This window comes from Nilaparvata lugens, chromosome 13 (assembly GCF_014356525.2).
Source record: "Nilaparvata lugens isolate BPH chromosome 13, ASM1435652v1, whole genome shotgun sequence".
In the NCBI taxonomy this organism is placed as follows: Eukaryota; Metazoa; Arthropoda; class Insecta; order Hemiptera; family Delphacidae; genus Nilaparvata; species Nilaparvata lugens.
Window position 1 is genome coordinate 3,318,920 of NC_052516.1, and position 144,179 is coordinate 3,463,098.

General features: G+C 33.4%; 7 protein-coding genes and 1 long non-coding RNA gene across 9 annotated transcripts in view; 4 read left to right on the forward strand and 4 right to left on the reverse strand.

Moving 5' to 3' along the window:
• Window positions 1-23,782, forward strand: part of LOC111058755 (elongation of very long chain fatty acids protein AAEL008004-like) — an 82,950-nt gene extending 59,168 nt beyond the window's left edge. The window contains exons 3-11 of the mRNA XM_039439585.1: window positions 1,770-1,873; window positions 2,964-3,154; window positions 7,907-7,987; window positions 11,166-11,222; window positions 12,982-13,087; window positions 15,630-15,766; window positions 19,241-19,393; window positions 21,978-22,176; window positions 22,221-23,782. Coding sequence (XP_039295519.1) covers window positions 1,813-1,873; window positions 2,964-3,154; window positions 7,907-7,987; window positions 11,166-11,222; window positions 12,982-13,087; window positions 15,630-15,766; window positions 19,241-19,393; window positions 21,978-22,142 — 951 coding nt within the window. The 5' untranslated portion in view covers window positions 1,770-1,812 and the 3' untranslated portion in view covers window positions 22,143-22,176; window positions 22,221-23,782. The remainder of the gene's footprint in view (window positions 1-1,769; window positions 1,874-2,963; window positions 3,155-7,906; window positions 7,988-11,165; window positions 11,223-12,981; window positions 13,088-15,629; window positions 15,767-19,240; window positions 19,394-21,977; window positions 22,177-22,220) is intronic.
• A 3,915-nt stretch (window positions 23,783-27,697) lies between these two features.
• LOC111058751 (pseudouridine-5'-phosphatase) lies at window positions 27,698-35,326 on the reverse strand. Its single transcript, XM_039439586.1, has 4 exons — window positions 35,060-35,326; window positions 31,118-31,336; window positions 29,573-29,811; window positions 27,698-27,960 (listed from the first exon to the last, which is right to left on the reverse strand). Exons 1-4 carry the CDS (start codon window positions 35,118-35,120, stop codon window positions 27,781-27,783), a joined length of 699 nt encoding a protein of 232 aa, XP_039295520.1. The 5' UTR covers window positions 35,121-35,326; the 3' UTR covers window positions 27,698-27,780.
• An 8,174-nt stretch (window positions 35,327-43,500) lies between these two features.
• Window positions 43,501-48,434, forward strand: LOC120353971 (ubiquitin carboxyl-terminal hydrolase calypso-like). Its single transcript, XM_039439587.1, has 2 exons — window positions 43,501-44,608; window positions 46,687-48,434. The coding sequence occupies exons 1-2, from the start codon at window positions 44,103-44,105 to the stop codon at window positions 48,317-48,319; spliced, it is 2,139 nt and encodes a 712-aa protein (XP_039295521.1). The 5' UTR covers window positions 43,501-44,102; the 3' UTR covers window positions 48,320-48,434.
• A 2,995-nt stretch (window positions 48,435-51,429) lies between these two features.
• Window positions 51,430-70,672, reverse strand: LOC111058753 (pancreatic triacylglycerol lipase-like). The gene is made up of 10 exons (XM_039439588.1): window positions 70,489-70,672; window positions 69,438-69,590; window positions 67,789-68,069; window positions 65,072-65,312; window positions 61,814-62,044; window positions 59,580-59,756; window positions 58,870-58,962; window positions 57,376-57,490; window positions 53,595-53,798; window positions 51,430-51,618 (listed from the first exon to the last, which is right to left on the reverse strand). The coding sequence occupies exons 1-10, from the start codon at window positions 70,577-70,579 to the stop codon at window positions 51,522-51,524; spliced, it is 1,683 nt and encodes a 560-aa protein (XP_039295522.1). The 5' UTR covers window positions 70,580-70,672; the 3' UTR covers window positions 51,430-51,521.
• Window positions 70,673-71,153: 481 nt separating this feature from the next.
• Window positions 71,154-90,120, forward strand: LOC111058749 (sorting nexin-30). 2 transcript variants are annotated; one of them, XM_039439591.1, is made up of 7 exons: window positions 71,154-71,452; window positions 71,709-71,864; window positions 73,881-73,991; window positions 75,788-75,952; window positions 78,840-79,121; window positions 82,768-83,021; window positions 89,303-90,120. In XM_039439591.1, the coding sequence occupies exons 1-7, from the start codon at window positions 71,324-71,326 to the stop codon at window positions 89,754-89,756; spliced, it is 1,551 nt and encodes a 516-aa protein (XP_039295525.1). In that variant the 5' UTR covers window positions 71,154-71,323; the 3' UTR covers window positions 89,757-90,120. The 2 variants fall into 2 exon arrangements, with proteins under 2 accessions (XP_039295525.1, XP_039295524.1); XM_039439590.1 differs by lacking the exon at window positions 89,303-90,120 and adding an exon at window positions 87,447-88,069 and having other exon boundaries at window positions 71,178-71,452.
• Window positions 90,121-106,888: 16,768 nt separating this feature from the next.
• LOC111058750 (golgin subfamily A member 6-like protein 22) lies at window positions 106,889-121,647 on the reverse strand. Its single transcript, XM_039440332.1, has 7 exons — window positions 121,518-121,647; window positions 119,998-120,264; window positions 117,182-117,343; window positions 115,323-115,578; window positions 113,787-113,986; window positions 110,928-111,054; window positions 106,889-108,120 (listed from the first exon to the last, which is right to left on the reverse strand). The coding sequence occupies exons 2-7, from the start codon at window positions 120,247-120,249 to the stop codon at window positions 106,889-106,891; spliced, it is 2,229 nt and encodes a 742-aa protein (XP_039296266.1). The 5' UTR covers window positions 120,250-120,264; window positions 121,518-121,647.
• Window positions 121,648-122,100: 453 nt separating this feature from the next.
• On the forward strand, window positions 122,101-138,202 carry LOC111061637 (glucoside xylosyltransferase 2-like). Its single transcript, XM_039439592.1, has 7 exons — window positions 122,101-122,576; window positions 122,748-122,910; window positions 123,945-124,076; window positions 125,204-125,396; window positions 129,575-129,724; window positions 135,082-135,254; window positions 137,436-138,202. Exons 1-7 carry the CDS (start codon window positions 122,344-122,346, stop codon window positions 137,589-137,591), a joined length of 1,200 nt encoding a protein of 399 aa, XP_039295526.1. The 5' UTR covers window positions 122,101-122,343; the 3' UTR covers window positions 137,592-138,202.
• Window positions 138,203-142,740: 4,538 nt separating this feature from the next.
• On the reverse strand, window positions 142,741-143,198 carry LOC120353972. The gene is made up of 2 exons (XR_005572703.1): window positions 143,052-143,198; window positions 142,741-142,867 (listed from the first exon to the last, which is right to left on the reverse strand). It is a non-coding gene; the product is annotated as an uncharacterized LOC120353972 (long non-coding RNA).
• Window positions 143,199-144,179: the final 981 nt, after the last annotated feature.

Here is a 144,179-nt window from a genome sequence, read left to right on the forward strand (position 1 = left end):
ATGGGATTTAAAAAGGGCGCACAATGTTACGTCAGTGTGAATTGGGCCTGATCACAGAGAAAAGATGGCATAAGAAGATATCTCATGGTATAGGGCGTTTCTGAATAAATTTTCAATGCTAACACAAGCCAATAGTCCTAGTAGTTCTTTGGAGCTATGTGACGCTGGTAGTCTCTCATACTGTGCCGTTCTTACACTCTCACCCCAATAAAACAGTAATAATAGACAGACGTTGACAGTAATTGGCTTGAGTTGACAAAAATCGACCTGAAATTTGGAACATAAACGACCTATATAATGGGACAAAACAGTATTCAAAACAGTATTTTGAATTTTTATTGAGAACACTGGATCACTGCCATCTGAACTGTTACAGTTTCTTTTTCATGTGTTTTGTACGTGTTTTGATTTTTGACGCCATCGATCCCACAATTGTGGGTAATGGATGAAGCTGAAGGTATAAAAGTAATAATCAACAGACGTCGACATAATCGGCTTGAAATTTGGTAGAACATAAACGTCCTATACCATGGGATATCTTCTTATGCTATATTTTTTCTATGGCCTTATGTTCATCTTAATATTCAAGCATTTATAAATAATAAATTAACTCTGAGAAAACATTCCCCAACAACGGTCCTGAACTTTTCTTCCTTAATAGGTCTATTTCTTCTAAAGTAAATAATAAAATAAATAAATTCATGTTTATTCCCCAAAAAAACTAAAACTACAACAAAATTACAGAAAATTACAGAAAAAATTAGATAAATTACGATTACATACAATAGTTAGTTACAAGAAATTCTTATAATGTGTCCTCCACATGTTTAGTTTTTTCTGTGTGGAAATTGACCTACTCCACTATGGCGTACCACGTTTTAGAGTAGGTTAAAGTATATTGACAAACTCTCTTGAGATTCAAATGTATTCCAACACCTAAAAATGAAGAAATTGATATATCCTGAAAAATTATAGAATAATTTCCCAAGGTTAGTTATACTACTAAGTATTGACTCAAGTTTGTCGAAAGCCCTGCTTCTAAATGGATTACCACTCTGATGGACCAAAAAAGAGTAGCATTAGCTCTTATGGGAGTGTTCACACAGTGGCAGAATAAAACTGTGTGAACCCTCTCATAAGAACCAATGTTATTCTTCTTCTGCTCAGCAGAGTGGAAATTCACTGGGAAGTAAAGGTTTAGAATGTTCATAAAGAAGAAAAAATATGGAATATTAAGAGGTAAAAATGTGAACTCTTCCTCAATAGAAAAAAATAAATATTGAAATGTAAAAATGAGGACTCTGAAGGAAAACTTTTGGTGTTAATTTATCTAATTTGAATGAGTTAAATACAACTGTAATATTCTCATCTGACACAGTGGGTCAGATAATATTCAAACTCAAATATAACATCAAAGTACTGTACATAAATCCAAGTGTTGGATGATAATGATGGGAAATATATATCATTGGAATAAGAGATAGAAATTAATATATTTATGGTATAGGAAATACTCAAATAATGCTCATCCACATTAAATTAATATATTTATGATATTTAAATACTGAAATGCGAATTCATACACTATTTTAATTACTGTAACTATATTGGAATAATTGATAAAATTTGTTGAATAAGAATTTATACTGTGGAATTTCTCCACAGTATATTTTTAATTTTTATTCCAATAATTATATTTTTATTCCAATAATTATATTGGAATTGTTGTGACTTGGTTTCTAATCCAGATTTTCTCGATTTTTTTACAGACTGGCGCCCTTTCTAATTTAAGTGACCTCCAACACACCCAAAATGTCGTTCATAGTCAACTTTGTTGTAGACACCTACACGGATGTCATGGAGAACAGAAGTGGTGAGTTACCTATATAATTTTAATGTGATATATTTCTTCTATAGTCAATCAACCAATCAATTTTTTTTTACTCATTCTCGTACAAGTTTGTTGAATCAAAATAGTGTATTGTCAAATTAAAAATGAAATCAACATAAAATATGAAGGGCACAGGGGAAAAATGAACATTATTCTCAGCTTAGAAGGAGAAGAAGAAAAAGAAGAAGAAAAAAGATTTAGTGACTTTGATCGTTTTCCCCTTTGCCCTCCATATGTAATAATAGTTTATTTGCATCACTCATTCTATTGTGCAACTCACTCAGTCTATTGTCCTTTTTCATTTCTCCCAATTTTTCCCACATTTTCGCAGATTCCAAAATGAAAAACTGTCATGAGGTCTTGGTAATAAACGCATCGTTTTAAAAATATTTGAGGAAAAAATTCCTCCTCTTCCTCTTCCACAATCCATTAAAATTCTAATGATGACTAATGATTTTAGATTTAATAGTCATCTTAATTAGTCCAATAAAGTCAGTATTACCATAGAGAAACAATAGCGTAAGTAGATATCTCATGGTATAAGGCGTTTATGTCGCAATTTTCACAGTTATTTCAAGCCGATTACTGTTGATTATTGTCGAATTTTACTGTTTTGTTGGGGTGACTGCGTATGAGCGGCACAATATGAGAGACCACCAAAGTCACACAGCTTCACGGAAAAGAATTATTGCATGAACTATCGGCTTGAGATAACAGTAAAAGTTGCGACCTAAACGCCCTATACCATGGGATATCTACTACATGTCTACATGGTATTGCTATTGTCTACATGGTATTTCTGATATAAATTCTCTTTCTTAAATAAAAATACCAAGAAATTGTCAAAAACCACAGATTTATTGATACTTAGAAAGACCGGTTTCGGTTATTACACCATTGTCAATCTCTGATAAACTCCTCATTTGCTTTTTGTATTTTGTTTTTGGCGAATAAATTCATTCATTCATATCCTACATTCTCAGTGGATAGAAATCGATCATCACCTTTATTTCGTTTTCAATCCAATTTCATGTCTATAAGATCATTTATTATTTTCTCTCGATTTTTGCAGATCCCAGAGTGAAAGACTGGCCCCTTATGAGCAGTCCAGGACCCACCCTTGCCATAGTGCTTGTCTACGCGTTCTGTGTAAAAGTGGTCGGACCTAAACTCATGGAGAAGAGGAAACCCTTCCAGCTCAAGAACACACTCATCATCTACAACCTTATACAAGTCATATTCAGCTCGTGGCTGTTCTATGAGGTGAGTTTTCAACCACAGAAAATCCGTTTTTATTCTTGAAATTTCAAAAATGTGCTTAAAATCATCTACAACCTTATACAAGTCATATTCAACTCGTGGCTGTTCTACGAGGTGGGTTTTTTACTAGGGGAAATTTGTTTTTATTCTTGAAATTTCTAAAATGTGCTTAAAATCATCTACAACCTCATTCAAGTCATATTCAGCTCGTGGCTGTTCTATGAGGTTAGTCTCCACTAGAAGAAATTTGTTTTTATTACATTCATTCATTCATTTATTACATTCCTTAATCACAACATCAAATTAATGATTGGGAGAAAATCAACAGGATAACCCCAAAACTGTTCCTCTCCCTAATTTTGATAAAAATAGTCCAAATGAGGTTATGAAAACACATTTATAAAGATCACAAAAATTTACAGTCCAAATATACATTATACTAAAAATATAAAAATCAGAAAGATGAAAAAAATTATTATTACACTTGAAAATGCATTAATAAATTGAAAAATATTAAAAAACATGATAAATTTGAAGCCAGAAAAATCACAAAAACATTATTATTGATATTTAAACATTTTAATAAACATTTTTATTCTTGAAATTTCAAAAAACATTTTAATCATTTAATAAACATTTTTTTCTTGAAATTTCAAAAATGTGCTTAAAATCATCTACAACCTCATTCAAGTCATATTTAGCTCGTGGCTGTTCTATGAGGTTAGTCTCCAACTAGAGGAAATTTGTTTTTATTCTTGAAATTTCAAAAATGTGCTTAAAATCATCTACAACCTCATTCAAGAATAGAATAGAATAGAGTAGAATATTCATTTTATTCAACAATAATACAGAAAATTTCCATACAGTTGAATAACGTCAGGAAGATTTACAGTCAAAAACTTTATAAAAGATAATTCACACGGCAAGTTATTATGTAAATCATACATTAAAATTACATTGGCATAAGTAACATTGAAACACACTACATTCCATTTAAAAATTCGTCAATACTATAGTAACTCTTATCAACTAAGAACCTATATAAGTCTGTTTTAAAGGAATGCGTCCTAGGATTTAAATGAGTTGGCAGCCTATTCAATAATTTCACACCAATATAACTGGGCTTTTTCTTATAAAGAGAAAGTCTATGATACTGAACACTGATATTATTTCTATGCCTGGTATTATGATGGTGTACATCTGAATTTGTTGTAAAGCTGTTTATATTTTTTACCACTAACATAATCACTTTATAAATGAAAATACAAGGAACTGTGAGAACTGAAAGATTTCTGAATGCATCTCGGCAAGTGTGGTTAAAGCCTAAACCTGCTAAGTATCTTATTGCCCTTTTCTGCAAAATAAATATTTTATTTATGTTCTGCAAAGTTGTAGCTCCCCAAAGTTCAATGCCATAAGAAATATGTGAATAAATCAATGCAAAATATAGGACTCTTCCCGTGTCTAGGGGTACATAGCGTATGATGTTTCGCAGGGCAAATAAATTAGTACTTATATGGCTGGCAAGTTTTTCAATATGAGCATCCCAAGAAAGGCTTCTGTCAATTACCAGACCTAGAAGATTTGCTTCTTTGACATGTTCTACCTTTGAGTCTCCAATATTAATGACCGGTTCAAAGAAATAATTTTTAAAACCAAATTGCATATATTTACTCAAGTCATATTTAGCTCGTGGCTGTTCTATGAGGTTAGTCTCCAACTAGAGGAAATTTGTTTTTATTCTTGAAATTTCAAAAATGTGCTTAAAATCATCTACAACCTCATTCAAGTCATATTCAGCTCGTGGCTGTTCTATGAGGTGAGTTTCCAACCACAGAAAATCCATTCTTATTCTTAAAGTTTCAAAAATGTGACCTGTAGTTATTTCAATTCAATTGTGAGGAATGATATTCACGTCTAAAGTCGAATTGAAGTCGTTTAAATTCAATATTGTTATGAAAACGTTTAAAGTTTCTTAAGCTGCGTTTACACCAAAGTTATCAACAAAATGTTAATAAATTAATACTTATAGATTCTATTAGATTGAACATAGCTTATCATACACATGATGAACATATGTGTTTGTCAAGTTCCGTTCAATTTAATAGAATCTATGAGGATTAAGTTATTAACATTTTGTTAATCACTTCGGTGTAAACCCAGCTTTAGAAATTTTAAGTGTATACTCTACATTATTTAGAGGTATTCTCAACTAGAAGGTATATAATCCGAAATGAATAATAAGTAACAGACTGGAGGTTGCAGAAATATCAAAGAAAATAGACTACAGTGGTACGGACATAATTCGGTCTTAATTCAATATTGTGATGAAAACGTTGAATGTTTAAAGTGTATACTGTGGATAATTTAGATGTATCTATATAAAAGCGAAATGGCACTCACTCACTGACTGACTTACTCAATCGCAGAACTAAAAATCTACCGGACCAAAAACGTTAAAATTTGGTAGGTATGTTCAGTTGGCCCTTTAGAGGCGCACTAAGAACGGATTTGGAAAAATTTCCAAAGATACGCCCAAAATCTGCGTTTTCCAGCGTTTTTTTAGCGTTTTCTCAGCTTTATCGAGAACAAATGAACAGAAAATGTTCAAATTTAGTGCAGAAGCTCAACTAGGGTGTAATAATGTTGTAGTAGAAGGAATTTGCAATGATGTCAAAGTTAAGCCCATAATTAGCGTTTTTCCAGCGTTTTTTTTTTTTTTTTGCTTTTTTCCAGATTTATCGAGTACAAATGAACAGAAATTGTTCAAATTCACTACAGAAGCTCAGCCAGGGTGTAATAATGTTGTGTTAGAAGGAATTTGCAATAACGTCAAAGATACGGCCGAAATTAGCGTTTTTCCAGCGTTTTTTTTTTTTTTTTGCTTTTTTCCAGATTTATCGAGTACAAATGAACAGAAATTGTTCAAATTCACTACAGAAGCTCAGCCAGGGTGTAATAATGTTGTGTTAGAAGGAATTTGCAATAACGTCAAAGATACGCCCGAAATTAGCGTTTTTCCAGCGTTTTTTTTTTTTTTTTTTGCTTTTTTCCAGATTTATCGAGTACAAATGAACAGAAATTGTTCAAATTCACTACAGAAGCTCAGCCAGGGTGTAATAATGTTGTGGTAGAAGGAATTTGAAATAACGCCAAAGATACACCCAAAATCCGTGTTTTTCCAGCGTTTTTTTTTTTTTTTTGCTTTTTTCCAGATTTATCGAGTACAAATGAACAGAAATTGTTCAAATTCACTACAGAAGCTCAGCCAGGGTGTAATAATGTTGTGTTAGAAGGAATTTGCAATAACGTCAAAGATACGGCCGAAATTAGCGTTTTTCCAGCGTTTTTTTTTTTTTTTGCTTTTTTCCAGATTTATCGAGTACAAATGAACAGAAATTGTTCAAATTCACTACAGAAGCTCAGCCAGGGTGTAATAATGTTGTGTTAGAAGGAATTTGCAATAACGTCAAAGATACGCCCGAAATTAGCGTTTTTCCAGCGTTTTTTTTTTTTTTTTTTGCTTTTTTCCAGATTTATCGAGTACAAATGAACAGAAATTTTTCAAATTCACTACAGAAGCTCAGCCAGGGTGTAATAATGTTGTGGTAGAAGGAATTTGAAATAACGCCAAAGATACACCCAAAATCCGTGTTTTTCCAGCGTTTTTTTTTTTTTTTGCTTTTTTCCAGATTTATCGAGTACAAATGAACAGAAATTGTTCAAATTCACTACAGAAGCTCAGCCAGGGTGTAATAATGTTGTGTTAGAAGGAATTTGCAATAACGTCAAAGATACGCCCGAAATTAGCGTTTTTCCAGCGTTTTTTTTTTTTTTTTTTTTTTTGCTTTTTTCCAGATTTATCGAGTACAAATGAACAGAAATTGTTCAAATTCACTACAGAAGCTCAGCCAGGGTGTAATAATGTTGTGTTTGAAGGAATTTGCAATAACGTCAAAGATACGCCCGAAATTAGCGTTTTTCCAGCGTTTTTTTGCTTTTTTCCAGCTTTATCGAGAACAAATGAACAGAAAATGTTCAAATTTAGTACAGAAGCTCAGCTAGGGTGTAATAATGTTGTAGTAGAAGGAATTTGCAATAATGTCAAAGATACGCCCATAATTAGCGTTTTTCCAGCGATTTTTTTTTTTGCTTTTTTCCAGATTTATCGAGTACAAATGAACAGAAATTGTTCAAATTTAGTACAGAAGCTCAGCCAGGGTGTAATAATGTTGTAGTAAAAGGAATTTGCAATGATGTCAAAGATACGCCCATAATTAGCGTTTTTCCAGCGTTTTTTTTTTGCTTTTTTCCAGATTTATCGAGTACAAATGAACATAAATTGTTCAAATTCAGTACAGAAGCTCAGCTAGGGTGTAATAATGTTGTGGTAGAAGGAATTTGAAATAACGCCAAAGATACACCCAAAATCTGTGTTTTTCCAGCGTTTTTTGCGCTTTCTCAGCTTTATCGAGAACAAATGAACAGAAAATGTTCAAATCTACTACAGAAGCATGCTGAAATGAAAAATGCAGGCGAGCGATGCGAGGGGGCGGAACTCTGGCTAGACGGATTTGGCGAGCGAAGCGAGCCTGACGGCTAGTAAGAAGGATAAGACTTTAGATAATTTGGTTTTATTGTGAGTAAGCCTACTGTAATCAATATTCGAATTATTTAAATTTGTGTATTATTAAATGAATAAATGAATAAATGAATGAATCAAATATCCATTATTTTTTTAATGTTTTATTCCAGGCAATCGTAGCCGGTTGGTTCAATGGATACAGTTTCAGGTGCCAACCAGTTGATTACTCAACATCTCCCAAGGCTATGAGGGTAAGTGGAATTTCATTTTTTTACAACTTCATTCATATTTCAATAAATTTCATTCATATCTTAATTATCTCTTGTACAAATGAAAATAAATTAGAAGTTGCATTTGTTCATTGGAGTTTTCATCAAATTAGAATTTCGTTTAATAATAATTATCTCTTGTAGATGATACAAACATTCTGAAGAAATATATCTCTAGCATCTGTCAGTATACGTATATCTTTGTTCATTATATAGAATCTTTGTTCATTGGAGTATTCATCAAATTGGAATTTCGTTTAATAATAATTATATCTCTTGTAGATAATACAAACATTCCGAAGAAAGATGTCTTTAGCATCTGTCAGTATACATATATCTTTGTTCATTATATAGAATCTTTGTTCATTGGAGTTTTCATCAAATTAGAATTTCGTTTAATAATAATTATCTCTTGTAGATAATACAAACATTCTGAAGAAATTTATCTCTAGCATCTGTCTGTATACGTATATCAATATGGTACCTTGAAAGTAAGCCTATCTAGTATCTAGTATCATAGAGAATATATAGCATACGAAGATATTCCATGGTATAGGGCGTTTATGTTCAAATTCCACTGTTAACTCAAGTTGATTTATACAGCTATGCTTCTAGAATTAAGTTTGTTTTTTCGGTTCTTTTTCAAAATTATCTCTTAAATATATGAATCTTCTCTATTCAAGTGATAATAATGTGAAATATCTGTTCTATTTTTTGTTTTGAAGCATCTAAATTTGAAAATTTACTTTGTGAACATATTATAGTGGTCTGAAAATTTTGCGAAGTGAAGAGCTACAATACTTAACCTATTTCGGACTATGTGTAAACAAATCTAAATTGGGGAGAGGAATAGCACAAGGTTACCTTATTTTTCCTCTCTCTATCATTTATATGATGTATACTTATTATATCAATCAATCAATCAATCAATAAAGAAAGTGATAGTCCTTGTAGTAATTTTTTGTGAAGCTATGTGACGATGGTAGTCTCTCATACTGTGCCGTTCTTACACTCTCACCCCAACAACACAGTAATAATAGACAGTAATCGGCTTAAGTTAACAAAAGATCGGCTTGAAATTTGAAATATAAACGCTCTTTACCATGGGATATCTTCTTATGCTATCTTTTCTGTATGCTATAGTATCATGAATAATAAACTCACTTGGATATTCAAATTAATTATTAAAACTGTCTACAATCAGTAGCAAACCAAAACAGATTTCCATTATTTATACTGGAGGGTTGAGGCCAAATTTTGAAACTGAGATCTTCTAAAATAATTAATCATATTTTTGTGTAGTTGAGAAGTTGATATTGTGGTAATTATTTATATTGAATGAAAAAGACTAAGAAATTTTTAAAAACCACAGATTTATTGATACTTAGAAATTATATTTCTACATTATACAGAAAGTATATTTCTAAGTATCAATAAATCTGTGGTTTTTGACAATTTCTTAGTCTTTTTCATTCAATAATTAATAATACTTTGTGAAAATACTTGAGGACTGAAAATTTTGTAATTTTGTAATCTTGAAGAACTATAAGACTTAACCTATTTCGGACTATCTGTTATCTAAATTTGGGAGAGGAATAGCACAAGGTTACCTTATTTTTCCTCTCCCTAGCATTTTGATAATTTACTCATTGTATAAATGAATAAAGAATAATGAATGAATAAATAATCAGAAATCATTGATAATAAATATTCCAAAATAACTATTAGCTCCTCCATGATTAGTGATGAATAATCATGTACCTATTCCATCACAGGAGTTACATCGTTGTTTGCAAACGAAACTTTCACATCCAAAACAAACTAACTTTACTTAAGCAAGACTTTCACATCCGAACAAACGTCTAGAGCAAATAAATTGTACATTGAGATTCCTCCAAACTTTCATACTTCCTCTTAAAAATAGCATCATCATTTGATAACCCATTCAACCAAATAAAGCTGACAATGTGAAGTGAATCTAAGGCTAGGCACACACCAGTTAGCCAAGACAAGACAAGACATGTTTAGTCACAATACTTCACATAGTTGCTTATGAAGACATGTCTAATTGCAATGACTAATCGGTGTGTGTTGCGTCATAAGCAACTATGTGAAGTTTGTGACTAAACGTGTCTGACCATGTCTTGTCTTGACTAACTGGTATGTGCCTAGCCTTACTATAAAAGAGATTTCGTCATAATCTCTTCAGATAAGTAGCCTAATGCATAGAGAAACAATAGCGTAAGTAGATATCCCATGGTATAGGGTGTTTATGTCGCAACTTTTACTGTTATCTCAAGCTGATAGTCCACGTAGTTCTTTCCTGTGAAGATTTATGACGTTGGTAGTCTCTCATATTTTGGTAGAGAGTTAGTGGGGAGGATATTTTTAATATTCTTTCCGAAGAATGGACATTGATATGTCCAAAGCTCCGCCAATTTATGTAGATGCATAACAATATAATTATTATCTATAGTTATTATATTACAAATTGCTTTTTCATATCATATACAGTTCAATAATTATTTTCCTAGTCTATATCATGTAAATTCATCTATAATTTTGCTGTATTGTAAGCTATTGTATATAAGTATAAGCCAGTATATATTGTAATCTACATAAATAAAGTACTCAATCAATCAATCAATCAATCAATATTGTGCCGTTCATACACTCTTACCCGGTCAAAACAGTAATAATCGACAGTGATCGGCTTGAGATAACAGTAAAATTTGCGACATAAACGCCCTATACCATGGAATATCTACTTACGCTATAATTTCTCTATGCCTAATGTTTGCTTGTTTATTATGTGATGAAGTGTTTTATTGAAGATGCTCAATGATAATAACGTCGGTATATTCATGGAATCAGAATGCAGACTTCAATAGCTTCAACAGGTCGTTATTTCTAATGTTTTTCATTTTATAATTATTATTTAACGAAAATCCCAAATAAATGCTGCAGATTTTCTCCAGATTTCTGTTCTTGCTATTTAATTATATATTAATTAGCATTTGAATAAATGCATTCTCCATTCAATTCCATCTGTTTTTCATTTTATTTATCAATTTTTTTATCTGAGGGTGATACCCACGTAAACTTAAGGCTTGTGCGTAGCTAATGAGGCGGATGATCCTAATTGTTCCTTTTTTTTCAGACGGCAGCTGGATGCTGGTGGTACTTCTTCTCGAAATTCACGGAATTTTTTGATACTGTAAGTACCATACGGTACCTATTTCACTCCATATTCTCAGTTTACAAGAATTTATAATTGAATTGAAAATTAATACTTTTGTAGTGGGAAGGCTGGGTAGCCTACAGGTCGACGTTTCGACCTGTTGTTAGTATGGCCGGTTAAAATTTGGATGGTTAAAATTTAACCGGCTTTTGTGCAACAGGCACTTAATTTCTAATTCAAAGTTTGATTTAATAGTGAGAAAGAATTAATTTACAAAACAATAATATTTCTCATTATTTATTGATAAATATAATATGACATAGGCCTATATCACAGTAATATAATTCAGTTTTTCTTCCATCGCTGACTCTGAACTGAAATGAAAATATTTTATTAGTCATCTTCAGACTGATGAAAAATCCTTAGGCCCGTTGTACAAAAGCCGGTTAAATTTTAACCGTGATTAATTCTGCGAGAACAAATCATAGAAGCCGTCTTTTCAAAAACGCCTTCTCTGATTGGTTCTCGTGGAATAAATCACGGTTAAAATTTAACCGGCTTTTGTGCAACAGGCACTTAATTTCTAATTCAAAGTTTGATTTAATAGTGAAAAAGAATTAATTTACAAAACAATAATATTTCTCATTATTTATTAATCAATATAATATGACATCACAGTAATATAATTCAGTTTTTTTTTCTTCCATTGCTGACTCTGAACTAGACTGAAAATATTTTATTGAATTGACTAGTAGACCTATACTCTCTTCACATTTTGTATTGTGACTAATTGATATTTATAATTCATTTTATTTTGTTTTCAAATTAACCATCCGGGTTTACAATCCAAGTAAACTCATATATATCTCATTGTTAGTATCTATCTCATTAAATTGAGAAGTATTTACTTCATTTCTTGTATACTTTTTGTCAATGCTTTCAACTTATTTGAAGTTTTCTCCAGATTTGCTTTGCTTTTTTAAATTTTCTTTGTATTCTTCTGTTCTTGTATCATTGTTAGTAGCTATTTCATTACATTGAAAATTATTTACTTCATTTCTTGTATAATTTTTGTCAATGTTTTTAACCGATTCAAAGTTTTCTCCAGATTTCCTTTGCTTTTTTCAAATTTTCTTTGTATTCTTCTGTTCTTGTATCATTGTTAGTACCTATTTCATTACATTGAGAAGTACATAATATTTACGTACTCCATTTCTTGTATAATTTTTGTCAATTTTTAATTTATTTCAAGTTTTCTCCATATTTCCTTTACTTTTTTCAAATTTTCTTTGTATTCTTCTGTACTTGTATCATTTTAAGTAGCTATTTCATTATATTGAGAAGTATTTACTCCATTTCTTGTATATTTTTTGTAAATGTTTTCAACTCATCATTTGAAGTTTTTCCAGATTTCCTGTGATTTTTATCACATTTTCTTTGTATTCTTTTGTTCTTTTATCATTTTTAGTAGCTTTTTCATTACATTGAGAAGTATCCACTCCATTTCTTGTATCATTTTTGTAAATGTTTTCAACCCATTTGAAGTTTTTTCCAGATTTCCTTTGATTTTTTTTGTATTTTCTTTAGATTTTCTTTGCGATGAGGAAAAAGTAAATGTAAATGTTTTCAACCCATTTAAAGTTTTTCCAGATTTCCTTTGATTTTTTCACATTTTTTTGTATTTTCTTTAGATTTTCTTTGTGATGAGGAAAAAGTAAATGTAAATGTTTTCAACCCTTTTGAAGTTTTTCCAGATTTCCTTTAATTTTTTCACATTAGTTTGTATTTTCTTTAGATTTTCTTTGTGATGAGGAAAAAGAACGAGCAGGTGTCTAGGCTGCACGTCATCCATCACGGTATCATGCCCCTCAGCACATGGTTCGGAGTCAAGTTTACTCCAGGTTTGTAAAAAAAAACGAATTCTATTTATTATCGACCATTTAAAATGTTCATTACTGTACATCATAATGTTTATCTTCATCCTTGGTAAATCATAATCGTTATGCGAAATTTCAAGATAATCAGTTGAATACCTATAGTGAGGTTCACGTTATAATGACAGAATTTGATTAACTTTGGTGTTGCTGTCCTAATCTATCATTCGACAAAGTAGGTTGCACTATCCGTTTCTAGCACCGCAAGGCTGCCAAATCTGTTTTTGATGATGTAGAAATATAATTAATTGAGGCAGAGAATCGACAACGCTGTTCTCCTATCTTTATCCACTGCCATTATAACGTGGACCTCATTATATAGTTCAGACTTGAGGATGCGTCATTCGTGTATTTCCTATCCCGTAAATGTTTGAGAAGATTCTTTCCTTCATTATACTAGTAGTTCTGTGAACAGTAGACCTCACGCTGTATTCTCATCCACAAGTACCTGATTGAAACTATGGACCTTATGGAAATACAGCAATAGACTGGCTTCTCCACACATCTGTGTAATCACTTGTCAGCTGTTTTATGATGAATAATTCTATAGTCTGATTTTTCAACAGAAATGCCAAACCGTCGACTTGAATCTTAGACCTCACTTCGTTCGGTCAATTAATTGAGGCAGAGAATCGACAACGCTGTTCTCCTATCTTATCCACTGCCATTATAACGTGGACCTCATTATATAGTTCAGACTTGAGGATGCGTCATTCGTGTATTTCCTATCCCGTAAATGTTTGAGAAGATTCTTTCCTTCATTATACTAGTAGTTCTGTGAACAGTAGACCTCACGCTGTATTCTCATCCACAAGTACCTGATTGAAACTATGGACCTTATGGAAATACAGCAATAGACTGGCTTCTCCACACATCTGTGTAATCACTTGTCAGCTGTTTTATGATGAATAATTCTATAGTCTGATTTTTCAACAGAAATGCCAAACCGTCGACTTGAATCTTAGACCTCACTTCGTTCGGTCAATTAATTGAGGCAGAGAATCGACAACGCTGTTCTCCTATCTTTATCCACTGCCATTATAAGCTGGACCTCACTATAGTTCAGACTTGAGGATGCGTCATTCGTGTATTTCCTATCCCGTAAATGTTTGAGAAGATTCTTTCCTTCATTATACTAGTAGTTCTGTGAACAGTAGACCTCACCCAGTATTCTCATCCACAAGTACCTGATTGAAACTATAGACCTTATGGAAATACAGCAATGGACTGACTTCTCCACACATCTGTGTAATCACTCTTGTCAGCTGATTTATGATGAATAAATTCCATAGTCTGATTTTTACTCTAATATTGGCGTATGAAGGAGGCTCCTTTTTCCTTTTTTCCTTTTATATTATCCTTGAGATGCGAAATTTCCAAAAAAAATTTGTATATACGTCGATGCGCAATTAAAAAAGGAACATACCTGTCAAATTTCATGAAAATCTATTACCGCGTTTCGCCGTAAATGCGCAACATAAAAACATATAAACATTTAAACGTTAACAGAAATGCCAAACCGTCGACTTGAATCTTAGACCTCACTTCGCTCGGTCAATTAATTGAGGCAGAGAATCGACATCGCTGTTCTCCTATCTTTATCCACTGCCATTTTTTTAACATCTTTATTGCCCATAAAAACAAAATACAAAATAAAAAGCTTACAAAAGAAATATTCTAGATTATAATAATATTATGCTATTTTACAAATAAATTAAAATTACATGGCACCACCCAGCAAGGGCAAAACCCTGACCGCTGAGTGAGAGTATCAGCTGTTTAGACAATATAAAAATTTATTTACTAATAATTAAAGCTACAAAAAATCGAAGTTAACAATAAATTACTAGTAATTATAATATTTGACTGATGTCGAAGAAAAATTTTTGTATCACCCACTTATTTATCTGTTCCATCCTCTGTCCACCCCTATTAGAAAGATATTCTGACAATGCATTTGGCATGATATTTATTATTTTTGAGCTAAGATACCCCAATTGTCTTCGCACTATTGTCAAATCTGAATAGTTAATATTATAAATTAATGTTATGAGATGTAACTCTCAGGTTATACATAGAAACGTTATTATCCACTGTAAATTCCTCCTTCCTCATCCATGCATAATAGAGAAGTTTCTTTATATAAATTTGACGTACTGTCATCACTTTAAATTCGGCAAATGTTTCACTACTAGAAAAAGCCCTTGCCTAATTAAGAATGCTTTTATTATCATTTTTGAAATGTAAAAATTTTATTCATGAAAACATCATACGCTCCTCCCCATACCACTAACCCATATTGCAGCACCGATTGAACATAGGCAAAGTAAAGGACCCTAAGTAATTTAATGTCTTATATTTTACGGATTTTTACCTGGACCTCACTATAGTTCAGATTGAGGATGCGTCATTCGTGTATTTCCTATCCCCTACATGTTTGAGAAGATTCTTTCCTTCATTATATTGTAGATTGAATTATTGTTATTTTTTATTTTGTGTATGTTTTTAGGTGGCCACAGTACATTCTTCGGTATGTTGAACACTTTTGTGCACATTGTGATGTACTCCTACTACCTTCTGGCAGCACTTGGTCCCCACATGCAGCCGTACCTGTGGTGGAAGAAATACCTTACCACCATGCAAATGGTATGTCAGCTTCCATTTCCACATTTTATTCTGTCACTCATCCATTCACAATAAAATTACAAAATTCTATACAAATTTCGTTATGTAGATTTTTTTTGTTATATAATTTATTTTGTTCTTATTTTATTTTACTCTTGTTTTATTCTCAGCTTCACGTTTATTTTAAATCTAATTTTTTGAATGAAGAATGTTGTAATGTTTCAAGGAGACATATAAGGGTTTAACCTGTTGTCTCCATGTATGTATTTATGTAAATAAATAAAGTAAGGCTCAACTCACAGTTACGCGGGTCGAGAAGAGACTCGACTCTAGTCGAAATCATGTGTTTCCAAATGGTGACACTCAGACCAGTCGATTCTAGTCTCCGCGACGTCACCATTTGAAAACACATGCTCTCCACTAGAGTCGAGTCTCTTCTCGACCTGAGTCGCATAAGTGTGAGTTGAGCCTTAGGCGAAGTCCCATCTATCAGTTTCACAATAAAAGTTATCAAGTACTATTTTTATTTTATTAAAACACAACTAGCTTCAACTCTTAAGAGCCATTTTCAAGCGTACTTTACAATGGCTTTTGAAGAGGTGGAACCAGTTGTGTTTTGATGAAATAAATACTTGATTATTCTAAGGCTCAACCAACACTCACGCGACTCAGGTCGAGAAGAGACTCGACTCTAGTGGAGAGCATGTGTTTCCAAATGGTGACAGTCGCGGAGACAAGAATCGACTGGACTGAGTGTCACCATTTGGAAACACATGCTCTCCACTAGAGTCGAGTCTCTTGTCAGCTGATTTATGATGAATAAATTCCATAGTCTGATTTTTACTCTAATATTGGCGTATGAAGGAGGCTCCTTTTTCCTTTTTTCCTTTTATATTATCCTTGAGATGCGAAATTTCCAAAAAAAATTTGTATATACGTCGATGCGCAATTAAAAAAGGAACATACCTGTCAAATTTCATGAAAATCTATTACCGCGTTTCGCCGTAAATGCGCAACATAAAAACATATAAACATTTAAACGTTAACAGAAATGCCAAACCGTCGACTTGAATCTTAGACCTCACTTCGCTCGGTCAATTAATTGAGGCAGAGAATCGACATCGCTGTTCTCCTATCTTTATCCACTGCCATTTTTTTAACATCTTTATTGCCCATAAAAACAAAATACAAAATAAAAAGCTTACAAAAGAAATATTCTAGATTATAATAATATTATGCTATTTTACAAATAAATTAAAATTACATGGCACCACCCAGCAAGGGCAAAACCCTGACCGCTGAGTGAGAGTATCAGCTGTTTAGACAATATAAAAATTTATTTACTAATAATTAAAGCTACAAAAAATCGAAGTTAACAATAAATTACTAGTAATTATAATATTTGACTGATGTCGAAGAAAAATTTTTGTATCACCCACTTATTTATCTGTTCCATCCTCTGTCCACCCCTATTAGAAAGATATTCTGACAATGCATTTGGCATGATATTTATTATTTTTGAGCTAAGATACCCCAATTGTCTTCGCACTATTGTCAAATCTGAATAGTTAATATTATAAATTAATGTTATGAGATGTAACTCTCAGGTTATACATAGAAACGTTATTATCCACTGTAAATTCCTCCTTCCTCATCCATGCATAATAGAGAAGTTTCTTTATATAAATTTGACGTACTGTCATCACTTTAAATTCGGCAAATGTTTCACTACTAGAAAAAGCCCTTGCCTAATTAAGAATTGCTTTTATTATCATTTTTTGAAATGTAAAAATTTTATTCATGAAAACATCATACGCTCCTCCCCATACCACTAACCCATATTGCAGCACCGATTGAACATAGGCAAAGTAAAGGACCCTAAGTAATTTAATGTCTTATATTTTACGGATTTTTACCTGGACCTCACTATAGTTCAGATTGAGGATGCGTCATTCGTGTATTTCCTATCCCCTACATGTTTGAGAAGATTCTTTCCTTCATTATATTGTAGATTGAATTATTGTTATTTTTTATTTTGTGTATGTTTTTAGGTGGCCACAGTACATTCTTCGGTATGTTGAACACTTTTGTGCACATTGTGATGTACTCCTACTACCTTCTGGCAGCACTTGGTCCCCACATGCAGCCGTACCTGTGGTGGAAGAAATACCTTACCACCATGCAAATGGTATGTCAGCTTCCATTTTCCACATTTTATTCTGTCACTCATCCATTCACAATAAAATTACAAAATTCTATACAAATTTCGTTATGTAGATTTTTTTTGTTATATAATTTATTTTGTTCTTATTTTATTTTACTCTTGTTTTATTCTCAGCTTCACGTTTATTTTAAATCTAATTTTTGAATGAAGAATGTTGTAATGTTTCAAGGAGACATATAAGGGTTTAACCTGTTGTCTCCATGTATGTATTTATGTAAATAAATAAAGTAAGGCTCAACTCACAGTTACGCGGGTCGAGAAGAGACTCGACTCTAGTCGAAATCATGTGTTTCCAAATGGTGACACTCAGACCAGTCGATTCTAGTCTCCGCGACGTCACCATTTGGAAACACATGCTCTCCACTAGAGTCGAGTCTCTTCTCCACCTGAGTCGCGTGAGTGTGAGTTGAGCCATAGAATAATCAAGTATTTATTTCATCAAAACACAACTGGTTTCACCTCTTCAAAGGTACACTTCTTCCAAATTTCGTGGAAATCGTTAGAGCCGTTTCGAGATCCGTTGAACATAAATAACCAGATATAAACAGATATACAGAAATTGCTCGCTTAATATAATAGGATATGCTACAATCAATTTCAGTCCTGAAGTTATGGAATTAATTTAGAAATACAAAATAAATTTAGTGTTCAAGAGGTGAATGCCCGAACAACTCCAAAATCGGTTCCCTTTTACAAATTGTGTTTTCTTCTATCTCTTTATTATCACGAGTAGTAAGCTGCAATCAATTTCAGTCTCAAATTTTGTAGGCTTTATTAATTTAGAGAAACAAAATCTATTACATCATCAAACTCTGTTGTCTTTTGCAAATTTTGTTTTCTTCTATCTCTTTATTATCACAAGTAGTAAGCTACAATCATAAATAACCAGATAACCAGGTATGAAAATAACCAGATATACAGAAATTGCTCGCTTAATATAATAGGATTAGTTAATTATGATATGTTCTGTGTTGTTTAGATCCAGCTTATTTTAGTAATGTTATACGCATTCCAGATCCAGTAGGCCTATTCACAATCTTCCTCTCCATTTATACATTTTTTTAATTATTTGTTGCCTATTATTAGTCAATAATTATGTGTCATTTTTAGATAGGCCAACAGTTTGTGTTAGTAATGATACACGCATTCCATTTTCACAATGTGAATTTCACAATTATTCACAAATATTTTTTCTCGCAATTTATATAATTTTTTGTATGATTTGTCATGTATTATTAGTCAATAATTATGTGTTTTGTGTTTGTTTGTAGATCCAGTTTGTGTTGGTGATGGTGCACGCCTTCCAGTTGCTCTTCATCGACTGTGATTACCCCAAGGCGTTCGTCTGGTGGATCGGACTCCACGCAATCATGTTCTACTTCCTCTTCGCCGACTTCTACAATCAGACCTACAAGAAGACCAAGGTCAGCTGAAAATCAAAAACTTCAATAAAATTTACCAGGCTAAACCATAGAGAAAAGATAACATAAGAAGATAACATAAGAGGATATCCCATGGTATAGGTCGTTTATGTTCCGAATCTCAAGCCGATTTTGTGAAGAAGATTAGATAAAGATAACATATAAGAAGATATCCCATGGTGTAGGTCGTTTATGTTCCAAATCTCAAGCCGATTTTGGTCAACTCAAGCCGATCACTGTCTATTATTACTGTTTTGTTGGGGTGAACGGCACAGTATTGATTGATTGATTGATTGAGTACTTTATTTATGTAGATTACAATATATACTGTCTTATACACTTATATACAATAGCTTACAATACAGCAAAATTATAGATGAATTTACATGATATATACTAAGAAAATAATTTTTGAACTGTATATAATATGAAAAAGCAATTTGTAATATAATAACTATAGATAATAATTATATTGTTATGCATCTACATAGATTGGCGGAGCTTTGGACATATCAATGTCCATTCTCCGGAAAGAATATTAAAAATATCCTCCCCACTAACTCTCTACCTAAAAAAAAAGTATAAGAGACGACCAGCGTCACATAGCTTCACGAAAAATAACTACTAGAATATTAAGGCTGTGCAAAGGCTAAAAATAAACTTTTTACTCGTGATATTTTTCAAAGTTTTTTGAATTGTATTCATCAAGCTATCAAAATGAAAAAGTTTTCTCAGGAATTTTTTTCCGATCATCACTTTTTGAGATATGAGCGACTGAAGTTTGAATTTTTGGGACAGAGCATTTCAAATTCGGTAAGAGATAAATCCATGAGATTCATAGAATGAATTCTTCATGGTATTGTTGATCTAGTAAAACAAAAATTTTCTGAAAATATCAATTTTTATGATAGTTATTCAATTTACTAAAAATAACCAAAAATAACTTTTAGTTGAGTTATTTTTGGTAAAGTGAATAACTTTCCAAAAATTGATATTTTCAGAAAATTTTTGTTCTACTAGATCAACAATACCATGAAGAATCCATTCTTTTAATCTCATGGATTTAAAACGTACCGAATTTGAAATGTTCTGTCCCGAAAATTCAAACTTCAGTCGCTCATATCTCAAAAAGTATTGATCGGAAAAAAAATCCTGAGAAAACTTTTTCATTTTGATAGCTTGATGATATACAAATCGAAAAACTTCGAAAAATATCACGAATAGAAAGTTTATTTTTAGCCTCTGTACAGCCTTAAGATGAACATAAGGCCATAGAGAAAAAATAGCAAAAGAAGATATCCCATGGTATAGGTCGTTTATGTTCCAAATTTCAAGCCGATTACTGTCTATTATTACTGTTTTGTTGGGAGTGTAAGAGTGTAAGAACGGCACAGTATGAGAGACTACCATCGTCACATAGCTTCACCATAAAACAACTACTAGGACTATCGGCTTGAGTTAACAGTGAAATTTGCACATAAAATCCCTATAACATAATATATATCTTCTTATGCTATCTTTTCTTGGTATCATCATAAATAATACAGTATCAACACAATATTATGATAAGTATCATTGAAATATGGTACAGTATCAACACAATATGATACAGTATCAACATTATAGGATACCGTATCAACACAATATGATACAGTATCAACATAATATGATACCGTATCAACACAATACGATACAGTATCTTGTCAACTTGATACACAACACCATAATTTGATACAAATCTTATGCTGTCTTTACTCTATGGTGAAACTGTCTTAATTGAGGTTGATTTAAGACGATAATATAGTATTTATCTTCATTTATTATTCAAAGAAACTCGGTTCATGTTTAACCGATCAGATGGAAATTACTGAGATATTAAATTTAATGTTAATGAATTAATAATAAATTATTATTAAACACAGTTCCAAATTAGATGCTGTAAATCACCCCAAAGACTTCTGTCTTCTAATAAATGAAGTATTTATTAGAAATATAGGCCTACAGAGAGGCTCTAAAGTAGGAATAGACTGAAACAGATTTCTTAAAAATCATGGTAAAATATGAATTTACCTTTTACAATGACAATTTCAACAATTTCATTGGGGATCATATTCTTATTGGAAAATAACTTTCAGTTAGAAAGCTGAAGAAACATTAAGCTGTTCCCAGCATAATTCTCACCAACTCTGTACATACATTATTGATTGTCTGATTGAGCCATTTCTTTTGCTTTCACTGTGATATCTTGCAACTTGTTAATTCTCACGTTGAAATTTATGCAATAACTCACAGAGAAAAATATATTCTTTATTACTCCGTACCCATACGTTCAAGGCAATTTTCCTACATTTTGATACTGTAGAAGGAATTATACTACTGCTGTTTAAAAAAAGTATTAAATCAGTATGAGATTCTAAGGATTCGTGTAGATAGACCCGCATTTTTATTATTCATCTGATCCTTGGGGGGGGGGCCTAGACCCCCCCTGCCCCCCAAAATGGCGCCTCTGCAGCTTAACCAATAAATCATCCATTTCTATATGACTATAAACTATTTTATAATCTAACAAACGACTTTTTTGGTTCAGGTGGTAGCCGGACCTTCGAAAAAGGACGATGACGCTCTGACAAACGGCTCAGCCAATGGCAAGGCGTCTCACGCCTACCAACAGCCCGAGAAATCCATGGAGGCCAGCTACACCGCTCACGATAGTCTTAAAAACAGGGCGGCCTACGTCAACAACCAGAAATAATACAGCAACCTACAAACACCCCAAGTAGCTTCAAATTTAGAGTGAACAAACGATAAAGTATGCTCTATCTTTGTTTAAATTTAGAGTGAACAAACGATAAAGTATGCTCTATCTTTGTTCAAATTTTAAGTATAAACAAACTATAAAGTATGCTCTATCTTTGTTCAAATTTTAAGTATAAACAAACTATAAAGTATGCTCTATCTTTGTTTAAATTAAAGCTGGTTTTACACCAAAGTTATAAACAAAAATGTTAATTAATGTTGATAACATAATTCTTATAGATTCTATTAGATTGAACGGAACTTGACAAACATATATGTTCATCATGTGTATGATAAGTTATGTTCAATCTAATAGAATCTATAAGGATTAAGTTATTAACATTTTGTTATTAACTTTGGTGTAAACGCAGCTTTAGAGTAATAAACGATAAAGCATGCTCTATCTTTGTTGAAATTTAGAGTGAACAAACGATAAAGCATGATCTATCTTTGTTCAAATTTAGAGCAAATAAACGATAAAGTATGCTCTATCTTTGTTTAAATTTAGAGTAAGCAAACGATAAAGTATGCTCTATCTTTGTTTAGATTTAGAGTAAACAAACGATAAAGTATGCTCTATCTTTGTTTAAATTATGTGGATTGTGTGAGGTAGTTGTTCGGATTATACCTTATATTTTCTTTTTCATCAATTACCCTCACTTGTGGGATCGATGACGTCATATCACAATAAAGTAGGGTTTACATTAGTCAAGTGTATTTTTAGGTTGTACAAGTTTTTTTTTCAACGTTTGAGTCAAATGGGCGATTTTGAAAGCTTGAAGTCAAGTTTACTTGAAATCAAGTGTTCATAATATCCTGAGTAAATAATTATAAAAGTAAAAAATCTATAAACTATCTCATCTAACTTTTCTTGCATCATACTTTTATTCTTTGTTGTTTTTATACATATCTTACTTTGAAAATGTCCAAGTCTTACAATCTACAGGTTTTTGCAAATTCCCATCAAATTTCCATCTAGCTGTTTACCCTGTTGTCAATATTTGCAGTAGCAGAAGTCTTCGGGGTGAATTACAGCCTTTAATTTGGATTTTCGTTTAATAATAGTGACAATCTAATTATCAAATTCAATTCAATTATTAATTGCATACTAGTTTCAATTTTTGATTGGAAATCTTAGAACTGACACACGACTGTCTTACTCTGTAAGATATTATTATTAATAATAATTTGATTAAAACCCATGTATTAAAGAAAGGTACTAATATTTGTACCATATATTTTTATAGAGATAAATAAACTGATAAAGAATTGCAGTCCATTTGTACTTTTCAGTACAAATGTACTGAATATGGCCTCTACATTTTAATATGTATTTGTCCTAATATTTGTTTGAAACAAAATATTTCAATTTAAAACGATGTATTCTCGTATATGATGAATTTATTTAGATGTGGCTACAAAATCATTCTCACCAGAAAACGCATGAATTTGTAAACTATACTATAGTTTAATCTAAATTCAAAATTTATAGTTTTTCATGTTTATTTTGTACTAAAATTTTATAAAAATTGTACAAGTGAAATTCTAACCTTATCTTGGACTTTGTCACCTATAAATTTGGAAGAAAAATAGCACAAGGACTATCTTATTATTTTATCTTCCAATGTTATTACATGAGTGTCATTTGCATTGTAAATAAATAAATAAATAAATAAATAAATAAATAGTATAAATACCGTACTACACAGTAATCTAAAATATAAATCTGAACGACTATCTCAGGGTTTGTAGTAAAACTGTGAGATTTCAAAATAGGCTGCAGAAACGCACTTATTTATACATATCTACTTTGAAAATGTCCAAGTCTTACAATCTACAGGTTTTTGCAAATTCCCATCAAATTTCCATCTAGCTGTTTACCCTGTTGTCAATATTTGCAGTAGCAGAAGTCTTCGGGGTGAATTACAGCCTTTAATTTGGATTTTCGTTTAATAATAGTGACAATCTAATTATCAAATTCAATTCAATTATTAATTGCATACTAGTTTCAATTTTTGATTGGAAATCTTAGAACTGACACACGACTGTCTTACTCTGTAAGATATTATTATTAATAATAATTTGATTAAAACCCATGTATTAAAGAAAGGTACTAATATTAGTACCATATATTTTTTATACAGATAAATAAACTGATAAAAAATGGCAGTCCATTTGTACTTTTCAGTAGGCTACAAATGTACCTACTGAATGTGGCCTCTACATTTTAATATGTATCTGTCCTAGTATTTGTTTAAAACAAAATATTTCAATTTAAAACGATGTATTCTCGTATATGATGACTTTATTTAGATGTGGCTACAAAATCATTCTCACCAGAAAACGCATGAATTTGTAAACTATACTATAGTTTAATCTAAATTCAAAATTTATAGTTTTTCATGTTTATTTTGTACTAAAATTTTATAAAAATTGTACAAGTGAAATTCTAACCTTATCTTGGACTTTGTCACCTATAAATTTGGAAGAAAAATAGCACAAGGACTATCTTATTATTTTATCTTCCAATGTTATTACATGAGTGTCATTTGCATTGTAAATAAATAAATAAATAAATAAATAAATAAATAGTATAAATACCGTACTACACAGTAATCTAAAATATAAATCTGAACGACTATCTCAGGGTTTGTAGTAAAACTGTGAGATTTCAAAATAGGCTGCAGAAACGCACTTATTTATACCTATATATTTAAATATGTACTATGTACGTAAAATGGATTGCTCAGTAATGGTACGCTCATAATTATGTCTTCCATCTTAAAATGACAATAAAATTAATCAAATTTTAATTATTATTTTGATTTAAATAATTAATTTTATTGCTATTTATCAATTGTCTTGCCTCTGCTTGTTCCTATATGTATTCGGAAAAGAAAACGTTGATAAAATGAAAGAAAAATTAGTAAAAGGGATGAAAAAGTGTTTGCAAACAAAGGGTTTGTAACAATAATTGTTTGAAACAAAATGAGATTGAATCAAAAAGTGTTTATCCAGCTCTCTAGTTATCCAATGTGGTGATTTCTTATGTACATAACCATTCAATGTCGAATTGAAGTGAATATTAATAGTTCTGATCAAAATAAATAAAAATATAGCGAAGGAGTGTATAAATTTAGTTATTGTAAATAATATATATTTAGGATACAATTTGTTAGGTTTGTTTAGGTGCATTGATTGTTTATAAAATTATCGAAATCTCATTTTTCATTCTTTACTGGAAGGAAATTTGGGTTTTATCAAAAAATTTAAAGTTTCACAGTTGTATAAAACATTAAATATTTATGAAGTTGGATTGTACAATACTGTAAACAAATTATACATTTATTGTGTCTTGTACTTCCTCAATCGAATTATATCAACTTTATTAAATTAAAACACATGAAACTTTTTTAAAAAATTACTCAAAAGGTATCCATTTATATAAATGATTGCTCAACTTTCAGAGCTTTACCTGTTACATGGATAATTAAATTCAACCTGCAATTTTATTTTTCAATTCTACTAAAATTGTATTGACAAAATCAAAATATTTTTAATAAATTTTAATCTCATTTATCACAATAACTGAGCTAGTCATTGTTATTGTAGGATTTTCAATCCAGGGTTTTCGTCTTGAAAATTATGTCTTATATAATAGAAAATTTGGGGATTTTTTATCATTTGAAGAATATGATTTCAACCAACCTCCACCCTTTGTAATAATTCAATACTTGAAACCTGTAACTGAGTTTTGAAATTAGTTATATTGTGAAATAATTTATTACTGGAAGAAACGTTTATCAAAATTCATATTCCAAAAGTGTATGGAAATAGTTATTTTTTCCAAAATTTTAAATGTTTATTGTTTCGATTATTGGTTTCATTGAAAAATATAACCAAAACTATAGCTTTCAAAATTTGTTATTGTATTGTTTGTTTTATGAAAATTCACAGAAATATTTTTGTCTGTCAATATCATGTGTACTCCAAACCAACTTTTGTACAATAGTTCTTATTTATTACATTAAATAATTATTAGTAATGAACTTGTATCGTTATTATTTCTCCTGTCATTATCAAATAAGATCCTTTCAATTCAATATATTGTACCTGAACACAAGTACTGTACAATCTATTTCAGACATGCCTAAAAATTTTAACCGTGATTAATTTCATGAACACCAATCAGAGAAGCCGTCTTTTCTAAAAGGTCTTCTCTGATTGGTTCTCGTGAAATTAATAACGGTTAAAATTTAACCGGCTTTTGTGCAGCCGGGCCAAAGTTGTGAGGAATTGATGTAAGAAAAAAAATCAAATTTTCAAATTTTGTTATCTTATCTCTTTTTATTATATAAATATCCTACAATCAATGTGATGTTCAAAGTTGTGAATTTATAGAAAAGCACAACAAATTCAGCTTTTTTCATTTCATCTCTCAATATCGGGGCACCGAGCTTCACTCGTTATTTTTATTTATTGATAAACAGAACACAATTCTCTAAAATGATCGTGTTTATATTTCACAGCTGGCTATACATCAGCTCATGAATCTCGGGGATGCGATATTTTGATTTTCCACAGAATCACTCGCTCACTGTTTACTATCCACAGACGACGAAAGTCTCAGCTTTTTCATCCAAGGATGAATCATCCTTTTAATGTCGTTCAGCCAGTTTTCCCAAGGATGAAACCTAGTGCAATCGATTTTTTATATCATAAACCTACCATGTTCCAAATTTTGTGAAAATCGTTAGAGCCGTTTTCGAGATCCGTTGAACATAAATAGCCAGATATAAACAGATATACAGAAATTGCTCGCTTAATATAATAGGATATGCTACAATCAATTTCAGTCCGGAAGTTATGGAATTAATTTAGAAATACAAAATAAATTTAGTGTTCAAGAGGTGAATGCCCGAACATCATCAAAATCTGTTCTCTTTTACAAATTTTGTTTTCTTCTATCTCTTATTTATTATCACAATTAGAAAGCTGCAATCAATTTCAGTCCCAAAGTTTTGTAGACTTTATTAATTTAGAGAAACAAAATCGATTATACATCATCAAAGTCTGTTGTCTTTTGCAAATTTTGTTTTCTTCTATCTCTTATTTATTATCACAATTAGAAAGCTGCAATCAATTTCAGTCCCAAAGTTTTGTAGACTTTATTAATTTAGAGAAACAAAATCGATTATACATCATCAAAGTCTGTTGTCTTTTGCAAATTTTGTTTTCTTCTATCTCTCTATTATCACAAGTAGTAAGCTGCAATCAATTTCAGTCCCAAAGTTTTGTAGGCTTCATTAATTTAAAGAAACAAAATCTATTACATCATCAAAGTCTGTTGTCTTTTGCAAATCTTGTTTTCTTCTATCTCTTTATTACCACAAGTAGAAAGCTGCAATCAATTTCAGTCCCAAAGTTTTGTAGGCTTTATTAATTTAAAGAAACAAAATCTTTTACATCATCAAAGTCTGTTGTCTTTTGCAAATTTTGTTTTCTTCTATCTCTTTATTACCACAAGTAGAAAGCTGCAATCAATTTCAGTCCCAAAGTTTATTTGTAATTAACTTAGATAAACAAAATCAATTTCAATCTTTGAGTGGTGGAAGCCCGAACTTCTCAGGTTTGAAATAATCGAGTGTATCTATGACTAATGTTGCATCTTCTGTCAGTTTCTTGTCGAAATGTGGATTTGGAGTCATGACACATTTCATACCAGCCGCTAAAGCTGCCGTCTTACCCGCTACTGAATCTTCAAACACTAGAACCTGGAGAGAGAATAGAAAATTAACTGATAATTTTAACATTATTGGCACATTTTATAATGAAACATGAAAGCTATATCCTACAAATATAGCTCTAGAAATATCAGAGATTCTGTCAAATCATTCGATAAGAGAAAAAATCTGATGTGGTACAATCACACAACTTTCCTTGCTCATTGAACTGTAAGCCCCGTTCTTAAACGAGAATAATTTAGGGGAATAACATAATGACGATTGGCGGCAACATTTTATTTGAAACTACGATCAGACTTCTGTATATATGTGTGTATATAATTGTTTTCAGAGTACTTTTTCCTTTGTGTAAATTTTGAAATTCGAAGATTTTTTTAAAAGTCATCAAAACAGCTGTTCTACAGATGAAATATCTCGACTATGTGTTCTTTTTATGAACTGCTCTTTTTATTCACATGCACGAGAAGGAGGTTACAGAATCCATTTCTCAAGGATGGGGTGGACCCCCCATTATTTTCCCAGAAAGGAGACTAATGCCAGTTAATAGAGCTTATAAATAACTAACTATACAGGGTATGAATTTGAAAAGAATCGGTCAAGTCATTTTTGAGAATATCGTGAAAAACATGGTTTTTTAGTAATTATCAGCCATTTTTCTCAAGAATATTACGGAGCTCCTGCAATTTTCCCAGAAATGAGACTCATGTCGGTTGATAGGGCTTATAAATAGCTATCCATGGTATAAATTTGAAGAAAATCGTTAGAGCCGTTTTCGAGAAAACCTTGAAAAACATGGTTTTTAGTGATTATCCGCCATTTTTCTCAAGAATATTACGGAGCTCCTGCAATTTTCCCAGAAATGAGGCTCATGTCAGTTGATAGGGCTTATAAATAGCTATCCATGGTATAAATTTGAAGAAAATCGTTAGAGCCGTTTTCGAGAAAACCGTGAAAAACATGGTTTTTTAGTAATTATCCGCCATTTTTTCCGCCATTTTGAATTCAATTTTATTGAATTTCCTATTGTCAGATCCTCATGGTATAACGACCTTAAGTTTGAAATTCCAAGTCAATCGGTTAATTAGGAATGGAGTTATCGTGTTCACAGACATACACACATACACACACACACACACACACACACACACACACAGACCAACACCCAAAAATCATGTTTTTGGACTCGGGGGACCTTGAAACGTATAGAAAACTTGAAATCTGGGTACCTTAATTTTTTTGGAAAGCAATACTTTCCCTACTTATGGTAATAGGGCAAGGAAAGTAAAAAAATGATAAATAGGAAGCTATATTGGACCTCACTGTACCCCGAAGATTTCTGCTACTTTAAGTAGGCTATTACAAACAGATGGATAGCTATAAGGAGGTCTGTTCGATAATATATAAAAATTAGTAAATATAGGCCTTGTTTTCGAGAATGTTGTTATAGCCTACATGACAGGGTGAAGATTTCATCAATAATATCAAAATGATAAGGATTGTTTTCAAAAATTTCATTAGGCCTACAGATGATTACATGTGAACCTCTACCCTATTTTTGTATTTCATTGCAAATTTTACCATCAACTCTTAGTGCATTGGAATTCAATTTGTAATTTTGAATGAAAATAAAGGTTTCACCAACATTTTTAGGATCCGGTTTACCCGGGAACCGGGAAGCGCACACCAGGAAGATATCCGGTTCGGGTTTACCTCGTTTGACATCAGGGTCGCCAACCCCACAAACCATGTGTGTGAAATACTGGAACAGACATTTCTTGTCGTGGCGTTTAGTTTTCAGTTCCATTTCGTCTGGGGTACTACTAGTCGCTATTGCCATAGGGATACCATGTGCTGCGAAGTGTTTTACTAGTTTTTCTGCTCCTGGAAATTCCAAAAATAACCTATTTATTAATTTCTTCGTTACTCATCATACTCATTATTGAATTCATCCATTATTTATATGGATATTATTACAGTATATTGTTTATATCATATTGATATTATGATATTAATATATCAATGATATTATGATATACTGCCTTGGGGATATCATGAGCTGCAGATTGTTTTACTAGTATTTTTGCTCCAAATTCGAGAAGATTACCTTTCTATTAATCTATTTATGATTAAATCAATGAATTTATCACTCATTCATTATTTTCTATTCATACTGCCATGTGGATTTCATGGGGTGCAAATATTATTTTACTAGAGTATTCCACTCCTGAAAATACAAAAAGTTTTCTCATTTTTTAATTTATTCATTATTATTTTATGAATATACTTCCATGGAGATACTATCAACAACAAATTAAATGTTTCACTAGTTTTTCCGCTCCTGAAAATCCCCCAAAAACCTCATTATTATTCGTACTGTCAAGGGGATAGTATGAGTTTTTCGGCTCATAAAATCCTAAAAATTTTACGGTGAGTTAACTAAGTTTTTCCGTTCCTGAAAAATCAATGAAAATCACTACTACCTGCTCAATTTGTTTATTATTACCTAATTCATACTGCCATGGAGATACTATATTATTCGCTGCAAAGAGTTTTCGCTCAAAAGTGATTGATGAATTTTTATTCTTATATATTATCGAACTTGAATTTTTAAGTTTAAATTTCGTCCCTTTTCCTCTTTGATTTCATCCCTTTCCAATAAATTTTTGTTATTTCCCCTTTTTTATCAATTCTCCAGCAAAATCTTATGTATTTTACATATTTTCTTTCATCTTATATCTTATACTTCTTGAAATCTTTGAAGTTTCATATTTATTTTGTTCAACTTTATTCAACTTTTTTAACTTGTTTTTTTTGTGAGTGGCCACTTTCCGAAAAACCTTTGGGTTTGGCAGGACCCTCAATTGGTTTGAGTTTTGAATAAAAATTTTGATTTGATTTGAAATTCGAGTCAAGAAGAATAATATGGGAGATAAAGTAAGAGTGTAAATTTAAAGTATTCTGCTCAACCTTATTAGTATCCGGTTCCCAAATGTTTCCCATTAGGGAACTTTGGACTATGTACGGCGAGGTGGAACTACCCTTGGGTTTCCCCCCCATTGAAATCCATACGCTAATAATAATATGGGAGATATTGCATCAAATAATTATTAATAGAGCAATTTTATTCAATAATGAACTACCGGTACACTAATCCAATAATTATTATTATTGGGAATTTTTTGATTACCTGGCATGAAATTAGAGTCATACAATTTCTCCTCCATCATAGACCTTAGTACGCATTTAATCTCTTCTAGAGAGAGAGGAAGTTCAAAAAGATCAATCAGGTTTTGTCTGACGACATCACCCAGTTGTCCTGCTAACATAGGCAGGTACTCGTCTTTGAATTCTTTTCCAAATTTCTCTGCTATTTTTCTGTAGGCCACCTCGTATAGGCTCTCTGTGTCTGCAATCAAAGTAAAATTTTCAGAAATATTCAATTTATGGTAGTTTTAATATTATTATTATATTGAATTAGTTTGAATTCTGCTGAAACTGCATCAAAGGAAGTGAGCTTAATACTGATGATGTACCTTTATTGTTCCACAGTAAGGTCCACGTCGTTATAATGGCAGTGTTTGATTAGCAATGGTATTTCTATCCTTTTCTTTTATTCAACAACTAGCCGTCAGGCTCGCTTCGCTCGCCATATCCGTCTAGCCAGGGGGCTCCGCCCCCTGGACCCCCGACTAGATCGTCCAAGAATGAGATCAGCAGGCTCGCTTTGATCGCCTGCATTTTTCATTTGAGCATTTTTATCATATGTTAGGACAATCCAGTCGGGGGTCCAGACTAAACGGATATGGCGAGCAAAACGAGCCTGACGGCTAGTAATATAATATTCCCAGGATTGAAGTAGCAGTGCCCAATAAATTTTTCCGCGATAAATGCATTTAAATCTTCAACTTGATGCCAACCTAACAAAGTCAACTCAACTTAATGCCAACCTGACAAAATTATTAATTTAGTTGCCAGTTAACAACTGTTTCGAAGAGGTACTCTATCTAGATTATAGTTCTATAGTAACATATGATATGGAAATTTCAATTATAATTAAGAGATTGTGAGAAGAAGAATATACGTGCTAAAAGACGAACTTCAAACCCTTAAAAATAACCCTTAGAGTTAAAATATTGCCAAAAGATTTCTTAGTGCGCCTCTAAAGGGCCAACTGAACATACCTACAAAATTTGAACGTTTTTGGTCCGGTAGATTTTAAGTTCTGCGAGTGAGTGAGTGAGTGAGTGAGTCAGTCAGTGAGTGAGTGAGTGAGTGCCATTTCACTTTCATATAGATAGAAACACATAGCGCTAACTTTTTCTCACTTTGCTCTGTTATTGCCAGATAGTATTTTAACAATGTAAACTTAATAATTAATTAACAAAATATTTTATCTTAATTATGTAAATTCATAATGACATTATTAAGAAATATAATCAATTGCTTGATAAAATATAATTGATTATATTCAACGAGAATGAACTGTAAATATTACATCAATAAATCTGTACGGTATCTACTACCGTCTATAGAAGGCATTGACAAGACAGAGGCACGGCAACGTTTTTCTCCTATATTTCTCCACTGCCATTATAACGTGGACCTTACTATAGCTGGATGGATTCATTCCTTTAGTTAATTTATCAGTTTTATTTTACACTATGAACAGAAATATTTTGGAATCTCTTCATTACGGTGAAATAAAAACGATATTGTCAGTTCCACAAAATTTATTTGAGTCAAACTTTAGTTTCAATGCTTATGTTTCAAATAAATTATGTGGAAATAATTATGTGTCTTGAAACTTAAGTTTGACTCAAATAAATTTTGTGGAACTGACAATATTGTTTTATTTTATTTTACTTAATTATTGTCCATCTATTTATGCAAGTACCCCATAAAAATTATTTCAGAAGAGAAATTTTAACTTCGGACACTTTATTAACCAAGATATTATCATAGAGAAACGATAGCATAGATATCCCATGGTATAGGGCGTTTATGTTGCAACTTTCACTGTTACCCCAAGCTAATAGTTCACATAGTTCTTTCCTATGCAGCTGTGTGATGCTGGTAGTCTCTCAAATTGTGCTGTTCATACACTAGCACCCCAACAAAACAGTAAAAATTGACAATAATCGGCTTGAGATAACAGTAAAAGTTGCGACATAAATTCCCTATACCATGGGATATCTACTTACGCTATTGTTTCTCTATGATATTATGTAGACCCAGTGATTTTTATTCATAATAATTGATTTCTGCTGAAACTGCATCAAAGTGAGTAAGCTTATACTGATGATGTACCTATTGTCCTAGCTGGATTGATTCATCACTATATTTATCAATTTTATTTCTGTTGTTGGTTATCCATCTTGTTTTCACTATTATAACCATCGTATATTCATAAAACTTTAAAGTGAAAAAACACTCACATTCTTTGATGTGGCCTAAAATTTTATTTCACACAATGAACAGAAATATTGTGGAATCTCTCCATTAAGGTGAAATCAATTTCAATTCAATTTTAGTAGAACACACAAAACAAAATGAGAAAGAATTACAAAACAAATAAAATACAATAAAATGTTACAAATATGAAAAAACCATGGGCTTTGTGGTTGGGTGTGTTGGAGAAGAGAAAAAAATGAGAGAGGAAGATACCTAGCCAACTATGGTTTCCCATGTAATAGGCAGGCAAAGAAGAGAATAAGAGAGAAGTGATGAGGAAAAAAGGGAAGGGAGAAAAACAGAGGAATAGGCACGCAAAATTAAGGTAAGCGAGTCCTTTGAAACTTATTGTTTCAGGTATTTTTCTATCTATACATTACACCCCAAATATAATTTAAATATTAATGAAAATCAAATCATTGAAACTTGATGAACTATTATACCCAAAATCATTCTTTTATTTGAAATATCAAATTCAAATTCAAATGATTTTTATTCACAAAAAAAGGTAATACAGCAGCAGAAACATTAGATAAATAGTGAATATTCCTCACGAAGACAACAAGTCTGGGTGTGGGGAATGAGCACCGTGAACTGCATTATAACAACCTGACAGTTAAAGATTTACAATAAAAAAAACAATAGAATAAGTAAAGTAAATAAAAACGATTTTGTCAGTTCCACAAAACTTATTTGAGTCGAGAACTTAAGTTTCAAATAAATTGTGTTGAACTGACAATATCGTTTTATTTCATTTCATTTTACTTAATCATTGTCCATCTATTTATGCAAGTACATCATAACAATTATTTCAGAAGAGAAATAATGTTTGACACTGTATTAGGCAAGATATGTAGGCCCAGTGATTTTTATCCATAAAGAGAACACTAGAGAATTATATTGTTCAACATCACAAATTTATTTTGAAAAATTACATACCAACTTGTTTTGTCAACTTTAGTGTCTGAAAATGAAACCATAGGTGTCGGAGCATGAATATATATATTTTTTAAAAATTCGTGATATTAGACAATATTCTGGTGTTTTCATAAAAATTTTGAAATATGCAAATTATGTTCTTTGTAGTATGGTATTACATTATAGCGTATTGTAAGTTACGGTGTATTTTAGACAACAATAACATATTTTTATAAAAAATTGTTGAAGAAAATACTACAGACTTAGCCTAGTTCTTCCGCCTTCAATGTCATATTATGATTTTAGTATTTTCTACAATAATGAATAATTAAAAAATAGTGCACTTAATCATTGTTCAATAGTGAACATTGTGATGCACTTTTTACTTTGTAGCGCATTAATTAATACCTTATTGAATAATTTGACTACCAACATAGTCTCTATGAAAACCAATAAAATGCACTATAAACTGAATTATATGAATGGATGACTATATTAGTAGGCCCTAACACACCATTTTTGCATGAATCCATTCAACTCCATGCCATATTATCAATGTATGATAATAAATTAATATTAGTAAACAAAAATTCAAATTAGATGCTGTAAATCACCCCAAAGACTTCTGCTACTGCTAAATATTGATAACAGGGTAAACAGCTAGATGGAAATTCATTGTTTAAGTTTAATAATAAGTTTATTTTTACGTACCGTATTTCATTTTCTCAAAATAAAATTTATTGATAAATCTTTTACTAACCTAGTAGAGTACCATCCACGTCGAAAATGATATGCGTTATACATGAGTCTTTCTCAGTCATTTTGTCACAGTATTTATTTTGAAACGGTATACTTATGTTGTCCCCCAAACAAAATTTTGATGTATCTTGAAAATTTAAAAACAAATTGTGTGTGGATTTCAAACTTGTAGACTTTCACATTTTTGGAATTAAATTAGCAAGTGAGAATACTGTGTTGAGACATGTAGCCCAGCTGACCTTACATTAAATAAGTTACACATTTATTAATTAAATTATTTTTACTTTCCTTGCCCTATTACCATAGGTAAGGAAAGTATTGCTTTCCGAAAAAATTTAAAGTACCCTAATTTCATGTTTTCTATACGTTTCATTACTTTCCTTGCCCTATTACCATAGGTAAGGAAAGTATTGATTTCCGAAAAAAATTAAGGTACCCCAATTTCTAAATTTCTATACGTTTCAAGGTCCCCTGAGTCCAAAAAAGTGGTTTTTGGGTATTGGTCTGTATGTGCTGTGTGTGTGTGTGTGTGTGTGTGTGTGTTGTGTGTGTGTGTGTGTATGAGTGTATGTGCGTCTGTGTACACGATATATCATCTACCAATTAACAGAATGACTTGAAATTTAGAACGTAAGGTCCTCCCCCTATAAGGATCCGATTCAATTTCGAACAAATCCAATTCAAGATGGCGGCTAAAATGGCGAAAATGTTGTCAAAAACAGGGTTTTTCGCGATTTTCTTGAAAACCGCTCTAACGATTATGATCAAATTTATACCTAAAATATTCATTGATAAGCTCCATCAACTGCCACAAGTCTCATATCTGTAAAAATTCCAGGAGCTCCGCCCCATCAATGCAAAGTGTGATTTTAGATTCCCAATTATCAAACTTCAGATACAATTTAAACAAAAAATTCAAGTGGAAAAGATTGAGCATAAAAATCTCTACAATTAATGTTCAGTGACATCTTCACCTAAAATTGAAAATGAGCTCGAAATTCGAGAAATGTTTATTCAATAATGCAAACTGTTGGCAACTGTTGATTCTATTAAATCATTCACTATGAAGAGATAGCAGACTTTGTGTGTCTCCAGCGTTATTGTCCTGTCACCAGCTGGCAGATCTTTGAATAATAGACTTGAGATGCGCGTGTACACTAGCGTCAGGTGATAAATTTTCATAACGGCAAGGAAAGTTGTGTGAGTGCGCCACACCAGATTTTCTATAACTTTATTATAAAATTTAAATTATTTATCAATAATTTATTCAATTATTAAAGTTTGAATCCTAGATTAACCTATGGTATTGTATTCAAAAATAATACAATTGTTTCTTATAAACGTTTTCACACATTCCAACTTTTTTAATGTGTGAACACTCTCATAAGAACCAAAGGTATTGTTTTTCCGCCCAGCAGAACAAAGCTTTAGAAGTTCAAAATTATTCTCTTACAACAGAAAAATTCTTGATGTTGCTTTCCATTACAAAACACTATAAATAACAACCTAAACATTGTATTAATGTCCGAAACATGTTGTGACAAAAAATTTGAAAGGGTACTGAAATTTATATTTTTATTTATACTACATTACTAATTTGTTGCAGTTCAGGCACTGTGTTACTTGTAAATATTTGAAAAACTCATCAAGAAAGAGAAGTGGAGTGCATTCCTCAATTCTCCAAGAAGAGTAAGTGTTTTTTTCAAATATTTAAGCTGCATTTACACCAAAGTTGATAACAAAATGTTACTAACTCAATCCTTATAGATTCTATTAGATTAAACCTATCTTATCAAACACATGATGAACAAAATAATGTGTTGGTCAAGTTCCGTTCATAGAATCTATAAGGATTAAGCTATTAACATTTTGTTAATAAGTTTGGTGTAAACCCAGCTCTACAAGTAATTTAGAGTCTGAGCTACAACATATATTATTTTCAATAATATAAACCCACCATATAAAATTATTGAAGAACTAGCCGTCAGGCTCGCTTCGCTCGCCATATATCCGTCTAGCAAGGGGGCTCCGCCCCCTGGACCCCCGACTGGATCGTCCAAGAATGAGATCAGCCGGCTCGCTTCGCTCGCCTGCATTTTTATCATATGTTAGAACAATCCAGTCGGGGGTCCAGACTAAACGTCTGGCTAAACGGATATGGCGAGCGAAGCGAGCCTGACGGCTAGTAATATATTCCCAGGATTGAAGTAGCAGTGCCCAATCATTTTTTCCGCGATAAATGCATTTCAATCTTCAACTTGGTGCCAACCTAACAAAGTCAACTCAACTTAATGCCAACCTGACAAAATTATTTATTTAGTTGCCAGTTAACAACTGTTTCGAAGAGGTACTCTATCTAGATTATAGTTCTATAGTAACATATGATATGGAAATTTCAATTATAGTTAAGAGATTGGGAGAAGAAGAATATACATGCTAAAAGACGAACTTTAAACCCTTAAAAACCACCCTTAAAGTTAAATCTTGCCAAAAGATTTCTTAGTGCGCCTCTAAAGGGCCAACTGAACATACCTACCAAATTTGATCGTTTTTGGTCCGGTAGATTTTTAGTTATATGCGACTGAGTGAGTGAGTGAGTCAGTCAGTCAGTCAGTCAGTCAGTGAGTGAGTGCCATTTCGCTTTTATATATATAGATGAACAGTGAACTACATGCCGGCCATCTCCAAAAAAATCTCTAGTAAAAATATCCCTTACAACGTCTTCCACCTCAAAAAACACTAGAACTTGATATCATTTTACATCTCAGGATTGAGTAAAAAAGGATACGATTATGAAGGTTACAACTAGATAACCACCCCTAGAAAACAATTACTCCACCCCAATAATTGATCTCCAATTATTCTCTACTTTTGTGCCAACGTCTCATAATTTCATTCTCAAGAATAACATTTCTCAGCACCTGATAATATTAGTTATTATCTCATCTATTGAGAATAGACCAAGGTTCAACCATAATAATAACCGTGATTACAGCTATTGTATTTTTGGGATTGAAGGGTGGTAATTTGTGATTATTTTCTACAACTAGACAATGATGATCTGAACAGTGAGTTACCGATACTAGAAACGGTATTTTAATAATAGTGATCAAACTTTTGTATTTTCTGCTGAGAATGTTACTGTAATTTGTAAGGATAGTAATAATTATTATACTCAGATAGTTTTCTTGTCATCAATACTGATGTATAATCAGTATTTTTATTGTAGCTCCAGTAGTTAATAAGAAGGGTACATCAATGAGAGAGTCATTGTGTCTATATCTACAGTAGAAGTGGAACGAATATGAGGGTTTTGAGATGAAAAGTTACAGAGCTATGTGATGTAAAATATCGTTGAATTAGATGAGTATAAGTTCTTACTAACACTATATCCTTTGATTAGAGCCTCTGCGCTTTGTGAATTGTGTTAATTCTTTGGGACTTATATTTCTTCATGCAAATAGTTTATCTCCTGCATCACAGATTAGTTCCTTATCTAGACTATATAACAACGTTATTAGTTCATTTTTCTTTCCAATTGGGGAGCTTTAAATTCAATTTTACTTCGTTTTTCACATTTTAGATGACCAAAAATGCCACCTCAAAAAACAATGAGAGAAAGTATCCAACTCATACTAAACACATTAACGTTTGTAGGTCACAACCCCTACATAGGAACATCAGCTAGGGGTAAACTCCTCTTCTTGACCGTGATTTTAATCGAGATCAACCTCATTTTAACCCTGATTAAGAACTGGTCAGACTTCGAGCTACGAATCCTTGCTCTTGAAGATTTCAACGTTAACACAATAGCTGTATTCATGACTGGGGCTTGGATATTTCGCAGTGAAAACGTTTTGAAATATTTGAAAATGATTGAAATAGAGCAAAACGTGGATGAGCTTTATCGAAAGTATGACGAGGAGAGAAATGAAAAAGAAACGTTTTTAGTGAAAAATTGTAGAAAAGCTATTTTTATTGTAGTTCTCAACAACGTCGTCTTCCAACTCCTTTTAACTTGCTATTTCTACTTTTTCGAGAAAACCGACGTTTTAGATTTACCTTTACCTATAGAAATTTGCTTTAGAGAAAGTGTTTCAACTTTTCTCATCTACGCTATAGTTTTTCTGCTAGAATGTGTTATCTATTCTTACTACGCGTTAGTTGCTTTTGCTGACTATTGCGTTTCGTTTGTGATTTTTGAGGACATTTTATTCGAGATGAAGATATTCTGTATATTTGTTGAGAGGTTTGAAGAGAGGAGAAAAGCGAGGGAAAATTGTGGAGAGCTGAAGAATTTTATTAAAAAACTGGCGTCTCATCATCATGTGATTATGAAGTAAGTAATTATTATTTCCATCAATAATATGATAGAACAATATAATTTTTATTCGTATTTGTTGAAACATACAAAGAGATTATTTACTGTATTTCTATCAATAACCACTTATGAATTTATTACGGTATCAAATATACTCTGTAATGACTTATGTTATTTAATATAAACACACTTTTTTATGTATTTGAACACGACATGCAGTCGATTATCAAGTAAATATTAAAAACTTTTACTTACTGACTGGAGTACTTTCAATTGTCTGGCGATCATTTTTAACAGTTGAAAATGATCGCCAGACGATTGAAAGTACTCCAGTCAGTAAGTAAAAGTTTTTAATATTTACTTAATAATCGACTGCATGTCGTGTTCAAATACATAAAAAAAGTGTGTTTATACAAAGCAGCTCGGAATGGATCAAGAAATCATCACATTTAATATATCTCATTCATTTTCTACATAAATCATACATATACTCTAGTGAGAAGGTGAAAATTGCAATTTCTCATGATTTTTATTTATATATATTTCTACACAAATTATTTCTAAATTTCAAAAACGTTACTGTACCTATATAAATGTAGAAATTCTCCATTTTATATCAAAGGAAACAATATATTTCTGACAGTGAATATCATCTTCACTTAATTGCTGTATCATATTTTAATATTAGTTCTAGAGCATATAAGAGTAGAGATGTTCCAATATGTAGGCCCTATAGAAGACAAATTTTGTTTTTCATTGAATAATTTTTTTAAAATTCAATTGTGATGTTGACTCTGCTATGATTTGTAGTCTAGAATATAGACTATTTTTTATTTATTACCATTTACCAGTAGGGATTCTAAGTTTGTTCATTAAATCCATTCATTTGATGATTAAATTCAGAGATGTGAAACACTTCTTCAATCGACAGATGGAAATAAATTGGAAGTTGCATTATTGGTTCTAATGCTAATTAATTAATAGTTATTATTAAACTAGAATCCCAATTAAATGCTGTAAATCACTCCGAAGACTTCTGCTACAACTGCAAATATTGACAACAGAGTAAACAGCTAGATGGAATTTTCTACAGCATTTAGTTGGGATTTTCGTTCAATAATAATTAGGTACTTCTTCAATCTATCATAGGCTAGATTACTTGTAACTGCAGGGCTATAATCAGTAGTTGTGCTTTAAATTCAAAAGGCAAAAAAAATACTGGATTGTCGAAGTATGTAGCCCCTTTTTCAGGAAAGCTACAAGAAGTAAAACATTATTAATAGACTCATTATTTTGTTCTCATCTTTATTTCTTATGAATTTATTATCTTCTATTGAGATTGGGTTTGAAATTTTCATTAAGATTTTATGGAAATCAGTTTTATAACTGACCGAAATAGTTTCCAATTCATTGAATCATGTTCTACTTCTTTCAGGAAAATTGCCATCGGTCAGAATATTTTCAGGAATCAAGTTATCTATTTCTGTCAAGGATTTTGTATCCAACTCTGCATCGGAGCATATATTATTGAGGTAATAGTCTAGTAGTTGTATTCGAATTTCTAGACTATATAATTTTGCTTACTTTAAGGCCTCAAATTTAATGTCTCTAGAATGGGTATATTTAATCTAAAATATAATATCGGAATGAATATTGTCTTATACATGTCGGGATAGGAAATTCACGAATGACGCATCAGCATGTCTAAACTACTGAATTGATTAACTTGAAATTTGCATAATAGATTGTTAATTCACTGAGTATGGTTATAGGATGATATTTTATAGGATTCCTATTTAAAATTATTCAATACTTCAGTACGTCAAGTTTCCAATTAAACTCTTCAGGATCACGGGAACTTCTGCTAGTCTTTAATGAAAATAGTAGGCTACTACAGAAAAACAAAAAACAAGTGATAATCAATTTGTTGTTGGTTATCCATCTTGTTTCCACAATTATTATCACTATTAAATTTTATAAAACTTTTAAGTGAAAAAGCACTCACATTATTTGATGTGGCGACGTCCGTTTCGTGCTGGTATCGCACATTTTCAAGCCAAACAGGAACTGAAGTGTTTAGGTTATGAGGGTGAAATTTGGTTGGGGTGGAGGGGGGTTATGGTAGTTAATGGAGGAGTATTTAAATGAGTTTGTCAAACAGGGTGTGGGAGGAAAAGTTGATTTGGTCATTTAGAATATTGTTTGGCTGTTGTTTGGTGTGTTGAACAATATTAAACAACAATGTTAAACAACAACATCCAAACAATATTCTAAATGACCAAATCAACTTTTCCTCCCACACCCTGTTTGACAAACTCATTTAAATACTCCTCCATTAACCACCAAAACCCCCCTCCACCCCAACCAAATTTCACCCTCATAACCTTAAACACTTCAATTCCTGTTTGGCTTGAAAATGTGCGATACCAGCACGAAACGGACGTCGCCACATCAAATAATGCGAGTGCTTTTTCACTTAAAAGTTTTATAAAATTTAATAGTGATGATAATCAATTTATCAGTTTTGATTGACGGTGGTTATTTCTATTTAATTTTTGTAAAATAATTGATCTAATTGTTTTTTGGAAAACTCAATCCTCACATGATATTTTTCAAAATATCCACTCAAGAAAGTACTAGTCATTCGGATTTTTTTATTTTCACATATAAATATTTTATTTATTTATATAATATTTATAAATATTTATTTTTTCAAATTTCAGAATGAAGAGATGATGCTTATCAAACTAAAGCATGGAATTGTGTTAGCTTGTGTTATAATGGTACTTGCTTTCTTCTGTAACTGTGCTCAAAATTTACTGGACAAGGTGAGTTATATCATTCTAATCATCCTACTTCAAAATTAAATACCATCACATATAATATTACTATTAAATTTTATAAAACTTTAAAGTGAAAAAGCACTCACATTCCTTGATGTGGCGACGTCCGTTTCGTGCTGGTATCGCACATTTTCAAGCCAAACAGGAACTGAAGTGTTCAAGGTTATGAGGGTGAAATAATAAAATAATGATTAACATATAATATGATTTTTCATGATCTGTTTGTGATCATTTCAATTCATATTTTTTGATAATAGTAGATTATTTTAGAATAGTACAACAGACAACTTGAAATCGTCTTCTTTTAGTAGGCCTATCACGTTTCGATTATTTCATTTTTCTTTATCAGATATCCTCAATATTGAAATTTTTCTTTGCAGCCCTTTTAGTTTTGATCATTTTTTCATTTTTCTTCATTGAATGTCCTCAATTGAAATTGTCCTTTACACTCCTTTTCGATTTAATTATTATTTCATCTTTCTTCACTCGATTTATCCTCAATTGAAATATATATTGTCCTTTGCACTCTTTCTTATTTTGATCATTATTTCATATTTCTTCACTCGATTTATCCTCAATTGAAATATATTGTTCTTTGCAGTCATTTTTGTTTTGATCATTCATTTCATTTTTCATCATTCGATATCCTCAATTGAAATTATTGTCCTTTGCACTCCTTCTCATTTTGATCATCATTTCATCTTTCTTCATTCGATATCCTTAATGATTATTGAAATATATTGTTCTTTACAGTCCTTTTCGTTTTGATCATTATTTCATATTTCTTCATTCGATATCTTCAATTGAAATATATTGTCCTTTTCGTTTTGATCATTATTCCATTTTTCTTCTTTTGATATCCTCAATTGGAATTGTCTTTTGCAGAACAATGAAATGGTTAGTGCTCTCTACAATTTTGAATGGCACAGTACAGAGGTTTTATTCCAAAAAGACTTTCAAATCTTGATGATGCAAGTTAATGTGGAACCAACTATCAAATTTTTTGGTATCTTCAAAATGGATCAGACAAGTCTCAGCTCGGTGAGTTTGTATATTTATGCATTTTTTCTATCTTTGGCCTTCAAATTTATAGTTCATCTTGCATCTTAATATCTTAATATTCACTTGCTTGATTGTTTTGCTTTTTTATCTTTCTAGGACTACCGTACCTATACTATAGAGTATGAAGATATAAACATTCAATCATAGTGATTCATCTATAATTTGTATAGACTTTACCTATATAAAATGAGTTCATGTTTTGCTTTTACAGATTTTCAAAGGAGCTTACTCATATTTGAACATCCTTCATTCACTTGCGGAGTTCAAATGAGATATTATTATGAAATCACACAATAAATTAAAGAATTAAAGATGCATACCGTACTCATTTACTTGAATGCTTGAAGTGGTTGCCAATGACTTGGGTTTACAGACAAGCAGTGTCAAAGAAATAGACTTATTCTTATATTGGTGCTTTTTCATGTGTTTATCTACTATCCTCAACTTGTGCTGCATTTCAAAACCCCCGCGTTAATAGGTCCGATAGTCGAACATGAATATATCGATAGCCGATGCTTAAATATCGATTGTTTCGACTTCAACAAACAGCTTTGTTTTGCTTTTGTTGTTCAATGTGCAGTCTGTCTACAAAACGTAGTTGAAAACTGTAAATTTCATAAAATATCTTGCGATAATTGAACTATTGTGAATTAAAAAATGTGTTTACAACATTTTTAGACAGTTTCAAAGTCATAAAATAACGATTTATCCTGGTAAACTTAGTGGAGATGTAGAAGTGTCGAACTGTGAATTTAGGTTAAGCTGTATCTTTTGTACAGTTTTGTGAGTTAAATTTGGTGTAAAATTTATTTTTAAACATGCCAGTAGACATTAATCAGTTAACCGACGGTTGGTTAACGCTAGAAAGTGATCCAGGACTGTTTACTTTGTTACTGGAAGACTTTGGAGTGAAAGGTGTCCAAGTGGAAGAGATCTACGATCTGCAAAAATCCTTGGACAGTCCTGTTTACGGATTTATCTTCCTGTTTCGGTGGATTGAAGAGCGACGATCACGCAGGAAAATAGTAGACCAAAGTGACATTTTTGTGAAAGATGAGGAAATTGTCAACAACATATTTTTCGCTCAACAAATGGTTCCAAATAGTTGTGCTACACATTCGCTATTGTCGGTGCTTTTGAATTGTCCCAACATACATTTGGGAGAGACTTTGAGTCGTTTGAAGGTGCATTCTTCTGGTATGAACCCTGAGAATAAAGGATGGGCTATTGGAAATACGCCGGAGTTAGCTAAAGCTCATAACTCTCATGCTATGCCTCAGGCTAAGAGAAAGCTTGATAAAACGTCTGGAATCAGTACTGGAAGGTAATTAGGCTATTATTCTACCATTCTATTTAATTCAATATTTAAAACAACAATCCAAACCGAGATCCTTTTTAGTAGGTTGATCAAGAACCCTTAATCCCTTACATTGAACTACAAACTTCATCAGTTAAAAGATCAAATGAGAGCTTATGATGTTGGGGATTCAAGAAAAAGGATTTCATGTTAGAATATTTTTCTTGTCAATTTATTAAAAAGTGTATCAATTTTTTCATGAGTCAATTTTGACATTTAGCGGCCATCACCGTGTTTAGCCATCTATGCTATTGTTTTATTTTTTTGACGTGATAGTGTTGTCAAAAACGTTTGTGTGAAATTGTATATCATTGACGTGATGACCCAGCTCATCTGGCTGGCTAATAGTCCCGAATGAAGATTGAATAATAGTTGTTCCTAATTTAGGCTACTGGTGCCTTTACCCTATGTAAGAAATATAATAGCTGAATCCTTCATATTTCATCAAATTTGACAGTCTACTAAGTGCACTATTCATTCAATCATGAACTGATTAGGTGATATCAAGTAAATAATGGATATTAGACTATATCGAGGGATAATATATAGAACTTGGCCTAATATTGATAATAATATCGAGTGACCTGGCTGGCTCAGATCAGGCGTCTTAGTTTTCAGGTCGCACCTGATCAATTCCAGGGCCCTGACATGACCTAACTTGATTGTTAAATCAAGACAGCCGGGGCCGACGACTTAACGTGTCGATCCAAAACAGGATGCACCAAAAAAAATATCTTGCTCATACCGGGATTCTTATCCGGGTCTCTGAATTTTAAAGCCAGCGTTTAATCTACTCGACTACAACATAATACTAAATAAACATTGACTGAATAAACTTGTCGTAACATTGACTACATAAACATCTTGTTATGTATTGAGTTTATGTCATAGATAACAATCTCAATATCACTATATTTACAACTACTAAGAAAATATATTATACTCGCTTAATTCATTGAGCCCACTCATAGACTCAACACGCAATATAAGAAATGATGAAAACTAAATTGAATTTATATCTATATAAATAAGAATCAAGCCTCAAATTTTGACGTTCAATAACTTTTTCATGTGTGCAACGATTTTGATGATTTTTTATTAGTTATGTTCGTTCTGTTCAGGATCAGGTTTATGGCCTATAAAATTTATAATCCGACTTCAGGACTCTTTCCTACGGTCCTTCAAAGTTTACATGTAATCCTTATGGGAGAAGATTTGTGAGCTGGCCACACACAGAAATATAAATCAGCTGTTATAATCATTGCGTCATACAGCAACCGTCGGTAGATAGTAGACAAGAGTGTGTGCTGCTCCATAACCGCCCTCATTCTAAATGCCCCGACTAAAATGACTGTTCTGTGTGTAACCATCCAGCAGTGCGGCCTCAGGTTAAAGAATTACATGCTCTAAAGACATTGCTTTGTTTCGAATAATTGTGCTGTCTTCGGTGTTTAGAATGTATATACTGATTGTTGGATAATTTTCATAAAAATATAGTGATGCATCAGATTACGCTAAGACTAAGCACACCTGAGGAGGCGCGGCTTGGTGATACAAAGTGTTGATCTTATGGAGATTGCCTTATCACACCGTTCTACGGCATGCCCGATTCAGTGTGTGTGAGTGCTTCCATTCAAAGCACCTGGATGCAAAATGCCGCATCGCGCCTCCTCAGGTGTGCAACCAGCTGTAGTTTGTCATGAGATGCATTAACTATTTGGCGGTACGAAGTTCGCCGGGACAACTAGTTCCTAATAATTATGTAATAATAGGCTACAGTCTATTACCAGTTTCTTTTCTACTCTCTTACAAAATTAATGCCAGTATATTAAATACTTACTTCAGATGTCTTCACCACGGTCCGATGAAGCCTATTATAGTTAGATAGTTCTATTTCCTTATAGTTAGATTAGATACACCAATGAAGCCTATTGATGTGATTTCTGTGTCTTCAATTATATTGTGATGTTCATCCACTTTGTATCATCAATTTCTCTTTCCTTCTGTTCGAAAATTAATCATGTGTCTTTGTTTGTTGTGTGCAGATACACCGGAGAAGCCTACCACTTCGTCAGTTACGTTCCCATCAACGGGCGCCTGTTCGAGCTGGATGGTCTGAAACCCTACCCCATGGACCATGGACCCTGGGGCGACGAGGAAGACTGGACCGAGAAGTTTCGCAAAGTCATCGCAGATCGTCTAGGTATCACAACCGGTGAGAAATACAACGACATACGTTTCAACCTGATGGCTGTTGTACCCGACAAACGTCTAGGCATCACCCATAAACTAAACATGCTGAAAACTAACCGACAGATCGTCATGGAGGCACTACAACAACTCGTAAAACTCAACCACCCGGATTTGGCGTCAGTTTCCCCGGGCGACAAAACTGAACTGAAAACTGAACTTTCTAGTGGGGAAAGTATGGAACCTACAAAAGTCTCCCCGGGATCTAAACGGAAAGAGGCTGTCCTTAATGGGTTGGGGAGTGCTGAGGTGGGGGATGGGGATGTTCCTAACAAGATCCCCAAAAAATCGGTCACAGATACTGTGGGAGGGGGGGATGGTATGGAAATGAAGGTTGAAGATGAGGGGTCAGGGTTGGTTACCTTGGAAGAGAATTCAGAGGTTGAGGGGAGAGTTGTAGAGGATGGGGGAGAAACCCTTGGGGGGAAAACAGCTGATGATGATGCAGATAGGAAGGAGGTGGTTTCTGAGGAGGGAGAAAGTAAGGTTGAAATAGAATCTAGAGGGATTACTGAGGGTGGATCTGATTTATCAAATTTGTCAAAAATCTCCCTGATTGTAACATCTGAAAACAACGAGGTGGTGAAGAGTGAAATCTTGGAGAAGACCAAACCTGATTACTCCACCCCTCTCACTATCCAAACCTCCCCCACCCCTAGCACATCAAGCACTGACACATCCTCAGAGGTTGGAAGTGCTTTCAACTCTCCCACTCAGGGTTGGGGTTGGAACTCGGGGGGACAGAACTCTCCCAACTCCTCCACCAAAGACTTGAAGAAGTTCGTGGTGATCAGGGTGGCTATGGCAGGATCTTCAGGTGATCTAGGAGTTGGGGATGACAAGATGGACCCCACCAGGAAGGGTTTCAGGAAGGTGTGTTTAGAAGCTGGTGCACTTCCCAAAAACTGGGAAAGGGCCCCGGGGTCCAAACTGGGGAACCTGAGGGTGATAAGCCCCCTAGCATTAAGTGATGGCAAGTTTAAACACTCCCCTTCAAAGTTATCCTCACCTGCTGGTGACCGGTTAAACCCCCCAGTGGAAACCCATCAACACACCTTCGCCCCCAAAGATCTCCTAGCACTTTTGAGAAACCTCGAAGTTGAGATTAGTGTCTGTGAGGGGAATCTACGTGACGAAAACGAGAAACGCAAGAAATATAAAGTGGATGATTGTAGACGTACTCATAATTATGACGAATTTATCTGCACGTTTTTATCGATGCTTGCCCAACAAGGGAAACTAGCCGACTTGGTTCAACAGCATCTAGTAGTCCAAAGAAAACAGGGTGTGCCTCAGGTTAAGAATGTTACTCAACCTAGGGCTAATTTGCAAAATAAGAAACCGGAAACTAAGTTTTTGGGGTCGACTGTTAGTGCAGGGTACAGTAAAAAGGGGAAGAAAAGTACTAAGCATAGGAAACGAAGGTAGATTCATTCACTTTTAACTGTCAGGTACCTTATACCATAGAGAAACAATAGCGTAAGTAGATATCCAATGGTATAGGGCGTTTATGTCGCAACTTTTACTGTTATTTCAAGCCGACTACTGTAGATTTTTACTGTTTTGACCGGGTAAGAGTGTATGAACTGCACAATATGAGAGACTACCAGCATCATAAAGCTTCACAGGAAAGAACTACGTGAACTATCGGTTTGGGATAACAGTAAAAGTTGCGACATAAACGCCCTATACCATGGGATATCTACTTATGCTATTGTTTCTCTATGGTCATAGGGATAACATTAATGCTCCCCCGTCAACCATGCTGACAGATAAGATTTGAAGCTTTAATCCGTTAATTTGAATTTTGCTGTATTATCTATAAGTGAGCTGGATACTGTATAGTACTTTTGCTTACAGTATCTTAGAACTTACATGATGTAAATCATACATTTTCCATAGTGAGGTCCACGTTATAATGGCAGTGTTAAATTATATTGCTATCCTTGTCTATCATTCAACAAAGCTGATAGCGCTATCTCTTTCTCGCTTTGCTCTTTTGCCAGATCATCTTTTAACAATGTAGAATTAATAATTAAGAAAATATTTCATCTTAATTATGAGTATTCATTATGAAATATCATTGAAAAATGTAATTTCTTGCTTAATAAAATATAATTGATTATTTTAAACTAGTATGAACAGTTAATATTACATCAATAAACCTGTATCAGCGCTACCTTCTATAGAAGGCATCGACAGGGGATCGGCTACGTTGCTCTGCTATCTTTTCACTGCCATTATAACGTGGACCTCACTACAGCAATAAGCTTTCGTTTCCATAACAATTATCATAAGAATCCTGTTGCAATGCATGAATCTTGAAAAAGGTAAAATTTTTGTCATCTGAATTTTTATGTTTTGAAGTTTGAAGTTAATTTTGACTCAACCAAGAAAGCATAAAAACAAGAGAAGTAATGACTTGAGGTGTTGAACCTAAAAGATATAAATGTAGTATCTAGAAACCTTGAAATAAGTTGAAAGTATAATTCAATGACCGTATTATAAATTATTTTTACAATTGAAGCGACTTGAAATGTCTAAAAATCAACTTAATTTAGTATAAAAAGAGTGATCCGTGGTCTAGTGGATAGAGTGCTTGCGTAGCAGCATAGAGATCCCGGGTTCGAACCCTCTCAATACCAAAAGTTTTTTAACCAGATCACTCCCGTGTTATCGGATGGGCACGTTAAACTGTCGGTCCCGGCTGAAGTATGACAGTCGTAAGGCCCATTGACGGCTCAAATTATATATTCAGGCGGTGGGACCTTCCCGCAAGGGACTCCCCACCAACAAAAGCCATACGAATTTACTTTACTTTTTTTAGACAAAATTTCAAGTCTCTTCAATTATAGAAACGTTTCACATCAATATTCACACTACAAACTTATTTCTACAATATATTTAGCGTTTTTCTAACATTGACAGCTTTAATCGATTATCCTATGTGAATACAGTATTATTATAAGGATATAATTGTTACAAAATTTAATTTTGTATCAAATATCTTTATTGTAAAGTTTGAGAAAATACTATTATGTTTACCTATAGCTTAGCTCTTGTATCTTATGGTATATGATCTTATAAAGTTGTAAAGAAACGGTGAAAATAAACGAATATTTTGAATTGTAAATTGACTTGAGTTGTGAACATGATTTCAAACTTTCTAGGGTTATTTTCTGGAACGGAAATCTTCTGAAATTCATATTCTCAAGCTGGATTTGCACACAATAGTGACAGTGAAAATATAATTCCTATAAGTCCTAATTGGAGTATTCATACTCGTTCGGCCGGGCTGAGTGTGAATAGTCCAATTGGAACACATGTAAATTATATGTTCACTGTCACTGTTATGTGCGAATCCAGCTTTAAGCTTTAAAACAATAGTTTGATACAAACGCTGAGAATCTGTGATACAGACCTATTTTCCGGTAGGTGGAAATAAAATTCAGGGTGGATTCTGAGCATAAATTTATTTATTCTCTTATTTACTTCCTTAAAATATCTATGGCAGTGATAATATAATATAGTATAATCCATATTCTGATTACAGTATGAAATATTATTTGAGCAATAGACTACTGTGCTTCATTTAACGATACTTCCGATTATTAATAAAACAATATAAAATGTTGAAGTACCCTTTATTTTTTAAAAATACTTCAAAATAAAGGGTACTTCAAGATTTTTATATTTTTTTTATTAATTTAAAAAGTAACCCATGTATGTGAAGTGTTTTCCAATTATTGTATGGAATTTTTGAGCATCATACAAATTAGAAGCAGTAACTTACTTCATTAATTGAAATATTTCATTAGAATAATTGAACGAAAACAAAGCAAAAATGGAATATTTTTTCGAAGTTTTCAAACTGAAACAAAATTGGTTTCCAAAATTATCTTAACTTTAGCACTAATATAGCACCATTGAGTGTTCAATAGACATATTTGAAGGACAGTTTGTTATTTTTTAGAACTAAAGTAAATCTTTTGGAACTAGAAATTTACTTTTTTAGAACTAAAAATGTACTCTTTTAGAACTAAAATTTTACTTTTTTAGAACTAAAAATTACTTTTTCCTACAGTTACCTTGAAAAGTGGCCATTCCTGCACTGATTACAGAACGCAAAGAATCACTTTTCCGCTCTAGTGCGGGAAAACATTTTTCTGCACTCCAGATTTGCAACATGGCAACGCAAAATAGTTAGTAGGTTATATGGAGCACCAGTGCAGCAAAATCAAAATTAAGTTGGTAACTGTGGTATAGTGTTGTGGTGCAGGTTATAATAATATCAAGGACGAGGATAGCGAAAGCCACCACATTCAGCACACAGCCCCCCCCCCCCCCGCCATTCAAACACTACTACATTATTCAATTTTATTTATTAATAATAAAATTACACAGAAAAACATTTTATGCAATTTTAAGCATAATTACCCACTTTTCACATTCAATAGTAACTGTAGGAAAAATTTAATGTGAAATACGTGCGCAAAGTTCCTCTGCTGCACTCAAGAAACCATTCCGCCCTCGCCTACGGCTCGGGCGTAAACGTTTCTTTCGGTGCAGCAAATTGTCACTTTACGCACTAGTTGCACAAATAACTATTTTAGAACAAATTTATAATTTTTCACGTGCACTCCTTGGTAGTGAGTGGTAAGGAAGCTGTCCTAAACATAGAGTTATCCTTCTGCTGAAGTATGACGTCACCTCCACAATAGCGCCAACTGAAAGAAATCAAAAATCAGTTGAAAAACAAAGAATTCCCACACTATATTGAGATCCACGTTTTGGCAGTGAAGAACGATTGTAGAATAGCGTTGCCGGTTCTCTGCCTTGCCACTGCCAGAGGATAGTTGATACTACTCACAGTTGCTATACTACAGTATAAACATATACACCGTGATTCAAAAAGAATACCACAACTTTGAAAATCTGTATCCAATCAAGGAAACATGATAGAAACTTAGGTTATAAATCAAAATGAAGAGTATTAAAATAAGTTTTTCCCCACTAGAAAACAAGTTCACAAATGTTCAATGTGACCCCCTCCAGACACTCGAGTGATATCAATACGATACTCGAACTCGTTGCACACCCTCAGTAGCATATCGGGCGTAACAGTTTGTATAGCTGCTGTTATTCCTTGTTTGAGCTCCTCAATGTTAGCTGGTAGAGGAGGTCGATACGCCTTATCTTTAACATACCCCCACAGAAAACAATCGCAGTGGGAGAGGTCAGGGCTTCTTGGAGGCCAGTGATGAAGTGCTCAGTCTCGAGCTGCTTGGCGGCCGATCCATTGCCTCGGATAGTTTTTATTTAAATAGGCACGGACAGATGAGTGCCAATGGGGTGATGCTCCAAATAATGAACTAAAAAAACTTTAGAGCTTCCTCGAATCGATGACAGATAGTGCTCCACTCTCCGTTTATTCTTTGCAGAGTTATCAATTTTCAAAGTTGTGGTATTCTTTTTGAATCACGGTGTATATACTGTAACTCATTTAGTAACTGTACCTGATACCGGTATATCTAATGTACCACTGTTCATTCTAGTCTAAAATGATCAATCACCTTTATTTTATCCGTCAATAAAGTTTATTTTTCAATGATTGAATAATAAATTTCAATAATTGAGATTGAATATTATGTTAATAATATATTCCTACATTGTTAAAAACGATCTGGTAACATTGCGGAGGTAGAAGAGGATAGCACTATTAGCTTTGTAGAGTGACAGGACAATGATAGCAGCAACAAAATTAATCAAATACTGTCATTATAACGTGGACCTCACTATATAGTCATTATATTGTTTGATATTCCATAAATATTTTCTTATTTGAATCAATAGATAACACATTCCTTCAATGACAGTCTACTGACAGATTTTACAATATTCTTTGCCAACAAATACATAGATCTTCGAGATTCATAATGTGGAATTTAAAATTTTTGTATAGTAGAATTTTTAATAAAAAATTGAAATCTTATACTATTAAACGAGCAACTTCTGTTTCTATGTTAGGGTGTTTAGAGGTCTATATGTTTGTATTTCACCGGATCTCGAAAACGGCTCCAACGAAGAAATTCAGAACATAGTAGGTTTATAATATAAAGATTCGATTGCACTAGGTGTCACCCCTGGAAAACTTGCTGAAGGACATTAAAAGGATAATTATTATTCATCCTTGGAAAAACAGCTGATAATAATTATTATTTCGTCGTCTGTTGGTGATGGAAGTGAGTGAGCGAGTTCATGTGTGTGAGACTGTGTCAAAATTATCACTCAGCTGTTGAACTTTTGTAATCAATCATTCAATCAGGTACTTGGTGCTGGTTGCAAAAAAGCCGGGTTATTTTTAATCCTGATTAATTCCAGTAGATCCATCTTTTTGAAATGATCTTCTCTGATTTGGTTCACGTGAAGTTAATCAGGATTAAAATGTTACCGGCTTTTGTGCAACTGGGCCTTTGTGAGGGAAATTTTTGCATTCCTCTGGAAATTGATCTCAATTTACTGTGATTAGATAGAACATTTCTGTATGAACTATGAATGTTATTATAATTTCTTTTTTCTTAATAAATTGTTTATACTTTTGTACTCCAGAGTGAAGCTCGGTCCCCGATATTTTTTAATAAACAGACAAATCTAAAGGAAATGTTGGGATATTTTAAGTAGGTACTTTTTAGGGTCTACTCACCTCACACCCTTCAGTGACTGGACCTCCACCTCGGCAATGTATATCGGTGTGTTAGACAAGGAATAATTGTCACTATTCTGAAATTCGAGTGATTGAAACGTAAAGTGCGCCGTTATTTCTGGTGTGAGATCTTCGCCAATTGAATTGTATTTAGCAGCAGCCAGAGCATTCATCTCAATGCCTCCCTTTACTGCATCTTTCAATCTACAAATACAAATAAATTTATTTCCATCAATATACAAATAAACAATCAATAAAATGTACATAATATTCAAAATACAATATATGAAATTTACAACAAATATAAATAAATTGAATTTTTTTCGGAAATTAACCCGTTTTCGGAAAAACCATGTTCTAGAGCAGGTGTACACGGAATACACGAAATCTGAAACGGAAAACAAAATCATTCACAGTATTGATCTAATACAAGAAATATTATTGTTTACAGATGGAACCAAATTTGAAGTTTGCGTTTGTTCAAATGCTAATTAATGGATAATTATTATTAAACGAAAATCCTAATTAAATGCTGTAAATCACCCCGAAGACTTCTGCTACTGCAAATATTGACAACAAGGTAAAAGATCTATGTACTACTGTAATAGTTGAATATACAGTTATACAGTGATTATCTCAGTAGCTTCTCTACAATAGGATAAGTAAAATAATACTAGAGCATGTACCGATTGAACAGGCTGGATTTCGACCCAAACGGAGTTGTACAGACCAGGTTCTCTCTTTGACGACATATATTGAGGCAGGCTTCCAAAAGGGATTGAAAACATCTGTTGCCTTTGTGGACCTGAGTGCTGCTTATGATACAGTGTGGAGAGAGGGACTCATTTTCAAACTCCTGCATGTTCTACCAAGCCTAAAAATCATCCAATTGATAAATAACATGCTAAAGAACAGATGCTTCAGAGTGCTCATGGATGATAAGCTAAGCAGAAGAAAGGTACTCAATAATGGATTGCCACAGGGTTCAATCTTGTCCCCGCTCCTTTTCAACTTGTACTCAGCAGATCTTCCCAACATACCATCAAGGATCTTCATGTATGCTGATGACATTGCTGTGGCCACTCAAGACAAGAGTATGAAGACAACATCAGAGAGCCTCACTGAAGACCTATCTTCCCTTTCAGTTTATTTCCACAAGTGGAGGCTACACCCTAACATGAAAAAAACAGAGGTGTGCTGTTTTCACTTGAATAATGGGGAGGCTAGGGTAAAACTGGATGTGAGGTTTGACAACACGCAATTACAGCATAATTTCTTTCCAAAGTACCTTGGGGTGACGCTTGACCGCACTCTGTCCTACAAAAATCACCTTCATAATGTTGCTGAGAAACTAAAAACTAGGAATAATATTCTACAAAAACTCTGTGGAACAACATGGGGAGCATCAGCAACAACTTTGCGCTGTTCTGCCCTAGGACTAGTATACCCCACAGCTGAATACTGTGCGGCTGTGTGGATAAATAGTGCCCATGTGAATAGAGTCAACACTCAGCTGAATAATTCCATGCGACTTATTTCTGGGACCATTAGAACCACCCCCACATATTGGCTGCCAGTTCTCAGCAACATTGCTCCACCAGGGCTGCGAAGATCTTTTGCTCTTGTTCGTGAGTATAATAAGATAAAAAATGACAGAGCACTCCCAATCCACAGATATCTTTTGGAGCTCGGTAACAGGCTGAGGTCAAGGCGCCCTCCCATATGCGCTTGGCTGAGCGGCTAGAACGTGAGAATTTCTCTGTTGCTGATAGCTGGGAGGAGGAGTGGATGGATAGAGCACCTCTCAGTGTTAGTCTGAGGTATTCTGTTGGGAGGAGTGTGGCTGGGTTTGATCTGCCAAGGCGAACATGGACAGCAATCAACAGGATTAGAACTGGGCACGGAAGATGTAGAGCATCTCTTAGTGACTGGGGTAGATTGCCCTCCCCTGATTGTGATTGTGGAGAGGCTAGACAAACAATGAATCATATCATCCGGCATTGTGCTATTCGAGCCTATCAGGGCGGTTCAGATGATTTTGTAGCAGCATCTCCACAAGCAATAGCCTACATAACCAACCTGGTTCAACATTCAAGTTTGACTTGGTAATTTCCTATTTCCTTGTGCAAATATACACTTTTCTTTGTCATATATTTTATTCTATAACCTAGATAGATGGTTTTATTTTGTTTTATATATACATATTTTTTTTCAAGCTGACAAAGGTCAAAAACCTGCATATATTTTTGTGAATTCATGTGTGTGTATGTATGTGTCTATGTGTTTGCCATACGCTAATAATAATAATAATAATCTCAATAGCATTCCAGGAAGTTATCAAATTGTTCGACCTTGACATGAAGCGTCTTCTATGAAGCTCCGTTTTATCAGGAAGAACTTATATGTTGAATCTAGAGTTCATCTACTATTATTTTCATTACAAGATAGAAGCTATTCCAAAGTGATTCAAATCATTCATTTGCATTGCTTAAATTATTTTGATTTTCTCCTCATAATGAAACTGTGAAGATGTAGTGATATTCATTAATAATGAAAAGTGGCATGTTGCCTAGAAATATCATGAATTTATTGAAAATTTACATAGAAGAAAATCCAAATTAATGCTGTAAGTCACCCCGAAGACTTCTGCTACTGCAAATATTGACAACAGGGTAAACAGCTAGATGGAAATTCGATGAGCGCTACTATACAAAAATTATTTGTCAGCCCGGGAATCGAACCCAGTACCTCCTAATTACCAGTCAGGAATGCTTACCCTCACACCAAACTGACAACCAATTTACAGCATTTAATTGAGATTTTCGTTTAATAATAATTAATATTTGGAGGATTATAAGTGTAAGAGAGGGTCGACTGCGCCCTAATTTCGCCCTCCTAGGTCGAAAATAAAGGCAGTCATTCAATTCAATTCAATATTATTGTTGTTATAACCAGATTCAATAATATTCAATAGGTGATTGGAAATTCAATTTAATAATTAATATTTGGAGGGTTAAGTGTAAGGAAAGGCCGACTGCGCCCTGACTTCGCCCTCCTAGGTCAAAAATGAAGGCAGTCATTCAATTCAATATTATTGTTGTTATAACCAGATTCAATAGGTGATTGGAAATTCAATTTTATTATTTCAGATACTGTTGCTGGTCAGATATTGTGATATCTATCCTTAATGAAAACCCTGGGTTCTTGTCAAAAATATAACTTATTTTAAGTGAAATTATTACTTAAATAAGTTATATTTTTGACAACAATCCAGTGTTTTCATCAACTTTATTAAGTGGAAAGATAATTTGATTTGTATGGTATGAGATGTTGTGATACTTCTCCATAATTGAAAGAATAATTGAATACCCTGCTCCTTCAACAATAACAAACTCATTAGTTCAGCTGAAGATGTGGTAGGTGTTACCATGAAACCTGGTTTTGTAATATTAATTAATTTTCAAATACTTTTTGTGTAGTTGAGAAGTTGATATTGTGGTAATTATTCATATTGAAAATTAGTGTAATAACCGAAACCGGTCTTTCTAAGTATCACTAAATCTGGTTTTTGACAATTTCTTAGTCTTTTTCATTCAATTTTCAAATAAATTGAAGTGGTATTGACAATATCAATATCTTATTCTTTCAATTGAGTGGAAAGACTTGAAATGATAGTCACTTTTATGATGAGTATAGAACCATGGAGCAAAGATAGCCTGGAATCTTTTCTTCTATGCTATTTTTCCTGTGGTAGAACTTTTTAGTTTATAAGATAACTTACTCGCAGTAGAGTTGAAAGTGTGTATATTCCAATCCATGCTCCAGGGATAGTTGTAAATATCCTCTAGTTTTCAGGGTCTTCTGCGATAGAACCACTGTAGCTCTGAGTTGTTCTCCTGTAATTATGTATAACAATATTATTTTATTAATAAATAGATTTTATTTTTCAGTAAAGAAAGTGATCAAAAGTACAATCAAAAAAGGAAACATAGCTGAAATTAGAACAACAATTATGATTGATTCATACAATAAGTAGCCTAATATCATCGAAATGATAGAGAGAGAAAAAATAAGGAAACCTTGTTCCTCTTCCAAATTTAGATAAGGTTACACATAGTCCGAAATAGGTTAAGTCTTGTAGTTGTTCACTTCACTAATTTACCACTATTATCACCACTATTATACCACTATATACCACTAATTATCCACTGATATCACTTTTCAACACAAATATCAAGAATTTATTATTTTCTGGTAATATTCAATATCACTTCAGTACCTATTAATGTATTTCTCTTGTATCATCACCATCTTTATCCACAATTGATATCGAGACAGTTTGATAATAGGCTATCCTACGTTATAATGACAGTGGATAAAGATAGGAGAACAGTGTTGCCGTTTGTTTGCCTTGAATTATATTTCTACATTGTTGAACACTGAATTGGCAACGTCGTGGAGCTAGAAAACGATAGTGCTATGTGTTTTGTGGAATAATAGACAAGGATAGCAACACCAAAGTTATAATCAAATACTGCCATTATAACGTGGGCCGTACTATAGTGTTATTAAACGTTGTCTTACAATAATTGGCAGTATAGCCTAATGGCAGTATTTGATTATAACTTTGGTGTTGCTATCCTTGTCTATTATTCCACAAAACACATAGCACTATCGTTTTCTAGCTCCACGACGTTGCCAATTCAGTGTTTAACAATGTAGAAATATAATTCAGGCAGACAAACGGCAACACTGTACTCCTATCTTTATCCACTGTTATTATAACGTAGGATAGTGTATTATCAAACTGTCTTAATATCAATTGTGGATAAAGATGGTGATGATACAAGAGAAATGCATTAATAGGATGCATAAATGATAAAAATGCATAAATGAATTCGATTCTTCAGTAAATAATTATTATTTACTGAAGAATCGAATTCATTCCTATAGGATGCTATAGCATCACTAATAGATTGTTCAAATGTGTTGACTGACCAATATTAATATAGTATGTTCATTCATTAAAACACATAATCAATTCATAGTTTATTAGATAATCAGCAGGATTATCCAAAATTGTTCCTTCTGAATTTTGATGATTTGAATTAATTAAATTTTGATTGGACAAGCATTATCACACACACACGACAACGTTGGCTTCAACTCTGTTCTGCTTCTTTAAGGTCAAAATTGTTTGTATTTTTTTTTGAATAAAATCAGATCAAATTAAAAATTCAAGAATATATTTATTTAGGTATTATATAATACTTACCACAAAATGGTGCCTTATCTCTTGTCACCAAATACATGGGACCTCTTGCTGGGTTCAGGTTCGAATAAAATCCCATAGGTGCGCAGGATCCATCTAAATAACGCAGAAAAAATCAAATCCATAAGTAAAATCATGTATTGAATCAATATTGATACATTGACTACTCATTCTCAATAATAATTTCATCATCTATGGGCCTAATCTACAAATTCGATCTATAAAAATTTATATAAATATAGCCATAGAATGAGAATAGAGTAAGAATAAGAATGATCTCTCCATCTTCTCTCTATGATATAACTGGAGGCCTATGAACTGAGTGTAGTGTCAATTGGATATTTATGTTATTATGTTCAACCATAGAGAAACAATAGCGTAAGTAGATATTCCATGGTATAGCGGGCGTTTATGTCGCAACTTTTACTGTTATCTCAAGCCGATTACTGTCGATTATTGTCTATTTTTACTGTTTTGATCAGGTGAGAGTGTATGAACGGCACAATATGAGGGACTACCAGCATCATAAAGCTTCACGTGGAAGAACTACGTGGACTATCGGCTTGAGATAACAGTAAAAGTTGCGACATAAACGCTTCACGGGGAAGAACTACGTGGACTATCGGCTTGAGATAACAGTAAAAGTTGCGACATAAACGCCCTATACCATGAGATATCTATTTATGCTATTCTTTCTCTATGGTTCAACTCACCATGACTACTACTGTTGCACTGTTTAGGAAAACAGAGACCAGCCTGGAATGCATCATAGCCTTGTTCGCAGGGAAAGGCCAGGAATTCACAGCCTGTCTCAGTAGATCTCATACTTTCCAGGAAATACTGGAACGCTCTGATGTGGTTGCAGATCACACTGGAGTTCACTGTTCCCTCTGAAATCATAGTTGTAATAAGAGATTATTTGCAGTATTTCACAATATTCCTTTACAAGATATTATAATACTCCACTGTATTTATTGTTTTGTCTCCTCTGAAATCAGGAGCTATTTTTAGTATTTGAGATAAGGCAGTGCAAGATACGATCAAGGTTTTTGAGAGATGTCAAGAGATTTGTAATGGAATGTGAAAATATAGATACTTTTTTTAGAATTCTCATGTAGACTTGTATATAATAATATTGTACAATATACTTCGAAGCTAAAATTGATTAATCATCGATAGTGTTATGTAATATGTGTCACTTCATATGCGACTGTCGGCCTCAATAACTACATTTTAGCGCTATAGTTTTGTAATCAATTTTATATCACCATCTCAAACAGGTTTAGTACCTCGAGATGCAAATACTCAATTGGCATTGCATTTTATTTTATAATAGTATTTACTCATGTTGTAAAATTTGTATTGCTTTTATTATGTATTTTCTGAGATGTTGTAATTTTATATTTCTGCCAATAAAACAAACATTTTCATTTTCATTTTACAATATTCCTCTACTGAATATAATTTATTCATGTATTTATTCGATACAAACATAGAAAGGCTCACAGACAAATTCGAGTACAAGCCTTAATGACATTTATCTGATAGCATAACAGAACAATAGAAAAGGAAAACATGAGAAAAATAATATCACACTTCATTAAATATTCACAACTGATTATGTATAACCGATTCAGTATAACTCGTAAGATTAGAAAGGAATTACTATAGTATCGTTTATTGTTTAGTCACTTCAAAAATCAGGAGCTATTATTGTATAGTTACGTAGGCCTACTTTACAATATTTTTCACTTTGAAACATATTGTTATTGAGTTGGGCTCTGAAGCTGATATTTTCTAGTAGGTACCTAAAATATAAACTCTATTGAAGCTAATTATCACAAAATTGACGCTCGAGTTCACTGTGCCTTCTGAAATTTATGATTGAAAAATCAGCAGTTATTTGAACTACAGTATTTTAGAATATTTTCATTTATAATTATTATTTAACGAAAATCCTAAATAAATGCTGTAAATCACCCCGAAGACTTCTGCTACTGCAGACATTGACAACAGGGTTAACAGCTAGATGGAAATTCGATGAGAACTACTATCCAAAAATTATAAATAAAAATGAATATTTTTATTCAAAAATGTTTATTATTCAAATGTTTATTTTCAAATATTTTTATTTAAAAATGAATATTTTTATTCACTAATACATTTATTCATTGCTGAGTCAGATTGTAAAGATCATACTTTATTAGTGAAAAAAACTTATATTACATTATGTGGTATCATACTATATTTTCCTCGCTGTTCTCTCTAAAATTATGATTGAAATTGGAAGTTGATATTAATTTGTTCTATGAATACACGTCAAATAATGGTCGAAATCAAGAGTAATAGATGTTTTCTTGCATTGCTTTTGAATAGACTATCCCTCTAAAATTATAGTATATTTAATAAAGCTTCATAACATTATAATATAACTTACCTCAATCACCTGAGGTAAAAATGTTCAATCACTGCTGAATCCATTGTGTTTTTTTAGACTCTATGATATATGAAACCTTGATAAAAAATCGGTTAGGTACTATAAATAATATAATAATCGGTTAAAAAAAACCTTGATAAATTGAATGAAAAAGACTGAGAAATTGTCAAAAAACCACTGATTTATTGATAATTAGAAAGACCGGTTTCGGTTATTACACCATTGTCAATCTCTGATAAACCGGTTTATCAGAAACCATGTTTGACTGATGACCGGTGATAAACCGGTTTATCAGAGATTGACAATGGTGTAATAACCAAAACCGGTCTTTCTAATTATCAATAAATCGGTGGTTTTTTGACAATTTCTTAGTCTTTTTCATTCAATATGAATAATTACCACAATATCAACTTCTCAACTACACAAAAAGTGAAACCTTGATAAATATCGGTTACTGTTTTTTTTTCAAGAAATGAATTTGATTTGATTAGATTTTGATGAATAACTCACCAAGATGGCTGACAATCAGGGAAGCCCTGTAGTGCGCACATCCGGGTTGATCCCTGCCTCCGTTTGGGAAGAAGTCGACGTGACCCAATGCGTCGAAAAGGCCAAACCCGTTGGACCAGACACGTGCCGCGTCCGTGTGGACGATATCCACAAAGTGAGCGTCGGATGTCGTCAGGGGGGGCAGAGAGGCCTTTAGGTGTTGGCGGAAGAGGGGGGATGCTGGGTCCAGGCCTTCAAATTAAAAGGTGAACATTAGAAGCTAGATGATTTTTCAACAACACAAACATCTTTTTGATTGCAGCCATGTTTTACTCAAATACAGAGTGATTCTTAATTATGGGGAAATAATTTAATACGTGATAGTAGTGGTAAAAATAAGAAAAAAGTTCTTATAAACATCATATCCATAAACGCTTCATTAGCGAGCTATACAGAGTGAAAGATTTCGCCCGGAATTCAGTTCCTCTTGTGAAATACACCGATGCTGAATTGTTTGGGGATTAGTTTTTGAAAAACTTATGCTGGATTCATATGGAAAAATATCTGAAAAATTGAATAAAACTAGTCTGGAAGCTGTAGTGTGAGTAGTTTTTGAGAAAAAAGTTGAAATATTCAAAAAAATCTTAGTTGAAAAACACATACTTCTACGTTTGATGCCCAATAACCTTCTTTAATGACCAGTGAACAAATAATTTTTCGCAATAAAATTGTAGAGAATTTAATTCTGAAAAGTATTATGTAAGCTGTGTGAACTGAATTTAAATAAAAGTTGAATAAAATGTATTCTTCTGTAGTACATTACACCACAAAAATTTGCTGTTTTATTGGGCATCAAACGTAGAAGTCTGTGTTTTTCTACTTAGATTTTTTGCATATTTCAACTTTTTTCTCAAAAACTACTCACACTACAGCTCCCAGACTAGTTTTATTCAATTTTTAAGATATTTTTCCATATGAATCCAGCATAACTTTTTCAAAAACTAGTCCCCAAACAATTCAGCATCGGTGTATTTGAAAAGAGGAACTTAATTCCGGGCGAAATCTTGCACTCTGTATAGTTCGCTAATGAAGAGAGCTACTATCACGTATTGAATTATTTTACCATAATTAAAAATCACCCTTTATAGATGAGTTATAACTTCAATTTCTCATTGTCAGTTCAAAGTATATTACTCTTTACTTTGTTACGTCCAATACTCCTGTATATATGCGAACGTGACATCTTTCATGAAGGTCATTTGCCTTACATGAAGTAATGACTTATTTCTGTCTGGTGTAGACCTACTGCTATTTTTTAGTTTTTGTTAATCTCTCTTGAGTTCTTGCACATTAATATTATTATCATTATAATAAATTAAGACGCCCTGGTCGACCAAGACTGAGATGGATGGACTCAGTAACTGAAGATGCAAGGAGGCTCGGTGTAAGAAATTGGAGACGTGCTGCCATGGACAGAGTAGAATGGAGGCGATTGATGGAGGAGGCCAAGATCCGTTTTGGATTGTAGAGCCGTAGATGATGATGATGATGATAATAATATGTTACAATTTTGGGTTTATCCTGTTGATTCCCTCCCAATCATTAATTTAATATTATGATTGTGAAATGAATTAAATAAATAAAATCAAATAATATTTATAATATTATTATATTAATATAATAATATTATATTATAATGTAACAAAGTCAGTGGGAATGATAAGACGGTATAAGCATGGGTATAGTGCAACATTATTGTTAACAGTGTTTAATAGTTTATTTTAAACTTTTGGCTTCATTGGACACCCAGTAATTTTTGAAACTTTCTGGAATCCCTCACTTGCCCATAAATAAATACATTTCAAAGTTGAATAAAAACTATATTGTCAGTTCCACATAATTCATTTGACCAAAAAAAAAACACTGAAGATGATGCCTTAAGCTGCGTTTACACCAATGTTATTAACAAAATGTTGAAAACCTTATCCTTATAGATTCTATTAGATTGATTATAACTTATCATACACATGATGAACATATGTGTTTGTCAAGTTCCGTTCAATCTAAAAAATCTATAAGGATCAAGTTTTAAAAATTTTGTTAATAACTTTGGTGTAAACCCAGCTTTAGTGCATTGAAACTTAAGTTTCAATAAATAAATACATTTTAAATAAATACATTTTTAAGGTTAAATAGAAACTATATTGTCAGTTCCACATAATTCTTTTGACCAAAAAGAACACTGAAGATGATGCCTTAAGCTGCGTTTACACCAAAGTTATTAACAAAATGTTGAAAACTTAATCCTTATAGATTCTATTAGATTGATTATAGCTAGCTTATCATACACATGATGAACATATGTGTTTGTCAACTTCCGTTCAATCTAATAGAATCTATAAGGATTAAGTTATCAACATTTTGTTAATAACTTTGGTGTAAACCCAGCTTTAGTGCATTGAAAATTAAGTTTGGCTCAAATAAATTATGTGGAACTGACAATATCGTTTTTATTTCACTTTAATATGAAGGAATCCCACAATATACCTGTGCATAATGTAGATACATTTTTAATAAGACAGTAACTGAGTTGGTGGTATCCTTTTTTGTTTTCTTCAGGGTAACTTCTAGGCCTATACTGATTCCTATTCAATTGAACTTTGAAGTAATATTATTGAGATAGATGATAGCTTTGTTTATATCAAACACACAGAACAGTCTCTAGGTGAGGAGTATTATTCTACATAATTACCATAGAGGAATATTAGTTTATTTACAATGCAAAGAAGTTTAAGAAGATACCGTATACTATATGGTATTTATAGGTCGTTTATGTTGAACATTTCAAGCCGATATTTTGTTAACTGAAGCCGATTACTGTGACTGACGACTACCTCTCATAAATCATTCTATTACTCAAAAAATTGAAGTAATTTTATTTATATTTTTTAATTTTCTCTTTGTCTCTGTGATTTGAGTTTGCAATGTATTTCTATAACTTGATGTTCTCTTCAGACCTGGCAAAGGAAATGATATAAATCAATCAATCAATCAATCTAATTATTACTGGTCAGGTGGGAGTGTAAGAATGACTCCAGTATGAGAGACTACCAGCGTCACATAGCTTCACCAAAAAATAACTACTAGGACTATCAGCTTACACCCTAGCTTATAATAGTCTATATAGTATAATATAATATAGTCCTATACTTATACCATGGGATATCTTCTTATGCTATCTTTTCTCTATGATATTACTTAATTTCATATACTACTCACCTGTTATTCTGCCCAACATCATCCCTCTCTGCTGTATGGCCCTCCCTGCAAACCCGCTAATATGCGCCCCCAGACTGAACCCGATGACGTGAATGTGTTGTGGAGGGGTCCCCAGTGACGTCATATCAGTGAGCAGTAATGCCAACTGTCTCCCCACCAGCTGAGTGTTGGCAGCAGCCACAGCATACGACGGACCTGCCGCTCCTTTCTCCCAGTCTACCAGGATCACATTGCAGTTTTCCTAACAGAAAATCCAGAATAAAGTTGGAAAAAGGGTGTTCATCAGATATCAGACATGTACAAATACATATGATCGAATAGCGTCAGTTAAAATTACATATAAAAGTGCGTACAGACTTTCGCTCTGCTCCGCAATCGAACGTCACTCGAGCAGAGCGATTGATGATCGACCGGGAAGCAGAGTGGAACGCGAGAACAGCTAACATCTCCCGTAACGTTCATGATCGGTGCGAGTGCGGAGCGATGGCGGACAAGGGCGGAGCGTGTGGGAGGCGCCTATATCTGTACGCACCTTAAGGTGCAACTATAGTTAGTACACGAAAAAAATTTGAAAAATAAATCAACGATCGCTGTTGTCAAACTCCTGCAAAGAATACAGAACTCACCAAATAATATTCCTTCAGATTTTTACCAAATATTTTGATGTCTTCAATTAACTTCAAAGTGCCTGGTGAATTATTAAAGAATTATTCCTTTGAAAATATTGTTTCTTCTCAAAAAGATCCAATCTATGTCTTTTAATAATATTAGGCCATAACGGGTATTACAGTTGTGAGTTTGATTCCTCAACTCTAATACATTGGACTAATCATTTAAACACTCTGAGTAGCCTGGAGAGAAATTTCAATTGGATAAGGGAATATATTGTGGAGAACACAGTTTTATTAATGTAACGTCCACATTTTTTAAAAAATAAAAAATTGTTTTTTTTTCAATAATTATGGAAAAATTCCATGTACTATATCGTATGATCTTTTAGTTAGGAGGGTCGAGTTTCAGCGGCCTTTTAGGGTTAACTGTATTTTTTTACGAGCATTTACATTGTAAAAAATGTCAGGCAGAATAAAGAATTTGAATTTGAAGCTATTATGCTTATTATATTAAGGATTTCTATATCTATATCCTCTCACACTGCTATCTTTGTGCAGACACAATTATTAATCTCCATTAACAAACACACTAGCATTTTAAATAGCTTTATTCATTTATTCATAGTTTTTATTGATTCAAGATGCACAATTAATTATAGTCATTAAAATAATTGGGGGAAGACCAACAGGCACAACCCAAGACATTTTCTCCCCGGAATTTCTATTCATATAATGTTATAGTTTCTAGAACTTTAATCTAGCATTATTGTTAGTAAATTCGTATGGCTTTTGTTGGTGGGGAGTCCCTTGCGGGAAGGTCCCACCGCCTGAATATATAATTTAAGCCATCAATGGGTCTTACGACTGTCATACTTCAGCTGGGACCGACAGTTCAACGTGCCCATCCGATAACACGGGAGTGATCTGGTTAAAAAACTTCTGGTATTGAGAGGGTTTGAACCCGGGAACTCTATGCTGCTACGCAAGCACTCTATCCATTATTGTTATAGATTCAATATTAAGAATAATATGATATTGTTGGTGAAATTTGAAGCATCATTATGAACGAATATATTTTATAACTATTTTCAATATATTATTGAACATTGCTCCTGTGTGTTATATTTCATACTGATATCTTATAAACAAGCATGACAACATCCTAAACCAAGATTTTATGATTGAATTTCTAAAATCAAGTTTTTATATTGAAATCTAGTTTCAATATACTGAAACCAGCAAGTTTTGATATCAAAAAAGGATTTGATATTAAAGCCATGTTCAAAATGTTTTAATCTATTCTGCATAGCCTACTCGATCTCATACAACATGCTGGCCCTTAAAGCATAAGCTTATATATACTCATTCTATGAAAATGTGGTCAATATATAATGTCAAATAAAGTTGGTTGTAGACTGAACCCTTGTCTTACTCCTTGAATTACAGTAATCTCTTCCAGTTTTCTTTCACCTGTACGGTATTAATAATTATTTTTGTATGGTGATATTTCGGTACCTAGGTTTAAACAATAATAATAGGCGATGTCTCTGAATATTAGAACCATGATAAAACCAAGTTTAAATATTGAAATCAAGTTTCAAATCAAATAAAATCATTTATTTGTCATACAATAAATACATATTCAAAACATAATAAAAGAAAATACATAACTTCATAATCAAAAGTATAAAATAATAAAATAAAAATTAAGCATAAATAATACCAGAATCATAATTAGATACTTCTTAATGGTAATTTGGCATCACCAGCAAAAGGAATCAAGCCTTGCTCGCTGGTGAGAGTTGCAATCAGCTAGTTATGCTTGAATAAATCTGATACATTGGTTGATTCCTAGTTTTATACAATAATAGAGAAAAAAAATTACCCACGCTTTGAAATATGTTTTTTTTTTTAAAAAAAAGATAATGCTTTCAATTGAAAAGAAATACTTTTCTCTTATCCAATTTTTCAGTATTTTGTAATTAATTTTTGCTTCCAGATCAAAAGGCAATTCATTTATGAATCTTGTACTTATATAAATGAGTTGTCTTCTAACTATTGTTAGTTTTGTTTTTGTTTAAATATTGAAAACAAGTTTGAACTGACCAGTTTGAGCCACAAGTTAGCAATAGCCCGAGCGGCGTAGTCCATGCCACTCCCCTTGTAGCCGTGAACTAACATCTTAGTTGGCAGTTTGGCAGAGTAGTTGGAGTTGATGAGCGACTCGCGTCTGTCGCCGTAGTGTAGCTGAGTCGCGTTCTCAGTCGCCGCGTCTCTGTCGCCGCGTGTGAACAGCCAGAACTTGGTGTCCACGTCTGAGGGCGACTGTGGGGTCTTCTTCAGAGGCTGGTGCTTCGAGAGAGCCATCGGGAAACAGCCTAGAAGTTCTGCAAAATATGAATTGAAACAGCTCATAAAAATTATGAATACCGTAACCATTTGTTATAAACTATAATAATTATTATAATTGAAGACAAAAATATATAACCTATTCAAAATAAAGAGGTGATTGGAGTGGAGCTTTCACCGTGAAAGTAAACGTGAAGTTTAAAGAGGAAAAAATCTGGTGTGGCGCACTCACACAAATTTCCTTGCCGTTATGAAAATTGATCACCTGACGCTAGTGTTCCCGCGCATCTCAAGTCCACTATCTTAGCCACCTCTAATACAAGGCCCCGGCCTACGATATTGCAACGTCGCAGTGTAGGCCTAGAATCTAATACATGATTGGTGAAAAAGATTTTAAAAAATACCAGCTGATCTTTTTCACCAATCATGTATTAGATTCTAGGCCTACACTGCGACGTTGCAATATCGTGAGCCGGGGCCTTGTATTAGAGGTGGCTATGATAGAATCAACAGTTGCCAACAGTTTGCAATTGGATAATCACATTTTCTCGAATTTCGAGCTTATTTTTGATTTTAGGTGAAAATGTTACTGAACATTAATAATTGTAGAAATTCTCATGCTCAATCTTTTCCACTCGAAATTTTTTGTTTAAATTGTATCTGAAGCCTGATAATTGAGAATCTTAAATCAAACTTTGCATAGATCCTGAATTTTTTACAGATATGGGCCCTGTAGCAGTTGATAGAGCTTATCGATGACTATTTCAGGTATAACTAATCAAAATCGTTGGAGCCGTTCTCGAGAAAATCGCGAAAAACCCTGTTTTTGACAACATTTCCGCCATTTTAGCCGCCATCTTGAATCGCATTTGATCGAAATTGTTCGTGTCGGATCCTTATATTGTAAAGACCTTACGTTCCAAATTTCAAGTAATTCCGTTTATTGGGAGATGAAATATCGTGTACACAGACGCACATACACACACACATTTATATATATATATATATATATATACACAGACCAATACCCAAAAACTACTTTTTTGGACTCAGGGGACCTTGAAACGTAATTTTTTTCGGAAAGCAATACTTTCCTTACTTATGGTAATAGGGTAATTAAAGTAAAAATACTAGTCTGAATTCAACAGTTCTTCTAATAATTAATGATGGGATGCAGATGAAATAGGTTTTCTGTAAGTATATACACAGTAGCATCTCAGAGAAGTCCTCATGGACATGCTAAGTTTAATAAATAAGCTACAATAATACTTAAATCACTATAGAACTAGATAAACATGAAATCTATGTATATATATATATATATATATATATATATATATATATATCACTATAACTGATTTCAAAATAATAATGAATTGAATAATTCTTGAATAAATTTAACAAACCATAACATATCTCCTTCCTTGTCCGGCTGCGTCTCTCTTGCATTCTCTCCTGTCTTCTGGCGAATCTCTCTCTCAGGGTATTCCCCATGGATGCAACTCTTTTTGGAATGGCCTGACCAGCTCTATGAAGTACCACCACCCCTTCATCTTGCTCTGTGAAGAAAACGTTGAAAAATGTATAAAATGATTTATAAAAAAACTAGCAATTGAACTTTAGGAGGTAGGTTTGTAATAAGAAGTAGTAGAAACCTTTATTCTCTTAAAATTGTCAGGGTTCCTCATATAAATAACATTATTATGCTTCCATCCAATCAAAATCAGTTTCTCAAGCAATTTGAAGGATGACATACTATGGAATAGATTACAATTTAACTGTTGAGAATCCAAATAAGTGCTATTAAATTATATTGTATATAAATTATAAATTCATCAATATTTTTGTGTAGGTTAACTATACTGATAAGATATGAATGTAAGACAGTTATACAGTATAAATAAAAAATGCTCAGCAGACTCCTATAATATGCTTCCTGTAAAATAATATCAAAAGGATGAGTAGATATCATAGGAAATAATTATATGAACGTTACTTCATTTTATACAAAAATGATGGAATATGATCGATAATATAATACTAAAAGATTTCTTCTCAAAAGATCAATATTAATTAAATGGAACTTATATAAAACAATACTCAATTACAATATACTGTAATGCTTACAAGTCAATCAAATATATTATAGGGAATTTTGTTCATATAGCACAATTTTTTGATGTTTTTATATAGGAGTCTTTGACCTGATCTTATATCAACGACCTTGAGGCGTTTCTTCATTTAGATAGCACGAATATAGCATGCACATTAGTTTTGTATATACTACCTACCTTCAAATAATAATTATTTTATAATGCAATGTTTAAACCAAGAATATACCCTTATGAGAACTCTTTCGCATTTAAAAGACCTGATTCTATATTATATTTTCTTATCATACTACAATAATTTTAGCGCTATAAAATAACTTCTGATTTCAACTACCTATATACTAACCATTTGAGACAATCTCAGTTGAACTGGAGCTTGCTGTAAATACTATCACCAAAAAACCTATACCCAAACTCGAAAAACGATTTAAAATCATTATGAACTCGCAAAAATTCAAAGAATACTAAAACTGATTCCAACAAGGACTTCATGTGACTGCTTACTGCTGTGGTTAGTCATTTTTTCAACTAAGCAGGATTATGCAATGCTGAGTATAGTACAAGAGAAACCACTTTCTCCTTGTCATAAACTATTCAGTGAGCGTAATTCAGTCGTCCTGCCGTTATAGTTCAATAATTATTGTAAAAATGCCTTTCAATTGATTGAAGTTATTCAATAGAAGTGCTAGATGATGTAGTTATGTCATGGAATCTTGTGAATAGTCATAGAAAATGTCAAATTCATGATTATTCTCTGTTCCATCTCTGACGCACGGTCTTTTTAGCGAAGTTTGAATTTGCCGGCTCAGAGTCAGGAGTGCAGCCATTTCATCAAAATAAAATCAACACATTTTCTTAAAATAGATAATCTATTTTTTAAATCACTAGATATTGATAAACATTGTTCATATATACTCGTAAAATTGACAATTGTTCAATTTATCCATTTAAAAGAAATAAAATAACAAATACATATTTGTAATCACGTCAGCTGTTTCAAAATTCAATTTTAGGTTAACCACTGACAACTGACTCAACTAACCTACTCTACTTCGCTGTGCTTTGAAACGTAAAGAGATTATCATAATTTGTTTCTAGCAATGAAATTAGTGTAATTTCTAATAGAATTCCTTCTTATTTACATTGTAAGCATTCAGTTTTTATGTAGATATTAGTTAGAAATGGCAGACGGTGATGATAGTGCAGTGTTGGAAGTCGCGTCAGAATGTAAATCAGAATCTAGCAGAAACGAAAGCAGAGGTTCAATAACTGAAATTTCAAATTACAGTACGTCTTTAGAAGGATCTGTGGTAAGTATTCTTGTAAAACTATCAAATATATTGTAGTTTTTACTGAAATTTCTAAATTAGCCTATTTTTCAACTGAACTAAAATTGATGTTTTCCCTTGTGATTTGTTATCAGTCAGTTTTATTGGCACTTTTTTGTTTTTATACCAATGATTCATACTTGCTGCATAATTTATTACCCTTTTAATGCTCATTATTTTCAATTTCCAATATCAATTTTAACCGATAATATTTTTGATTATCTTTATTTTATTACAGATTGCTTCTCCATCCGTCGAAAGCTTCTCACTTTTGCCGGAGAATAATGGATTTGATTTTAGTCTTGATTCTAAAGACCTGCAAGTTCGTGTTGACAATCCTCAGAAACATCTAGATCCTTTTGAAACCTATATTTCGTTCCGTATTACTACAAAGGTAAGTTCTTTTACATTATTAAGTTGGTATCCATTGGTTTATATCACTGATATTTATTTATTTATTCATAGATACCATAATAGATACAATCCAAGGTTAATACTTTCCTGTTTCTACTTGAATTCAACTGTTACATTTCGGATATTAAAAAATAGGTCATTTGGTGCCGGTTGCACAAAAGCCGGTTAAATTTTAATCGTGATTAATTCCACGAGAACCAATCAGAGAAGCCGTCTATCAAAAAGGCCTTCTCTGATTGGTTCTTGTGATAACGGTTAAAATTTAACCGGCTTTTATGCAATCGGGCCATTGAATGTATAATAAAATAATGTATTTCAGCACATATATCAAGCTAAGCCTACTTTGTGAGGGAATCAAATTCTTGAACTGAGAGTCAACCATGCAGAGGCATTGAACACTGTCGTGTGTGCCCAGTATGGATATAATTTGATATCCATATAGATATTACTCTATGATATCCATATAGGAGCCACTTGGCACTGTAATGAGTCACCGGCATAGCCATTCTCAACACTGGATGATTACTCACTAAACTGCCTAGTGTTTTTTAAGACTAAGACTGGAATTCTCTTAGAGAGAATCTTACTCCAGCTTAAATAGGCAATTTCAGAATAATTCTTGAGTGTTAAGCGTGAGATTTTGAGAGTGTTATCTTATGAGGTTAACACTATTTTAGCAGCTTAACCTTCCGGTAGTCGCGCTGTACTCAATCACACGAGCAGTCGCGTGTTTTATTTTATACAACATCTAATTTTCCAAGTGTTATGTACGCTGTTTACTGTCAAAACATATTAATTAATTGTATAATTACTTTTTCCATCTTCTTGGATTATTTTACGCCTATGAACATTTGGATGATTACCATTTTATAGCCCAATAAGGTACAACAAGTAAAGCAATCAATTCTGTGTTATTGGTTCGTTTACAGTCCCCGTATACAGTCTTTCCCTATCTTATGCACAGTGCGTCTTATGCACTGTCGCGACTAAATGGCACCTAAAGACTGAATCATTGCTCTTTTGATACTGCAACTCGGTGGAGTGATGGGGGGAAAGTTTTGGAATGCATAGGTTACTCATTGGCAATTACAGATCATAATTAAAATATGATTGTGAGAAGACAACAGGCATAGCCCAAAACTGTCTTCTCCCAATTTTTTACAAATAAAAGTTTCAAAAAAGAATAAGGTTAAGATTTCACTTTCACTTCAAAAAGTCCAATTTCCACTTCAAAACTAATGGCTAAACTAAAAATTTTGATATTTGAAAACTGATTAAAAACAAAAATATTTCACTCAAATCTCTATAAATTGGAAATTCTTGAGTTATTTTGTAAAATTTTGAGCCAGAAAAGAAACTCATTCACTGACACCACCCCATTCAATAGTTTTGTTGAAAGACTGACACTGTTGTACTTTTTACAAAAGCGCGACTGCCGGAAGGTTGAGAAATTTTGCAATTCGGTTAAAATAGTGTAACCCTCATAAGATAACACTCTCAAGATCTCACACTTAAAACTCTAGAACTCGAGCTTTTTCATAATTTATTATTCAATTCATCGTCTAGAAACTTCAATAGGGTAAGCACTAGCTCCAGATTATTCCATTCAAATCGTAGGGGAAAAGTAACTTTATGTAAATACCTTTTGCTTCATACTGTAGCCTAATCCCATTATCATCACCTAGGCTTAAAATACTTGCCTTTGTAAAATAATAAATAATAATGATAATAAATCACCCACACTTGTAGAATCGAAGACGTCATAAATAAGCTGAAACCATGCTTCATTCTTCTTTACAAAATGTAACAATAAAACATTCTTGATTCTTTTACAAATTTATATTTTAGAAATTAAGTTTGTTCAATAAATATCATTATCTATTACATAAGTCTACTACGACAATAAGAACCCAAATAAACGTAATTATGAGTGTTAGCTCAATTATATTGTAACCTTTATCCTTGATTGAATATTAATTTCTAATTTTAATTACAGACTACAAGAGAAGAATTCTCTGAGAAAGAGTATGTAGTTAGAAGACGTTACAGTGATTTTATATGGCTGAGACAGAAATTGGTGGAAGACCATCCTACTCACTTGGTGCCTGTAAGTTTGGAATTATTTTTAAATTATTATTATTAATTATTAATTAATAATAATTATAATTATAATATAATTATAATTATATATTATTAATTTATAATTAATTAATTATTAATTATTTTTTTGGAATTTTTTTTCATCCTTGAATTACTCTTCAACTTCAATCATATTTTAATTATTACATTATTCATTCTCTGCAAAAATGTTCCTTTTTTCAAGTATTTTTCTACTCATGAGTCATAGTCTAATATCATTATTTTACATCATAATCAAGAACTTGCTCATTTCAATTTTTTGTTAAATTTTTCAATTTTATTATTTCCTATCCTTAAACTACTCTTGAAATCCAATTATATTTTAATTGATACATCATTAATTCTCTGCAAAAATGTTCCTTTTTTCAATTTTTTGTTAAATTTTTCAATTTTATTATTTCCTATCCTTAAACTACTCTTGAAATCCAATTATATTTTAATTAATACATCACTAATTCTCTGCAAAAATGTACCCTTTTTAAGTGCTTTTCTATTCAAGAGTCATAGTCTAATATAATTTTTTCACATCATAATCAAGATCTTACTCAAGATCTTTTTTGTTATTAAATTAGCAGTCAAACCAGTCGAAAGATCTCGTTGTCACAGTAAGTGAATAAATTCATTTATTGAAGAAATTTGTCTGCTAATCGTTCTATTTAATAACACAAAAGTAATAATTCAATAGTAAACAGTTCGTTTTGGAAAACAACATTGAAGAATTTTACAAATTTCAACAATTAACAAATCTCAACAATTAACAAATTAACTTCTCAAGCAGTTGGGGGGCAGTGCTCTTTTCAGATGACAACACCTTAATTTCCAGAGGTGCCACTGATAAATTTATCAAATTTGGCCATAGTCGAGTGGTTTATTTGTAAACTAGAATGCCTGGGTTTAAGGCCCGCCGCAAAGTAGACCCACGCTAATCCACGAAAAGCAACCCACGCCGTGGGATGTTTTGTAAACCATTGCTAGGCTTCTCCAGACATCTGTGTAATACATGCAATGAATAATCCACTTGTCAGCTGATTGATTATGAATAATTCTATAGCAATGGTTTACAAAACTTCCCACGGCGTGGGTAGCTTTTCGTGGATTAGCGTGGGTATACTTTGCGGCGGGCCTAAACCCTGGACATCCAAGTTATGCAACTCTTTTGTATAATTTATTAAAAATACATTGTATAAGATATGAAAAACAGTACAACTCAAAGGCCCGGTTGCACAACAGCCGGTTAAATTTTAACCGTGATTAATTTCACGAGAACCAATCAGAGAAGGCGTTTTGAAAAGACGCCGGTTAAATTTTAACCGTGATTAAAAGATCTTTTCAAAACGCCTTCTCTGATTGGTTCTCGTGGAATTAATCACGGTTAAAATTTAACCGGCTGTTGTGCAACCGGGCCTTTGAGTTGTAGGCTATTGTTTTCTTGTACAATGTATTTTTGATAAATTATACAAAAGAGTATTGCAAGAGTTCCATTCAACCGGCACAAAGAGGTTTACAGCTTAACGCTAAAAACCTAATCTATCTCAAAAATGTATTGCAAATGTTGTTTTTCAAAGTAATTAAACTATTTTTCATGATTTATCCTCTGCAAATGTTGTTCATCAAGATAACTCAAGATTTTATTTTCACTTTTAATTCTATTGCCAACATATTATTTCATTTCCTATTTTGCATTTTCTGTAATTAGGCCTATTGTTTTTTTTTGCATTTTCTGTAATTCTTCCATTTTTTAGTGATTTATCCTTTGTTTTTCAGGCAATCCCAGCAAAACATACCTTACTAGGACAGCTGGATCGTTACTCTAGAGATTTTGTGATCTGTCGTATGACAATGTTAAATCGTTATATGAACCGAGTGGTCAATCATCCTATACTAAGCTGCAATGCTAACTTGAAGACGTTCCTTACTGCTAAATCTACGGTGAGTATTTAATGAGAGTTTTCAATTAGGCTATATTTCAATTACTAGCCGTCAGGCTCGCTTCGCTCGCCATATCCGTCTAGCCAGGGGGCTCCGCCCCCTAGACCCCCGACTGGATCGTCCAAGAATGAGATCAGGCTCGCTTCGCTAGCCTGCATTTTTCATTTGAGCATGCTTCATTCCATCAGAAAGTCAAATTATTGAGAAAACGCACAAAAGCTGAGAAAAACGTTTGAAAAACGCTGATTTTGGGCATATCTTTGATGAAATATTAAAGTCACCTCATCACAAAATTGTTTGACCCTAGCTAAACCTCTGTACCAAATTTGAAGAACATTTTCTGTATATTATTTGATGAAAGAACTGGGAAAACGCAAAACATAGCTAATTTTGGGCGTATCTTTGACGTTATTGCAAATTCCTTCTAACAACATTATTTCACCCTAGCTGAGCTTCTGTACTAAATTTGAACATTTTCTGTTCATTTGTTCTCGATAAAGCTGAGAAAACGCTAAAAAAACGCTGGAAAAACGCAGATTTTGGGCGTATTTTTGGAAATTTTTCCAAATCCGTTCTTAGTACGCCTCTAAAGGGTCAACTGAACATACCTACCAAATTTAGACGTTTTTGGTCCGGTAGATTTTTAGTTCTGCGAGTGAGTGAGTGCCATATACTGTATATAGATTATTATTCACTATATTTCAATTATTATTCACTAAGGCTCAACTCACACTTACGCGACTCAGGTCGAGAAGAGACTGGACTCTAGTGGAGAGCATGTGTTTCCAAATGGTGACACTCAGACCAGTCGATTCTAGTCTCCGCGACGTCACCATTTGAAAACACATGCTCTCGACTAGAGTCCAGTCTCTTCTCGACCTGAGTCGGGTAAGTGTGAGTTGAGCCTTAGTGAATAATAATCTATATACAGTATATGGCACTCACTCACTCGCAGAACTAAAAATCCAGGTTCATCTATGTCCAAGTTGACATCACGTTATAATTATCACAGTAGATGGGAAAACAGCGTTGTCGATTGTCTGCCTTGTCACTGCCTTCTATAAAGGATTGCTGATACCGGTGCAATATTAACTGTTCATTCTTGTTTAAATAGTGAATTATATTTCTCAAGAAAATAATATATCTATCAATGATTAAATAATAAATTTTCATAATTGAGAATAAATATTTCGTTAATATATTTGCACATTGTTAATAACGATCTGGCAAAGTTGCGGTGGTAGAAAAAGATTGCGCTATCTGCTTTGTTGAATGATAGACAATGATAGCAACATCAATGTCAACCAAATACTGAAATTATAACCTGGACCTCAATATAGCGTAACGCATCATATAGCGTTACGGTGGTAGAAAAAGATTGCGCTATCTGCTTTGTTGAATGATAGACAAGGATAGCAACACCATTGATAATCAAATAATACTGAAATTATAACCTGGACCTCAATATAGCGTAACGCATCACCGTACATTTTTGACTGTATCAGCAGCAAAGCCTGAACGTTGAAGCCAAAGCAACAATAATTGTTTTCGACTGATTGGCTGACCTAAAATTGTTCAGATAACAACAATTATTCACAATTTAATCTATGAATATAGAGGAAATGAAGAGATTACTACTAAAAATAGAAGCTATAAAACATTGGAAGGGAAATTGAAATAATTTAGATTCTAATGAATTATTAAAATAATGGGTAGACTGGAATCGCAGCCATCCATTATAGATGACTAGCAGGTAACCCGTGCTCCGCAAGGGTCTATTTTAAAACTTGAGAAACTGAAAACTTGACGTAATGAAATCTTGAAGAATTGAAATAATATCTATAATAATCATCGGTTAATCAAGAATCTTTATGCAAAATTTCAAGTCAATCAGTCCAGTAGTTCAGACGTGATGATGCGTCAAACATAATTTTTTTATAAAGAAAATAAAAATCTCAGTACCCTTTTTTAGAAATATTTTATCACAACATGTTTCGGTCATTTATGCCATTTTCAAGTGATATGAATTTAATAAATAAATACTACTGGAAGATTCTTATTTTGATCATATGTTAGTGTATTCATATGTTTTTATGAACTAGGACTGTAAATTTTGGGTTTAAATTTGCATGATTCTATCAAAAATGGGGGGTTATTGGTGTCTAATTGGATTAAGTTTATTATTTTATCCCTGTTTAATTTTGCTGCTTTATAAATATGAAATTCTTCTATGACATTCAGTTTTTGACTTTTATTACCATAATTAAGTATTTTCATATTGGAATTTATATCTGTAAAATTATGGCCTGAATCTATCAAGTGTTCAGCAAATGCCGACTTTTGTGTATAATTTTTAGATTTTGGTGCTTGGATATGTTCTCGAAACCTGATATGGAAATTTCTACCCGTTTGTCCGATATAGAACTTGTCGCAATCACTACATTTAAGTTCATAGATTCCAGATTTTTTAAACTTATCTTGCTGTACATTTAAATTTGATTTCTTTTTCATCAGTTCGAATGCATTATTTGTTGTCCTATAACCTAGAATGAAATGACCGAAACATGTTGTGATAAAATATTTTAAAAAAAGGGTACTGAGATATTTATTTTCTTTATATTCATATTACAAGTAGCCCTATACAGGAAAGAGATAAATAATTTTTTCATCCTTTACACGTGTATACTTGTTTGAGCCAGTTCTTTCCTTCATTATAGAAGATGATAGATAGATAGATAATTCCTATCCAGTACGTGTATAAGCCAGTTCTTTCTTTTATTGTAGTATAGATATACAGTTTGGACTCAACAAAAGGTTCTACATACTACCTAAATCTCAAGATTAGTTCTTATTCTTCTCCCAATTGCAATCAATTTTTGTTTGGCAGGAATTCTCGTCCCACCGCAAAGCAGTCAACACAAGTCTGTTGAACCGTATGTCGGATTCCCTCCAAAACCTGACAACAATTTACGCATCACGTGGTCAACGCAACCACGAATTCGAGGCAGTCAACGATCACGTGACCACTCTGTCTGATAAGCTGTTGGCTGTGAAACAGTGTGGACAACGCATCTACAAGGAGAGGAAAGAGTTTCAGATGGAATCCACCCTCATGCAACCGATACTCATGCGATGGGCTTCTTCGGAGGCGCCTACTGAGATGAATAAGGTGATTCAAGTCAATCTCAACACATGTCGTCAACTTGCTAAGTTGAAAATTTCAACCTCCAAATTGAAAGGAAAACATGAAATAGTAAAAATAGATAATATTAATGTAGGCTAGCCCTACATGGTTACTAATCATGTGAACACGGTTGCCAAGGTGACTGTTTTAGCAACGAACGTTTGCAAGTAAATAACTAACTAGTTTTGATTTTTATGAGAGATGTTAAAAGATGATGTTGTATTTTTACTTTCCTTGCCCTACACATAGGTAAGGAAAGTATTGCTTTCCGAAAAAAATTAAGGTACCCCAATTTCTAAATTTCTATACGTTTCAAGGTCCCCTGAGTCCAAAAAAGTGGTTTTTGGGTATTGGTCTGTATGTGTGTGTATGAGTGTATGTGCGTCTGTGTACACGATATCTCATCTCCCAATTAACGGAATCACTTGAAATTTGGAATTTAAGGTCCTTACACTATAAGGATCCGACACGAACAATTTCGATCAAATGCAATTCAAGATGGCGGCTTTAATGGCAAAAATGTTGACAAAAACAGGGTTTTTCGCGATTTTCTCGAAAACAGCTCCAACGATTTTGATCAAATTCATACCTAGAAAAGTCATTGATAAGCTCTATCAACTGCTCAAGTCTCATATATGTAATAATTTCAGGAGCACTGCACCATCTATGCAAAGTTTGATTTTGGATTCCCAATTATCAGGCTTCAGATACAATTTAAACGAAAAATTTTAAGTGGAAAAGATTGAGCATAAAAATCTCTACAATTTATGTTCAGTGACATTTTCACCTAAGATTGGAAATAAACTCGAAATTCGTGAAAATGTGTTTATTCAGTAATGCAAACTGTTGGCAACTGTTGATTCTGTTAAATCATTCACTATGAAGAGATAGCAGACTTCGTGTGTCTGCAGCGCTATTGTCCTGTCACCAGCTGGCTCAGATCTTAGAATAGTAGACTTGAGATGCGCGGGAACACTAGCGTCAGTTGATCAATTCTCATAACGGCAAGGAAAGTTGTGTGAGTGCACCACACCAGATTTTTATTCTTATCTTGTTCAATTTAAACTTTTAATGAATAAAGTGTTAATAACAAAAGCACATTTACAACAATATTAAAGATAATTTAATGCTCTGCAAACCTACAATAAGCATTCATTTTTACTATTCATTGTTGGTGAGTTATAAGCCCTGAAAGAGCCAAAAAGTGGATCAAAACCTGTCATTTTTTAAATTTCACGCTTTCAAGAAAGATTATTTCGAAAACTGTTGGAAATATTACAAAACTCGATTATTATATTAGGCCTATCGTAGCCGGATTTTTGTATTGTTCGTTTTTTAATATTTTTTTTCTGTTAATCCAGAATGTATTATGTATCTGATTAGGATAGCAACTCCTATTTGTATGAGTACTTGCTCAAGAACAAATAAAACTATTTGATTTGTTTTTGATTACAAAACTCAACTAAACGAAAACTGCATAGAATTTATCAAGCTTTTTTATTGAATAGTTATGTCTGTTGAACGCATTTTCCCCAAGATATATGCGTGTAAGCAAAAAGCGAAAAAATGCAACTATAGCACAAGGGGTAGGGACGGGGACTTTTGATATCACACCTCCTAACTGGTCCCAACAAAGCTGTAAAGTCAAGAATTTTGTTTAAAACATTCTCTCAAAATTTATTTGTCAATTACTCTACTGTTTTAATAGTGAAGATTCTACACTCAACTCTAGAACTGCTGCAACAGACTAGGGGAAATGTATACGGTCGTGAATTTATGCATATAATTGAAGAGAATTTAATGATTTATAAGTTCATCATCAGCATGGTTTTTTTCTATCGATTTTTCAAAAGTTATAAGAACTAAAATTTGAGGCAAACGTGTTTTTCAAGAATATCACACCTTCAAGACCAGATATATGGAAAATTACTGAGTTATAGAAAAAGTTGTGAGATGAATATTGTAGGAAATTAAGTAAGATTCAATTTTGCTTTGAAGAATTATGTTCGTGCGATTCGTAGTCCTTGAGTTATATGCAAGAAATAATAAAAATCTGGTGTGGTACACTCACACAACTTTCCTTGCTCATAGAACTGTAAGCCCCATTCTTAAACGAGAATAATTTAGAAGAATAACATAATGACGATTGGCGGCAACATATTTGATCATTACGATCAGACTACTGTATATGTGTTTATATAATAAATTGTTTTCAGGGTACTTTTTCCTTTGTGTAAATTGTGAAATTCGATGATTTTTTAAAAGTCGTCAAAACAGCTGTTCTACAGATGAAATATCTCGACTATGTGGTCTTTTTATGAACTGCTCTACCTACCTACCTCATGCACGAGAAGGAGGTTACAAAGTCCATTTCTCAAGGATGGGGTGGACCACCCCTCATTAGTTTCACAGAAGAAGACTCATGCCAGTTGCTAGAGCTGAGCTGATAAATAACTATACAGGGTATGAATTTGTAAAAAATCGGTCGTCATTTTTGAGAAAATCGTGAAAAACTTGGTTTTTTAGTAAGTATCCGCCATTTTTCTCAAGAATATTACGGAGCTCTTGCTATTTTCCCAGGAATGAGACTCATGTCAGTTGATAGGGCTTATAAATAGCTATCAATGGTATAAATTTGAAGAAAATCGTTAGAGCCGTTTTCGAGAAAACCGTGAATAACATGGTTTTTTTAGTCATTATCCGCCATTTTTTGAATTTCTTTCTGTCGGATCCTCATGGTATAAGGTCCTTAAGTTTAAAATTTCAAGTCAATCGGTTGATTAGGAATGGAATTATCGTGTTCACAGACATACACACATTTACACACAGACCAACATCCAAAAATCATGTTTTTGGACTCAGGGGACCTTGAAACGTATAGAAATCTTGAAATTAGGGTACCTTAATTTTTTTTGGAAAGCAATACTTTCCTTACCTATGGTAATAGGGCAAGGAAAGTAAAAAAGTGGTACCTTTGAACCACTCCCATCCCCTTAGCACTGTGGGTAGGGGTGAGGACTTTTTCTATTTACCTCCTTACCATTTTAAACAGAACTGCGGGGTCAAAAACTGTCGTTCAAACTTTGTAACATGGTATAAGGTCCTTAAGTTTAAAATTTCAAGTCAATCGGTTGATTAGGAATGGAATTATCGTGTTCACAGACATACACACATTTACACACAGACCAACATCCAAAAATCATGTTTTTGGACTCAGGGGACCTTGAAACGTATAGAAATCTTGAAATTAGGGTACCTTAATTTTTTTTGGAAAGCAATACTTTCCTTACCTATGGTAATAGGGCAAGGAAAGTAAAAAAGTGGTACCTTTGAACCACTCCCATCCCCTTAGCACTGTGGGTAGGGGTGAGGACTTTTTCTATTTACCTCCTTACCATTTTAAACAGAACTGCGGGGTCAAAAACTGTCGTTCAAACTTTCCCTTTCATACCATTTTCTGATCATCCATTACCTGGAGCTCCTGGACTGATCCTGTTTCATTATTCAAGTTTCAAGTTGTTATTGGGCCAGTTGAACATAGAAGTTACATATAGCCAAGTCACAATTCACATCATATTTGTTAATTTGTTATTTGTGCAAGTCACAACACACATATATTTGTTATCTATAGGTTCTACTAAGTGTAGCCAGTGCCATAGACGCATGCACGTCGGCCCATCGCCGAAATCTACTGGACACTTTCAATGCGGACTTCCAACAGCCGCTAACTGAGTACCTGATGTATGTCGATGCCATCAAGGAGGCCCTGGCCAGGCGGGACTCCATCCAAGTCGAGTACGAGGCCACCGTCGACAAGATGGCCAAGAAGCGGGGTGAGAAGGATAACCTGATGGGTGGTGCCGAGGGCGGTGCTGGAGGTAGTGGGTGAGTGGATGATTATTTTCTCAAAATTTAATTCTATTTAATCACTTTTTGCTATTAGAAAAAACGACTAGCAGTCAGATATTTTACAATAAATGAATTAATCACTCACTATGACAACGACATCTTTCGGCAGGTCCGCCATCTTCTTGGTTGTCAACCAATGTCAACGAGTCAATTGTCAACCAGTGTTAACCAAGAAGATGGCGGACATGCCGAAAGATCTCGTTCTCACAGTGAGTGATTAATTCATCTATTGTAAAATATCTGACTGCTAAAGTGCGAGATAAATTACTTTTAACACGGCTCTTTCTCAAAGACGGACAGGTCCGATGCTCTATCCTCCACTAATCGCTCCCACTACCTAGCAGCATTCTCCTTCTTTTGTGTCTGAGTGAGAGAGCTTTGTAACGCGACGCGGCAACACTCCCCTCCATCTATTGCTGGCAATGTTCCAAGTAGTGTACTAGTCAGCAGGTATATTGGTTTGTGTATGTTACAGAGATGTTTTCATCACAAAAACATGAAGCAAAATGACACGGCGCATCCAATTGTGCGCAGGATGTCCGTCTTTGTCTACGCTACAAACTGTGGAGGGAGAAATAGGTTTCTCCTCTTCATGTTAAAAGTAATTTATCTCGCACTTTAGTCGTTTTTCTAATTCAGCTATTTTTACTTTCTGGTGTACTGTGTTTTGAGACGTTTCTCAAAAGATACCTCTTTTATTTTTTCTCCTTTCCAAATCGTCTTTCTTTCTCTTAAGGATATAACCATATTGAGCGTTTTTTCAGGCATTTTGAGAGACGGCAGGGCAGGAAGCTCTCTTAGTCTGTTTTTTCAGAATTTTATTCTATTTACTTTGTATGGTTCTGTGTTTAGTGACACTTACCTTTATTTTCTTCCTCTCTCTTCTCCTCTCTTATTTTTTCTGCTTTTCAATTTTCCTTTTTTCTCTTAAGGACCAAACCATATTAAGCGTTTTTTAAGGCATTTTCAGTGTCGGCACAGCAGGATGATCTCTGACTGGCTGATTAGGTTGGCACTTGAAAAAACGTTTAATATTGTCTGGCCATAGTTCTTCTCCTCCTGCTCCTCCTCTTCTTCTTCTTTCCTTCTTCCTTCCTCCTCCTCATTATCGTCTTCTCCTTCTTCCTGTTCCTCCTCCATCTCATTATCTTCTCCTCCAGAAGAAGGCCAGGAGTGGAACTCACGTAGGTCACGAAGACTAATCAGTCTGAAGAGACTGTCAAGCATATCACACTGGATTGCAACAAGTAACCAGGTGATGAATGGGATGCTTGTATAGGGAAAAACTCCTGGTTCTTGTAAAGGACACAGGTATTGGTTTGCCTAACTAGCATACTACTTGGGAACACAATAAGCTTCGGTTGACGTGTGGGGTTCTTTGAACCTTTGGATCCTTGAATCCGTCCCTTCAAAAACAATAAACAAGAAACAGTCTTCTCCTCTCCTTCTTCTTCTTCATGCTCTTCAGCCTCTTTTGTTCTTCTTCTTCTTCTTCTTCTTCTTCTTCTTCTTCTTCTTCCTCGACTATAGTCATTGGCCCATATGGATAAAACCAGAGCAAATGCTCATGAGCAAAAGCATGGAGCATAAGGTTTTGCTCATGAGCAAAAGGTAGAAGCAAAAGCATTTGCTCATTTTTATATGAATAAGCTTTACCTTTTACTCTTACCTTATGCTCCTGAACTCTGGAGCAAATGCTCACGTATTTTAGAGATTTTTCATCAGCTGATTCGCTTTTGTAGCCTTTGTTTGTATTTATAGCTCACGGAAGCGCTAAATATGCAAATAGGGTGCACCGCTTGTGTTTGCGTCGTCTGCTCTGTTTTCTATTAAATTCTATGAATAGAGTTTTAGGTTAGTCGAGTTTAGAATTTTGAAATAATAGCGTGAAAAAATGTCATCTCTATAATAATCTTCAGCATATTCTTATAATATCAATAGCCTTCTTATAATCGTCTACACTTTCATCTTCTTAAATACCTATTTTCTATTTTGTGATGGCTATCTTTATAACAGGTAGCTAGCTATCTTTTGTATTTATTCTTTTGTAGGGATAATGGTGATATATATCATGGTTGAATCTAAAAAGAGTTTAATAGTTCTCAACTATTGGTTGTGATCGTATGTGGTATAGTTTCCTCTTCCTCATACGAATTAGTTGAGCCATTTTACTATGAGCAAAAGGTGATAAGCTGCTCTAGACTAGACTCACCTTTTTTTGAAGCATTTGCTTCAAAAGATGAGCAAATGCTCTAGTTTATTCATACAATTTTGAGCAAAAGCTTTTACTTTTGAGCAAATGCTCAAACTATTTTTTTGATGAGCATGAGCAAAAGGTTTTGCTCACGTTTATTCATAGAAAATGAAGCAAATGCTCCATATTTTAGAAGTATAAGCAAATGCTCAACTTTATTCATATGGCCCATTACCATATACTATTATTAAGACTAAGTCCCACGTCTATTATCCATCTTCTTTATCTCTTCTTTTTATATTCTTCCCTCCTACTCCTCCTACTTCTTCATCTCTTCTTCTCATATTCTTTCCTCCTACTCCTTCTTCTTCTTTATCTCTTCTTCTTATATTCTTCACTCCTACTCCTTCTATGACTATTATCATAGCCACCTCTAATACAAGGCCCCGGCCTTCAATATTGCAACGTCGCAGTGTAGGCCTAGAATCTAATACATGATTGGTGAAAGAGATTTAAAAAAATACCAGCTGATCTTTTTGTACAAAGCAAACGCTAGCCACGTTAAAATTGGAGCATTTTGAAAAAATAGTCCAAAAGTATTCAGGTTTTAGCTTTACACTTGGAAAAGTTATTAAGAAAATTTTGTCATCACAGGTCAATATTGCAACGTCGCAGTGTAGGCCTAGAATCTAATACATGATTGGTGAAGAAGATCAGCTGGTATTTTTAAAAATCTTTTTCACCAATCATGTATTAGATTCTAGGCCTACACTGCAACGTTACAATATCGTAGGCCGGGGCTTGTATTAGAGGTGGCTATGAAACTATTCATCTTCTCTGTCTCTCCTAATTCTCCCTCTCCTCTTCTATTTCCTCTCTCCTTCCCTTCTTTTCTTCTTCTCCTTCTTCCTCTTGTTGTTTTTGTTCTTCTACTCCTTCTTCCTCATGCTGCTCTTCTCCCTTTTCTCTTCTTCTTCTTTTTCTTCTTCTTCTTCTTCTTCTCTTCTTCTTCTTCTTCTCTTCTTCTTCTTCTTCTTCTTCTTCTTCTTCTTCTTCTTCCTCAACTATTATCATTTTCATATTATCACATTATCATACTTTATTATGATCAAATCCTACGACTATTATCATAGCCACCTCTAATACAAGGCCCCGGCCTACGATATTGCAACGTTGCAGTGTAGGCTAGAATCTAATACATGATTGGTGAAAGAGATTTAAAAAAATACCAGCTGATCTTTTTGTACAAAGCAAACGCTAGCCACGTTAAAATTGGAGCATTTTGAAAAAATAGTCCAAAAGTATTCAGGTTTTAGCTTTACACTTGGAAAAGTTATTAAGAAAATTTTGTCATCACAGGTCAATATTGCAACGTCGCAGTGTAGGCCTAGAATCTAATACATGATTGGTGAAGAAGATCAGCTGGTATTTTTAAAAATCTTTTTCACCAATCATGTATTAGATTCTAGGCCTACACTGCAACGTTACAATATCGTAGGCCGGGGCCTTGTATTAGAGGTGGCTATGAAACTATTCATCTTCTCTGTCTCTCCTAATTCTCCCTCTCCTCTTCTATTTCCTCTCTCCTTCCCTTCTTTTTCTTCTTCTCCTTCTTCCTCTTGTTGTTTTTGTTCTTCTACTCCTTCTTCCTCATGCTGCTCTTCTCCCTTTTTCTCTTCTTATTCTTTTTCTTTTTCTCTTCCTTCTTCTTCTTCTTCTTCTTCTTCTTCTTCTTCTTCTTCTTCTTCTTCTTCTTCTTCCTCAACTATTATCATTTTCATATTATCACATTATCATACTTTTATTATGATCAAATCCTACGACTATTATCATAGCCACCTCTAATACAAGGCCCCGGCCTACGATATTGCAACGTTGCAGTGTAGGCCTAGAATCTAATACATGATTGGTGAAGAAGATCAGCTGGTATTTTTAAAAATCTTTTTCACCAATCATGTATTAGATTCTAGGCCTACACTGCGACGTTGCAATATCGTAGGCCGGGGCCTTGTATTAGAGGTGGCTATGCTATTATCCATCTTCTTCATCTCTTCTTATATTCTTCTCTCCTTCTCCTTCTACAAATTTCATTCATATTATTTGTCTCTTCTATGCCCCCCTCTTTTCTTCTTCTTCTTCTTTTTCTTCTTCTTTTTTTCTTCTTCTTTTTCATCACTTTCATACCTTAAACACTATCTCTCTTGCAGCTTCCTCGGTTTCAACCTGTGGAAATCGGGCACCGAGGCCCGTGAAGATCGCCTTGAGAAGCTGGGCACATCCATTCCGAAACTAGTCAAACAGGCCGAACTCAACCAGGACAAACTGGAGATCGCCAACGAAAACCTGCGCTCCGACCTGCACCGATGGAGGTTCGAGAAGAAGGAAGACCTGAAGAAAATCCTGCTGAAAATGGCCGACAACCATGTGAAGTACTACCAGGAGTGTTTGTCTGCATGGGAGCGACTTGCCGGTAGCAGTACTGCTTCTAGTCACTTGGCGCCTGGTACTGCGTCTAGTCACCACGTGGCGCCCGGTAGTTGTAGTTCTGCTCCTGGCCACCAGGTGAGCTTCAATATGGTGGAACCGAGGAAAGCGGACTCTGCTACAGTTATGGATATGCCGTTAGTGGCCAGTACTGATGATCTATCGCCGGTTAGCTAACTTGGGGTCAGTTTAATCGTTGGTTTAAGCATAGAAAAAAGATTGCATAAGAAGATATCCCATGGTTTGTAGAATTGAAATCAAATTATGATTTTGTGTATCAATTTGAGCTGATACTGTATCATATAGTGTTGATACTGTATCATGTGTGTTGATTCTGTATCATATTGTATTGGCAAAGATTGCATAAGAAGATATCTCATGGTTTGTAGAATTTATTTGGAAGTTTTGTATTAAATTATGGCATGGTGTATCAAGTTGAGATGATACTGTATAATATAGTGTTGATACTGTATCATGTGTGGTGATACTGTATCATATTGTATTGGCAAAGATTGCATAAGAAGATATCCCATGGTTTGTAGAATTGATTTGAAAGTTTTGTATCAAATTATGGCATTGTGTATCAAGTTGAGATGATATTGTATCATATTGTGTTGATACATTATCATATTGTATTGATACTAATTATTATTATTGAACGAAAATCCAAATTAAATGCTGTAATTCACCCCGAAGACTTCTGCTACTGCAAACCTCATCGTTTGTAGATTTTAAATCAAATTATGATGTGTATCAATTTGAGATGATACTGTATAATATAGTGTTGATACTGTATCATGTGTGGTGATACCTTATCATATTGTGTTGATTCTGTATCATATTGTATTGGCAAAGATTGCATAAGAAGATATCCCATGGTTCTTCTCTTCTTCTTCTTCTTCTTCTTCCTCTTCTTCTTCTTCTTCTTCTTTTTCTTCTTCTTCTTCTCTTCTTCTTCTTCTTCTTCTTCTTCTTCTTCTTCTTTTTCTTCTTCTTCTTCTTCTTCCTCTTCTTCCTCTTCTTCTCTTCCTTCTTCTTCTCCCTTTTCTTCTTCTTCTTCTCTTCTTCTTCTTCTTCTTCTTCTTCTTCTTCCTCTTCTTCTTCCTCAACTATTATCATTTTCATATTATCACATTATCATACTTTTATTATGATCAAATCCTACGACTATAATCATAGCTACCTCTAATACAAGGCCCCGGCCTACGATATTGCAACGTTGCAGTGTAGGCCTAGAATCTAATACATGATTGGTGAAGAAGATCAGCTGGTATTTTTAAAAATCTTTTTCACCAATTATGTATTAGATTCTAGGCCTACACTGCGACGTTGCAATATCGTAGGTCGGGGCCTTGTATTAGAGGTGGCTATGCTATTATCCATCTTCTTCATCTCTTCTTATATTCTTCTCTCCTTCTCCTTCTACAAATTTCATTCATATTATTTGTCTCTTCTACGCCCTCCTCTTTTCTTCTTCTTCTTCTTCCTCTTCCTCTTCTTCTTCTTCTTTTTCTTCTTCTTCTTCTTCTTTTTCTTCTTTTTCATCACTTTTATACCTTAAACACTATCTCTCTTGCAGTTTCCTCGGTTTCAACCTGTGGAAATCGGGCACTGAGGCCCGTGAAGACCGCCTTGAGAAGCTGGGCACATCCATTCCGAAACTAGTCAAACAGGCCGAACTCAACCAGGACAAACTGGAGATCGCCAACGAAAACCTGCGCTCCGACCTGCACCGATGGAGGTTCGAGAAGAAGGAAGACCTGAAGAAAATCCTGCTGAAAATGGCCGACAACCATGTGAAGTACTACCAGGAGTGTTTGTCTGCATGGGAGCGACTTGCCGGTAGCAGTACTGCTTCTAGTCACTTGGCGCCTGGTACTGCGTCTAGTCACCACGTGGCGCCCGGTAGTTGTAGTTCTGCTCCTGGCCACCAGGTGAGCTTCAATATGGTGGAACCGAGGAAAGTGGACTCTGCTACAGTTATGGATATGCCGTTAGTGGCCAGTACTGATGATCTATCGCCGGTTAGCTAACTTGGGGTTAGCTAACGTTAATCGTTGGTTAGCTAACTTTAATTGTTGGTTTAAGCATAGAAAAAAGATTGCATGAGAAGATATCTCATGGTTTGTAGAATTAAAATCAAATTATGATGTTGTGTATCAATTTGAGATGATACTGTATAATATAATGTTGATACTGTATCATGACTGTGTGGTGATACCTTATCATATTGTGTTGATACTGTAACATATTGTATTGGCAAAGAATGCATTAGAAGATATCCCATGGTTTGTAGATTTGATTCAAATTTTGGAAGTTTTGTATCAAATTGAGATGATACTGTATAATATAGTGTAGATACTGTATCATATCGAGATGATACTGTATAATATTGTGGTGATACAGTATCATATTGTGTTGATACGGTATCATATTGTGTTGATACTGTATCATGTGTGGTGATACAGTATCATTTTGTGGTGATACCATAGAGAAAAGATAGCATAAGAAGTTATCCCATGGTTTGTAGAATTGATTTGGAAGTTTTGTTTCAAATTATGGTGTTGTGTATCAAGTTGAGATAATACTGTATCATATTGTGGTGATACAGTATCATATTGTGTTGATACAGTATCATTTTGTGGTGATATCATAGAGAAGAGATAGTATAAGGAGTTATTTCATCGTATAGGATATTTATGTTCCAAATTTCACAGTTGACCCAAACCTATTCCTATAGTGTGGTCCACGTTATAATGGCAGTGTTTGTTTAGCAATGGTATTTCTATCCTTGTCTATCATTCAACAAAGCGTATAGCGCTATCTCTTTCTCGCTTTGCTCTGTCGCTAGACCATCTTTTAACAATGTAGAATTAATAATGAATTAACAAAATATTTCATCTTAATTAAGAAAATTCAGTATGAAATTATTGGAAAATATAGTTTCTTGCTTAATAAAATATAATTGATTATTTTAAACTAGAATGAACAGTTAATATTACATCAATAAACCTGTATCAGCTACCGTCTATAGAAGGCATTGACAAGACGGAGGTTCGGCAACGTTATTCTCCTATCTTTCTCCACTGCCATTATAACTTGGACCTCACTATAGTCGTTCCATTCAGTAACAAAAAAGTAATTCAATAGTAAGCAGTTCGTGATGGAAAACAATATTGTAGAATTTTACTAATTTCAATAATTTATCATAAGTTGGCCATAGTCGAGTGGTTCATTTGGAAACCAAAATGCCCGGGTTTGAACCCTGGCCGTCCAAGCTATTTTTCTCTCGCAACTCTTTTGTAGAATTTATTGAAAATAATTTATAATTATTACTATATTTATAATAATTTATTGAAAATAATTTATAATAATTATTATATTTATAATAATTTATTGAAAATACATTGTATAAGATGTGAAAAACAATGCAACTCAAAGGTCCTTCGTGAAGCTATGTGACGCTGGTAGTCTCTCATACTGTGCCGTTCTTACACTCTCACTCGGCCAAAACAGTAGTCGACAGTAATCGGCATGAGTTAACATCAAAATGGCTTGAAATGTGGAACATAAACGAGCTATAACATGGGATATCTTCTTATGCTATCTTTTCTCTATAGTTTAAGTAAGCTGGAGCTTGTGAATAATAAGTTACGCTAGAAGTAATGGGAGATATTGATTGTTGGTTAAAGATACCTCAGTTAGATTGTTGATTAAAGTTGGCTTAGCTAACTTTGAGTCGGTTTATCGTTGGTTTAAGTTAATTGGAGCTTGAGGTAGTAGCAATGCAAGTTATTAATTGTTGATTAAATTTATTTGGAGCTATTAATAAATAATGAATGGACTAGAGTTGAAAGTAAGTTGTTCCATGAATTGATTGAAGTTGAGTTATTATTGTTGATTAAATTTGATTGAAGATTATGGTCCGGTTGCACAACAGCCGGTTAAATTTTTACCGTGATTAATTTCACGAGAACCAATCAGAGAAGACGGCTTCTCTTATTAACAGCCAGTTAAATTTTAACCGTGATTAATTTCACGAGAACCAATCAGACGGCTTCTCTTATTGGTTCTCGTGGAACTAATCACGGTTAAAATTTAACCGGCTGTTGTGCAACCGGCACTATGAATCCTGACGGTAACTTGATGCAAAAGTAATATTTGATTGTTTATTAAAGTTGTTTTATTGATTGTTGATTAAATTTGATTGGAGATGATGAATCCTGAAACGGAATTAGTAAGAATGTAACTGATTGTTCATTAAAAATTTGATTGAAGAGCTTTCATGGTTCAATAAATATAAATAAACAAATTTATTTTTGATAATATTTCAAAAAAATTATTCATTTCACAAGTTATTTTAAAGATTTATCCCACTCAATTTAATCAAGTTATATTAATATAAAGTTATTTTCAGAATAACTCAAGTTATTCTAGTCATTATGATCTTCTTTTGATGCAATATTTTCATTATTATTTATTAAACTTTGATATTGTAGGTTAAATTTATTTTATTTGTTTAGTATGGAGTTTTGATATCTTCGTAAAATTATCTTGGTATTCATTGTTATAATCTCATCTATTCTCCAGATATTATTTCGTTGGTATTTAATGATTAGTTTGTACTTACTTATCATTATTCATCTTTTAATTATTAAATAATATCCTTCTTTTCATATAATTTTGCCATCATAAGTTTATCATATTCGATTTTATAAATTTCCTTGGACAATCATATCAAACTATTGATATATTATTGAATATTTCCCTTACGATAAATTATATCTTCTATTATTAGGCTATCATTTGCATATTTAATATTTTCATTTTCTATGGTATTTATCAGAATCTAGTTACCTCAAGTCTTCTTGAAAACAATGCTTTTCATATTATGAACTGAGGCTACCATTTTAATCAAAATAACGAATATCATTATATTTATAAGGAATTAAATAAATTTTTATCAATAAGCATCGCATTTAATTTTTAGTTTATACTTAGGAGTTGGCTTGGAAAACAAAAACGGTGACCTTACTTTTCACGGTCACCCATCCTAAAGAGCACCTCTACGGACGTTACTGTGCCAGAAATATTTTTAGTTTATACTTAGGAGTTGGCTTGGAAAACAAAAATGGTGAACTTACTTTTCACGGTCACCCATCCTAAAGAGCACCTCTACGGACGTTACTGTGCCAGAAATATGTTTAGTTTATACCTAGGAGTTGGCTTGGAAAACAAAAATGGCGACCTTACTTTTCACGGTCACCCATCCTAAAGAGCACCTCTACGGACGTTACTGTGCCAGAAATATTTTTAGTTTATACTTAGGAGTTGGCTTGGAAAACAAAAATGGCGACCTTACTTTTCACGGTCACCCATCCTAAAGAGCACCTCTACGGACGTTACTGTGCCAGAAATATTTTTAGGGTAAGAAATTTCGTAATCTGTGATTTGATGTAGTGAGATTAACTTTAAACTGTCAGCGTTAGAAGAATGGGAAGCATTGATGTTTTAAATGGGAAATGATGACAGTTTGAAGTGAATTTCTAATCTATATGAATATATATAACTATAGTAGCTTAATTCATTAATTAAAAATTGAGTGCTATAGTGAGGCCCACGTTATAATGACAGTGTTTGATTAGCAATGGTATTGCTATCCTTGTCTATCATCCAACAAAGCGGATAGCGCTATCTCTTTCTCGCTTTGCTCTGTTGATAGATCGTCTTTTAACAATGTAGAATTAATAATGAATTAACAAAATATTTCATCTTAATTATGAAAATTTATTATGAAATTATTGAAAAATATAATTTCTTGCTTAATAAAATATAATTGATTATTTTAAACGAGAATGAACAGTTAATATTACACCAATAAACCTTTCTTATCAATAAACTCTTTCTCGCTTTGCTCTGTTGATAGATCGTCTTTTAACAATGTAGAATTGATAATAATTCAACAAAATATTCAATCTTGATTATGAAAATTTATTAAGAAATCATTGAAAAATATAATTTCTTGCTTGATAAAATATAATTGGTTATTTTAAACTAGAATGAACAGTTAATATTACATCAATAAACCTGTATCAGCTACCATCTATAGAAGACATTGACAAGCCAGAGGATCGGCAACGTTTTCTCCTATCTTTCTCCACTGCCATTATAACGTGGACCTCACTATAATACTTGTTCTTCGTGAAGCTATGTGACGCTGGTAGTCTCTCATACTGTGCCGTTCTTAAGGTGCGTACAGATATATGCGCCGCGAACATGAGCAATTCACTTTTAATCAGCTGAATATATCTGTATTTTTACAGAAACGGTATAAGATATAGATATAAAAAGCGTGGCATCAGCTGATTAAAAGTGAATTGCTCATGTTCGCGACGCGTATATCTGTACGCACCTTAAAACACTCTCACCCGGCCAAAACAGTAGTCGACAGTAATCGGCTTGAGTTAACATCAAAATGGCTTTATATATTATATTGTTTCAAACATTTTGAATCGTGGAAATAAACTACATTTATGCCTTGTCTATGAATTCAATTTCAATGAATGTGACATTCTCAAATATTTAATCACAATATGTCGGGTTGCGTGAATATTTCAAAAAACTTGAATAAAATACCTCACACTTGTTTGTACTCATAACATCCTATTATTGTATATTTTTTCTGAGATTCTTTTCACATGGGTGAGTGGTAGAGTGGATATTACTGCCCTAACTTCACCAAGTCAACCTATAATAAAGTCATTCTATTCTTTGGTGTTGAAATATTAATATTACATTGTTGTCGATTTTATTTATTACTGTTGTTCTATGATATTTATACCATTTTACCATGCATTCTAGGTCTTCAAGTCTGAGTATATGTACAAAACAAGATGATTTAGCCTGTTGTTTGTAATTATCATTTAAATAAATATTATTCTATTTTGAACTGAACTGGTGTTATAATTTATTTGATTATAATTTAACATTTTTTGTTATAATTGGCGTGGCCGTAGCCGAGTGGATCAGATGCTGGCTTTCTGATTCAGAGGCCCGGGTTCAAATCCCGGGCCGGGCAAGATATTTATCTCGGGCCACTCCCGTGTTTCTAATGGACACGTTAAGGCGTCGGTCCCAGCTGCCTGAAAGCAGTCGTTAGGTCATGTCAGAGGCCCTGAAATTGATCAGTTGCGACCTGAAAACTCTGACACCAGACCTCAGCCAGCCAGGTCACTCGATATTATTACTAGTAGTTCTGTGAACAGTAGACCTCACGCAGTATTCTCATCCACAAGTACATGATTGAAACTATACTGTAGACCTTATGGAAATACAGCAATAGACTGCCTTCTCCACAAATCTGTGTAATCACTTGTCAGCTGATTTATGATGAATAATTCTTAGTCTGATTGTTACTCTAATATTGGCGTATGAAGGAGGCTCCTTTTCCCTTTTATATTATCCTTGAAATGCAAAATTTCAAAAAACCTTGTATATACGTCGACGCGCAATTAAAAAAGGAACATACCTGTCAAATTTCATGAAAATCCATTAAGGCGTTTCGCCGTAAATGCGTAACATACAGGGTCTGTATAATAAGTAACCGGACTGACCTCGGGAAATTTTTTATTGGCAAAATATGTACAATTTTTCATTAGATATCTTCAAAGTAGTCCCTATTGTTGTCGATAACACGCTGATACCGGATTTTCAAATCCCTGAACGCTCCCTGGAAGTCGGCAACCTCTATGCTGTCTAGAGCCCTCGTCGTAGCACGTTGAACGTTTTCCAGAGTCCCGAACCGCGTCCCCTTGAGTTGTCTATTGATCTTGAGGAACAAAAAGAAGTCCGGTGGTGCCAGATCCGGGCTGTAAGGAGGATGTGACAACGTTACCGTTGACTATTTGGCCAACTGCTCGGTGTGCGACGGAGCATTGTCGTGATGGAGGTTCCACGAATCGGCAATCCCCGGACGGACTCGATGAACCCGGGTGAAGAGTTTGTGCCACCCGGGCAAACTGTAAACGACCAGTACTACAGAGAAGTGCTCCGTCGACTAACCGCCCGGGTTCATCGAGTCCGTCCGGGGATACAAAATTCCTTCTGCGTTCTAGTTCTCCAGTCAATATTTGCAGTAGCAGAAGTCCTTTGTTCTATTTATATAGCTTACATTGGATATTTAAAATAATTATTACACACTTACAATATTCCAGCAGTTTGTTAGACAGCAATATTTCTAATAAAAATCTTCAAAAATGATATATTATCACTTACCCACATTTTTCCTTGATAAGCTATCATTATGTGAACTGCTTATATCTTCTCAAGCTAGTATAGTATATACCAAGTTGTTGCATTTTTGGGGACTAAAAATGATTTAAAACTTCTGAATTTTACTTTTTCTAATGATCATATTCGATTTTTTCTTTCGAAAACTTGGATAATAGTTATAATATTAAATCATCGAATGTCTGAATCTTATGAATTATTCTTAATAAATATATTATTGTCTTTGCCACTTGAAGTCTGAAGTCCACTTGAGTACACATTACTGTACTTCAGAGATCTCTGATCACTCTTTATCAATCTTCATATTTCAATCTTGAACCTATTTCTATCAATCTTCAAAGATTTGAATTTGGATAAACTACAAAATATATTATAATAATCACTCATCCACTTCCAATACCCATCTGTGCTTTTGTCTTTATTTTATTTATATCTTCCTATGTACATAAAGGCCTAAATCTTTGGACCAACATAATTATACTTAACTTTCAAGTAGAGAATAACATTTATAACATGAAAATTGTTGGAAACTATTTTATAATGACGTAGTGGAAAATGTCATAGAAAGTTTGAATGAAATATCATTTATAGAGGTAGTATAAAGGTACTATAAAGGTATATATAGAGGTAGTATGAAAATCCGCAATTAAATATCGTTAATTTGAGATTTGACATGAAGTATTTTAGAACTTATTCAATCGTTAATTAAAAAAGGGACTTATGAGATTATTTGCTATATGGAGTCTTTGAGTAGTTTTTCAATAGAACCAACAATAATTAAATATCGAAAAGTGTCAATTCGAAATGATAAGCCCTATTGAAAATAGATTGCGATTCTTTTAGACCAAAATCATAATCAAACTTATAAGTGAATGGTGTTTATAATTTTCAATAAATGAATCTATTTCAGCAATTGGGTGTTTGCTCAAATTGAATTTCTTTTCCACCTGCTCATTTGATAATAATGGATTAGCTCTAATTTTAATTTTTCCCACCGAATGTAACATGTCAATTGCCATGTAATTGTTTCTGTTAACGAGAGTTATCGATAAGATTACTGTATCATTTAGTGGCTCCGTTGATTGTGTTTCTTCACGATAGTAAATTTCAAAGTCTAGTCCTTGAAATTCGAAGTTATATCCATTTTTAAAACAAGAGAAAACAAATTTAAAGGTTTCAGCGTTCGTTGGCAGTTCATGTTTTATTGCATTATTTGGCAATGATTTTTTTGAAACAGATTGCTGAAGATTTTCAACTTGGTTGTGAACTATTCCATCTCTGTCTTTATTCTCTCTCTTTTCAACATCTTTTTTGTCTGCTCCTTCTCTGTTTTCTACTTCTTCTTCTTCATTTACTTCTTCTTCTACTACTTCCTCTTCTGTCTTCTTCTTCTTCCTCTTCCTCTTCCTCTTCTTCTTCGTTTCCTTCTCTTCTTGAGATTCTCTTCTTGTTCTTCTTCTGTCTTCTTCTTCTCCCTCTCCAACTTCTGTGAAAACTCGATGCTTTGTTTTGGTACAAAATTTCTGAATCGAACGATCTTCCAAGCCCAACAGACTGTGTGTAATAGAAAGTTTTTCCGCGTCAGTTAACAGATCAGACTCATAGGGACCTTGCTGATATTGATCTCTGTTCATTGTCAAAAACCGTATCTGCTTTATGATTGGATCGAAATAATCTCTCAGTTGTTCACTCCCAATTTTTTGCGTTCAACCTCCGAGTGCACCCATTTCTCTGCAAACTTGAACACTTCCAACTCAGACCTCAATTTCAGTGTGTCCATCTTTAATATTGTCTCCAACGTGTGGATATCAGCTGATAGAAACTGTTCACTTTCCATTACGTCTCTAGTTTTGTCTTGAAACATCGCGCAACAGATTGTTTCAATGTCTGGCGTGTTATTGTGACGTGAAAACTCGTACACTTCTATCACTTCCGAAGCAGAAATGTTGTCTCTGATGTAGTTTACACACTTTGTCATCAGGTCGGGAACCACATACCTCCAGGAAGCTAAATACACTAGACATGCTTGAAGACATGAGGTGAAATCAATACTATCTGTGTAGAAAAACTGTTTCATACAATTGAATTCATCAACTTCGACGTCTGCGATTTGAAAAGTGGATACGTTTTTGGAGTCTGCGTATAACAGGTCCCGAAAAACAGGGCTAGAGACCCCGAATAACAGTCTATGCCCTTTTGCTCGACACTTTTGTTTCCCAACTAAAAACTCACAGTCACTCAAATCGTCGTTTTTAAGACACTCCTCAAATTTATTTCTCAATGATGTTGGAGTGAAACTCATGATTGTCTAATAATACAGTTACACTCTCAACAAGTTTTAGCTACAAACACTGCAGCTAAAACTGAGTCGAATATGCCAGAATTGAGTAGTCACTCTGCGATAATTCTTATCAATCACAGCCGTAGCGATAACGAATGAAACTTGTGACTGCAGGCTGTACTGTAGTGTAATAACATTACTTTGCATGAATAACTGTCCACTTTTTGTGTAGTTGAGAAGTTGATATTGTGGTAATTATTCATATTGAATGAAAAAGACTAAGATATTGTCAAAAAACCACTGATTTATTGAAATTAGAAAGACCGGTTTCGGTTATTACACCATTGTCAATCTCTGATAAACTGATCATTGTTTATCAGAGATTGACAATGGTGTAATAACCGATCCGGTCTTTCTAATTTCAATAAATCAGTGGTTTTTTGACAATATCTTAGTCTTTTTCATTCAATGAGTGTGCGCAAAGGCTAAAAATAAACTTTCTACTCGTGGTATTTTTCAAAGTTTTTCGATTTGTATATCATTAAGCTATCAAATGAAAATGTTTTCTCAGAAAAACATTTTTTTTAGATCATTACTTTTTGAGAGCGCCTGAAGTTTGAGTTTTTGGGACAGAACATTTCAAATTCGGTTAGAGATTAATCCATGAGATTTAGGGGATAGATTCTTCATGGTATTGTTGATATACTAAAACAAAAATTTTCTGAAAATATCTATTTTTAAGATAGTTATTCAATTAACTGAATATAACAAAAACATTTTTGTTGAGTTATTTTTGGTAAATTGAATAACTTTTTCAAATATTGATATTTTTAGAAAATTTGTTTTACTAGATCAACAATACCATGAAGAATCTATCCCCTGAATCTCATGGATTTATCTCTAACCGAATTTGAAATGTTCAGTTGGCCCTTTAGAGGCGCACTAAGAAATCTTTTGGCAATATTTTAACTCTAAGGGTTGTTTTTAAGGGTTTGAAGTTCGTCTTTTAGCATGTATATTCTTCTTCTCCCAATCTCTTAATTATAATTGAAATTTCAATATCATTTGTTATTATAGAACTATAATCTAGATAGAGTACCTCTTCGAAACAGTTGTTAACTGGCAACTTAATTAATAATTTTGTCAGGTTGACATTAAGTTGAGTTGACTTTGTTAGGTTTGCACCAAGTTGAAGATTTAAATGCATTTATCGCGGAAAAGTTGACTGGGCACTGCTACTTCAATCCTGGGAATATTATATTACTAGCCGTCAGGCTCGCTTCGCTCGCCATATCCGTTTAGCCAGACGTTTAGTCTGGACCCCCGACTGGATTGTCCTAAAATATGATAAAACTGCTCAAATGAAAAATGCAGGCGAGCGAAGCGAGCCTGCTGATCTCATTTTTGGACGATCCAGTCAGGGGTCCAGGGGGCGGAGCCCCCTGGCTAGACGGATATGGCGAGCGAAGCGAGCCTGACGGCTAGTGGATGTATATAAATAAATAATCAATTTGAATGAAAATTAATATTATAAGTTTGATATCCTTATTCTAACTTTTTGTGTAGTTGAGAAGTTGATATTGTGGTAATTATTCATATTGAATGAAAAAGACTATGAAATTGTCAAAAAACCACAGATTTATTGATACTTAGAAAGACCGGTTTCGGTTATTACACCATTGTCAATCTTAGTTTAGTTTTCCAGAGATTGACAATGGTGTAATAACCGAAACCGGTCTTTCTAAGTATTATAAGTTCTGTGGTTTTTTGACAATTTCATAGTCTTTTTCATTCAATATGAATAATTACCACAATATCAATTTCTCAACTACACAAAAAGTTAGAATAAGGATATCAAACTTATAATATTAATTTTCATTCAAGTTGATTATTTATTTATATACATTCATATAAATTTATAATGCCAGAGATTGACAATGGTGTAATAACCGAAACCGGTCTTTCTAAGTATCAATAAATCTGTGGTTTTTTGACAATTTCTTGGACTTTTTCATTCAATCCATATTCTGAAGTTGAAATAGGAACATTATTTAGGAATGAACAACAGCGACTATTTTTTTCTAATCTTTATTATAAATTTTGACAAGCTATTTTCTGTGTAAAGCATCATAGTGGAGATTTGAATCTTTTTCTAAAAAAAATATATTTCGGTGGTGAAATTCACTTCAAAAGTTTAATATTCATTGAAGATAAGAAAAGGAGAACTGACATCTTGAAGTTGATTTCATTATAGGATGAGTAAGACTTCCCCACTTCAGAACAAAAGCATGTTGACATCATGATTACAGATATTTTCAATAAAGTATGCAGGTAATTTGATAATATACCAGACTCCTAAATTATAATATTTTTGATTCAAGAACAAGATAGACTTTTAATGTGGGTAGATTAGCTAGCGTCTTTGTTACAAAATTAGCAAATTCTGATTTGAAGACTAATAAAATGCATCTTATAACCAAGATGACCAATAGATTAATCCAACAGAAAAAACTTTTATATTTTGTTATGTTATTTGACAATGAAATAGACTAAATAATAATATGTGTGATTGGCAAGGCACTGGTGACTCAGCTGCACGCCAAAATGACTCTGTACTGAACTCTGTCTCTGTGAAGTGTGTGTAACATGCCTTAAGTAAAACGTTTGAGTTCAATGTATTGGTTTGACTTTAAAGTAAAAATAAAATCAGTAATAATGTTCAAATAATCGTAATAATTTATTTCTTCACCGATATAACCTTCAACAGGTTATGGGCCCAGGCTGGATCTTTCGTGTGCAAGTAAAAAAATTTTTTAACCTAAATACTCTCGTGCAAGACAACAATGGAAGTTCGGAGATTCAACTCTAAAATAGTAATACCGGTGAAGTGATTGAACTCTAGTAAAAACATTAAAAGTAAAAGTAAAATACCCAAAAGTAAAATCAGGTAAGGCAATCGAGTTCAAAGTAAAAATGGCTGGTTCCAGTGATTCGGACTTGGGTATGGTTGGAAAGCTATCCAACGATGAAGACTTTCAAATGTGGAAATTTAAAATTAAAATTTTGTTCGACTCTCAAGGACTTAGTGATATTGTTAATGGAAAAGAATTAAAACCAAACGACCCTAGTAAAGAAAAAGAACTTTCTATTTTCAATTTGAAGGACGCTAAAGCCAAGAAAATAATAATAACTACAATTGACTCAAAACCTTTGAATCACATTTTGAACTGTGAAACTTCATGTGAAATGTTTAAAAAACTGTGTCAAATCTACGAACGTGATGAAAAACAACAGAAATTTTCTCTAATGCAGGACTTTTTCAATTTTACACTAGAGGCTAATGAAGACATTGCTAGTTTCATCAGCCGTCTGGAAAATTTGACCCATAAATTGAAATCTGTTGGACACGAAATCGATGACGAGATGGTTATTGGCAAAATATTCAGCTCCCTGCCCAGGAAATACACCCACTTTCAAACTTCGTGGGAAGCAACCGCAATTTGTGACAGAAATCTCACAAACCTAACCTCCGGTTGGTGAATGAAGAACGCAGACTATCTACTGATAAAGGTGATTCTGTGCAACCAGTGGTATTCAAAACATCGGAAATCCAGTGCTACAGATGCAAAAATTATGGACATATTTCCCGTGAATGCAGAAATAAAATGAAACAGAAAAGTGGTCTATTCTGTAGTATTTGCAAGAAGAATAATCATGAAGACAAAGACTGTTACTTTCGTAAAAAACAGAATGATAAGAAGAAGAACCAAGTATCCTTTTTAACTACTAATTCTAATGTAAAATACTATGACACTTTCGTAATTGACTCAGGGTCTACTTCACATATGGTAAAATCTAAATCACTATTTGATAGTTCCATTCCAATTAGTTGTAAAGTAGGAGTAGCCAAGGAAAATGAATCAATGTTTGCTCTTGAGGTAGGAAACATCAAATCAGACAAATGCAACTTAAATAATGTTTATATGTTCCAGAACTTTCTAAAAATTTGTTATCTGTAAGTGCTATCACTGAGAACGATGGTAAGGTCTTATTTAGTGGAAATAGGGTTGAGGTGTTGAAAGACAATGAAGTCATTATGGAAGGCATAAAAAATTCGAATGGTTTGTTTGAAGTTGACTTGAAAATGCATAATTCAAATTCAGTCCATCATGTAATGACTAGCACTATTTCACCCAAGTCTAATGAGTCTAATGAAGTAGAATTATGGCATAGGAAGCTAGGCCACCTTGGTGTAGATAACATGAAAAAGCTCATAAATCTTAGTGAGGGAATGAATATTAAAACTAAAATTGATGACTTTTCCAAAAACCCATGTGAAATATGCTTGTCTGCTCGCCAAACAAGGCAACCTTTTAAAACAGTCAGGGAAAGGGCAACAAGACCCCTTGAAATAGTACATACTGATGTTTGTGGGCCTATTACCCCGGTAAGTTGGGACAATAAAAGATACATGGTTACTTTTCTAGATGATTTCACACATTTTGTCATGGTATTTCTTATTCAAAATAAAAGTGAGGTATTTGATATAATGAAACAATTTGTAGCTGAAGTAGAGGCAAAATGGCATTCTAAAATTTCAAAATTTCGGTGTGATAATGGTGGGGAATATTCTAGTAATAAAATCAAGGATTGGTGTCAAAATAGAGGGATTTTCATGGATTTCACCATTCCATACACTCCAGAATTAAATGGAAAGGCAGAAAGAATCAATAGGACATTGCTAGAAAAGGTTAGGGCACTTTTGTTTGATTCAGGATTGAAAAAGGAAATGTGGGGTGAGGCTGTAAGGACAGCAGCTTATATTGTTAATAGAAGCCCAACATGTACTCTTGATTGTACTCCAGCTGAAAAGTGGTACGGTAAAAAACCAGATCTATCAAGACTACAGATTTTTGGAAGTATAGCATACAGTCATGTTGCAGGTAATCTTAAGAAACTTGACAGTAGAACCAAGAAGCTAACGTTTGTAGGATATTTGCAAAATGGTTATCGGTTGTGGGATGCTGATAAGAGGAAAATAATTGTTTCTAGGGATGTAATTTTTTCAAATGTTGAGCAATCTAACCAAGGTGAAAAGTATTCTGACCCCAAAGTATTCAAGATAAATCAAGGCTTTGACATTGAGGGAATCGCAAAAGGTAATGATCCAAACAATGTATTTGAAGAAATTGAAAATGATGGAGTACAAGAAACTGAAATAAATGAAGTTGAAGAAATTGAAAATAATGAAGTAGAAGAAACTGATACAAGTGAAGCTGAGGGTATTGAGATTGAAACAAATGATATTGAAGATGGAATCAATGAAGTAGAAGTAAATGAAGAAAGTGGAGAAGAAATGATGGATGAAAGTAATGAAATAAGAGGGAGAGAGAAAAGAGTGATTAAAAAACCAGTGTGGTTGAAAGACTATGAAACCAGTTATCTTAGTCTACAAGTAGATGAGCCTCTTACATTTTCTGAAGCTATGAAATCAAACAATTCTGTAAAGTGGTTGGAGGCAGTAAAAACTGAACTAAATGCTTTGAAAGAGAATAATACTTGGACAGAGGTAGATACTGTACCAGAAAACAAAGAAATTATTGATAGCAAATGGGTATTTAAAATTAAAAATGATGAGAAGGGTAACATTCAGTACAAGGCTAGATTAGTTGCTAGGGGGTTTCAACAAAAGGATAGCATAGATTTAAATGACATTTATGCCCCTGTGGCCAAATTGCCAACTTTTCGGATTTTCATGAGTGTTGCAAATAAATTAGGGTTTCCTGTATATCAGATGGATGTAAAAAATGCTTTCCTTAATGGTGATATCAAAGAAGACGTTTATATGTCATTACCAGAGGGAGTAGAAGGATTTAGGAATAAGGTTTGTAAACTTAAGAAGTCAATTTATGGTCTGAAGAAATCTCCAAAAGATTGGAATTCTAAATTTGATTCTGTAATGAAAATGAACAATTTTACTAGGTCTAAAAATGATTATTGCTTGTATTCTAAAATTGTGGAGGGTAAAAAGGTATTTCTATTATTGTATGTAGATGACATACTTATTTTGGTTCAGATGAGAATGATGTTTCAAGATTGAAATCAGTCTTACAAGAAAATTTCAAGATGAAAGACTTGGGCTTAGTTTCTAATTTCTTGGGAATTAATGTCAAACAAGATATTGAGAAGGGGGTAACTGTTATTAGTCAGAAGGAGTATCTCAAACATGTATTGGAAAAGTTCAACATGCAGGATTGTAAGCCAATGGACACTCCCATGGATAAAAATTTCAACTTTGAATTATTGACTAGAGATAAGTCAGAGTCTGTAGAAATAGAAAAGAAATGTCGTAGACTAATTGGTTGTCTTATGTATGCTGTTGTAGGATCTAGACCTGATTTGTGTTGTACTGTATCTTTCTTGAGTCGATTCCAAAGTTGTGCCAGTGAAATGTTGTATAAAAATTTAAAACGTGTATTGAGATATGTAAAATGTACTTTAGATTTAGAGCTAGTATATAAGAGAGAATTGAATGATGATATGATTGTAGGCTATGTAGATGCAAACTGGGGTGGTGATTTAGAGAGAAGATCAACCTCAGGTTATTGCTTCAAGGTTTTTGGTAATACTATTTCTTGGTGTACCAAGAAGCAACAGAGTGTTTCATTATCTAGCACAGAAGCTGAGTATGTTGCTTTGAGCCAAGCTGCAAGCGAGGCTTGTTGGATAAAAGGAATTTTAATTGATTTTTGTGTTGTTGAAAATAAGAAAACTTGTATTTTGTTGTTTGAAGACAATCAGTCTGCTATCAAAATAGCTCATAATCCTGAGCATCATAAAAAAATGAAACATGTAGATATAAGGTATCATTTTGTAAGAGAGAAAATTTCTGAAGGTGTTATTCAAGTTGAGTATTTAAAATCCTCAGATCAGATTGCTGACATTTTCACAAAACCCTTGGGAAAGGAACTTTTTGTCAAGTTTAGAAATAATATTTTTTAATAATTAAGATGTTTTGAACTACGTTATTTTTCCTATAACTTACTTTGTTTTTTGTTTGATAATTTTTTTTGGGTTATTTCATTGAGGGGGTGTGTTATTTGACAATGAAATAGACTAAATAATAATATGTGTGATTGGCAAGGCACTGGTGACTCAGCTGCACGCCAAAATGACTCTGTACTGAACTCTGTCTCTGTGAAGTGTGTGTAACATGCCTTAAGTAAAACGTTTGAGTTCAATGTATTGGTTTGACTTTAAAGTAAAAATAAAATCAGTAATAATGTTCAAATAATCGTAATAATTTATTTCTTCACCGATATAACCTTCAACATGTTAAACTTCCATTGATTGTTTATCCTATGATTCTTATTTATCTTAATATTTTTGATTCAAGAATAAGCTAGACTATTTATTTGAATGTGTGTAGATTAGCTAGCGTCTTTGTTACAAATTTAATAAATGCTGATTTAAAAACTGATAAAATGCATTTTATAACCAAGATGACCAATATAATTCTAACAGAGAAAACTTTTATTTCTTGTTAAACTTCTAAACTTCCATTGATTGTTTATTCTATGATTCTTATTTATTTTGATATTTTTGATTCAAGAATAAGCTAGACTATTAATTTTAATGTGGGTAGATTAGCTAGCGTCTTTGTTACAAAGTTAGAAAATGTTTATTTAAAAGCTAATTTAAAATCTTATAACCAAGATGACCAATATATTCCAACAGAAAAAACTTTTATATTTGTTTGAACTTCTAAACTGCCATAGATTGTTTATTCTATGATCCTAGACTTCCAAGTGACTCCTAGGAAAATAAAAGGTAATATTACCAATCCTACCACAAATCCATCTCTAACTGTGAATGAGTAGCATTGACTGTATGCCATGAGGAATGAATATATTTCATTGATATAAAATGAGTTTTGAAATATACCAATGTACCTAGAATACCTATATTATAGGTACCTTGAAATATATTAAAAATAATCAGTCAGATTGGATAGAATCTTACAACTGTATACAGTATTCAACCTTTTTTCCAGTTGTTGGTTTTATTCAGCTTATCCGTTGTGGAAATATCTGTTGATGGTTGAAAATAAATGAGAAATTACATTCATTTAATTGCCAATTAATGTATAATTATCATTAAACGGGAATCCTAATTAAATGCTGTAAATCACCCCAAAGACTTCTGCAGTCCTGCAGTAGCAGAAGTCTTCAGGGTGATTTAAAGCATTTAATTTGGATTTACGTTTAATAATAATTGAAATATCTGTTGATGGTTGGAAATAAATGAGAAATTACATTCATTCAATTGCCAATTAATGAATAATTATTATTAAACGCAAATCCAATTAAATGCTCTAAATGACCCCGAAGACTTCCGGCAGTAGCAGAAGTCTTCAGGGTGATTTAAAGCATTTAATTTAGATTTTGTTTAATAATAATTGAAATATCTGTTGATTATTCTCATTTATCTTTATAGTATCTTTGGTGGAAATATTGTGGTAAGGTTAAAAGGATTTATTAATCCATTTTATGATCTATGTTTCATTATTTTTATTGGGGTGTATTAATTTTAATATTATTTATCATCTTTGATGATACTATCACCATGACGCACATCATGGACCCACTCTGCGTCACTGACAGAACTCGTCTTCTCTCGCTCTATTACGGGGGGTTCCATCGTTGGACACAAATGATGCTTAATATTCCTCGGCATAACGTAGCCATTTTGTTTCTCAGACCAGTACAAAAAATACGCCTTCAAACCCAAAATCTGCTTTTCGGGTACCAAGGGCCCGATGCCTGGGACATGCTCCCAAAAATGGTTATCGGGTTCTGAGACAATGGAGTCTGTGAAACTTAGATTCCGATGTTTGGGTAGATGTAGACACCCGTAGACTTCGATATCAGACTTTCTCTGGCCTTGGAGAGGAACTGCCGAATCTGTACTCTCCAAATCAGCTGACTGTTCTTCCTTCAACTCCTCTTCTTCTTCCTCCTCCTCCTTCCCCGCTTCCTCCTCTACCTTGGCCTCCTCCTTCACCTCCTCCCCACTCTCCACTGCCACCGTCTCCTCTTTAACCCCCTTCTCCTCCTCTTCTACTTTCTCGTGTTCCTCCTCTTCCTCTAATTCCAAACTGTACTCGTATCTGGATTGTTCTTCGTGGTCACTCTCCTCCTCCTCTCCTTCTTCTTTCCCCTCCCCTTCTTCCGCCTCCTTCTTCCTCTTCTTCCTTTGTCTTCTCTCTCCCCCACTCTTTTCTATTTTATCACCTCTCTCTCCCCCACTCTCTTCTATTTTATCACTGTCTTTAATCTCTGCACTAGTTTTTCCCTCCACTTTATCACTTTCTTCTACATGTTGTTCCTCATGACTTTCCTCTTCCACTTTTATCTCACTCTCCTTCTCCACCACATCCCCCTCTCCTCCTCCATCCTTCTCACTCTTAACCCCCTCTCCTTTCTCCTCAACCACATCATTATCATCTCCTTCATTTCCTTCAACTTCATCCAATTTCCCCACTCCTTCTCCAGTCTCATCTACTCTCTCTCCATTCTCAACTTCACCCTCCACTTTTCTATCTCCATCTTTTTCTTCCTCCTTATCTACCTCTACCACTTCCTCTCCAACATTTGTCTTCTCTTCCCCTTTCTGTTCATTTTCTTCTCCCTGTTCCTTTCCTTCTTCCTCATGATCTACTCCATCATCTTCTCCCTCATTATCTTTAGTTTCATCCGTTTCTGCTTTGTTATCTGTTTCATCTCTCTGTTCTTCTTCCAGTCTCTTTTCGTAGCGCCTCTTCAACTCTGAAAATTGGAAATGAATCAGGAATGAATTTTGAAAAATGGTGATGAATGATGACAATAATATAGTTGTTTAAGTTTTTTGAGATTGGAATTGAAATTTTTGAAATTGAAATTTATTCACAACACTGACATATTTATGAAGTATATTCAGTGATAATATTGGACTATAAATAGTTATTTGTATATCTATAGTGAAAAGTACGACTTTTTCTCACTGTGGGAAAAAGTTTGAAGCCCGAGGCGAAGCCGAGGGCAGTTATTTTCCTGAGGGAGAAAAAGTATTTTTCGCTCGTGATGTACACAACATTTTTCCTCCATCCACATTTTTTTATAGAAACTGCAAATAAAATCATTCTAATATAACTTACGTATTGGTGACAATGATTCCTAACAACATAACCTAAATCTAAAACCTAAAAACCGGTCGTCTGATTGCACTGCCGATTGTGCTATCTATCGGCAAAAGTTGTAACAATTATATCAGCTGAGCAGCTACCAAAAATGGCTGACTCCAGATCACGTGGTTCAGATTTGAATTGCAGATCAAAAATATTTGTTGGCTGGTATTTTGAATAGAATAAAATATTTTAAAAATTGTATAAATTTTTATCGTCTACTAATATTAAGAATATAATAATTATCATACAAACATATATTTCATGAGTTAATCAAATTTCTGGTTGTGGTATTGAATTCAGTTGACTCAATGACAGACACCTCTATTATGCTTTCTCATCTGAGCTTAGACCTTCTAACCTATTACAATGTAAGTTTCAAAATAGAGATGCTCCCCATGTTATTTAAATGGAGTCACTTTTACTCCCTAGGGAGTTTTTCTGTTTTTTACTACCGAGAGCGAAAAAGTGACACTTTAGTATTAGGTTTCAGTGAGTAAAGTAAGTACTTTAGACAGTAGGTGGAGGAAAAATATATTATCTCATCAAGATAAATTATTATGATTATAAACATTGTTAGAAATAACTTTTCAATAGTCTATATGAGAGTTTGTTGATAATAATTGATTGCTTCAAAATATTCACTGTAAATATTATAATGTTTTACATATGAGTTGGGCCTATATAACCTCATAATAAGATAGCCTTGTTAGCATATCATCTACCGATGATTTCACATCAGTATTTTTATTCATTCATTGTACAAAACACTACAATCATAATATAGTTATGACATTGGAGGAAAAACTAGACAGATCCTGAGTATTGTATGTTACATAAATATATTAAAAATGAATCCGTCACAAAAAAAAAACATTATCAACTTATCACATAATTATTCTTAACTTCTCTTGAAGTATACAATTTATGAAAGTTGTGTGATAAATTACTCAAATTATTAACGTCTCCAATTGAAAGATTATAAACTACTCATATTTTCTCGTTTATCTGAGTATTGAAGAGCGTAAATTGTATTTTGAAAAGTGGAAGTGACATAACCAACATTTTGATTTGGACAGTATAGTATAAATTGGAAATGGGACAGTTTTGGGCATGAGCCTGTTGTGCCTTTCCTCATGTTAAGTATTTGTACACAATGTGATAAATAAATAAATATTAATATTATATCTTCTTATATTTTCACAAAATACTAAAATTATCTACCAATCTCATTAATTATACAATTTTCATCAACTCTAAACATCAATCATAGAATAGAATAGAAACTCTATTGCAACCATATCTGAGGTCTTCAGATACAATACAAAGAGTCAAATATATATATACAACACAGTACATGATACAAGATACAAATATATTACATCACAAGTTACACTATCAGTACCCTATGATAATATCTCACCTGATTTTCAACTCATAACCCAATATTCCTGGCTAATGTATAAAACTCTTCAATGTTGTTTAAAGGGTTAGCTGCTAAGGAACGTTTGATATGATTTTCAAAAGTTCCATTCTCCATATTCCTTAAGGTGCGTACAGATATACGCGCCGCGAACATGAGCAATTCACTTTTAATCAGCTGATTATATCTGTATTTTTACAGAAACGGTAAGATACAGTGATATAAAAAGCTTGGCATCAGCTGATTAAAAGTGAATTGCTCATGTTCGCGGCGCGTAAATCCGAACGCACCTATATAGATGTTCAGGAAGTGAATTAAACAATTTTATGAATAAAAAAATGCATGGTTGCCTGTAAAGTCGGTATACGGGCGAAAGTTTTACGTGACAACGACTTTGAGTGGTAAAATAGTTTAATGTGAATATTCATTCGTATGGTAGGAAGAAGGATGAAATAATAACTCACAATGAGAGTGAGTGAGAGGCACGCGTCCCTTCCACTCGGGCATGGTTAGCCCGTGCCCGCCTAAGAGACAACCATTGACTTGACATTTTGAAGTAGTGGCGCAGTCGCAGGAGATTGCTTGCGGCGCCTGCGCAGGTTGACTGCTCCGTTTCACTCTCTCTCCAGGTGAATGCCTTCGGCTGCTGCCGCAGCATTGCTCGCCACTGCTCCTATTCGTGCTCTTTCCAGACGACCGTGAACCGAAACGAACGCTCTCACTCGCTCTCATTGTGAGCGCATAACGTGGGAACATAACGCAGTTTCTTGAAGTGTCTCCCGGCAAACCAATTTATAAGACGTTGTCACGTCAAAAATAAAAATGTATTTTGTGTGCTAGAATAGGTACACACTAGATCACTTTTCACAGTGAATAATAATAATATATAATGAATTATATGAAAAATAATATGAATTTTTGTGGAAAATATGTTTTGCAAAGGAAGAATAATTTGATCTAAATTATTGTATATTGCTTGAATCACTTACTAGGTTCAATAGGTCCCATATAGTCGTCTATCCTGACATCTTGCTCGGGGTCATGGAAAGTTAACGTTATGCCAGTGTTGTCATAAGATTCTGTAGACTTGACACTCTCCTTGTCATCAGCTTTATCCTGAAAAATAATACAATTTGAAAACCCAACATTTAATGCATGAACATCATTTGTGTATTGTCATGAACCACAAGGTTTGACATACCCCCCCAAACATCAGTTCCTTCTTTAAGAGAGAAATAATCTTTTCCTACAGTTACGTTGAAAAGTGGCCATTGCTGCATTGATTACAGAACGCAAAGAATCACTTTTCCGCTCTAGTGCGGGAAAAATTTTCTGCACTCCAGATTTGCAACATGGCAATGCAAAATACTTAGTAGGTTATATGGAGCAACAGTGCAGCAAAATCAAAATGAAGTTGGTAACAGTGACTGCTGTGGCTGCTATAGTGAGCAACGAAGCACAACGCGCTAATTATTACATTATATATTATAACCAAGGACAACGAGGACTTTAGGATTTTAGGATTAAGGTTTTTATCAATAATAAAATTACACAGAAAAACATTTGATGCATTTCAGGCAATTTTACCCATAATTACCCACTTTTCATATTCAATGGTAACTGTAGGAAAAACTTAATGTGAAATACGTGCGCAAAGTTCCTCTGCTGCACTCAACAAACCATTCTGCCCTCGCCTACGGCTCGGGCGTAAACGTTTCTTTCGGTGCAGCAAACTGTCACTTTGCGCACTAGTTGCACAAATAACTATTTCCAACTTTAAAAACTAAAAGCTGATCAGACAGTTTTGGCTGACAGAGTAAAAACGCTGAGGAGAGGTAGAAGTGGGGCTAGCATTCTAGTCTCCCCTCCAGCCAGCTAGTGGAAAAAGCTTTCCACTTTTCTTCTGTATAATTTCACACACTTTTTCATCGCCTTCCTCCCGAGACAGACCGAGCTGACCCGTGGATGGACATCCCCTGGTTCTCCATTCAGACCATGGCAAGTTAGGATGGACATCAACAGTATAACGGTATCGTTCCACATTCAATTTATTTTTCAATATTGTTTTGATTTTAGAAATTCCAAATTAATTAAAAATGAATAATGCTTTTTGAACTGTCATATAACTTGTTCAAATAAAAAACACAATAATCTGTCCAACACATTTCTGTCTAACGTTTTGTAAAATCATTGGCAACAAAGTTTATTTTTAAATTTTTAAAATTGATTAAATGCTCAAAATTTCATAACCTTAATCAATTGTTCGGTATTAAAATAGTTGTAGGATAAATTTTTTTATAAAACCAAAATATGTTAAAATTCACATTTAAATCTCACATTAATTTCTTCATTTAAATAAAATAAATCTGACTCCTAAAAAAAATGCTTTTCTTTCAAATTCAAAGAATCATCTATTTGATAATAAAAAAAACCAACTGCTTTTGCTCTACCATCAAATGCTGCGCAACAACAATATTACAGTGTTCCCGTCTGGGAACTGGTGGATCGCCCCCTTTTATTACTTTACAAACAGGTCACCAATCATTTATTACAAATGATGGATATCACAGTTCAATCAATTTAATGTTACAGTATAAGCAATTGATTGAGCAAAATATTCCCTAAAATTTGTCAAAATGATTCGAAGGCTACTTTCTTCTTGGAATATGAATGGAAATAACTGGAAGTTCAATTTATTAATATTTTATATTCTGTTATATACTCATACTGCATTACATTATGTTTCAACACCTATGATGAGTCATTGAAATACAAACATGTTTTCATTCAATGATTGTATTTGTATGACTCTCAAGAATAAATAAGTAATGCAGTATTCACGTTATAATGGCAGTGAAGAAAGATAGGGGGACAGCGTTGGCGATTCTCTGCCGTTCCACTGCCTTATACTGACTGTATAGAGGATAGCTTCTGATACCGGTACAGTATATCTAATGTAATCCTGTTCATAATTGTTTGAAATAATCAATTAGATTATATTTGTCAAGAAAATATATATTTCTCAATGTATAATAATACATTTTTGTATAACTGAGATGACATATTTTGTTAATTAATTATAGGTATTTCTACATTGTTAAAAAACGTTCTGGTCACGTTGCAGAGCTAGAAAGGGATAGCGTTATCTGCTCTGTAGAATGATAGACAAGGATAGCAACCTCAATGCTAATCAAATACTGCCATTATAATAACGTGGATCTAACTGATGAAATACGTGTATAAAGCTGAGTTTTACATCAAAGTTAATAACAAAATGTTTAATAACTTAATCCTTATAGATTCTATTAGATTGAACGGAACTTGACAAACACATATGTTCATCATGTGTATGATAAGTTATGTTCAATCTAATAGAATCAATAAGGATTAAGTTATTCACATTTTGTTATCAACTTTGGTGTAAACGCAGCTTTAGAGGGTACTTGATGTTATTCTTTTTCTTTTTTTCACGATTAAATTGTAAAGCTTTCATTTAGATTCAATATTCTGGTAGTCAATTATATTTCTTCATAGCGTACAATCGATTTGGCAACTGAGTGAAGTTGAAAAATGATAGAACTATCAGCTTTGTCTAGTAACAGACAGAATAAGTGGTACCTATCCCTTCATAGGACACAATAGATACCTACTTTCTATTCTTTAGACATTTCTTGAATTTTAAACTTAACTATTTGATTTATTTGATGTTATTTTTCTTTCTTATTTCAATATAAGTGGTAGACCTTCATATAGGACACAATAGATACCTACTTTTTTCTTTCAAAATTTATTGACTTTTGAAATTTATACCATCAAATCATGATAAATTGACAATTTTCGCAATTTACCTCCTCCTCGTTGTCAACAGTTGTCGGCTCATCGACAACATCGACAGGAATGTTATCAGCTATATCTGCTTCAGTGACAACATCCTCTTCAGCTGCTGTTGACTCCTGCACTACCATATCTGGGTGGGTGACGTCTTCCCATACCATTACACCCTGGGCAGAATCATTACTGTCTAGTGTCGGTTTACGTTCTAGGGCAACTGGAAAAATAAAGAATAAAATTCATTTATACATCTCCCAATGGCTGTTCATAATAAAATATAATTATATTGATGCTCGATATTTTATTATTTATTCATTTGGTTGATATCATATTTTGTTATTTATAAACAAGTTTATTATAATTATTCGATTTCATTTTGTATAATATATATATATATATATATATATATATATATATATATATATATATTAGTTACAGGTACTTCACTGGAAGACTTTAGTGAAAAAAAATATATTTTAAGATATATTGATGGTTAAGTCAGAGTGACTAGTTTTAATATGATAGAACACTAATTCTACAAATAAGTATGATAAAAAGTGTATAAAATATATGGAAGATTTTATTACAAATTCTAGTTTAACAAATTGCTGGAATATTATTAATGTATAACAATTATTCCAAACATACAATATAATGTCCATATACCTAGATTAGGAAGACTTTAAAATTATTTGAAAAATATGGCATAGTGTTGACACATTTTAATTCCATACCGTACCAATGTGTGCTGTAAACACTCCCATAACAACAAATAGTGATCTTTTCCTGCCCTGCAGAATTCATTGTGTAACATCATAGATGAACAATAGCGTAAGTAGATATCCCATGGTATAGGGCATTTATGTCGCAACTTTTACTGTTATCTCAAGCTGATAGTCCACGTAGTTCTTTCCTGTGAAGCTTTATGACGCTGGTAGTCTCTCATATTGTGCCGTTCATACACTCTCACCCGGTCACAACAGTAAAAATCGACAGTAATCGACAATAATCGGCTTGATTTAACAGTAAAAGTTGCGACATAAACGTCCCATATTATGGGATATCTACTTACGCTAAAGTTCCTCTATTTTATTTTTATGTTATTTATTTATTGTATAAAATACTATAATCATAATACAATTATGACATTGGAGGAGAAACTAGGCTAAGCCTTATTTCTCTCCAAAAATTTTGATAAAATGTTAATGTTGTCCAAAAGATAAGGTTTATAGTCACACACTGCTTCGTCACTTGATTTTCGGTCCAGAAATGATGATTTAAAATTTTAAATTTTGAAGGTTGATTTTGGTAAGGTAACATATATTATTTATTCTTACAATGTGACAAACTTTCTTATTACTTTCCTTTCTCTTTATTAATAGGTGTTTAATAACTTTCTCTATGAAAAACTATTAACTTTGATTAACTTAAAATAAAACTAATAGACTATGACAAAATATAGTCTCTTTCTTTTAATATACTATGGTTTCCTTCCTTATTATTAATAGGTAGTGATTAACTTTCTATATAGCTTAGAATGAAAACCTATCAACCTTCAATGTCAGACAGATTTTCACTAGACTTTTCCTCGGATTGTTCGTCCGCTTTCCCGACAGCCACATCGTCGCTCGGAACCTCGTCGGAAAATCCATCAACCATACTGGATTTAAGGTGGCAAATAGGCCCACAGTCCATGCGTGCCAAGTAGATGTACAGCGTCATGAACGTCTGGTACAAAATGGCGGCCGAGCCGCCCTCTGGTTCATCAGTCAACAACTCGCAGAGTAGGATCATGGTTTGTGTCAGGTTCTGTCCACAAAATAATTGAGGAAATTGATCAAAAATCTTGTGAAAAACAAATAATTCATAATATATAATCATGGAGAGAAGATAGCAGACTGCTCTAATATTATTTATTTATTTATTTATAATTCTGTCTTGAATTTAAGGTCCCGACAATAAGACAGAATTATATGAAAAACATAATACTGAATATTAATAAGAATAAATCGAATTTTGCTACACATATTTCACCCCATAATACACGTCCTAACAATAGATTTAAACACAGAACTCATCAAGCTAACCATATGCAGGCACCAATTTACATATTATTGTAACTACATTATAAATAAGATTCCAAACGATTTTATAGATAAAAAAATCTCACGTAATTTACTTAAAAGTATAAAATATTGGATTGAGCAGAATATATTCTTCAAAATAGTTGTATGAAGTATAGTATTGTACCCAACAAGCATTGTTACTATAGAAACTGTGAACGATGGTATTTCAGTTTCAGGTTCTTGAACCAGGTATGTAATTGTCCCACGTAGCCTATCTTGCAGGAGATTAGTTTTATTGTATTTATTTTCTCTTTTTCAAAGATTAACTGTCATGATGGCCTCAAGACGTCACAATAATTAATTGGATATCACTTTATCATATAATATGTAGTATTCTTAAGTTTTGTTTTTTCCAAGCTTTTGCGATTTTTGTAAATTACTGTAATACTTTCTTTAACATTATAAAATTTGAATTGTATATATAGTACTTGAAGCAGAATAAGTGAACTGCAACTCACTGCTAACACACAAGGTTTCTTATGTTGGCAGTGCCGAATATTACATTGATAATATTGTTGTACTCAAGTTAAAATCAATGTCTATTTGTATTGTATACTCTTGTAATTAATATTGTACAAATATGTATTTGTAATTTTGGCAATAAATTCAATTCAATTGACAATCACATATTCAACATATTCACTCATCGACAATATTATAATCCAACGAGTAAAATTCTCGGTTGGGGTATTACAATCGCATATAAGTCCTTTTAGCACAACACAGCCTATCATTGTTGACATTCGTTCAACATGCTCTTTCTATATCTGGTGATGCGCGTTGTAACTCTCTCATTCATTTACCCTCATTCACTCTCTCTTATTTGGTAGAGAGTGAGTGGGAAGGATACTTCGAATATTCTTTCCGAAGAATGGACATTGATATGTCCAAAGCTCCGCCAATTTATGTAGATGCATAACAATATTATCTATTTTATCTATGGTTATTACAAATTGCTTTTTTTCATATCATATAGGCCTACAGCTCAATAATTATTCTCTTAATTTATGTTTTTGTGAATTCATCTATAATTTTGCTGTATTGTAAGCTATTGTATGTAAGTGTATAAGCCAGTATATATTGTAATCTACATAAATAAAGTACTCAATCAATCAATTCATGAAGAATCTCTATGTGTAGGGAGCTTCCTCCATCTAGGGTCTCTGAAGCCTGATGCTTTTGCAAAACCGTGAATATTAGCCTGCAGCACAAGAAATAAATTGGAAAATAATTTTAAAAAATATTTTTTCACAAGAGATAAATTATGTAGAGAATTTTATACATACTGGACTTAGAAAGCCTGCAGCCACAGCGACAAAATTCAACCATCGAACTGTTTTTCTAAAACCGCACAGCCTCAGCATATTGTGAAGCTCATCGATTTCTAATCCCACACCCTTCCATTTCTTTATCAGCTCCTTCTCTTCTATTATTCCACTCTTCCCAAACTGAAACAGAAGAATATAGAATTTAAATACATTAAATAAAAGGACTAAGAAGTTGTCAAAAACCACAGATTTTTTGTTTCAATTTTCAATTTATTCATTCCAATACACATAATATTATCAATATATATTAAAAAAGTTACAATTTATATTATCATTGTGTGTAAATGATAGGTTTAAGTTTTCTAGTCAATAATCACTGTTTCTGGAACAAACTAACTTTCAATGGTGCTTGAAAACTTGTTTATATAGATTTGAACTTCTTACCTTTTTATGTAAATTTATTGCTTCTTGTCATTATGTTACCGTACGTTTTTACAGTTTAATATTCGTATTGTTATTCATGGGCTCTTATCAGCAACTCCATTTGTATGTGCTTGTGCTCGTTTACAAATAAAATGATGATAATTATTATTATATTATCAATAAATACAATTCATAAATATTTCAATTCCTCTAGCTTCTCGCTAGTTAAAAATCTGCACAATAAAGTCTGTGGCATTTGACAATTTCTTAGTCCTTTTATTTAATTGTGGTTTTTGTGCACAGAAAATCTTTGGTTTTTGACAATTTCTCAGTCCTTTAATTTAATTGTCGTTTTTGTGGACAGAAAATCTGTTGTTTTCGACAATTTCTTAGTCCTTTTATTTGATTGTGGTTTTTGTGAACAGAAAATCTGTTGTTTCCGACAATTTCTTAGTATTTTCATTTAATTGTGGTTTTTGTGGACAGAAAATCTTTGGTTTTTGACAATTTCTTAGTCCTTCATTTAATATGAATAATCACCACAATATCAACTTTTCAACTACACAAAAAATGTAAATACATATGAAAAATAATTCAGCAATTAGTACTTTTATTGTTCCAGAATTGTTTTTTTTCTTAATGTATATTAGTTTTAGAGCTTACTGAACGTTTTTCTAAACATGTAACAATTTATTGTTATCTGAAATGTCGGATGGATATTGTAAGTTGTTCATAATGCATTGTTTTTTGGTCAATAAAATTATTTGATTTGAAATATTTCAGAGGATTATAGAAATAACTTTGTTGTAGTTTTGACACTGTGTAGAATTGTAAAAATTTGAAAAACACTCACTTTTTTGGCAAATTGAGGTGTGCATTTCACTCTCGAGAGGGAGCTTTATCAGAAGCCTCCTTATGATTATAAAAATAACAGATAATGTTACAGTTTTGTTTTGGTATATTTTTCCATAATTTAAAACACAAATAGAAGTGTTGCCAACCATTTTTCTAAAATTTCTTGATAGCTTAAATTATTATTCATATAATAATAATAATATTATTATTATTATTATTATTTTTTGAGTTATTAAAAGCAATATAAAAACATGGAGTAGCTTTTTATTTAAAATATTTCAAACTTTAAATAAAAGGGTACCTACTTCATGTTTTTATATAGCTTTTAATAATTTTAATAAAGTAGCCATACATACAAGAGTGAAGTGATTCTAGTTTATGATATTTGAGTTTTTAACACATCAGATAATGGAAGAATTATTCTAGTCTACTTCGTCTCTGTTGACTATATTCGTCATTATAGAATTCTAGTAGTACACTAAATGAGGCAGATATTATACTAATTCGAATTCAAATTCTTTATTTATGTATGAATACAATAGCAGGGAATGTATGTATATATCACAGTATTCAAAAAATACAAATATATACACTAAAAAATACTTTTATAATTTATTTATTGTAATTCTCATGAAAGTATAAATAAGTTGACAGAGATTGAGACTGGATATATAGTATTATGTTAGAGAATGAAGATATGTTTGTATATTTGTTTTGAAACGCAATACATCAATTGTTCTTTGAAACTATAGATTAAAGATGTCAAGAAAAATTCACATTTTGTTCTACAGTTAATGAACTAAGTCTCATTGTGTTGCACAAAAGCCTGTTACATTTTAACCATAATTGAATATGCCACAATAGCCAATCAGAGACTTCTCTTTTTTAATAGGAGTCATCTCTGAATATATATTGAATTGGATCTCTGTATTTAATGACATTTAAACGAATTAATATATAATGTGATTCATATTAATATTTTATGTAATTAATATAATATTTCAAAACCCACTCTAGAACATAGTACCATAGAGAAACAATAGCGTAAGTAGATATCCCATGGTATAGGGAATTTATGTCGCAACTTTTACTGTTATCTCAAGCCGATTACAGTAGACTATTGTCAATTTTCACTGTTTTGTTGGGGCGATAGTGTATGAACGGCACAATTTGAGAGACTACCAGCGTCACAGGAAAGAACTACATTCATGAACTATCGGCTTGGGATAACAGTAAAAGTTGCGACATAAACGCCATATACCATATGGGATATCTACTTATGCTATCGTTCCTCTATGATAGTACGTAATTATTGTAAAGTAAGTCAATTTCCACACAGAAAACACTAAAGATGTAGAGAATACATTATGAGACATTTTCATTCTAACTAACTATTGTATGTAATTGCAAACTATCTAATATTTTTTGTAATTGATGTAGTGTAGTATTAGTTTTTTTCTGGGAAATGAACATTTATTTATAAGAGCACTTCACTTATATGGTACTACAATTTTTTATATTATTTTTACATTTACTTAGGTTATCTATTTTCTCACCTGTTTGATCAAAATCCTGAGGAACCCGGCAGTAAGTCCCGATGGCGTGGAGATCAGAGGATACTCTATCCTGTCTTTGACGGGGGGCACATCACCGTTAGCAAGGGCTCTGAAGTAGGCTGACGACCAATGCAAGAGGTCTCTGGGTTGAGTTTTGATGGCCGCCTTGGCGTATTGCTTCAGTATGTAGGGCAGATTTAGAGGCACGTTAATCTGTTGTGAAGCGTACAGGTCCTCCGAGAGTGTACCCATGATGGCTAGAATTTACTGGAAAATAAACCGTATAAATTGTATAAAAATCCTCTGAAATAGAACCCATTTTGGCAAGAACTAATTGGAAAATATATAGATTCATAAAAACAACTTTGCAGCACAGGAAAAAAATATAAAATTATTGATTTGCGATAGCTAGTTTAAACAGAAAAATACAATAGATTAATAATGATGGTTATAGTAGAAGAAGAAGTACTAATTTTAGTCAAAGGGGTGAAGGGTGAAAATATAGAGGAACGACGCAAAGGTATACATAGCTTTAAGATTGAGAGTGTTGAAAACAATGCATGTATTTAAATGAGTCGGATTCATAAAAGCTTCCACCAAAGTTATAGCTCAAGATTGGGAAAATGTTGGAAATGATAGAATGTATTTCAATGAGTCAATAATTCATTCATAAATTTCCATTAATGGCTGAAGGGTGAAAATATAGAGGAACGACGCAAAGGTATACATAGCTTTAAGGTTGAGAGTGTTGAAAACAATGCATGTATTTAAATGAGTCGGATTCATAAAAGCTTTCACCAAAGTTATAGGTCAAGATTGGGAAAATGTTGGAAATGATAGAATGTATTTGAATGAGTCAATAATTCATTCATAAATTTCCATTAAGATGGCTTTCAGCTTGAACGAGTTGAAAATAATGCACGTATTTAAATAAATATTCATATCACTTCACTATGCACTGATATTTATTTATTCATTTACAATGCAAATGACACTAATGACTGTAATAACATGATATGTTATAAATTAATTAATTTCATTATTATTTTTAACACTCTTGAGCTTAAAGCTACTTTTGCAGCTCCAGTATGTTTTTACCCAAAGTCAGTTTCTTTTTTCAAATTAAAAAACAAAATTCAAGCTGTTATTATCATCTATCTAAACAATTTTTTTTTAAATAATGTTATGTTCTAATAAACCTAACATTTCTACTGCTATTAATCAGTTTTCAATGTAAAGTATTTAATAAGTTATAGCTCATTAACGATAAGGTGCACCTGAATGGGTTTCAATGTAAAGATACTAATTTTATTTCATTTATCGAGTGAATCAATATAATATTAATAGTTCATGTTCAATACTATATGTCATTGATTATTGACGAACATTCAACTGGTGATCACCAACAGGATAAATAAATGAAATACCAGCCTATTTATAATAATACAGTAGACATGTACCGGTATATTGTATGTAGTTACGTAGGTACATATTATACTTATACTGAATTTGTAACTTACATTTTATAATGATTTGAAAGTGGATCTTGACCCTTCAACACATTAGTAAACACTGATAGCCTATCAGAATTGGAGACTTGACAGTCTGTAATACTGTGAAAATACACATTGTGAATTCTATTGTTGCTATATTGTATCCATAGCAACAGAGGGTTTCGTGTTCTTGTAAGCTCAAAACCTTGAAGGTCAAAGTAATTGCTGTAATCTGGACTAGTAGGTGGTTGAACCTCAATATTCATCCATCCTTCACCCCATTATAACATCAAAATTGATCAATAATGATGTAGTACTTGTTCAAAAGACAAAACCATTTTGAAAGTTTGTGAAATTTGTTTTAGCCAAAAGCGAGTCATTTCAAACTAAGCGCTTGTCGACGTACCAATACAGAGAACTAAAAAACTATCAGTTTGAAATATTGTCCAATATCAATTCAATTTCATTCTATCGAATTCACATAATCAATTATAGTTTTTTATCATCGTTCATTGTAGTAAAATTAAATAGAAACTAAAAATCAGAAGAAAGAAAAATAGAAGTACCAAAATTCGTATCGCTGTAGTGGCTACAATGCTTCTTCAAAGAAGATAAACAACACAGTAGCAAATAGGTTATAGATGTTCGTTTTGTTTGGCTTGTCAAATTTAGTGATATTTACTGTTTATTTCAAAGTTTTTACTAATTATTTTAGTAATTTGAATTCAGTTTCAGATGCTTAAAGTTGTGATTCAATTCATTCCTTCATTTTCGTTACCTAAACGTCACTATGTAACAGCTTCAACATAACCAATATGCACCCAGTTTTTGGCTTTATAAATCCTGTCAGAATATGAAATTAAAATTCCGATGGCTGTTTTTTGTATTAGTTATTCTAGTGATTGTTTATTTGATAGTGTATCGTGATGTGAGTAATTTAGCTGATCGTACTGAGTTCTCCAGTTTGTTCAAGTATTACCAGACTGCTAATCAAACTTCAAAACAACTGTTGAAGAATGGAAACCTCAGTAAATCTGATGATGCCTCCAGTAAAGTGGCTTCCGAAACCAAGGATAAAATGGAATGGTGAGTACAATCTTGAAATGTTGGTACCGTACATAGTTTTGTTTCCAATAGATAAAAAGTATTAGCCTAAGTTGAGTACGTATATTTTATTTTTTCATGTTTACTTGTATAATAAATTTAACTTCTTTTGCTTGCAGTGTCTAAACAATGAATTTTTTCTGTTTTTTTCAGGATTCCATCAGAAATAGTCGTAGCAGTAGTGGTATGTGGTGACAGATTGACAGAAACGTTGGTTATGCTAAAATCGGCCATATTGTTTTGCTTCTATTTGAGACACGACTTGCGTATTGTGATATTCACTGAGAACTCACTCTTCCAGAGCTTCAGTGAAAAGGTAAGGTTTGCTAAGATAAGGTGAAATAAGATAAGGGTTTAACATAATTTTTTTATCTTTGATAGTAGAACGCTAGTAAAAATCCCTTGCTGCAACTCAGTTTACTAATTTTGAAGACTATTCTACCTACTTTTACTTGAGAATCTTCTACTCAAGACTAGGCCTATGTAAAAGTATTCAATGGTAGTTAACCATTTACAACTCCAGTGTAACAATTCCTTTGCTCAGATTAACCTTCTGGCAGTCACGCTGTTGTAAAAAGTACATCAGTGTCAGTTTTTTTGCTGCAAAAAACTATTGAATGGGGTTGTGTCAGTGAATGAGTCACCTATGCATTCCAAAACTTTCCCCCATCACTCCACTGAGTTGCAGTATCAACCGAGCTATAATTCAGTCTTTTGGTGCTATTTAGTCGCGACAGTGCATAAGTCGCACTGTAGGCCTACATAAGATAGGGAAAGCCTGTATACGGGGGACTGTAAACGAACCAATAACACTTGATTGATGTAGCCTACCTTATTGAGCTATGAAATGGTAATCATCCAAATGTTCATAGGCGTGAAATAATGAAAAGAAGGCCAAGAAGATGGAAAAAAATAATTATACAATTAATTAATATGTTTTGACAGTAAACAGAGTACCGGTAGGCTACATAACACTTGGAAAATTGGATGTTGTAAAAAATACAACACGCGACTGATCGTGTGATTGAGTAGGGCGCGACTACCGGAAGGTTAATAACTCAAGACAATTATTAACTTACTCTTACTTGAGAATATTTTTTTTTAAGATGATGTAAGAGTATCCAATGTTAGAGTACCAGGCTGAGACACCAGTGAGATGTGAGACATTAGTTCTCATAGCGCTTATTACAGTAGATACACCACATTTTGGTGTCAAATCAAATAAAGTTTTATTAAAAAATTTAAGACACAAAACACTAGTTTATCATTTTAACTAGCTATTGATAAATATACAAGCTGAAGTCATTATGCAATGATTTAATTACTTTATTGAACTAATTTTATTCGCAGTTGGGAGAATGGCAGAGTCTCACCAACACCTCTTTCCAGTTTGAGTTGCATGGTTTATCGTTTCCTGACAAAAATGGAAACGAATGGAGAAAACTATTCAAGCCTTGTGCAGCGCAGAGGCTATTCTTACCTGTAAGTGATTCTTGCTATATTGAAAATTTATTCAATGATTAAGTTAGTAGAGTGAATATTGATGTTGTAAAGACTTGAAATGTTGTCAAAAATCCACTTTATTTTAATAAAAATTATCATTTTCACAGGAGGATGCTTTTCGTGGATTTTTGACAACATTTTAAGTCTCTTCAATTGTTCAATGATATTTCAATCAATTTCAACATAGCAATAAGTAGCCTATATTTTTTGGTTGAAGATAAAGCTTGCTTAAGCCCTAGAGAAGAGTAAAAGAGGACGCCGAGAAGAGGTAAAAAAAGTTTAATTTTAAGAGAATCTTTGCTTTAATATTACATCAGATATACCGGTATCAGCTGTCCTCTATAGAAGGTAGAGGTATCCTCTTTATAAGGCAGAGACTCGGCAACGTTGTTCCCCTATCTTTCTCCACTGCCATCACAATGTGGACCTTACTGTAGTAACTCTATAGGCTACAATTAAACATTCAAGTAGTCCTTAACCTTCCGGCAGTCGCGCTGTTGTAAAAAGTACAACAGTGTCAGTTCTTTTGCTCCACAAAATGGGGTGGTGTCAGTGAATGAGTCACCTATGCATTCCAAAAATATGCAATCAACCGAGCAATGGTTCAGTTTTTAGGTGCCATTTAGTCGCGACAGTGCAAAGGTCGCACTGTGCATTAAGATAGGGAAAGACTGTATACGGGGACTGTAAACGAACCAATAACACAGAATTGATGGCTATTGGGCTATGAAATGGTAATCATTCAAAAGTTCATAGGCGTAAAATAATCCAAGAAGATGGGAAAAGTAATTATACAATTAATTAATATGTTTTAACAGTAAACCGAGTACATAACACTTGGAAAATTGGATGTTGTACAAAATACTATATGCGACTGCTCGTGTGATTGTATAGGGCGCGACTACCGGAAGGTTAAAGAATACTGTAACAGATTCAATCTAATCTAATCTTCTTGAAATTTATGAATTCAGGGCTACCTTCTTCTATTTATAAAATATAATTAACTTATAGTACTTTAATATTATAAAAATAGTACTACAATTCTATTTTATAAATAAACTAATCTAATAGATTTATCAATTAATTTATTTATCATTCTATTTCAGACACTGCTCTCGCATCTTGATAAAGTGCTCTACGTTGATACGGACGTAATATTCTTGGCACCTTTGTCGAAAGTGTGGTCGCATTTCGACAAGATGAATTCAACCCAGATGGCAGCACTTTCTCCCGAACATGAAGACCCCAGTATAGGCTGGTACAATCGGTTCGCTAGACATCCTTACTATGGCAAAACTGGTGAGTGTAGATAGATAGATCATTTTATTGCAACACTTCTGAGTTCTTCAGAAGCAATATAATTGCAAAAAGATACAAATAATACATTACTGATGTATCAAAGTTGTTGTGTCCTAGACTAGATTTCGAGTCACTCAAATGTTCTGTCCAGCTTTAGACTATTAGATAATCATTCTCATGATAGTAATATGAATCAAGTATACCTGAGAAGGCTCAACTAGAGGGTGGACAGTTGTGTTTCCATAGAATGAAGTTACTTCAGGTGGGCCGTCCACTGGAACCGTATCTGGTATCGCTCGGAAGTATCTGGAATCTCATGAATACTTTGAACACTGGAAAATACCCAGAAATCACTCAAAATACCTGCAAATTACCTTATTAATTTCAGTGGCGCTTCAAAACCTGGAAAGCCTACAAATACAACCTTTAGGTGGGCCGTCAACCAGAACCGTTTTCGTCCGAACTAGCATCGGCCGAAAACTACCGAACTCGTCCGAACAATCCCCCAACAAAGAAAGCTATAGATGCTCGTCCATTGCAACAGGTTCATACCTCCTTGCACTGCCGTCTCCGGCCGATCAAGTTTTCGATCCGAGTTGAATGGAATTTTCCGGCTCTATCCGTCCCAAGTCGAGCTGAGACATCATCATCCTAACCTCAAAATTGTTTCACAGTCTTGTCTGGTTTTGTTTTTTGAACTTGTTCTGTTTTATAAATCTTTTTCTATTATCTTTGTGAGTAAACACACACAGAAAAATGACTTTCCCCACTAACTAAAGTGCGAGATAAATTACTTTTAACACGGCTCTTCTCGAAGACGGAGAGGTCCGATGCTCTATCCTCCACTAATCACTCCCACTACCTAGCAGCATTCTCCTTCTTTTGTGTCTGTGTGAGAGAGCTTTGTAACGCTTCGCTCCCCTCCACTGGCAATGTTCCAAAGTGATATGTTTGTGTATGTTATGGAGATGTGTTCATCACAAGAACATGAAGCAAAATGACACGGCGCATCCAATTGTGCGCAGGATGTCCGTCTCTGTCTATGCTACAAACTGTGGGGGGAGAAATGGGTTTTTCCTCTTCATGTTAAAAGTAATTTATCTCGCACTTTAGCTTGCCACTTCACTTTCTGGCAACCAGCCAACTACTGAACTAGACTGACGAAAATCCAATCATCTATAAAAAATACACAATACATTTTAGACAATCATAGAAAATAACTAGTATCCTTTGTAATATATTCAAATTAGGTACGATTACTTCCAACATTTATGTCATTTTCCAATGTTCTTTCACTATATACGTGCTTAATTCAAAAATATTGCAAAATGACGCTATTTCCTAGGGTAGTTATTTCTATACTTGAACATCCAAATAGCCCTATTATTGGAATATGTTTTATGCTATTTTCTCTTCAGATTTTGCGTTATGGAAATTTCCATAACGCAAAATCTGAAGAGAAAATAGCATAAAACATATTCCAATAATAGGGCTATTTGGATGTTCAAGTATAGAAATAACTACCCTAGGAAATAGCGTCATTTTGCAATATTTTTGAATTAAGCACGTATATAGTGAAAGAACATTGGAAAATGACATAAATGTTGGAAGTAATCGTACCTAATTTGAATATATTACAAAGGATACTAGTTATTTTCTATGATTGTCTAAAATGTATTGTGTATTTTTTATAGATGATTGGATTTTCGTCAGTCTAGTTCAGTAGTTGGCTGGTTGCCAGAAAGTGAAGTGGCAAGCTAAAGTGCGAGATAAATTACTTTTAACATGAAGAGGAAAAACCCATTTCTCCCCCCACAGTTTGTAGCATAGACAGAGACGGACATCCTGCGCACAATTGGATGCGCCGTGTCATTTTGCTTCATGTTCTTGTGATGAACACATCTCCATAACATACACAAACATATCACTTTGGAACATTGCCAGTGGAGGGGAGCGAAGCGTTACAAAGCTCTCTCACACAGACACAAAAGAAGGAGAATGCTGCTAGGTAGTGGGAGTGATTAGTGGAGGATAGAGCATCGGACCTCTCCGTCTTCGAGAAGAGCCGTGTTAAAAGTAATTTATCTCGCACTTTAGTTAGTGGGGAAAGTCATTCTTCTGTGTGTGTTTACTCACAAAGATAATATAAAAAGATTTATAAACAGAATAAGTTCAAAAAACAAAACCAGGCAAGACTGTGGAACAATTTTGAGGTTATGATGATGTCTCAGCTCGACTTGGGACGGATAGAGCCGGAAAATCCCATTCAACTCGGATCGAAAACTTGATCGGCCGCAGACGACCGTGCACGGACGTATGAGCCTGTTGCAATGGACGAGCATCTATAGCTTTCTTTGTTGGGGATCGTTCGGACGAGTTCGGTAGTTTTCGGCCGATGCTAGTTCGGACGAAAACGGTTCTGGTTGACGGCCCACCTAAAGGTTGTATTTGTAGGGTCTCAAGGTTTTGAAGCGCCCACTGAAATTAATAAGGTAATTTGCAGGTATTTTGAGTGATTTCTGGGTATTTTCCAGGGTTTAAAGTATTCATGAGATTCCAGATACTTCCGAGCGATACCAGATACGGTTCCAGTGGACGTCCCACCTGAAGTAACTTCATTCTATGGAAACTACGGATGGGTATCGATACATCGATGTTTAGAAACATCGATGTTTCAACATCAAACATCGATGGTTTTAACATCACAGTAAACATCGATGTTAAAACCATCGATGTTTGATGTTGAAACATCGATGTTTCTAAACATCGATGTATCGATACCCATCCGTAGTTTCCATAGAATGAAGTTACTTCAGGTGGGACGTCCACTGGAACCGTATCTGGTATCGCTCGGAAGTATCTGGAATCTCATGAATACTTTAAACCCTGGAAAATACCCAGAAATCACTCAAAATACCTGCAAATTACCTTATTAATTTCAGTGGGCGCTTCAAAACCTTGAGACCCTACAAATACAAGCTATAGATGCTCGTCCATTGCAACAGGCTCATACGTCCGTGCACGGTCGTCTGCGGCCGATCAAGTTTTCGATCCGAGTTGAATGGATTTTCCGGCTCTATCCGTCCCAAGTCGAGCTGAGACATCATCATAACCTCAAAATTGTTCCACAGTCTTGCCTGGTTTTGTTTTTTGAACTTATTCTGTTTTATAAATCTTTTTATATTATCTTTGTGAGTAAACACACACAGAAGAATGACTTTCCCACTAACTAAAGTGCGAGATAAATTACTTTTAACACGGCTCTTTCTCGAAGACGGAGAGGTCCGATGCTCTATCCTCCACTAATCACTCCCACTACCTAGCAGCATTCTCCTTCTTTTGTGTCTGTGTGAGAGAGCTTTGTAACGCTTCGCTCCCCTCCACTGGCAATGTTCCAAAGTGATATGTTTGTGTATGTTATGGAGATGTGTTCATCACAAGAACATGAAGCAAAATGACACGGCGCATCCAATTGTGCGCAGGATGTCCGTCTCTGTCTATGCTACAAACTGTGGGGGGAGAAATGGGTTTTTCCTCTTCATGTTAAAAGTAATTTATCTCGCACTTTAGCTTGCCACTTCACTTTCTGGCAACCAGCCAACTACTGAACTAGTCTGACGAAAATCCAATCATCTATAAAAAATACACAATAAATTTTAGACAATCATAGAAAATAACTAGTATCCTTTGTAATATATTCAAATTAGGTTTCAAAATTTATGTCATTCTCAAATGTTTTTCCACTATATACGTGCTTAATTCAAAAATATTGCAAAAGGACGCTTTTTCCTAGGGTAGTAATTTCTATACTAACTTGAACATCCAAATAGCCCTATTATTGGAATATGTTTTATGCTATTTTATCTTCAGATTTTGCGTTATGGAAATAATGAGTCATTGTATTTTATGAGAACTTCCAAATATGCTTTAAAATACTTTATTGAAATACATTTTATGTTATTTTCTCTTCAGATTCTATGTTATGAGAATAATGTGTCAAATTATTGTAAATTTATGGGAACTTCCAAATATACTTTATTGAAATACATTTTATGTTATTTTCTCTTCAGATTCTATGTTATGGAAATAATGTGTCATTGTAATTTATGAGAACTTCCAAATATGCTATTCAATAAAATTCATATCGATCTCTAAATCGATTTATTATTATTTGATAGGTGTGAACTCTGGTGTGATGTTGATGCATTTAGCCAAAATGCGGAGTTTCGGCTGGTCGAGTTACCTACAACCTATCTATAATGAGTTCAAACTGAAACTTACCTGGGGTGATCAGGATATTATCAACGTTCTATTCCATTTTCATCCAGGTAGGAATATAATTTCTCAATTATTTATGTTTTATTCCATTTTCATCCAGGTAGGAATATAATTTCTCAATTATTCATGTTTTATACCATTTTCATCCAGGTAGGAATATAATTTCTCAATTATTAACGTTTTATTCCATTTTCATCCAGGTAGGAATATAATTTCTCAATTATTTATGTTTTATTCCATTTTCATACCGGTAGGAATATAATTTCTCAATTATTTATGTTTTATTCCATTTTCATTCAGGTAGGAATATAATTTATTTATGTTTTATTCCATTTTCATTCAGGTAGGAATATAATTTCTCAATTATTTATGTTTTATTCCATTTTCATACCGGTAGGAATATAATTTCTATATTATTCATGTTTTATTCCATTTTCATTCAGGTAGGAATATAATTCTCAATTATTTATGTTTTATTCCATTTTCATCAGGTAGGAATATAATTCTCAATTATTTATGTTTTATTCCATTTTCATCCAGGTAGGAATATAATTTCTCAATTATTTATGTTTTATTCCATTTTCATCCAGGTAGGAATATAATTTCTCAATTATTTATGTTTTATTCCATTTTCATACCGGTAGGAATATAATTTCTCAATTATTTATGTTTTATTCCATTTTCATACCGGTAGGAATATAATTTCTCAATTATTTATGTTTTATTCCATTTTCATACCGGTAGGAATATAATTTCTCAATTATTTATGTTTTATTCCATTTTCATACCGGTAGGAATATAATTTCTCAATTATTTATGTTTTATTCCATTTTCATCCAGGTAGGAATATAATTTCTCAATTATTTATGTTTTATTCCATTTTCATCCAGGTAGTAATACAATTTCTCAATAAATTATGAATTAACAGCTATTGTTACAGGTATATTTTGAGGTAGATGTATTATTTATCTCGAAACTTTTGACAAACCTTGATCTTACTGCTTCAAACTGTCAGCGTTGGTTCAATGGAAAGCATTGTCGCTATTTATAAGGGATGCTGACAGTTCAAACTTTGAAGTTAATTAATAAAAATAATATAGAAATCTTGAAGTACCCTTTATTTTTTACAAAAACTTTAAAATAGTTCAACTTAAAAATAAAGGGTGCTACAAGATTTCTATATTGTTTCTATTACAAATGGAATTAAATAGAGAATGCATTTATTCAAATGCTAATTAATATATAATTATTATTTAACGAAAATCCTAAATAAATGCTGTGAATCACCCCGAAGACTTCTGCTACTGCAGACATTGACAACAGGGTTAACAGCTAGATGGAAATTTGATGAGAACTACTATCCAAAAATTATTTGCCAGCCCGGGAATCGAACGCGGTACCTCCCAATTGCCAGTCAGGAATGCTTACTCTTACACCAAACTGACAATCTCTGGATAGCAGCGCTCATTTTATATGAAGCCATAGCGGCCAACCAGATTACAGATATGGAATTAAATAGAGAATGCATTTATTCAAATGCTAATTAATATATAATTATTATTTAACGAAAATCCTAAATAAATGCTGTAAATCACCCCGAAGACTTCTGCTACAGCAGACATTGACAACAGGGTTAACAGCTAGATGAAAATTCGATGAGAACTACTATCCAAAAATTATTTGCCAGCCCGGGAATCGAACCCGGTACCTCCCAATTGCCAGTCAGGAATGCTTACTCTTACACCAAACTGACAATCTCTGGATATCAGCGCTCATTTTATACGAAGCCATAGCGGCCAACCAGATTACAGATATGGAATTAAATAGAGAATGCATTCATTCAAATGCTAATTAATATATAATTATTATTTAACGAAAATCCTAAATAAATGCTGTAAATCACCCCGAAGACTTCTGCTACTGCAGACATTGACAACAGGGTTAACAGCTAGATGAAAATTCGATGAGAACTACTATCCAAAAATTATTTGCCAGCCCGGGAATCGAACCCGGTACCTCCCAATTGCCAATTGTTTCTATTAGTTTAAAAAGTAGCCCATGTGTATGAAGTGTTTTTTTGAAGTTAATGTATAGGGCTACATTCAAGTATTAATGCTTAATTATTATTAAACGAAAATCCAAATTAGATGTTATAAATCACCCTGAAGACTTCTGCTACTGCAAATATGAGCAGTTTTCGGGGTGATTTACAGCATTTAATTTGGGGTTTCGTTTAATAATAATTAGTAATTCATCAGCATTTGAATAAATGTAATATCACAGTAATTCCCATCTATTAATGCATATTTTGACCATTTTTTGAGAAATTGAAACGTGTGGAAAGTTGAGCCGTTCAGTTATTGTAATCTCACGGCATCAAGTTCAACTTGCAGGCTGATACACAAGGAGTGTATTATCACTGAGAAAAGATAGCATAAGAATTGTATAGGTCGATATTTTCCAAATTTAAAGCTGATTTTTTGTTAACTCAAGCCGATTACTGTCGACTATGTTTAGGTTGTTATGTTTCATACTGTCGATTAGGTCGTTATGTTTCAAATAAGTTGATTTTTTAACTCAAGCCGATTACTGTTGACTACTGTCCAGTGGCGGCTCGTCCTATGTGTTCAATGGTTCATTGAACCCACAGAATTGAATTAACTTCCTATACAATGATGAATTTGCAACTCAAATAATTATATTCTTATTTTATACTCATCAAATCACATCACAACATTTTTCATCTACATAAACTTAACGTCGATGTTTTGCGGCCGGTGCCGGAGTGGCTTGCTTGAAACAGCACCGAATGGTACTACGAGACGGGTGGTGGTGGAAAGCAGTGTTCATTCCCCAATCTGAACCCAAAAACAAGGCTGGGTGAGGTAGTGGAACGGAGGAGGGGAATCGGTTTGCTAGCACGAATTTGGTTCACAATCCTGCCTGAACCATGTTTCACGAGTTCATCCGAGTGTAACCGAACGTAGCCGAGGCAAGTAAAGCATTCGGTAAACCTCGGAATAAATCGTGAGTATTCGTGATACGGATTCAGTATCACTGCCATCTTGAACTTAACCAATAAATTCAAATTTGGTGGCAGTAAACAGTAAAAAAGCGGTGAACAAGAAGTAGCCTAAGCGTGATAGTTTTGAAGTTATACGGTACGTTTTCGGGTATACACTGTATACAAATACAGTTGTGATAGATTTCACTGCATTTTTCGTTATATAAATTTGTTTTCCGTGTTGAAGAATATAATAATTTCTAGTGTGTTTCGTGTATTCGTGAGTATTTCTAATATGTCCATTTTCTTTTAGTGATAGTGTGATTATAATTTATTGTGTTAGGTTCCGTAACAGCATTTTGATGAAGAAATATGAATAAGGTTCAGTATTTGTTGAAGACAAACATTATTAATATTGAGGATAGGTGTAAAATAAAACATGATGGTAGAGCAACTCCCGAAGTAAAAATAAAACAAGAAAAATATGAACAGGACAAAAAATCTATATTTGTAGAAAATATATTCAATCATTGGGGGATAATTCCGTAAAATTATTATTGATTAGGTACCTTTACACTTGTTTATGCTCAATACTCTATATCCTCTTGACCTTTCTCCCCAATAGATCATGATGTTGAACCCTAAGCTAAAATATCACGAGCCGCTACTGCTACTGTCTATCATTACTGTTTTGGCAGGGTGTAAGAACGGCACAGTATGAGAGACTATCAGCGTCACATAGCTTCACCAAAAACAACTACTAGGACTATCGGCTTCAGTTAACAGTGACATTTGCAACATAAACGCCCTATACCATAGGATATCACCTTATGCGATCTTTTCTCCATGCTTTTGTAACTTGCCCCAGATGGGGGTAGAGGATCCCTAACTACTTTGAAGGAGTCATGGGAACTTGAGTAAAACGACTATCGGCTACGTAATTCATTTCTAATTTATTAAGTATAATCCAAAATTGAATAAAAACACAAATATGTTGTAAAATTCTACACTGTTGTCAAATTCAACAGTGTAGAATTTGACAACAGTGTAGAATTTGACAACATATTTGTGTTTTTATTCAATTATGGAACGGTTCTACAATATTGACAATGACTCAGTCGAATTTTTAAGTATAATCCATTTGGAAGCAAACAAAATACACTGGCCATTTAAACAAAAGTTTGATTCTAAAGAAACTATACGACCAATAAGATTTTGCTAACTATAAAATATATTTTACTACAACAAGATCATCTCTAATTAGGGTCTCGGTCGGGTGAAAATGTTTTATAATGAGCTAGAAATTTTGGCACTCACCCACAGCTATTACACCCACTGGTAATCCCAAAACACAGGACACTCACGTATCTCATGATGCCGGAAAACTAACTTAACTTTTTGCAATATGGATTTTGATCTGCTCGGTATCTCGGTTGTTCAACGACTGGAAGTTTTTCGTCCGGAAATCTTCCCCCTCTCCACATCAGTGTGCCTAACTGGTAATCCCAAAACACAGGACACTCACGTATCTCATGATGCCGGAAAACTCAACTTTTTGCAATATGATTTTTGATCTGCTCGGTATCTCGGTTGTTCAACGACTGGAAGTTTTTCTCCACGTCAGTGTGCCAGAAGGCCTAACTGCTGCTAGTGAAAGAGTCGGGTCTCACGAGATTCGGCAAGCGGGTACTTGCCAGGTCTGCAGTATTCCTCTGTGAAAATATCTACAGGCTCTACAGGCTACCAAACATCCGCCGTGTCTTTGCCTCGTGGAGCCACCTCATCCATGAGAACTAGCAAATATCCATGAATTTGCTGGTTCTCAGAGTCGTTTAGAAATAAGTTAGCAGAATCTTAATGTCGCTGCAATAATACTACTTACTCACTAAATTATATATTTTATCACTAATGTCCAACTACGGAAATTATTATTTTAATATCAGAGTGAAAATAATTGAAGACTAAAATTTTGTGAAGTGAACAACTACAAGACTTAACCTATTTCGGACTATGTGTAACCTTATATAAATTTGGGAGAGGAATAGCACAAGGCTACCTTATTTTTTCCATCCCTATAATTTTTATGATGTACTTTTTGTATGAATTAATAAATAATTCAATAAAGAGTCTTTACTCCTGAAAAATCTTGAATCTAAATCACGAAAAAATCAATCAATAAATAAGTAATCAAATACTACCCATGTCACACTTTTATTTAATTGACCTTATATTTTTCTGTTTATTCGCCAGAGTGTATATTAGTCTTCTCTCCTTCACTTCATTCGATTTCAAATTTGAATTGATTTGTTTGACTTTTGAATTGCTTTCTGTCATCTTAGGCTATCAATCTTTATATTTTGTCTCCTTTCATTTATCAATATGTTTTTCTGTATGTTTGCATAGAGCGTCTACTAGTGTACTCATGTGCGTACAACTACAGACCTGACCACTGCATGTACTCGTGGATGTGTGGAGAGGCAGAGAGAGAGGGAGTGGTTGTGGTTCACGGATCTCGCAGTTCCTTCCATGGAGAGAAGCAGCCTGCTTTCAAGGCTATCTACAAAGCTGTAGAAGAGGTAAACATACTAAATGCCGTCCTAATTTATTAGATAAAACCATTGAGAAAAGATAGCATAACATGATATTCCATGGTGTTGTGTATCAAGTTGATAAGATACTGTATCATATTGTGTTGATACTGTATCATGTGTTTTGACCCAGTTCCTTCCATGGGGAGAAGCAGCCTGCCTTCAAGGCTATCTACAAGGCTGTAGAAGAGGTCAACTTACCAAATACCGTTCTATTTTATTAGATAAAACCATTGAGAAAAGATAGCATAACAAGATATTTCACGGTGTTGTGTATCAAGTTGAGAGGATACTGTATCATATTGGGTTGATACTGTATCATGTGTTTTGACCCAGTTCTTTTCACGGCGAGAAGCAGCTTGCCTTCAAGGCTATCTACAAGGCTCTAGAAGAGGTCAACTTACCAAATACCGTCCTATTTTATTAGATAAAACCATTGAGAAAAGATAGCATAACAAGATATTCCACGGTGTTGTATATCAAGTTGAGAGGATACTGTATCATATTGTGATGATACTGTATCAAGTGTGTTGATACTGTATCATTTTGTGGTGATATCATAGAGAAAAGATAGCATAAGAAGATTAACCATGGTGATGTGTATCAAGTTGAGATTATAGTGTACCATATTGTGTGATACAGTATCATTTTGTGTTGATATCGTAGAGAAAGGATAGCATAAGAAGCTATATTCCATGGTGTTGTGTGTCAAGTTGAGATGATACTGTATCATATTGTGTTGATACTGTATAATATATACAGCTTCGACACAACCTCTTGCTGGCTAAATTTCAATTGTTATTCCATCGAGATCCATTCAGTTCTTATATTATTTTCAAATATAAAGCTTGAAGTTTCTTGACAATGAAATTGTAATTTTTATGATTAAATAAATAGATAGAATGCTTTAATTGAATACATTGGAATTTGATAAAAACTAGAATCGTGAATGAAAAATAACTGGAAAATGGATACTTTTAATAACATACTAGCCGTCAGGCTCGCTTCGCTCGCCGTATCCGTCTAGCAAGGGGGCTCCGCCCCCTGGACCCCCGACTGGATCGTCCAAGGATGAGATCAGCAGGCTCGCTTCACTCGCCTGCGTTTTTCAAATGTAGGACGATCATATGTTAGGACGATCCAGTCGGGGGTCCAGACTAAACGTCTGGCTAAACGGATATGGCGATCGAAGCGAGCCTGACGGCTAGTAATATAGTATTCCCAGGAATAGCTCTGATTGAAGTAGCAGTGCCCAATCAATTTTTCCGCGATAAATCTGGACCTCCTAAATAGGTATTTAGGAGGTACTGGATAAATAGGTATTTAGGAGGTCCTGTATAAATGCATTTCAATCTTCAACTTGGTGCCAACCTAACAAAGTCAACTCAACTTAATGCCAACCTGACAAAATTATTAATTTAGTTACCAGTTAACAACTGTTTCGAAGAGGTACTCTCTCTAGATTATAGTTCTATATTAACATATGATATGGACATTTTTCAATTATAATTTTAAGATATTGGAATAAGAAGAATATACATGCTAAAAGACGAACTTTAAACCCTTAAAAACCACCCTTAGAGTTAAAATATTGCCAAAAGATTTCTTAGTGCGCCTCTAAAGGGCCAACTGAACATACCTACCAAATTTGAACGTTTTTGGTCCGGTAGATTTTTTAGTTCTGCGAGTGAGTGAGTGAGTGAGTGAGTGAGTCAGTCAGTCAGTGAGTGAGTGCCATTTCGCTTTTATATATATAGATTATCAAGCTATCATATTCTTTCCAGGTGATGAATAGAATCAGGCCTGATAGTTTCGAGTGAATCCTACCATACTTCGAGCAATTGCATGAAAATTTATAATTATTTAAATATATTATTTATAAATTTAAAATTTATAATCATCATTATCAAGCTCATCATCATTATCATCATTATCATCATTATCATATTCTTTACAGGGATTTTTAGTATAGTGAAAAACTCCTGGTTCTTGTAAAGGACACAGGTATTGGTTTGCCTAACTAACATACTACTTGGGAACACAATAAGCTTCAGTTGACGTGTGGGGTCTTTGAACCTTTGGATCCTTGAATCCGTCCCTTCAAAAATCAGAATCACAAGCTATCATTATAAAAATGATCCAATAGTTTGTTATTTTGTTTGCTTACAGTACCAGTTACCTACAGACCCTCACGAGAACCTTCTGCTGCCGATGAAAAGCTACCTCGCCCAAACCACTCAGTCGAACTGTGGTAAGGATGCCACCCTTTTCACCAAACAGCTGGAACACACGTTTCCACAACCCCTCGACGAGGGATTCAGATAACATCCTCTGTATTAACCACTCACCTGATTACCACTGTGAGGTCCACGTTATAATGGCAGTGTTCGATTAACATTGGTGTTGCTATCCTTGTCTATCATTCGACAAAGCAGGGAGCGCTATCATTTTCTAGATCCCAGATCGTTTTCAAACCATGTAATAAAGGTATCTAACAAAATATTTGATCTCAATTATGAAAATTTATCATTGAATTATTTTAAAATATATTTTATTGATGAATAAAATATAATTGATTATTTTTAACAAGAATGAACAGTTTGGCTCAACTCACACTTACGCGACTCAGGTCGAGAAGAGACTCGACTCTAGTCGAGAGCATATATATGGTCTCTGCATATATGGTAGTACAAGTAAAAGTAACCTTGATAAAATTCTAAAACAGCAAAAACGAGCAATAAGAATTATGCTGAACCTCAATAGAACTGATTCTGTAAAATTAGCTTTCTCAGACCTGGAAATTTTAACAATATATGGACAATACATATATGGTGTTATAGTCTTTTTCAAAAAATTTTGTGACACAAACTTGAGAAATAACACTCACGGTTACAATACAAGGTTTGGTCGTATAATAGAGAGGCACAGATTAGATCTTTTTACGAAAAAATCTGGTGTGGCGCACTCACACAACTTTCCTTGCCGTTATGAAAATTGATCACTGACGCTAGTGTTCCCGCGCATCTCAAGTCTACTATTCAAATATTTGAGCCAGCTGGTGACAGGGCAATAACGCTGGAGACACACATGAGGTCTGCTATCTCTTCATAGTGAATGATTTTATAGAATCAAAAATAATTTGCAATTGAATAATCACATTTTTCTCGAATTTAAAGCTTATTTTCAATTTTAGGTGAAAATGTTACTGAACATTAATTGTAGAGATTTTCATGCTCAATCTACTCCACTTGATTTTTTCTGTTCCAATTGTATCTGAAGCCTGATAATTGGGAATCTATCTGCATTGATGGGGCGGAGCTCCTGAAATTTTTACAGATATGGGACTTGTGGCACTTGATAGAGCTTATCGATGACTATTTTAGGAGTGATTTGATCAAAATCGTTGGAGCCGTTTCCGAGAAAATCACGAAAAACCCTGTTTTTGACAACATTTTCGCCATTTTAGCCGCCATCTTGAATTGCATTTGATCGAAATTGTTCGTGTCGGATCCTTATAGTGGAAGGACCTTAAGTTCCAAATTTCAAGTCATTCCGTTAATTGGGAGATGAGATATCGTGTACACAGACGCACATACACTCATACACACACACACACACACACACACACACACACACACACACACACACACACACACACACATACAGACCAATACCCAAAAACCAGTTTTTTGGACTCAGGGGACCTTGAAACGTATAGAAATTTAGAAATTGGGGGGTACCTTAATTTTTTTCGGAAAGCAATATTTTCCTTACCTATGGTAATAGGGCAAGGAAAGTAAAAAACCATATACAGAGGTAAGAAGTGTTTTGTAAAGTTACCAAGCAGTCTCCAAATATTAGAAGATCCAAGAATGTTTGCAAAGTATCTAAGGGAATATCTGGTCAAATTGTCGCTGTATTCATTTCAAGAGTTTAACATTGATTTTTGACGAAACGTTTTTGTCTACACTAGGCTAGCCTAATTATTTATATCTATGTATATTTTATTTATTGACACTGTTCCAATGTATTCCTTACTTCTGATGAATAGAGACTATTTCTATTCTATTCTATTCTTTCTATGTGTTTTCAAATGGTGACGTCGCGGAGACTAGAATCGACTGGTCTGAGTGTCACCATTTGGAAACACATGTTCTCAACTAGAGTCGAGTCTCTTCTCGACCTGAGTCGCGTAAGTGTGAGTTGAGCCTTAATATTACATCAGATATACCGCTATCAGCTGTTCTCTATAGAAGGCAGTGGCAAGACAGAGAATTGGCAACGTTGTTCTCCTATCTTTATCTACTCCCATTATAACGTGGAACTCACTATAACAGGATAACACCGATTGAGGCAGCAATAATATAATTCAGGGAATCAAAATATATAATTATATTTCTGAAACTTTTTTGTAAAATAAGTACATTGTTCAATGAATGTAGGCTTAGTAGATCATAATTTTCTATCGTAAATTATGCGTTCTAACTTTGGTGTTCCAAATACGCCAAAAATGGCGAAATTACGATAGAACAGACAGAAATTACTAATTTGCATATGGCAACAGACAGATGTAGTAAAAATCAGCAGATGTAGACACGGACCAACGTTAGTAGACAGAAGGTTGATCACTCACAGGTGTAAGATTCGAAGTGGTGGGGGGAATGCCAGCGTGACGTCACGTGTAGTAAAAAAGTGATAGAGTAACCACACTGAGCATACAGTTTATTCACTGTATCTTCAAATACATCGTCGTTCAATCCCCTCAAGATCGACCTAGAACTTAAAAATTCTCCATACTTATAGCGAATTAATCACCGATTCTAATGATGTTGTTTAAAATATCAAGTTCATTGAACTTGTATGAATAAAATAAAGTTGAAAGTTTTTCAAGAATCTAAACACGTGACACGAAAAAGTTAATAAGCTGGAAAAGCGTTGGTAGACAACGTTTTCTATTATAATTTCAGATTAACCCATAAAAAATCTTGATAAACCAATGCATTTCAATAAAACAATAAACCGATCCCGATAAATCCAATGAATTTCATTCATATAAATGCACTGAACACATGCTGGTATCGAGCACATGTTCTACAAGAATCAAAATATCTCATCCCCGAAATTCACAAGCTGATGTATAGCCAAACTACAAAATATAAACACGACCTAGAAGATAAAGAAACCTTAAGGGTTTGAAAGGGAAGGTTAGGAGGTGGGTTTTTTGCTTTTATATTGCAAAATGCTTGTATTATTCAAATGTTTCGATAATTATTGTAAAGCAGAAACAGAAAGCTTGCATGTCAAAAAATGTTTGTGTTATATAATTTGACTATAGGCCACCGTATGATTTTCAAGAATGCGATATTCTGCCTACTCTGTACTACAGCCTACGTCACGGCTGCAGTTCCCCCACTCCAATTGCATTTCAACTAAAATACTATAGATGAGTGACCAACCTTCTGTCTACTAACTTTGGACACGGACTATATGCGTTGCAACATTCGATAACCTGGGAGGGACTTTTACTCCGCATATCTGCATATGTCCGTCTGTGTGCATTTGCCTTTACGACTCCTGTACTAAGTTACGTCTGTTTTAGTACGTATTTTACTGGGTTCTGAGTCTAATTTTATATTTGAAATCTCACATTATCATCTGTAGTGAGGTCCACGTTACAATAGCAGTGGAGAAAGATAGGAGAACAACGTTGCCGATCCTCTGTCTTGCAATGTTGATCTTCTATCTTTCTCCACTGCCATTATAACGTGAACCTCACTATAGATGTTCTATATACCACTATCACTCCACATCATTAAGAAGGCTTAATTCATGAAATTCTTTCTTTCCCATGTCTTCAATCTCAAATCCCAATAATATTCGTCTTATTAATCACCATTTTTTCCACTAATTCATCACTATATATTCTCTGACAATAACTTTTCGACATCATTTTCATTCTACATTAACACCCGGTTGCACAAAAGTCTGTTAAATTTCAATCCCGATTAAATGCCATGATAACAAATGTGAGAAGCCTTCTTCCCAGAAAAATCGTCTATGGTTGTCGAAGCATTTAATCATGATTAAAATTTAACAGCCTTTTGTACAACAGGGTATTTGACTGCTAAGATTCTACTTATCTACATATTCAGTTATAATGGTTATCACCATTGTATGTATAACATATTCTGACGTTTTAGAATTGTAAAATTCTTTTTCACACTTTTAGTGCCGGTTGCACAACAGCCGGTTAAATTTTAACCGTGATCAATTCCACGAGAACCAATCAGAGAAGCCGTCTTCTCAAAAATGCCTTCTCTGATTGGTTCTCGTGGAATTAATCACGGTTAAATTTAACCGGCCGTTGTGAAACCGGGCCTCATTCTTCGAATATCTTGTCTCCACTCGCTATGATGCTCTATCATATTCCTACTTATTTTCTAACATATTTCTATCACATATTTCTTTATTATTTCAACTCTAAATTTCTCCATCCACTCATAAAAAATGTTTTCTCACTTCATACACTAATTTTCTACTAATTACACCCTTATATAAATCACATATATTGTCTCCATTACCTTTGTTTTTTTTATCATATTTCTACTTATTTCCCAACATATTTCTACATCTCTCTACCATATTTCTTTATTATTTCAACTCTATATTTCTCCATCCACTCTAAAAAAATGTTTTCTCACTTCATACACTAATTTTCTACTAATTGGGTGTAATTTATAAATCACATACATTGTCTCCACTCCCTTTGATTTTCTATCATATTTCTACTTATTTCCCAACATATTTCTACATCTCTCTACCATATTTCTTTATTATTTCAACTCCATATTTCTCCATCCACTCTTAAAAAATGTTTTCTCACTTCATACACTAATTTTCACCTAATTACACCCTCATATAAGTCACATCACTACAATAATTTATCTCTTTTCTGTATAGGGCTACTTTTATAGAAATAGAAAGAAAAATACAAATTTTAGTACCCTTTTTGAAATATTCAATCACAACATGTTTCGGACATTGATGCCATTTTCTACTAATTACACCCTATATAAATCACATACAATGTCTCCACTCCCTTTGATTTTCTATAATATTTCTACTTATTTCCGAACATATTTCTACATCTCTCTTCCACATATTTCTTTATTATTTCAACTCTATATTTCCCCATCCACTCATAAAATTTTTTTTCTCACTTCATAAACTAATTTTCTACTAATTAGACCCTTATATAAATCACTTATATTGTCTCCACTCCCTTTGATTTTCTATAATATTTCTACTTATTTCCCAACATATTTCTACATCTCTCTACCATATTTCTTTCTTATTTCAACTCCATATTTCTCCATCCACTCTTAAAAAATGTTTTCTCACTTCATACACTAATTTTCTACTAATTACACCCTTATATAAATCACATACATTGTCTTCACTCCCTTTGATTTTCTATCATATTCCTACTTATTTCCTAACATATTTCTACATCTCTCTACCATATTTCTTTATTATTTCAACTCTATATTTCTCCATCCACTCTAAAAAAATGTTTTCTCACTTCATACACTAATTTTCTACTAATTGGGTGTAATTTATATAAATCACATACATTGTCTCCACTCCCTTTGATTTTCTATCATATTTCTACTTATTTCCCAACATATTTCTACATCTCTCTACCATATTTCTTTATTATTTCAACTCCATATTTCTCCATCCACTCTTAAAAAATGTTTTCTCACTTCATACACTAATTTTCACCTAATTACACCCTCATATAAATCACATCACTACAATAATTTATCTCTTTTCTGTATAGGGCTACTTTTATAGAAATAGAAAGAAAAATACAAATTTTAGTACCCTTTTTGAAATATTCAATCACAACATGTTTCGGACATTGATGCCATTTTCAAGTGATCACTTGCAAAGTGAAAATGGCATCAATGTCCGAAACGTGTTTTGATTAATTATCTCAAAAAGGGTACTAAGATTTGTATTTTTCTTTCTATCACTACAATAATTCCCATCACATACTAGTTATCACTATTATAAAAATAAATAAATGTATTTTATAAATCTATTTTTCAATCAATATTATTCAATACAGTATTCCAGTATTATGTTAAATTGATTTATTGAATCTCCAATTTCTGATTTCCACATGAATTCTCTGATTTGTTTCATGTTTTAAGAATAGTCTGTGATAATAGAGCTCTACTCAATTGTGGTCCGTAATTTATTGCTTTTGAAACAACATGTTGAGGTAACAGTTTTTCCCGATAATTATTTATTTTTTGAAACTATTTTGTAATTATTTTATTCTAGTTATTGATTTGATTTACAGTTATTACAGTAGTCACAAACTATTGTTTTTAAATTCCTGTAACATAGTTATAAAGTCAGGTTTTTTAACAAGCGAGTAGTCGCACGGACTTGCGCAGAACGTCAGTGGTTGCGCGTGAGCATTCTGCTCACACCCACCCTTATGGCTCCCTTGACTATAAACAGTTGGTTTTGACAATGCTCTTTCAATATTTATTAATTTCAAATCTTTCTCAACGTGTTTTATGTTATTAAATACATTTAATAGTATATAATAACATAATACATGTAGGAGATTCCAAAAATACATACTGCATATTTATTGTTAGAATTTATCATTTTTATGAAATAAAATAATCTACTCATGAATGGAATGAATATACCTCATTTATTTGACTCATTCTTTGACATCTAGATAGAATAAAAAGATAATGAAAGTTTAAATCAGAAGATGGAATATAAAATAGGAAGATAATACCTATATATTGAAATTAGCCATCGTTCATTCTGTTATCTTCAAACTATTCAAGGACTCATGCCCGGTTGCACAACAGCCGGTTAAAG

What these genes read in the sequence shown, in the direction of transcription:
- LOC111058751 (XM_039439586.1), bottom strand. Translation starts at nt 35,120, where the DNA reads ATGACTGAGAAAGACTCATGTATAACGCATATCATTTTCGACGTGGAT. An exon ending in TGACTCTAATTTCATGCCAG is followed by an intron (nt 29,812 to 31,117) that starts GTAATCAAAAAA and finishes TGGAATTTCCAG; the next exon opens with GAGCAGAAAAACTAGTAAAA. An exon ending in GTAAACCGGATCCTAAAAAT is followed by an intron (nt 27,961 to 29,572) that starts GTTGGTGAAACC and finishes TTCTCTCTCCAG; the next exon opens with GTTCTAGTGTTTGAAGATTC.
- LOC120353971 (XM_039439587.1), top strand. Translation starts at nt 44,103, where the DNA reads ATGCCAGTAGACATTAATCAGTTAACCGACGGTTGGTTAACGCTAGAA. An exon ending in TCTGGAATCAGTACTGGAAG is followed by an intron (nt 44,609 to 46,686) that starts GTAATTAGGCTA and finishes TGTTGTGTGCAG; the next exon opens with ATACACCGGAGAAGCCTACC.
- LOC111058753 (XM_039439588.1), bottom strand. Translation starts at nt 70,579, where the DNA reads ATGATTTTAAATCGTTTTTCGAGTTTGGGTATAGGTTTTTTGGTGATA. An exon ending in CCTGATTGTCAGCCATCTTG is followed by an intron (nt 59,757 to 61,813) that starts GTGAGTTATTCA and finishes CTATGATTTCAG; the next exon opens with AGGGAACAGTGAACTCCAGT. An exon ending in AGATAAGGCACCATTTTGTG is followed by an intron (nt 57,491 to 58,869) that starts GTAAGTATTATA and finishes ACATAATTACAG; the next exon opens with GAGAACAACTCAGAGCTACA.
- LOC111058749 (XM_039439591.1), top strand. Translation starts at nt 71,324, where the DNA reads ATGGCAGACGGTGATGATAGTGCAGTGTTGGAAGTCGCGTCAGAATGT. An exon ending in CGTCTTTAGAAGGATCTGTG is followed by an intron (nt 71,453 to 71,708) that starts GTAAGTATTCTT and finishes ATTTTATTACAG; the next exon opens with ATTGCTTCTCCATCCGTCGA. An exon ending in CGTTCCGTATTACTACAAAG is followed by an intron (nt 71,865 to 73,880) that starts GTAAGTTCTTTT and finishes TTTTAATTACAG; the next exon opens with ACTACAAGAGAAGAATTCTC.
- LOC111058750 (XM_039440332.1), bottom strand. Translation starts at nt 120,249, where the DNA reads ATGGGTACACTCTCGGAGGACCTGTACGCTTCACAACAGATTAACGTG. An exon ending in CTGCAGGCTTTCTAAGTCCA is followed by an intron (nt 115,579 to 117,181) that starts GTATGTATAAAA and finishes TTTTGTGGACAG; the next exon opens with AACCTGACACAAACCATGAT. An exon ending in TATGGGACCTATTGAACCTA is followed by an intron (nt 108,121 to 110,927) that starts GTAAGTGATTCA and finishes TCCAATTTTCAG; the next exon opens with AGTTGAAGAGGCGCTACGAA.
- LOC111061637 (XM_039439592.1), top strand. Translation starts at nt 122,344, where the DNA reads ATGAAATTAAAATTCCGATGGCTGTTTTTTGTATTAGTTATTCTAGTG. An exon ending in CGCAGAGGCTATTCTTACCT is followed by an intron (nt 124,077 to 125,203) that starts GTAAGTGATTCT and finishes ATTCTATTTCAG; the next exon opens with ACACTGCTCTCGCATCTTGA. An exon ending in TCTACAAAGCTGTAGAAGAG is followed by an intron (nt 135,255 to 137,435) that starts GTAAACATACTA and finishes GTTTGCTTACAG; the next exon opens with TACCAGTTACCTACAGACCC.